This window comes from Somniosus microcephalus, chromosome 4 (assembly GCF_052327205.1).
Source record: "Somniosus microcephalus isolate GS21.2 chromosome 4, FLI_Smic_1.0, whole genome shotgun sequence".
In the NCBI taxonomy this organism is placed as follows: Eukaryota; Metazoa; Chordata; class Chondrichthyes; order Squaliformes; family Somniosidae; genus Somniosus; species Somniosus microcephalus.
This window is the reverse complement of record NC_140990.1, coordinates 125,937,762-126,081,940: the sequence shown is the minus strand read 5'-3', so window position 1 is coordinate 126,081,940 and position 144,179 is coordinate 125,937,762.

Here is a 144,179-nt window from a genome sequence, read left to right as displayed (position 1 = left end):
GTCAGTAAATAGTGATATTTGTGTCTGTGGTGCAGCAAAGTCACCTGTCAGTTAATTGGGATGTTTGTGTCGCTGGTACAGGAAGGTCACCTGTCAGTAAATTAGGGATGTTTCTGTCCCTGTTACAGGAATGTCAACTGTTAGTAAATTGGGATGTTTGGGTTCCTGGTACAGGAAGGTCAGCTGTCAGTAAACTGGGATGTTTGTGTCTCTGATACAAGAACGTCACCTGTCAGTATATTCGTGTGTTTGTGTCTCTGGTACAGGAATGTCAGCTCTCAGTATATTCGGATGTTTGTGTCTTTGGTACAGGAAGGTCAGATGTCAGTAAATTTGGATGTTTATATCTCTGATACAGGAAGGCCAGATGTCAATATATTGGGATGTTTATGTCTCTGATACAGGAAGATTACCTGTCAATAAATTCGGATGGTCCTGTCTCTGGTACAGTAAGGTCACCTGTCATTAAATTGGGATGTTTGTGCCTCTGGAACAGGGAGGACAACTGTCAGTAAATTGGGATGTTAGTGCCTCTGGTACAGGAAGATCACCTGTCTGTAAATTGGGATCGTTGTGTCTCTGATACAGGAAGAACACCTGTCAGTAATTTGGGATGTGTGTTACTGTGGTACAGGAAGGTCACCGTATCAGAAAATTAGGATATTTATGTCCCTGCTACAGGAAGATTCCCTGTCAGTAAATTGGGATATTTGTGCCTCTGGTACAGGAAGGTCACCTGTCAGTAAATTGGGATGTTTGTGTATCTGGTACAGGAAGGTCACCTGTCAGTAAATTGGGATGTTTGTGTATCTGGTACAGGAAGGTCACCTGTCAGTAAATTGGGATGCTTCTGTCTCTGGTGCAGGATGGTCACCTGTCAGTAAATTGGGATGTTTGTGTCTCTGGTACAGGAATGTCACCTGTCAGTAAATTCGGATTTTTCTGCCTCTGGTAGAGGAAGATCAGCTGTCGGTATTTTGGGATGCTTCTGTCTCTGGTACAGGAAGGTCACTTGTCAGTAAATTAGAATGTTTGTGCCTCTGCTACAGGAAGGACACCTGTCAGTAAATTTTGATGTTCGTGTCTCTGCTACAGGAAGATCACCTGTCAGTAAATTGGGATGTTTGTGTCTCTGGTAGAGGAATGTCACCTGTCAGTAAATTGGGATGTTTTTATCTTTGGTACTGAAAGGTCACCTGTCAATAAATTGGGATGTTTGCGTGTCTGGAACAGGAAGATCACCTGTCAGAAAATTGCGATATTTGTGTCTCTGGTACATGAAGTTGATCTGTCTGTAATTTGGGACGTTTGTGTCTCTGGTACATAAAGGTGATCTGTCTGTAAATTGGGATGTTTGTGTCACTGGTACTGGAAAGTCACCTGTCTATATATTGCGATGTTTCTGTCTCTGGTACAGGAAGGACAGCTGTCAATATATTTTGATGTTTGTCTCTCTGGTACAGGAAAGTCACCTGTCTGTAAATTGCGATGTTTGTGTCTCTGGTACAAGATGGTCACCTGTCAGTAAATTGGGATGGTTTGTGTCTCTGGTACAGGAAGGTCACCTCTCAGTAAATTGGGATGGTTTGTTTCCCTGGTACAGGATGGTCACCTGTCAGTTAATAGAGATGTTTATCTCTCTGGTACAGGGAGGTCAGCTGTCAGTAAATTAGGTTGATGGTGTCTCTGGTACAGGAAGGTCAGCTGTCAGTAAGTTGGAATATTTGTGTCTCTGGTACAGGAAGTTCACCTGCCAGTAAATTGGGATGGTTTGTTTCACTGGTACAGGATGGTCAGCTGTCAGTAAATTGGGATGTTTGTGTCTCTGGTACAAGAAGGTCACCTGTCAGTAATTTGGGATGTTTGTGTCTCTGGTATACGAAGGTCACCTGTCAGTAAGTTGGGATGTTTGTGTCTCTGGTACAGGAAGGTCACCTGTCAGTAAATTGTGATGTTTGTGTCAGTGGTACAGGAAGTTTACCTGTCAGCAAATTGGGATGGTTTGTTTCCCTGGAACGGTCAGGTCACAAGTCCCATTCATCGTTGGCTTTGTTCCCCACGATTATGCCTCTATCAGCTTTTGAGTCTCATCTTTACACTAAATTATTGATGGTGGTTTTTTGATACGTATAAGTTTTACATATACATGATCTTGGGATATGGGTGACACTGCCAAAGCAGCAATTACTGGTCATCCCTATATTACATAGGATTACATCTGATATACAGCTCAGAAAATGGGCCATTCCGCTCAACCTTCCCATGCCAGCGTTACTGCTCCACTCGAGCCTCCTCCCATCTTTCCTTATCTAACTATCAGCATAACCCTCTATTCCCTTTTCGCTGATGTGCTTATCTCTCCTTAATGCATCTATACTCTTCACTTTAACCACTCCTTGTGGTAGCGAGTTCCACATTCTCACCTCTCTGGGTACGAAGTTTCTTCTGAATTACCTATTTGATTTCTTGGTTACTTACTTATATTGATGCCCTCTAGTGATGTTCTTACCCACAAATTGAAACACAATCTCTGTACCTACTCATTCAAAACCTTTCATCATTTTAAAGACATCTATTAATTCAGCACAGCCTTCTTTTTTCAAGAGAAAAGAGACCCAACCTGTTCCTCCTTCCCTGGTATACCCTCGCATTTATGCTATCATCCATGTAAATCTTCTTTTCACCCACTTCAGTGCCACTATATCATTTCTGTAATATGGCGACCAGAATTGACCAGAATCCAAGTGTGATCTGACCAAAGTTCGATGCAAGGCGAGCATTACTTCACTACTTTAGAAACATAGAAACATAGAAAAGTAGGAGCAAGAATAGGCCATTCGGCCCTTCGAGCCTGCTCCGCCATTCAATACGATCATGGCTGGTCCTCCAACTCAATACCATATTCCCGCTCTCTAACATACCCCTTGATGCCTTTTGTGTCTAGAAATCCAGCTATCAATTCTTAAATATAGATAGATTTCTAACACCCTCTCCAGTGCCTCTAAACCGTTTTTTAATATGGCGACCAGAATTGACCAAAATTCAAGTGTGATCTGACCAATGTTTGATACAAGTTGAGCATAACGTCACTACTTTGCAAATATATCCCTCCAGAAATAAACTCTAGTGATTTGTTTGCTTTTTATATGGCCTTGTTAACCTTCTTCACTACTTTTAGTGATTTGTGTATTTGTACTCCGAGATCAATTTGCTCCTCTACCCCACCCAGTGTTGTACCCTCCAAGTGATAAGTGACCTCACATTTAGCTGTTTTGAAATGCATTTCCCAACTACATGCCCATTCTTCAAGTTTATTAATGTATTCCTGTAATTTGTTGCAGTCCTCCTCAGTATTGACTATCCCACCAATGTGGTGTCACCTGCAAATTTAGAAATTATGTTTTTGATTCCAAAGTCTAAATCCTGAACAAAAATTGTGAAAAATTATCGTGAATTATTAGTGCAAATAATTTTCATGCCAGTACGAAGATTCGCTTGTTTAGTGTGGGACTGGAGAACATATTGGCCAGACAAGGTAGGGGTCAGAGGAAGTTTCCCTTTTCTGTTTCACAATACAACAATCCAGCAGATTTCATGTCTATTTGATCAGGTGCCAACACACAAATGTACAGATTTATTGAATTCACCTTACATCAATAACACTGTTTCCCAAACTCTGAAGCAGTCCATGGACAATTCTCAGAAGGCAGAATTAATCCTGGGGTTTACACTTTCATTGTTTTATTAATTTACCCGGTACATTCAGTGGATATGTGACAGCGTTCTTTAACTCCACTCTGAACTTACTCTGAGTCACTGCATAAATAAAGGTGTTGGTGTAAGAACTCAACAGCTGAAGCATATTTCCACTTTCTTGCAGAATATATTTAGGGTCAGTGAAGCCTTTGATTTTATAATCAATTGTAAAACGCTGATAAAAGAAATCTACAACATACGTCATTCACAACAGGATGAAACTGCCCGAGATGGTGAAGAGTAAGACGGTGGACTTTCTCCGGCTTTCCATATCTAGGTCGCTTTGATTCTCTCCATTGCTGTGGGCCCGGAGTCTCCTGCGGGCTCTACTGGCCGCTAGAATGTGTCTGACGGTCAGAGCATTGAGCAGCAAGATCAGGAGGAACAGGAGACACGGGGTTAAAAGACAATCAGACCAGTCAAATGCTGTCCATGCAATTGACGTATAATGGATATCCTTCTGTCTGCAATGCCACGGGGCATTGTTAATTATGTAGATGGGCTCATGCATAAAATGCCAGGGAACGCTTTCAGAACATGCCAGTGCACAAATCGTTCCTATAACAACAGCCGCAGTTTCCACGGTGCAATATTTTGTTTTCAGCTTCTGGCAACAGATGGCCACAAATCGATCGAAGGTGAAAGCGACCGTTAACCAGACAGAACTGTCTCTGGCTGCATAAATTAACGTAATGCTGAGACTACATACGGGCATAATGGACAGGAAGCTACCTGGAAAATAAATACTAGGAATCCATTTTAATATCACTGCGGTGATAATGACCAGGGGATCCGTCACTGCCATGGACACCAGGTACCGAGTGGTACATCTGGAGAGACCGCACCTTCCTCGGGACAGGATTACAATCGCCACTAAATTAACTGTAAAAAGAGACAGAGGGAGATGCAAAGTTACAGAAGACACTCCCAGAAGTAATATATTGACCGGAACACTTTAAAGTGTCTACAGATCAGACATGATCTCACTGAATTGCGGAACAGGCTCGAGGGGTTTAATGGCTACCTCCTGCTCCTAGTATCCTATGTCCCAGCTTTGATTCTTATAGCGATTGGAACTGATATAAATATCCAAATTAGCGCTGAGACAGACTAGAGACCTCGAGTCACTGAAGAATAATATTTTATCTCATAGGGAAACAAAAGCCATTAAAATAAATGGTAATTCAAATAAGTTAAATGGTTCGATTGTATAATGATGAATAAAATGAATGATACAGTAATACAGACAGATTTAAGATAATGAATTGAAAATTACACAATAAGCATAGTAACAATATAATACATATCAAAACAAATTTGAAATGAATATTGCACCAATGAAACAATGATTTCGGAGCCTTGTATTGATGTGACCCGCTGACAGGTCTCTCAATATATTTGAACCGCTTCATATTCAGAGGCCCAGTCTGTATAAGCCAGTCCCCATAAATAACAGGAAGACCATTACCTGTTAGTCTAGGAATGGTGGCATTGTTTGAAAAGTATTTTGTCCAGATTAGCAGGAGATCTGCTGGTCCTTCTTCAATATTCCAATACAATTCAGAACTTCCATCCCAACCACCTGACTGGAACATCGGTTTAACATCTCACGGGAGAACCACTGGTCCCGCAATGCAGCGCTCCCTCAATACTCCCTAGTGTCAACCTGGACTATGAACTGAGGGCCTGGAGTGGGACATTAAAGTGATAACTCTCGGACAGAGAGGCCAGAGTTGTACTAACTGAACTATCATCATATAGCTGGAAATAAATACATCGATTTCAATGGAAGGGCGCATCAAAGAACATCCAGGGTCAGTGGGAGGCGGATAATGGAGCCACAGTGAAACCGGGGAAGGGAAGCTTCCAGATTACAATCGGATTTCCAGATGGACGAAGAAGTAAAAGTAAGCCAGGGAATCTGGTGGACAGGAATGGGTCTCGAATCTAACGGAGGAATCCAAGGGCCAGCCCTGAGGTTTGAGCATGGGAACTGGGCTGGAGGACAGTGTTGGAATTGGAACCATCGACGATTGGAAAGAGCGCTTGGGGTGAGTGGAGTTTGCAGCAGAGAAACTCGGAGCAGCTGGTTTGGGAGAGAAGTGATATCAACTGAACGGACTGGAGCAAAGAGAGATAAACAGAATGGATGGGGGAATCAGTGAGAGATAAACTGAATGGATGGGGAGTGCAGTGAGAGATAAACCGAACGGATGGGGAGAGCAGGGAGAGATAAACTGAACGGATGGGGAGAGCAGGGAGAGATAAACTGAACGGATGGGGAGAGCAGGGGGAGATAAACTGAACGGATGGAGAGAGCAGGGGGAGATAAACTGAACGGATGGGGAGAGCAGGGAGAGATAAACTGAACGGATGGGGAGAGCAGGGGGAGATAAACTGAACGGATGGGGAGAGCAGGGGGAGATAAACTGAACGGATGGGGAGAGCAGGGGGAGATAATCTGAACGGATGGGGAGAGCAGGGGGAGATAAACTGAACGGATGGAGAGAGCAGGGGGAGATAAACTGAACGGATGGGGAGAGCAGGGGGAGATAAACTGAACGGATGGGGAGAGCAGGGAGAGATAAACTGAACGGATGGGGAGAGCAGGGGGAGATAATCTGAACGGATGGAGAGAGCAGGGGGAGATAAACTGAACGGATGGAGAGAGCAGGGGGAGATAAACTGAACGGATGGGGAGAGCAGGGGGAGATAATCTGAACGGATGGGGAGAGCAGGGAGAGATAAACTGAACGGATGGGGAGAGCAGGGAGAGATAAACTGAACGGATGGAGAGAGCAGGGAGAGATAAACTGAACGGATGGAGAGAGCAGGGGGAGATAAACTGAACGGATGGGGGGAGCAGGGAGAGATAAACTGAACGGATGGAGAGAGCAGGGAGAGATAAACTGAACGGATGGAGAGAGCAGGGGGAGATAAACTGAATGGATGGGGAGAGCAGGGAGAGATAAACTGAACGGATGGAGAGAGCAGGGAGAGATAAACTGAACGGATGGAGAGAGCAGGGAGAGATAAACTGAACGGATGGAGAGAGCAGGGGGAGATAAACTGAATGGATGGGGAGAGCAGGGAGAGATAAACTGAACGGATGGGGAGAGCAGGGAGAGATAAACTGAACGGATGGAGAGAGCAGGGGGAGATAAACTGAATGGATGGGGAGAGCAGGGAGAGATAAACCGAACGGATGGGGAGAGTAGGGAGAAATAAACTGAACGGATGGGGAGAGCAGGGAGAAATAAACTGAATGGATGGGGAGAGTAGGGAGAGATAAACTGAATGGATGGGGAGAGTAGGGAGAGATAAACTGAACGGATGGGGAGAGCAGGGAGAGATACACCGAACGGATGGGGAGAGTAGGGAGAAATAAACCGAATGGATGGGGAGAGTAGGGAGAAATAAACCGAATGGATGGGGAAAGCAGGGAGAGATAAGCCGAACGGATGGGGAGAGAAGGGAGAGAGAAACCGAATGGATGGGAGCAGGAGCCCGGGATGCATGTTCCTGGGAAATGGAGTATTAATGAATCCACGTTCACCATCCCCATCTTCCACTCACATTATCTGGGGGCTGTTCTGTTCAATGGTGGGATTGTCTTTGAACAGATGGGCGGGTTTTCTGCATTCTGCAGAATTTTACACCTGTTGGCGTTCACTGCTTGTTTCACAGCCGATGAACAGCTGAGGAACATAGGTACAGGTGGAGGCCAGCCTGTTCCACCATTCAGTGAGATCATAGCTGATGTGTAACTTAACTTAATTTACCCGCCTTGGTACCAAATCCCTTAATATCCTCACCAAAGCAAAATACTGCGGATGCTGGAAATCTGAAATGAAAGCATAAAATGCTGGAAATAATCAGCAGGCCAGGCAGCATCTGTCGAGATAGAAATGAAGTTCATATTTTAGGTCGATGAACTTTTACCCAAACTGGAAAATGTTACAGATGTAACGCGTTTTAAGCAGTACTTAGGCAGGGAAAGTGGGCATAGGACAGAAGAACAAAAGGGAAGGTCTGTGATTGGGTGGAAGGCTGGAGAGATCTAATGACAAAAGGGATGATGGTGCGAAGCAAAAGACGTTGGCAATGGGACAAGTAAAGGAACAAAAGATGGGTCTAGAGGAGGAGTAAAGGGGAATGACAGAATCAGCACCTGCTGTCCGATAAATGGGGGCAGTTGTTATGATCTGAAATTACTGAACTCAGTGTTGAGTCTGGAAGGCTGTAAAGTGCCTAATCTATGGATGAGCTGCTGTTCCTCGAGCTTACGTTGAGCTTCATTGGAACAGTGATAACCTTAATATTCTGTCCCGAACACAAATCCATCAATCAGAGTTTTGACATTTTCAATTGACCTAGCCTGAGAAGCTTCTTGGGGGAGCCAGTTCCAGATTTCCACTACCCATTGTGTGAAGTGCTTCCTGACATCATCCCTGAACGGCCTTGCTTTAATTTTAAGATTATACCCCCTTCTGCTGGACGTCTGCACCAGAGGGAAAAATGATCTCTTTCTACCCTAACAAACCATTTTATCATCTTAAACACCCAATACTTTTCTATACTCAGGAATACAAACCACGTTAATGCAAACTGTTCTCATAAGTTAACCCTCTCAGCCCGGTATCATTCTGGTGAATCTGGGTCGAGCCCCCTCCGAGGCCAATAAATCCTTCCTGAGGTGAGTTCCCAGAACTGACTGCAGTTCTTCAGATGCGGTCTAAGCAGAGCTTTAGTATCCCAGCCCCCTTGAGATAAAGGCTAACATTTAATGAGATAATGAATAACTTACTGCAACACTTTAACTGGAACAGCGATAGCTGCAAGGGCAGTATAGTAAAAGGCATATACTAGGCCTCTGGGCGGGGAGTGCATTTTCTGTGAGAAGCAGCGATGTCTGTTCAGGATCCCACTCTGTTCGACATTCAAAGGATCCTTTATTATACCTGATGTGAACCCTCCGAGACACAATTAGATGACATCACCATTAATGGTAGTTACGGACATTGAACAAACAAGTTAGGTGGCATCACTATTTACGTTAGGTACATCACCTTAATGTTACTTACAATCACTGAACAAATAAGTTAATGCAGTCACGTTTACCTTTATTTTTGATGCAATAGAATGGATAAAATGGAGGTTACACAGTGAAAAAGGGAAGCGCTATGTCCTTTAGGGAAGGAAACCTTATTGTTCTTACCTGGTCTGGCCTATATGTGACTCCAATCCCACAGCAATGTGGTTGACTCAAGGGTTCGAGCAGTTGTATCAAACAGCTAGAAAGGAACAAAAGAATAACACCGGGTGGACCTTTGGGCTGTGACCTACGGCTAGAATTCAGATACAACAAAGGCAGACGCAGCCCGGTCCACCCTGCAAATTCCTCCTCAATAACATCTGGGGACAGGTGACAAAAGTTCAGTGAACTGTCTCATTGACTAGGTCATCAACAGCTTGATAGTCATATTCCCAAAATCATTCCAATCAGCCAAGGTCCCAAACTGCTCCATCACCATCCTTGGGTGTGTCCTGTCCCACCAGTAGGACAGACCGACAAGAGGTGGAGGTACATTGGTATACAGTAAGCGGGTGTGGCCCTGAGAGTCCTCAGCTTGACGTTGTATCCCGTGGCAGCTCATGGTTTCAGCTCAAATATAGGCCAGGAAACCTCCTGCTGATTACCAACTACCGCCCACCCTCAGTTGATGAATCAATACTCCTCCATGTTGAACACCACTGGAAGACGCACTGAGGATAGCAAAGGCACAGAATATACTATAGGTGGGGGATTTCAATATCCATCAACAAGTGTGGCTTGTTAGTACCACCCCTGACCCAGCTGGCCGAGTCCTGAAGGACATAACTGTCAGACTGGGCTTGCACCCGGTGGTGAGAGAACGAATATGAGGGAAAAAAATACTTGACCTCGTCGTCACCAATCTACCTGTCACATTTACATCTATCCATGGCAGCATTGCTAGTAGTGACCATCGCACATTCCTTGTGGAGACCAAGTCCCTTCATCAAACTGAGGACACTCTCCATCATTTTGTGTGACACTACGACTGCATTAAGTGCGATAGATTAATAACAGATCTAGAAGCTCAAAACTGAGAATCAATGATGGTCTGTGGTCCATAACCAGCAGCAGAATTTTAGAGAAACATAGAAGATAGGAGCAGGAGTAGGCCATTCGGCCCCTTGAGCTTGTTCCACCATTCAATGAGATCATGGCTGATCATCCAAATTCAGTACCCTGTCCCTGCTTTCTCCCCATATCCCTTGATCGCTTTAGCCTTAAGCAATATATCTAACTCCTTCTTGAATATATTTAATGAATTGACCTCAACTGCCTTGTTTGGTAGAGAATTAAACAGGTTCACCACTCTCTGGGTGATGAAATTCCTCCTCATCTCAGTCCTAAATGGCTTACCCCTTATCCTTAGACTGTGACCCCTGGTTCTGGACTCCCCCACCATCGGGCACATCCTTCCTGCAGCTAGTCTATCTAGACCTGTTAGAATTTTATAAGTTTCAATGAGATCCCCTCTCATTCTTCTAAACTCTAGCGAATATAAGCCTAATCGACCCAATCTCTCCTCATACATCATATCTGCCATCCCAGGTATCAGTCTGGTGAATCTTCGCTGCACTGTCTCCATGGCAAGAACATCCTTCCTCAGATAGGATGACCAAAACTCAAGGTGTAGCACCGAGGCCCTGTACAACTGCAGCAGGACATCCTTGCTCCTGTACTCGAATCCTCTCGCTATGAAGGCCAACATACCATTTGCTTTCTTAACCGCCTGCTGCACCTGCATGCATACCTTCAGCGACTGGTGCACAAAGACATCCAGTTCTCATTGCACTTGCCCTTTTCCCAATCTATTGCCGTTCAGATAATAATCTGTCTTCCTGTTGTTGCCACCGAAGTCGATAACCTCGCATTTATCCACATTATACTGCATTTACCATGCATCTGCCCAATCAGCCAACCTGTCCAAATCATACTGGAGTTTTTCTGCATCCTCCTCACAGCACACACGCCCACCCAGCTTTGTGCCGTCTGCAAACTTGGAGATATGACATCTAGTTCCCTCGTCTAGATCATTTATGCATATTGTGAATAGCTGGTGTCCTAGCATCGATCCCTGCGGTACCCCACTAGTCACTACCTGCCACTCAGAAAAAGACCCGTTTATTCCAACTCTTTGCTTCCTGTCTACCAACCTGTTCTCTATCCAAGACAGTACCTTACCCCCAATACCATGTGCTGTAACTTTGCATACTAATCTCTTATGCGGGACCTTATTGAAAGCCTTCTGAAAGTCCAAATACATCACATCCACTGATGTGAGGTTTTCCCTTATCTATTCTACCAGTTACATCCTCAAAAAATTCCAGTAGATTAGTCAAGCATGATTTACCATTTGTAAATCCATGTTGACTTTGTCTGATCCTGTCACTGTTTTCCAAGTGCTCTGCTATTACATCTTTTATAATGGACTCTAGCATTTCCCCCACTACCGATGTCAGGCTTAACGGTCTATAATTCCTCGTTTTCTCTCTACCACCTTTTTTAAATAGTGGGGTTGCATTAGCCATCCTCCAATCCATGGGAACTGTCCCAGAGTCTATAGAATTTTGGAAGATGGCCAGCAATACATCTACTATTTCTAGGGCCACTTCCTTAAGTAGCCTAGGATGTAGACTATCAGGCCCTGGGGATTTATCGGCCTTCAATCCCGTCAATTTCCCTAACACTATTTCCCTACAAATACTGATTTCATTTAATTCCTCCCTCTCATTAGACCCTATGTTCCCCGACATCTCTGGAAGGTTATTTGTGTCCTCCTTTGTGAAGACAGAAGCAAAGTATGTATTTAATTAGTCTGCCATTTCTCTTTTTTCCATTATAAATTCCCCTGATTCTGACCGCAAGGGACCTATGCTTGACTTCACTAATCTTTTTCTCTTCACATATCTACAGAACCTTTTACAGTCAGTTTTTATGTTCCCTGAAAGCTTACTCTCATATTCTATTTTCCCTTCTAAATTAATCCCTTTCTCCTCCTTTCCCGAATCCTAAACTGCTCCCAATCCTCAGGTTTGCTGCTTTTTCTGGCCACATTATATGTCCTCTCCTTGGAGCTTATGCTATCCTTAATTTCCCTTGTTAGCCATGGTTGAGTCACTTTTTTTGTTTTATTTTATGCCAATCAGGGATGAACAAATTCGGTAGCTCATCCATGCGACCTTTAATTATTTGCCATTGCCTATCTTCCGTCAACCATAAGTAACATTCCCCAATCCATCCTAGCCAACTCGTGCCTCATACCATCGTAGTTTCCTTTATTTAAATTCAGGACCCTAGTCTCTGAGCCTACTACTTCACTTTCCATTTTAATGAAGAATTCTATCATATGATCGCTCCTTCTCAAGGGGCCTCGCACAACAAGATTGCTAATTAATCCTTTCTCATTACCCAGTCTAAGATGGCCTGATCTCTAGTTGGTTCCTCGACATATTGGTCCAGGAAACCATCCCGTATACACTCTAGGAATTCCTCCTCTACAGTATTGTTACTAATTCCACTACAATCTGTAACCTCATGGCGTGGCATATGCCTGACGATCTATCACCATCAAGTCTGGTAACCAATCCTGGTTCAAAGAAGAGTGTATAAAAGCATGTCGAAAAGCATCACCTTGTGTACCTGACAATGAGATGCCAAACTGGTGAAGCAACAACACTGGATTACAAGCATATGAACATAAGAAAATAGCAACACGAGTTGACCATTGTGCACCTGAGCCTGATCAGCTCCGAGTAACGCACCTCAGGGAGGATATGTTCGACTTTGTGAGTCAATCAGTTTGACCACTCAGAGTTCTTGGACAAGACACAAATAGGCAGCAGCCAGAATGTTTGAGCACTAGATCAGATTTATTAAACTTACAGCGTAATCAAAACTTAACATTAGGTGATAGTAACGAATAGCTCACAGCCCTTAGTTTCTGGAGCCCTTGGGATACAGGCAACATCTTCGCAGCAAAACTTTGTGTGAAACTGTTCTTTGAATTTCGAGGTTTTAACCCATTCATTATCAACAGTTTGGATGGTCAGTGTCTATATATGGTCTTCAACAAAATCACCTTTTTTAATTGGTTCTAATGATGAAAAAACCATTGTCACTCAGGTTAATACTAGTAACCTGGCCACTCGTTTTCCAGTACATTTCCATTAACCCTGTTCTGCTGTCGTGTTATCTTATTTATAGCTTTTCACACCATTGGAATTTACCATATCTCTTTCATTTCATGCCTCAAGCAGTACAAGGCCTTTATACCAAGGGCCCAGATCATTTCATCGCTGTTTCACCAGTCTTGATGTATCCAGACTATCTCACTTTAATCGACCAGATAAATGCCTTAACTTCCATGATCTCTCTCATTTTATCTCCTTATACTAATTATTGGCTCTAATTATTGTTGCAATTAGTTTTGTTCAGCGAATTCTAAGTTCTAGCAGAATTATAATATGTTTTTCTTTGCAATTTAATGATTTGACCTTCACTTGCAGTCTGCGGCTGTTTGTTATCAAAACTTAGTCAAAACTGCTTTTGAGCTGTCTGCAGCTGCATTTTGAACAAGTTCTAGTTACCCAGGAGTAATTATGGGTAATATTATTTGGTCAATGGCTACATTTGAATTTATACATATATGATTCTCATCTACTAAATATCTTACAAATCCCCACCTCGAGGATGAAATGTTTTAATCATTGATTCCTCGACTACCTCAATCTACTTTGTACCAAGCATTGCTGTAAGTCTAAGTTTTGCACAGTTATAGCACGCCTAGAAACACTACGGATTACCCTACACAGATAACATATAATCAATACAGTAAATGTTAATATCATTTGGATGGGTAGGATTGCCATAGAAATCATTCTGTACAGTGGGTGTTGTCCCACGTTATATGTGGTTTTTCACCAACTGCTATTCCCTAGGGTCATAATCTCTCTCTGGGTTCTACCATTGCTTTGTTGCATCTTGACTAAGTGTTTTTGTGAAGTTGAAGTTCTCTCTAAAATGGCTTTAAGGTTTAGGGATAGGGGTGGAATTGGATGTCCAAAGTTAACCACTGCTCTCAGGCCTTCTGCTTGCATTGAAATGTTCACTCTTACTTTGGTAATATTGTGAACTATTACAGGTAGGAGGGTTTGGCTGCCTATTTGGACCGTTTGTATGGGTTTAAAGCAAAAGGTAGGATAATCTATTGTACATTCATCCTGCCCTTTCTGGTATGATTTAGGACGAGTGGTGACGCAATAGGTACCCATTTGTAGATAAGCATAATTTATCCGGTCTAATCCCCACCTCTGCAGATTCATACTACAGAGGGGTGGGTCTGGGTCTAGTGTGAATCCACAAGCGGGCCGACTTGGTGTCCTGACATCGCAACTGCGCATGTAACCCCCACTATATTCGGTGCAACACCCCATATTTGTACTGTCGCAGGTATTATTTCTTTTAATCAGTGTGAGGGGGGATGATGCAAAAGACTTATGGAACTGTCCTTCTCGCATCGCTATCGATTCCACCTTAAATACTTCCCAAGGTCTCATCTTGTCTACCTGCGGCAGCCAAAGTGTGACAGGAATGATTGGCTGACTGTCATAATCCCAATTTCCTCTCACTAAATATATTTATCCCTGTTTTCTTGGCTCTTTTACATTATAGTCCTTATCATAATGGAGCCACTTCCTAATCATGGAATCATTGACAAATGGGGGGACTCGGTTATGTTCTATTTCACTTAACCCTGCCATCACTTGGTCCATCATGTAACTCCCATAAATTGAACATACCATAGCCCTTGAGATGTCTTGTTCTGTTTTACTAATCCCTCTTGACGCATTGTTAAAATGATCCTGAGTTTGTCTGTATATTTCTGTTTGTTGTGTGGTTATCAACATATTCCCCAATTCCTGTATGGTACCTGAATCTCCATTATTCATGTTAGACAGAAGGCCTTTCAACTGTCTCCTCATTACCTCGTCATGTTCCCACATAGTTTCTATATCTACACTATTCAAGGCAGCGGTTCCTACGGTGGCTGCTACCCCTAACCGTTCTCCCAGGCCTCTCTTTGTTCTCAAGTGGCTACTATTATGACTTGAAACGTTGATTATTACGTAAGTCTGTTCTACATCCCACGAACCCCATCTGTTTTGGACATGGTTCTTATCTAATAAATCCTTTACCATTTCCCTCACCAAGTGGTCATAATATCCGTGGTGTCCTGTAGGACATTAATTTCCAGGAAAGGGAATACCTGAAAATTAAAGATTACCGGGATAATTTCGTTCCAAACATCACTATACAATTGTTTATAGGTACGGGTGACAACCAATCCGTTTCATGGTCCTTTGTTATTAATGGGCATCTCCTATTTTTATGCGTGTCGCTTTTCCTTTGTAACCATATCTCCTCTGTTCTTCCCCTGATTTCTATCTGTAGTATTTGTCCTTGCCTAGGTCTCTCTTTGTGTTCCACATTAAAACATCCTATCAGTCCCCTATGTCTTTTTTCTATTTTAGGCCAATTCAGTGTATTCAAACTCTGTCCCAGATATGGGATCCCCACACTATTTGATGTAATCTCAACCGCTTTGTCGAATCTGAACCCTAGATCTACAAATTTTCCTTTTCCTGACTGAAACTTTGGTGTTACTTGAACATTGTCTTTATACATAGACAGTCTATTTTAATCCCCTCGCCCTCTCTGGCCCAGATATACAAAGTCCCATCGGCCGTATTTTCGTGTTCACAATAATCACAGTACTCAATCATATCACATCCGTCTCCTGAAGCCGCTCCCCATTCTAATGACGGTGTATCGTTGGTTGGCATCTTGATTCCAATCTGGATGATGATAACGTTTGAAGTCTGGTCGATAGCAACGAGCATCAGAAGTCCCACTATGCGTCTGAGTCCTGCCATTTTGGCCAGCTGGAGGAAAAAAGAGTGCAGTACTTATTCTTTCACAGTCTTTAACTGATTGATATGGTACCATTTAGTTACTTTTGCCTTTTCCACTCACTCTTTAGGGTACTGGACCAGATACATCGCTGGATTCAACTTATCCACTATCGAGTAGGGTCCCTTCCATTTTGGGTCAAACGCATTTATCTTTTTCCCATAATTTAGTACCATGACTTTATCACCTATCTGATATTCAAAAGGTCGAAACTTCTGGTCAAAGTATTTATTGACATGGTTTTTACATTTCCCTAAATTCTTTGTCACGTGTCGGTTAACTTCATCAATATACTCTACTGTGTGCTCCAACCACGAGTGGTTACACGGTTGTTGCGTGAGTGGGGTGATGCCAGTCAAAGTTAGATGACCTGGAGTTCTCATCAACCTCCCAGTCATTGCCTGGTAAGGTGATATCCCCGTGGTCCTATGTGGTGTGGATCGAATTGCCATTAAACACATGGATAACATATTGACCCATTAAGTGGGGTGCTCTGTACACAATTTTCCCAACATGGATTTCAGTGTGTGATTCCCTCTTTCCACTATCCCGGATGATTGGGGATGATGAGTTATATGTAGCTTATTTTTAATTCCCATAATTTCCCGTAATTTGGAAAAAAACTTCACCAGTGAAGTGGATGCCCTGATTACTATCAACTTGAAGTGGCAGTCCCCACCTACAGATCACCTCACTCAATAACAATCTGGCCGCAGTAAGCGCAGTGTTGGATCAGGAGGGGAAGGCCTCAATCCATTTAGGGAACTGGTCGATAACTACGAGGGCATGTTTATAATTGCCCTGTGAAGGTGAGGGGGGACCAATAAAATCAATTTGAACATGAGCCCAGAGCCCATCAGGGCCTGGCTGACTTCGAAGGAGGGCGTGGTTGGAACAGGGGGAGGGGTTCTGCTGCAAACAAGGTATGCATCGGGAAACCTATAAATTTACAGTTTCCTTCATATCAGGCCACCAGGCTGTGGAGGCAATCTTTGTGAAAGTGACTTCTGCCGAGTAATGACCTCCGAGAGGGTGGGAGTGGAATAGGAACAAAAGTTCTTCTGCCAGGTGTGGGGGAATACAGACAACCGGGTACTTATCTGGGGCATATTGATAGATAAGTAATGGTTATTGTAGTGTCCGTGTGTAGATAAAGACACTGAAGACAGGAGTTGGTTCATAGGTATTTACTAAGCAAGTCTGGGGGGGGGGGGTTTCTAAAGGATATACACAATACACAGGCTTATATAGCCCAAGTGGCAATTACCGGCATTACGCACACCTGGGGCTCTTAAAGGCACATACACCATAATTGCTCTTAAAGGCACATACACCACAATTCCTCCCCTTCTAGCTAACTAGTACATCATATTTTAAGTAATTATTAATTACATGTTATATGCAAAATAATATACATTGCTGTATTAATTAATTATAAGTTAGTCTCTCAGGAGGCTTCCTGACTCGGTCCGGATAACGCCTCGGGGGTGTAGTAGTTTCTGGTGGTGTAGTAGATTCTTCTGGCAAGGCTGATTCGGCTTGAAGGCCAGTGTCGGGTTCATCGGGCTCCAGTATCACCGGATCGGAGGTAGATATGGGTATCTCTACTTCATCGTTAGATGTATAGAGTGGTGGTGTAGGTTGTCCTTTTTCGGATGACTTGATGCTTTGGTCAGCATGGCGCCTTATTATGCTGTCTCCGATGTCCACGGTATACATCAGTGGTCCTAATCGTGTGCAGATAGTTCCAGGCTGCCATTTCTCGGTACGGTAGTCCCGGGCCAAAACCGGTTGGCCTATCTGGAAGACCCTAGTTGGCCTTTCATTCATGCCCTGAAACTGCCGGTTCTCCACGTCCCTTCGGATGTTGGGCTTGACCAAATCCAGCCGGCATCTTAGGTTTCTATTGTAGAACATCATGGCGGGAGTCTGGTTAGTAACCATATGCGTTGCATTCCTATATGCAAATAAGAGGTTATCCACCTTGTGCTGAAGTTTTATGTCTTCATTACCCATGGCCTTGATGGCCTTCTTGAAGGTCTGGACAAACCTTTAAGCCAATCCATTGGTGGCGGGATGGTATGGGGCGGACGTGTAGTGCTTTACCCCATTGTTATTTAAGAACTTTCTGAATTCTTCGGACACAAATTGCGGTCCATTATCAGAACATATCTGTTCCGGCAGCCCATTCCTGGCAAATATGGTCATAATACTGTGATGGTTTTTTCCGTGGTGATGGAGGACATCTTTATTACCTCCGGCCACTTGGAGTGTGCATCAACTGCGATTAAGAACATTGAGTCCATAAATGGACCAGCAAAGTCGATGTGCACCCTTTGCCAGGGAGATGAGGGCCACTCCCATGGATGTAGAGGGGCCTGTGGCGGAGCATTTTGGACCTTCTGGCATCCTAGGCAGCTCTTGGTCATGTCTTCGATGTCTCCATCGATACCTGGCCACCATACAAACGCCCTAGCTAGGTTCTTCATTTTCACTCCACCCAGATGCCCCTCGTGAAGCTCCTTTAGCACTTTATCCTGGAGTTTGGGTGGAATCACCACTCTGGATCCACACATCAAGGTTCCTAGGCACACTGACAGCTGTTCTCTTCTTTGCGAGAATGCTGGCAACAGTGGTTCGCCATGTGCTGGCCATCCCTTCACTGTTAAATCGTAGACCCGTGAGAGAGTATGGTCATTTCTTGTCTCCCTTTCAATGGCAGAATTTGTCACCGGTAGACATTCCACTATGGTAGAGTGGAATATCACTACTGGGTCTACTGTAGGTGCCTCTTCTATCGTTGGCAACGGTAGGCGTGATAAACCGTCAGCATTCCCATGCTGTTTTGACCCTTTGTATTCAATGTTGTATTGGTGTGCCCCTAGAAAAAGGGACCACCTCTGTAGTCTTTGTGCCGTCATAATGGGGACACCTTTTTTAGGGTTGAATATGGAGATGAGGGGTTGATGGTCAGTCAGCAAGGTAAATTTTTGTCCGTGTAGGTAATGATTGAATTTCTTCACTCCCCATACCAGGCTGAGTGCTTCCCTGTCTATCTGGGCATAGTTACGCTCAGCTGAGTTCAATGAGCGTGACGCAAAAGCTATCGGCTGTTCCGAGCCATCAGGGAATCTATGGGACAATACCGCTCCTATGCCTTAAGGGGATGCATCGCACGCCAGTCTGATTGGTCGTGATGGGTTGTAATGAGCCAAAATTTTCTCGGATGTGATTAAGTCTTTACATTTATGGAAGGCATGTTTACAGTCTTCGTTCCATTTCCAAATCACTCCTGTCTGTAGAAGATCATTAAGAGGGTGTAGAATAGTTGATAAGTTCGGTAAAAATTTATGATAGTAATTTATTAATCCCAGGAATGACCATAATTGTGAAACATTTTCAGGTGCTGGGGCTTTTATAACTGCTTCAATTTTTTCAGGTGACTTATGCAACCCTTCCTTATTAATTATGTGGCCACAATATGATATCTGATTTTGGAAAAATTCGCACTTGGGGCGATTTGCTCGTAGGCCCCGTTCTTTCAGCCTAGTGAGCACCTGCTCCAAATTGGCAAAGGGCTCGTTGTCATTTTCTCCTGTTATAAGGATGTCATCTAGGTAGCATTGAGTCCCCGGAATCCCTTGCAGGACTTGCTCCATAGCTCTTTGCCAGATAGCTGGAGCTGATGCTATTCCAAAAACCAGTCGATTGTACTGGTACAGGCCTTTGTGTGTGTTTATTGTGAGATACTTTTTAGAGCTCTCCTCAACCTCCATCTGTAGATATGCCTGTGCCAAGTCAATTTTTGTGAAACGTTTCCCTCCGGATAGTGAGGTGAAAATATCTTCTATCCTCGGAAGAGGATACTGTACCGTGTGAAGGACCGGGTTTACAGTCACCTTAAAGTCCCCACAGATGCGAATTTTTTTCTGTTCCTCAGAGTTATTTTTCAATGTTTTTTTCATGACTGGAACGATGGGTGTTGCCCATTCGCTCCAATCTATTTTGGATAATACGCCTGTGTGGTAAACCATTGTTTGTATTCCTGTTTGTCCTGTTTGTATTCCACTGTGTACATGCCTGGACATGCCTCGGCTGACTCCTCCCACAGGTCCGAGTATAAAGGTGACTGCTCCCCAGCCCTTGGTATCCTGGACCGGTCGACCACTCGAGGCAGACCTCCATTCTGTTGTTAATAAAAGCCTTTAGTTACTCTTCTAACTCTCAGTCTTTTATGAGTAATTGAAAGCGCATCAATTTTATTAACAACATTTTTATAATGGAGAAGATCCTCACACCAGCATGCCTGGACTTAGATCATCGGGAGGCGGACTCATCCACCAAGTTTACTCACTGGCTTAAGTGTTTCGAAAAATTCCTGACCGCCTCCGAAGCAATCAAATCGGACGAGGACAAACTGGATGTCCTGACCTCCAAAGTGAACCACCGAGTGTACTCGGTCATCCAAGACGCGACCTCGTACGCGGATGCTATCAAGCTCCTCAAGGACCAGTACACGCGCCCAGTGAACGAAGTGTACGCCAGGCACCTCCTGGGGAGTCGTAAACAACAACCTGGGGAATCGACCGTGGAATACCTTCAGGCACTGTCTGTGCTTGGCCGGGCCTGTGGTTGTAAGGATGTAAAGGCCGCCGTGTACACAGAGGAACTTATCCGGGACGCTTTTGTAGCGGGCCACAGATCTAATTACACACGACAGCGACTGTTGGAGCAGAGTAACCTCGACCTCAACAAGGCCTCTGAACTCGCACTATCGTTGGATGCAGCCTACCAGGGCATGGATGCCTACTCCTCTGCACCGTGGACGCCGCGGGGAATGACAGCCTGGGACATGGTAGGACCGCCTCATAGCGCCGTGCCACCCCAGCCACACCCCAACAACGGCCCAACTACCGCAGCAGTGTCCCAAGGCCAGACAGCAGTGCCCCAAGGCCAGAAATGCTACTTCTGTGGCCAGGCAAAACACCCCAGAGCGCGCTGCCCGGCGAAAAACGCGATCTGCTCGGGCTGCGGGAAGAAGGGACACTACGCTAGCGTCTGCAGGGCCAAAGCCACCCCGAACCCCAGCAGCGCCGCGTGTGGGCCATGCGGGCCACCATTTTGGACCTCCCCGGCCGTGTGAGAATCACCGGTACAGCAGCCATTTTGGACGCCTCCAGCCACATGGGGATCATGGACGCCGCCATCTTGGACGACAGCCGGGACGCAGCAGGCCCCCGACACCGCCTCATCTGACACCCGCAGCGACACACCGACCCCTACGCTGGCATCCGTTACACTGGACCAAGCGAGACCACACCAACTGGCCAGTTCCACAATGGACATTAAGGTAAATGGTCACGATACAATCTGCCTTTTTGACTCTGGGAGCACGGAGAGCTTCATCCACCCCGACACGGTGCGGCGTTGCTCTCTCCCAGTCCTGCCTGCACAACAGCGGATTTCTATGGCCTCCGAGTCCCAGTCGGCGGACATCGGCGGCTACTGCGTGGTGACACTCGTAGTAGACAGGACCGTGTACGATCATTTTAAACTTCTGGTCCTGCCTGACCTCTGCGCTGCCGTCCTGCTGGGGTTAGATTTTCAGTGCCACCTTAAAAGTGTTACGATGGCGTACGGTGGACCCCTACCCCCACTCACAGTCCGCAGCCAGCAGCTTCCAAATTGCCCACCGCGCACCAGGTGCAACCTCTCCACACTCAGAGTCACCCCCCCACCACTGTTTGCTAACCTCACCCCCGACTGTAAGCCCATCGCCACAAAGAGCAGGCGATACAGTGCCGGGGACAGGGTTTTCATTAAAACCGAAGTGGAGCGGCTCCTGAAAGAAGGGATTATTGAGGGCAGCACCAGCCCCTGGCGAGCCCAGGTTGTGGTCGTTAAGACCAGCGAGAAGCAGCGCCTGGTCATCGACTACAGCCAGACAATAAATCGCTACACCCTGCTGGACGCCTACCCACTCCCCCGTATAGCTGATATGGTCAACCAGATCGCGCAGTACCGCGTCTTCTCGACCATTGACCTGAAATCAGCGTACCACCAGCTCCCCATCCGCCCTGAGGACCGCCAGTACACTGCCTTTGAGGCAAACGGCCGCCTCTATCACTTCCTTAGGGTTCCCTTTGGCGTCACCAACGGGGTCTCCATCTTCCAAAGGGAGATGGACCGGATGATAGATCAAAATGCGTTGCAGGCCACTTTCCCATATCTAGACAATGTGACCATCTGCGGCCGTGACTTGCAGGACCATGACGCAAACCTCGAAAAATTCCTCCACACCGCCCAACTCCTAAACCTGACATATAACAAGGAGAAGTGCATATTCCGCACAAACCGCCTCGCCATCCTTGGCTGTGTTGTGGAACCCGGAGCCATCGGCCCCGACCCCGACCGGATGCGTCCCCTTATGGAACTTCCACTGCCCCACTGCCTCAAGGCCCTGAAGAAGTGCCTAGGGTTTTTCTCCTATTACGCCCAGTGGGTCCCCTACTATGCGGAAAAGGCCCGTCCGCTGATCAAGTCCACCTCTTTTCCCTTGACGGCAGAGGCCCGCTTAGCCTTCCACCGTATCAAGGAGGACATTGCCAAAGCCACCATGCACGCAGTGGACGAATCCATCCCCTTCCAGGTGGAATGCGACGCATCCGACTTTGCCCTGGCCGCTACCCTCAATCAGGCGGGGAGAACCGTGGCCTTCTTTTCACGAACCCTCCAAGGCCCGGAGACCAGACACTCCGCTGTTGAGAAGGAGGCCCAGGCGATTGTGGAGGCTGTGCGTCATTGGAGGCACTACCTGGCCGGAAAACGATTTACCCTGCTCACTGACCAGCGTTCAGTTGCTTTTATGTTTAACAACAAGCAGAGGGGCAAAATCAAAAATGACAAGATCTTGAGGTGGAGATCGATAGACTACGGGTCCTCCACAATGACCTCTGCCACCCAGGGGTCACCAGGTTCTTCCACCTCATCAAGGCCCGCAACCTGCCTTACTCTATTGAGGAGGTCAGGACCATGACCAGGAACTGCCAAGTCTGCGCTGAGTGCAAACCACACTTTTATAGACCAGACAGGGCCCACCTGATAAAAGCCACTCGCCCCTTCGAGCGCCTGAGCGTTGATTTTAAAGGGCCTCTCCCCTCCTCCGACCGCAATGTGTACTTCCTCAATATTATTGATGAGTACTCCCGTTTCCCGTTCGCCTTCCTCTGCCCGGACATGACCAGTGCCACGGTCATTAAATGTCTGAACAACCTCTTCACTCTGTTCGGCTTCCCCAGCTATATCCATAGCGACCGGGGCTCATCGTTTATGAGCGACGAACTCCGTCAGTACCTGCTAACTAGGGGTATTGCCACAAGCAGGACCACCAGTTACAACCCCCGGGGGAACGGACAGGTGGAAAGAGAAAATGCGACAGTTTGGAAGGCCGTCCTGCTAGCCTTAAAGTCTAGGGGCCTTCCAACCTCCCGCTGGCAGGATGTGCTCCCCGATGCGCTCCACTCTATTCGGTCACTGCTCTGCACTGCCACTAACGCCACCCCTCATGAGAAAATGTTTGTCTTCCCAAGGAAGTCCACATCAGGGACATCGCTACCGCCATGGCTGACGTCCCCAGGGCCGGTCCTACTGAGAAGACACGTGAGGACCCATAAAACGGACCCCCTGGTCGAGAGGGTCGACCTCCTCCACGCCAACCCCCAGTATGCTTACATCGCATACCCGGACGGGCGGGAGGACACAGTCTCCATAAGAGACCTTGCACCCTCGGGGGCCGCAGTAACCCACTACCCACAACCACCCCCCCCCCACGATCCGATATCCAGCCCCAGCAGACGGCAGGCCTGGGACCCGCGACCCGCTCGACATCTACGAGGACGACACGCCTGTGCCACAGCCTACGCTGGACTCGACGCCGGAAGCTTCACTACCCCTGCCGTCGCCACGCCGATCACAGCGGCAGACAAGACCTCCGGAGAGACTCCAATACACTAACTTTTAATACACTTCACCCCGCCGGACTCAATTTTAAACAAGGGGTGAATGTGGTAAACCACTGTTTGTATTCCTGTTTGTCCTGTTTGTATTCCACTGTGTACATGCCTGGACATGCCTCGGCTGACTCCTCCCACAGGTCCTAGTATAAAGGTGACTGCTCCCCAGCCCTTGGTATCCTGGACCGGTCGACCACTCGAGGCAGACCTCCATCTGTTGTTAATAAAAGCATTTTGTTACTCTTCTAACTCTCAGGCCTAGAAATTCAGTGCCCTTAGCGCCGATTTTGCGGCGCTAGAGGGCCTAGCGCTGCAATTGGCGCCGGCGCCGAAATTGCCTGGGGCCCTTCCGCCGCGGTAGACCGGTAGCGCTGCGCCGGCACCGATGACGTCATCGGTGTGCGCAGCGTCCCGGTTGCCATGCCGACGGGCCCCAGCGCCGAAATTCAGTTGCGGCCGCCTCGCCCATGGCAGCCGCAACTAAGACTCTGGCAACAGAGTCTTACATGACTTTGCGCCGGCGCATTAAAGGCACCGCAGCGGCCGGCCGCTTTCCCGCCGGCCGCAGCTCCCTCCCCGGACTTCCCCCCCCCCCGGAACAGAAGCAAGCCCGGCACTTGTCCGAGGTGCCGGGCTCATTTTTAAAAAGATTTTCGCGGGCCGCGGCCGGGTGCAGGCAGCTCCTCCTTAAGGGAAGGAGGAGGCCTGCACTTCCCGAACCTGCCGCACCGCAGCGGGCGCCGCAGCGCCGGAATAGCGCCGATATTCAGCGCGTAGCGCCAGTTTTCAGGCGCAAACAGCTCTCAGCAGCGCCGGCAGCCGTTTGGGCGCAGAATTGGTGAATTTTGGGCCCGACCAGCGCGACTTAGCTCCGGCACTAAATTCCGGCGCTAAAGCCCTGGCTGCGCCAAAACTCAATTTCTAGGCCTCAGTCTTTTATGAGTAATTGATAGCGCATCAGCCTGCCTTTTCCAAATTCTTCAGCTCTGCCTCGACTGCCGGACGTATTGCGTATGGCACCGGTCTTGCCTTAAAAATTTTTGGAATTGCTGTATCTTCCACTTTTATTGAGGCGGTGATGCCTTTCAAGGTTCCTAGTTTCTCTTGAAACACTTCTTTGGCGTTGGCCAAGATGTCTTTTAATCGTTCAGGTATGATGTCATCATTGTTTTTTTCCTTACTGGTCACCGTCAGTGCCTGAATGGAGTGCCAGTCTAAACGTATCTTCCTTATCCATTCATGTCCCAACAACGGTGGACCACCATCTTGTAGAATGTATAAATACAACTTTTGTATTTCTTTGCTGTTGTATACCACAGGCACCCTTATTTTTCCTTTGGGGTAGACTTTCTGCCCCATATATGTTTTTAAGATAATGGATGTGTCTTTTAGAGGTATATGTGAAAATAGCCTCTCGTAATCTCGTTGATTTATTACGGCTAGAGCTGATCATGTATCTAGCTCCATTTTAACTGGGGACCCTGCTATTGTGAGGGTAACCCAAATGGTTTTGTAATCCTCTTTGGCAAGTACATTATGTAATTTGAGACAGCTTAGTCTCTTGTTTCCGGAGTCGCTATCGCTATTCTGGTCTTCGGAGCTACTGTCCGCCATCATTTGTACCTTCCTGTACTTTTCTTTATTGATTTTTTGTTTTCTGTCAGTGGATTTATTTTGTCCAGATTGGCATACCCGTGCAATGTGTCCAATCTTACCACATTGCCTGCATGCTTTGCCCTTGAACCAGCAGTCCCTCTGGTTATGGGTGGATCTGCCGCAGCGATAACATCTTCCGAACTCCTGTGTCATTTTATGGGTGCCGAAGTCCTGTGTCTCTTGTTGTATCTCTGCAGCTCCTTTTGCTGCTGCTTCGTATGATACAGCCATACTGAAAGCTTTGTCCAATGTTAAATCTTTTTCAGAAAGCAGTCTTTTTTGTGTTCCTTCACTTAAGAGGCCGCAAACAAATTTGTCTCGAAGATAATCCGATAGTCCTGCTCCGAATTGGCAGTACTTTGATAGCTTTCTTAATTCGGTTAGGTAATCAGCATTACTTTCATTCTTGTGTTGATTTCTCTTGAAGAACTTGAATCGTTCCGCTATCAGCAGCGGTGTTGGGTTTAAATGCTCCTGCAGGGTATCAACAATTTCTTTAAAAGTCTTGTCCTTTGGTTTGGCTGGAGTGATTAAATTTCGTAACAGCCCGTATGTCTTCGCGCCCATTAAGTTCAGAAGTACTGAAGCTTTATTTTCATCTGTTATTCCATTTGCAGTGCAATAAACCTCTACTCTTTCCACGTATGTGGTCCAGTCTTCTATTTCGCCATCAAAAGACTCAATACTACCAGATTTAGGCATTTCAGAAAAGATATGGCACTTCCCATGCTTTCCCGCCGCTGCTACCGATAACAATGCTGTTTTACTGTGGTTTCCGTTTATTCACTGTTGGAGACTCATTCCCGACGGAGGTCTAAACGCTGACCTGCTTGCCGCGCCGGCCGTCTCTCGAGTGCACCCTCCCAGTCCGTTATTGCTTGTCTCCGATTTCACTGCCTGTCTCAGCTGTACAGCCCGCCGCTGGAGCTCCAGCCTGACGCCCAGGAAGGATTAGCGCAGTACCTGTCACCAGCTTGGCCAGCTGGTGAAACCACAGTTTCTCTTACTTCCTTGAGTCTTCTGGACGCTGGAGGAATCGATGTCCTTGAGGTGCTGCCAAATTGCAGGTAAGTCCGTTTCCACTTCGTCGCCACTGTAGTGTCCGTGTGTAGATAAAGACACTGAAGACAGGAGTTGGTTCATAGGTATTTACTGAGCAAGTCTGGGGGGGGTTTCTAAAGGATATACACAATACACAGGCTTATATAGCCCAAGTGGCAATTACCGGCATGACGCACACCTGGGGCTCTTAAAGGCACATACACCATAATTGCTCTTAAAGGCACATACACCACAGTTATGGATCCTTTGTAGTAAGAAGGGTCTTGGGGGCCCATGCAGTGGGTGCTGGTAAGAGTTTACCTTGGTCATGCCAATTGATGACTATCTGATATGTTCTATACCCTGTTTGAAGGGAAGCCAAACTGAGAGCTTTGCTAACTGCAGCAATTGGGATTAACTCCACAAGTTGTAGAGGGAGGGGATCACCGGTCAGGGCTGCTTCTTTAGCAACTACATCTGCCGCATTATTTCCCAGGGTGTGAGCGGACTGGCCTCTCTTGTGGGCATTAACCTTACCAATCTGACAAGGCTTTTGTCGTGCCTTTAGGGCCTGCCATATAAACATGACCCATGGGTTAGGGGTTTACCATCTGACGAGAAATAGCAATTATTTTGGTAGAGGGGAAGGGACAGCATGGCTTTGATGGCATAGGCCCTGTCAGACCAAATGTTTGTCGGGTAGCCAGAAGTTTCTCGAACGGCGATGAGAAGGGCCAAAATCTCTGCATATTGGCCTGAGTGTTTGTTACTTTTAAACTTGAGAGTCTTCTCAGGTAGGACCACAGCACATCCGGTATGAGGTGAGCCCTCTATGTGGTAGGAGGAGCCATCCACGTATACTTCAGAGGTTCCTTCTATTAAAATAGGATGGGACTCAAAGTCGATTAAAGGTAGCAGACACTTGTAAGGGTGTCCCTCGTACTCAAGCATTAGTGGTAAAAGAGTAGTCTGTTTCGAGGTTATATCAATGTCCCGTGTAATAGTTCTAAAGTCCATTTACTGATGCGTTGGGATGAGATCAAAGAATTGCCTGGTTTGATAAGGAGGTACAGTGGGGTGTGAGGGGAATGCAAGATGATCCTCTGCAAGCCCGTAATGTAGGTAAAGTCTTGACCGGCCCAGATCATCGCCAGTAGGTGGCGCTCACATGCTGAATAAATCCGTTCTGCCCCCTGCAAAACCCGTGAGGCATATGCGATCGGTTGTAACCTGTGCAGTCGTTCTTGACATAGCACCACAGTCAGACTATGGTCGGTGGATGCGACATCGAGATGGAATGGTTGTGTTTGGTCGGGTGATATCAAACAGGTAGCCTGCATAACAGCCTGTTTCAATTTCTTAATTGCAGCGGTGTGATCTGACCCCCACAAGGAGGAAATCTGTTCCTCTTTTCCTTTTAACAATTCATAGAGGGGCTTTGCAAGTTCTGCAAATCCAGGAATAAAACTACGCTGGTATCACACTAGTCCCAAAAATGATCGGAGCGCTGTCCTGGATAAAGGAAGCAGGAGTCCTTGAATGACCTCTATCTTGTGCTCGTCAGGACTTAGGCCCTGCGGAGAGATTGTCACTCCCAAATAGGTGACCTGTTCCTGCAAAAGCTGAGCTTTTCGAGGGTTAATTTTCATGACTGCACTGCTTAACAGTGTCAAAAGTTCATCTAGCAGTTCAAGGTGTTCCTCGATTGTACGAGTAGCCAGTAACAAGTCGACGACCTACTGAAGCAGACACTGGGGCTTAGAAATAGCTTCCAGGATCCGTACCATTCTGGTATGGAAGATGGTCGGGCCGTTGTGGAAGCCTTGGGGTAGGCACGCCGATGTGTAACGCTGGTCCTCAAAGGTGAAAGCAAATTTATATTGATCTTCTGTTCTGACGGGAATACTCCAAAAGCCATTCGCAATGTCTAGGGTGGAGTAGTATTTAGAGTCATTTGGGAGGTCTGATAATAAGGTTGGAGCATCCTTACCAATAGGGGCGCTCTTGCACGTAGCCTTGTTAAGACTTCGGTAATCAGTAGTGAGCCTTCAGCTATTGTCCGGCTTCCGAACCGGCCAAGCTGGTGAATTGGTCGTGAAAGTGCCTGTTCTCAGAATGCCCTGTTTTAAGAGTGAGTCGATGACATCTCTAATATAGGGATGACTTTCTTTGGGAATTGGGTGCTGTTTAACAAAGGACTGGGGCGGGCCATTAATCATCTCCTCACCCTGCATTCGACCGCAGTCATGCTTACTAGTGGCGAATGCAGGTGAGTGCATTTGAATTAATACTTTGACTCGCTCATCTGTGTGATCTAGTGCCCCGTACAAGCAAGTCCTCTTAATCGCAAATACGGAGTGGGCATCCGATATTTCGACCAATTCACTACCTCCTGTCCCGATCCAAATACACCTCTGGTTGTACTCAATAATTGTCCCGTAACTTTCCGAAACATCACTGCCCAATATGCCCCTTCCATCAGGAGTTGTCATCAAGGCAGGGTCATCAACACTGAAATCAATCCCGTTTGCGCGCATAGTTATTATTTCTCCCTTAAAAGCAGAGGTTGAACTCCCATCAAAGCCTTGTAATGTCAAGCAGCCCTTGCCCGCCGCAGCATGGCATTCAGGTTGTGGGGTATGGATGATGGTAACGGATGAACCGGTGTCAATAAGTATGATTTGTTGTCGGCCCCCGGTAGAACAACCAACATTTCTGGTCGCCCATTAACATCACATTGGAACCCCACTTCCGACCAAGAGGGGGCGCATCCACTTCATTGGGCCGTTGCCTGTGATCCCTGTGGCTGTCGTCCAGCCGGATCCAAAATGGCCACTGCCCGAGTAGCTCTTGCAACAATGTGTGTGTTCAATATGGCTGTTATGTTACTCATTTCTCCTGCCAATTGATCTACCTTGGTCTCCAGGGGATCAGTGGATATTATTGGTGGTGGGGGTAGATTTCCTTGAAAGAGAGGGTGCCGTTGGCCCTGTCTTCGAGGTTTCTTGGAAAATTTAAAATAGTGCCCAAGTCTCCCACAGCTGTAACAATTTCCTTCTAATCGACGTGTGTAGGGGGATGCAGTGGGCATAACTACCACACTAACAGGATTTCTTGGTTTACACTCCTCCCTTGCAAAAGTCCATGCCCGATTGGTGGTCTGGAGTAGCTCAGGCCACTGAGTCACAGGTGAGACCGTGTGCCCTAGAGCGTGCCTCAATGAGCTTTGTAAGCAATTCAAGAATTGTACCTGGTCCTTCCCTTCGTCATCGGAGTCAGGAGCAATCTCTTGGGTTTCACCATAAACTGCGTAGAGCCTATCACTGTATACAATGGGTGATTCTACTGGTCCCTGTGTTGTTTGATAAAATTTCTTAGCCATATCCATGCTGTGTATGCCTAACTAATCCTGAATGGACTCCATGACTACTGCTGAGGTAGTGGCAATATTATAAACCAGGAACAGAAGATTTTGCCGTAGCTTGGGGTTGGTGGAGGCGAGGAGGCCGCGTTTCAAATCGATGTCCTCTAATTCGCTGTGTCCCCGATTCCAAGCATTCCATCGAACTTTAGCGCCGATGGGGCATTCAGATATTGTTATGGGGCCTAACTCATTAACACAAGCTTGTACTTCGGCAGCATCGAGGGGAATGGAGCGCTTCGCGGAGGAGGTTTTCTCCCCCTTGTCATCATAGGCCTGGGTTCTAACTATGACACTCACAGGTGCCGACTGCCTCTACTCATGGATGGAGGACACCCCGGTGTCTCCCCAGCCATCATGTTGGCCGTGTTGATATGTCTTGCCTTCTAGAGCATCCCAGTCTATCATTTCGCCTCCTTCTGCTGCTCCCACTGCTGAATCATACGATCTGGCAGTAACAGCAGCCACAACAAACTCCCGTTTTCCCTGCTTTCTCTCTAATTCGTATACCTTCCACCAACACTGAGTGCGATCCGTCTCTCTATAAGGGCACTGGCATCTTGTAAATCATGCGTAAGACCCTCCCTCTCTATCTCACAAGATTGTGACGCCTGTTTGGTTTCTTCTAATTCATGCATAGTGCTTCCTGCCTGGACTGCACACACGCTTTGTTGTTGCAGAACTGCTGCAGCTTGAGAGGTCTGGTTCTCCAAGTCAGTAATTCGCTTTTTTCAAATCTCCCACCTCCTGCCTATGTTTGCCTTTTGACTCATTGTGTTGTGCTCTTAGCTCTTCTATGTCTTTACTTTGTTTCTTACAGTACTCATCATCTCTTTGAGCACAGTAAAATACTGCATAGGCGAGTAGCCTAGTCGCCTTATCACTTTTAATCTTTATTAGATCCACACGTTCCTGAATAAAGTTTATCACTTCGTCAAAGGTGACTCGGTCTCCTTTGCATAAACATTCCGTACTTCCTCCTCACAGGCATCTCTGTCTAACTTATTCTTGTGCGTGTTAACAAAACTTTTATTAGTCACCTTGTTGTTTTCTTAACAGACCTCTAACATCTATAACTATTGGTGCGCAATTCGGGGCACTCCCCATGAAGGGTTATCCCTCCCCAAGAGAAGCAGCTGATCAGGAGGCTACTCTCGAGGTCGGGTCTATTACACAATACTAGTCGCTTTGTCTCGTCCCATCTGGGGTGCCAGCTGTGAGTCAGTCAGTAAGATCACCCAGAGTTCTTGGACAAGACACAAATAGGCAGCAGCCAGTATGTTTGAGCAATAGATCAGATTTATTAAGCTTACAGCGTAATCAATACTTATCATTGGGCGATAGTTATGAACAGCTCGCAGCCCTTGGTTTCTGGAGCCCTTTGGACACAGGCAACGTCGTCGCAGGTCTGTTCTTTATATTCACAGCAAAATTCTGTGTGAAACTGTTCTTTGAATATCGAGGTTTTAACCCATTCCTTATCAACAGTTCGGTTGGCCAGTGTCCATATATGGTCTTTAACAAAATCACGTTTTTAAATTGGTTCTAATGGTCAAAATACCATGGTCACTCAGGTTAAGGCTAGTAACCTGGCCACTCCTTTTCCAGTATATTTCCATGAACCCTGTTTATCTTGTTTATAGCTTTTCACCCCATTGGAATGTACTTTATCTCTTTCATTTCCAGCTTCAAGCAGTACAAGGCCTTTCTCTACACCAAGAGCCCGGCCTATTTCAGCGCTGTTTCACTAGTCTTGATGTATCCAGACTATCTCACTTTAATCTACCAGATACATACCTTAACTTCCATGATCTCTCTCATTTATTGGAATTTATACTAATTATCCTTTAAATATTGTTGCAATTAGTTTTGTTAAGCGAATTCTAAGTTCTAACAGCATTATAATATGTTTTTTCTTAGCAATTTAATGATTTGACCTTTACTTGCAGTCTGTGGCTGTTTGTCATCAAAACTTAGTCAAAACTGCTTTTGAACTGTCTGCAGCTACATTATGAACAAGTCTCAGCTTTCTAGTTACCCAGGAGTAATTATGGGTAATATTATTTGGTCAATGGCTACATTTAAAGTTATACATATATGGTTCTCATCTACTAAATATCTTTAAATATCAGCTTTTCATACAAGGGGAATCAAGGGATATGGAGATCAGGTGGGGAAAGTGGAGTTGATGTTGATGAACAGCGATGATCTTATTGAATGGTGGAGCAGGCTCAAGGGGCCATATGGCCTACTCCTGTTCTTAGTTCTTATGTTCTTATGTTCATAAAACCACTCGGGCCAGGATCACATGGAAGTTATTGTTGCTGGACTCACAATCCTTTGCTGTTTGTAATGAGGATTTGAATTCGCAATTACCTAAGATACTGAGCTCACATCTGCAACAGGTTCGACTTCACAAGCAACAATTTTCAGGTGTGGTTGTAAGTCCTGTCTTTTAAGTGCATCTTTGAACATGAGTGCATGCACTGTATGCTTAATGAACATAATACACCCTGGCGTAGAAATTCACTAGCCTTAGCGCCGCTTTTGAGGCGCTAGAGGGACTAGCGCCAGAGTTATGGCCAGTTGAAAAATTCCCTGGGGCCCTAAAGCGGCGTTGCACCGGTAGCGCTGCGCCGGCACCGATGACGTCATCGGTGTGCGCAGCGTCCCGGTTGCCATGCCGACGGGCCCCAGCGCCGAAATTCAGTTGCGGCCGCCTCGCCCGTGGCAGCCGCAACCATGGCCTAGAAATTGAGTTTTGGCGCAGCCAGGGCTTTAGCGCTGGAAGTTAGTGCCGGAGCTAAGTCGCGCTGGTCGGGCCCAAAATTCAATAGTTCTGCGCCCAAACGGCTGCCAGCGCTGCTGAGAGCTGTTTGCGCCTGAAAACTGGCGCAACGCGCTGAATTTCGGCGCTATTCCGGCGCTGCGGCGCCCGCTGCGGTGCGGCAGGTTCGGGAAGTGCAGGCCTCCTCCTTCCCTTAAGGAGGAGCTGCCTGCACCCGGCCGCGGCCCGCGACAATCTTTTTAAAAATGAGCCCGGCACCTCGGACAAAATCGGCGCTAAGGGCACTGAATTTCTAGGCCCAAGACTCTGGCAACAGAGTCCAACATGTGTTTGCGCCGGTGCATTAAAGGCCCCGCGGCGGCCGGCTGCTTTCCCGCCGGCCGCCTGCCCGCAGCTCCCTCCCCGGACTTCTCCCCCCCCCCCCGGAACAGATGCAAGCCCAGCACTTGTCCGAGGTGCCGGGCTCATTTTTAAACAGATTTGCGCGGGCCGCGGCCGGGTGCAGGCAGCTCCTCCTTAACGGAAGGAGGAGGCCTGCACTTCCCCAGCCTGCCGCACCGCATCGGGTGCCGCAGCGCCGGAATTGCGGCGCTAAACGGCAGTTAGCGCCCTTTTCCAGGCGCTAAGATCCTTCAGTAGCGCCGGCAGCCGTTTGGGCGCGGCGCTACTGAATTTTTGGCGCGCGCAGGGGGACTTAGCACCGGCACTAACTTCCGGCGCTAAAGCCCTGGCTAAGCCAAAACCCAATTTCTAGGCCATAATGTTCAATGTTTAAGAACCTTGGCCTAGAAATTCACTAGCCTTAGCGCCGCTTTTGAGGCGCTAGAGGTACTAGCGCCAGAGTTATGGCCAGTTTAAAAATTCCCTGGGGCCCTAAATCGGCGTTGCACCGGTAGCGCTGCGCCAGCACCGATGACGTCATCGGTGTGCGCAGCGTCCCGGTTGCCGTGGTAACCCGCCCGAACTCCGAAATTGAGTTGCGGCCGCCTCGCCCGTGGCAGCCGCAAGCAACGTTCTGGCAGAGGTGCCTTACTCCAGTTTGCGCCGGCGCATTAAAGGCCCCGCGGCGGCCGGCCACTTTCCCGCCGGCCGCCTGCCCGCAGCTCCCTCCCCGGACTTCTCCCACCCCCCCCCCGGAACAGATGCAAGCCCGGCACTTGTCCGAGGTGCCGGGCTCATTTTTAAGCTGATTTGCGCGGGCCGCGGCCGGGTGCAGGCAGCTCCTCCTTAACGGGAGGAGGAGGCCTGCACGTCCCCAGCCTGCCGCACCGCATCGGGTGCCGCAGCGCCGGAATTGCGGCGCGAAACGGCAGTTAGCGCCGATGTACCGCCGCAAAGACCCTTCAGTAGCGCCGGCAGCCGTTTGGGCGCGGCGCCACTGAATTTTTGGCGCGCGCAGGGGACTTAGCGCCGGCACTAACTTCCGGCGCTAAAGCCCTGGCTAAGCCAAAACCCAATTTCTAGGCCCTTATCTGTTAGAGGAGTAAATTAAAAATAAGATCCCTATCTCTAGAAAATGTTTAGTTAAGGGATATCAGTTGAGCCAACAGAATGGGCGTTAGAAATAGCCAGAATCGCCTTGGTCATTTCGCAGGAAAAATCTTGAAAGTTAATGTTGCCAATCTTTCTCCAGCGACACGCATGTTGGAAAATTCCTGTATGTGAGCATCGGCTGGAGGCAGGATAACCCTCAGGTGTGACTCTCCGCTCTACTGGTAGAATAGTCTGTCCACTCTGCATTTCAGGTGCAGCGTATAACCGCCCGTTTTGTGCCACCGCCCAAGACGAATTTCTAGGCCTCGCTGTCCAGAGCCATACATGAAGAATAGCGATGTTGGTGAGGTACGGGTGGTGGGAGGGGCGGGAATTCCTCCAGTGATCATGGAACTGGATCGAGCATGGCTCATTGAAAATGTGATCATATTGGATCTATGGTCGGCGGCCTTCTTTCAATTCAACAACTACATCCCAAGATGTCTCAATCACCTCATGGATTTCGTTATCTTCCAGATCGAGAGCATGTTTGCAGCGGCCTTCATTGCTTCCTTCGACCTCCAGCTACCTGTCTGCCGTCTATTCCCCCCACTCTTACCAACTGTACACACCGACCCCGTCATTTCACAATTTCCTGCATACCTCTCTCATGCCTCCTTCCCATTCATTTCCTCGGAAAACTGGGATAAATGTTCAGATTTTGAGTGTGGTGTTGGTTTTAGAAACATAGAAACATAGAGATAGGAACAGGAGTAGGCCATTCGGCCCTTCGAGCCTGCTCCGCCATTCAATGAGATCATGGCTGATCTTCGTCTGAGATCATAGCTGATCTTACCAGTTCAGTACCCCGTCCCCGCCTTTTCTCCGTAACCCTTAATCCCCTTAGCCTTCAGAAATATATCCAATTCTCTCTTGAAAATATTTATTGAATTAGCCTTCACAGCCCTCTGTGGCAGGGAATTCCACAGGCTCACCACTCTTTGAGTGAAGAAATTCTTCCTCATCTCTGTTTTAAATGATTTGCCCGCTATTTTTAGACTGTGACCCCTGGTTCTGTGCTCCCCAGCCATTGGAAACATTCTCTCTGAATTCAGCCTGTCCAGGCCTGCCATAATTTTATATGTTTCGATGAGATCCCCTCTCAATCTTCTAAACTCCAGTGAGTACAAGCCCAAACTATTTAATCTCTCTTCGTCGGTCATTCCCGCCATTCCAGGTATCAGCCTGGTGAATCGCCATTGCACTCTTTCCATGGCAAGAACATCCTTCCGCAGATGGGGCGACCAAAACTGTACACAATACTCCAGATGCGGTCTCACCAGCACCTTGTACAGCTGTAGTAAGGTATCCCTATTCCTATACTCGAACCCCCTTGATATGAAGGCCAACATACCATTTGCCTTCTTAATCGCCTGTTGCACCTGCATGCTCTGCTTCAGTGACTGGTGCACAAGAACACCCAGGTCCCTCTGCACTTCCCCATCTCCCAATCTATTGCCATTTAGATAATAATCTACCCTCCTGTTTTTACTCCCAAAGTGGATAACCTCGCATTTATCCACATTATAGTGCATCTGCCACGTATCCGCCCATTCCCCCAACATGCCAAATCGCACTGTAGCCTCCTGAAATCCTCATCAGAGCCCACCCCTCCTCCTAGTTTAGTGTCGTCAGCGAATTTGGAAATATTGCATCCAATTCCCTGATCCAGATCATTTATATATATTGTGAACAGCTGGGGTCCCAGGACAGATCCTTGCGGCACCCCGCTGGTCACTGCCTGCCACTCCAAAAACGAGCCGTTTATTCCAACTCTCTGTTTTCTATCCGCCAGCCAGTTCTCTATCCACGTTAATACTTTGCCCCCAATCCCATGAGCCTTAATTTTGCATGATAATCTTTTGTGTGGAACCTTATCGAAGGCTTTCTGGAAGTCAAGGTACACCACATCCACTGGCTCTCCCCCATCTATTTTACCAGTTACTTCCTCAAAAAATTCCAGCAGATTAGTCAAACACGATTTACCCTTTGTAAATCCATGTTGACTCTGTCCGATCCTTTCCCCATTTGTCAAGTGCTCCGCTATTTTATCCTTAATAATGGACTCTAGCATTTTGCCCACAACCGATGTAAGGCTTACTGGTCTATAATTCCCTGCTTTCTCTCTACCCCCCTTTTTAAATATTGGGGTAACATTAGCTACCCTCCAATCCACGGGTACTGTTCCCGAGTCAATGGAGTTCCGGAAGATGATCCTTAGAGCATCTGCTATCTCCAGGGCCACCTCCTTAATTACCCTAGGATGTAGTTTATCAGGCCCCGGGGATTTGTCAGCCTTCAGTCCCCTCAACTTACCCAACACCATATCCCTAGAGATACTAATTTCTGTCAGCTCCTCCCTCTCATTAGTCCCTATGTTTGCCGATATTCCTGGGAGGTTATTTGTGTCCTCCTTTGTGAATACAGAACCAAAGTATGAGTTTAATTGGTCTGCCATTTCCTTATTCTCCATTATATATTCTCCCGAATCGGACTGCAAGGGACCGACTTGGGATTTTACCAGTCTTTTCCTCCTGATATACCGATAAAAGCTTTTGCAGTCTTTCTTTATGTTTGCTGCAAGTTTACTTTCGTATTCTATTTTCCCCTTCCTGATTAATCCCTTTGTCCTCTTTTGCTGTATCCTGTACTGCCCCCAATCTTCCGGTCTGGTGCTTTTTTTTGCCAGTTGATATGCCCTTTTTTTTGATTTTATGCTGTCCCTAATTTCCCTCGTTATCCACGGTTGAGTCACCTTTTTAGGTTTATTTTTATGCCAAACCGGTATAAACATGTTCTGGAATTCTTCCATTCTATCTTTGAATGCTTGCCATTGTCTATCCACTGTCAATCCCCCCAGAAACACCACCCAATCAATCTTACCCAATTCCCGTCTCATACCCTCGTAATTCCCTTTTCTATTATTCGCGCCATTATCACAGAATTATAACATTTTTCCAGTTTTCTTCCCTGCTCTGATGCAAAACCGAGCAGTTCCAAGGGCATCGACAGCCCTCGGGTACCCGAGCCTTTCTCCGTATTTGTAGCATAACTGGTAGAGCGATGGTGGAAATACAATCCCTGTATTCAGAGGGAGGAATCTCAGCCTGGAACCCCGGGATTTGTGTATCAAATCCAAGCTAACCCTCCATAACAGTAAAGTGATGGTGGGACTACATTGTTATTTGTATATTAAGACCGTAGGAACTCAGTTTAGATCTCATGGATTTGAGTTCCCAATCTAGGGAGATCCTCCACAACAATAGAGTGATGGTGGAAATACATTGTTATGTCTGTATTAAGACACCAGGGCCTAGAAATTGAGTTTGGCCTGCGCCAGGGCTTTAGCGCCGGAAGTTAGCGCCGGCGCTAAGTCCCTTTGCGCGCGCCAAAAATTCAGTAGCGCCGCGCCCAAATGGCTGCCGGCGCTACTGAAGGGTGTTAGCGCCTGAAAACTGGTGCAACGCGCCGCAATGCGGCGCTATTCCGGTGCTGCGGCGCCCGCTGCGGTGCGGCAGGCTCGGAAAGTGCAGGCCTCCTCCTTCCGTTAAGGAGGAGCTGCCTGCACCCGGCCGCGGCCCGCGCAAATCTCTGCAAAAATAAGCCCGGCACCGCGGACAAGTGCCGGGCTTGCATCTGTTCCGGGGGGGGGAGAAGTCCGGGGAGGGAGCTGCGGGCAGGCGGCCAGCGGGAAAGTGGCCGGCTGCCGCGCCTCCTTAAAGCGCTGGCGCAGACTCCGGCAACACTCGTTTGCCAGAGTCTTAGTTGCGGCTGCCACTGGCGAGGCGGCCGCAACTGAATTTCGGCTTGGGGCCGGGTTACCACGGCAACCGGGACGCTGCGCACACCGATGATGTCATCGGTGCCGGCGCAGCGCTACCAGTCTAATGCCGCGGAAGGGCCTCAGGCAATTTAGGAACCGGCGCCAATTGCAGCGCTAGGCCCTCTAGCGCCGCAAAATCGGTGCTAAGGGCACTGAATTTCGAGGCCCAGGATCTCAGTTTAAATCTTTGGGATTTGGGTTCCCAATCCAGGGTGATCCTCCATAACAACAGAGTGATGGTACAAATACATTGTTATTTGGCCATTAAAACAGCAGGATCACAGTTTAAATCTCTGGGATTTGAGATCCCAATTTGGGCGATCCTCCATAACAACAGAGTGCTGGTGGAATACATTGTTATTTGTGCATTAAGACAGCAGGACCTCAGTTTAAATCTCTGGGAATTGGAGTCCCAATGTATGGTGATCCTCCATAACAGTACACTGATGGTGGCAAGACATTGTTATTTGTTCATTAAGACAGCAGGATTTCAGTTTAATTCTCTGGGATATGGGTTCCCCATCTCGGGCGATCCTCCATAACAACAGAGTGATGGTGGAAATACATTGTTAATTTGTCCATTAAGGCAGCAGGATCACAGTTTCAATCTCTGGGATTTGAGTTCCCAATCTAGGACGATCCTCCATAACAATGGAGTGACGGTGGAAATACAGGTTATTTCTGCATTAAGAGAGCAGGATCACAGTTTCAAACTTTGGGATTTCTGTTCCCAATCTAGTGCGATCCTCCATAACAACAGAGTGATGGTGGAAATACATTGTTATTTGTGCATTAAGACAGCAGGATCTCAGTTTAGATCTCCAGGATTTGAGTTCCCAATCTAGGGCTCTCCCCCAAAACAGTACTTAGAAGAAGAGAGTGATGGTGGAAATACATGGTTATTTGTGTATTAAGACAGCAGGATCTCAGTGTACATCTCCGGGATTTGGGTTCCCAATCTATGGCGATCCTCCATAACAATTGAGTGATCCTGGGACTACATTGTTATTTGTGTACTAAGACAGCAATTTCTCTGTTTAAATCTCCGGGATTTGGGTTCCCAATCTAGGGCGAACCTACATAACAATAGAGTGATGGTGAAAATACCTTCTTATTTGTGTATTAAGACAGCTGGATATCAGTGTACATTTGGGGGGTTTACATAAGAACATAAGAACATAAGAAGAAGGAGCAGGAGTAGGCCATATGGCCCCTCGGGCCTGCTACGCCATTCAATAGGATTATGGGTGATCCAAATCTAGACTCACGTCCACTTCCCTGCCCGCTCCCCATAACCCCTAATTCCCTTATCTGCTAGGAAACTGTCTATCTCCATTTTAAATTTATTTAATTTTGCAGCTTCCACAGCTCTCTGGGGTAGCAAATTCCATAGATTTACTACCCTCAGAGTGAAGAAGTTTCTCCTCATCTTAGTTTTGAAAGGGCAGCCCCTTATTCTAAGATTATGCCCCCTAGTTCTAGTCTCACCCATCAGTGGAAACATCCTCACCGCATCCACCCGATCAAGCCCCCTCACAATCTTATATGTTTCGATAAGACCGCCTCTCATTCTTCTGAACTCCAATGAGTAGAGTCCCAACCTACTCAACCTTTCCTCATACGTCAGCCCCCCTCATCTCCGGAATCAATCGAGTGAACCTTCTCTGAACTGCCTCGAGAGCAAGTATATCTTTTCTCAAATATGGAAACCAAAATTTCACGCAGTATTCCAGGTGTGGCCTCACCAATACCCTGTATAACTGAAGCAAGACTTCCTTGTTTTTATACTCCATCCCACTTGAAATAAAAGCCAAGATTCCATTGGCCTTCCTGATCTCCTGCTGCACCTGCAGACTAACTTTTTGTGTTTCATGCACCAGGACCCCCAGACCCCTTTGTACTGTAGCATTTTGCAGTTTCTCTCCATTCAGATAATAACATGCTCTTTGATTTTTTTCCGCCAAAGTGCATAACCTCACACTTTCCAACATTATATTGCATCTGCCCACTCACTTAGCCTGTCTATGTCCTTTTGCAGGATATTTATGTCCTCCTCACTCACTGCATTAAGACAGCAGCATCTCAGTGTACATCTTCGGGATTTGAGTTGCCAATCTGGGGCGATCCTCCATAACAACAGAGTGATGGTGGAAGTACAATGTTATTTGTGTATTAGGACAGCAGGATCTCAGTTTAAATCTCCGTGATTTGGGTTCCCAATTTAGGGTGATCCTGCTTAACAATAGAGTGATGGTGAAATTACATTGTTATTTGTGCATTAATACAGCAGGAACTCCGTGTACATCTCCGGGATTTGATTTCCCAATCTAGGGCGATCCTCCATAACATTAGAGTGATGGTGAAAATACATTGTTATTTGTGTGTTAATGCAGCAGGATCTCAGATCAATTATCTGGGATTTGAGTTCCCAATCTAGGGCGATCCTCCCTGACAGTAGAGTGATGGTGGAAAGACAATGTTATTTATGCATCAACAGCAAGATCTCAGTGTACATCTCCGGGATTTGGATTCCCAATCTAGGGCGATCCTCGATGACAATAGAGTGATAGTGGAAAGACGTTGTTATTTCTGTATTAAGACAGCAGGATCTCAGATCAATTATCTGGGAGTTGAGTTCCCAATCTAGGGTGATCCTCCATAACAATAGAGTGATGGTGGAAAGACATTGTTATATGTGCATTAACAGCAGGATCTCACTGTACATCTCCGGGATTTGAAAGCCCAAAATAGGGCAAAGCTCCATAACAACAGAATGATGGTGAAAATACATTGTTATTTGTGCATTAAGATAGCAGGATCTCAGTGTACATCTCCGGGATTTGAGATCCAATCTAGGGCGATCCTCCATAACAGTAGAGTGCTGGTGGAAACAGGTTGATATTTGTGTATTAAGACAGCAGGATCTCAGTGTACATCTCTGGGATTTCAAAGCCCACTCTAGGCAGATCCTCGTTAACAACAGAATGATGGAGACATTACATTGTTATTTGTGTAGTAAGACAGCAGGATCTCAGTGTACATTTCCGGAATTTGAGTTCAAATCTAGGGTGATCCACCTTAACAACAGAGTGATGGTGGAAATACATTGTTATTTGTGTAATAAGACAGCATTATCTCAGCTTAAATCTCCGGGATTTGAGTTCACATTCTAGGGCGATCCTCCATAACAGTAGAGTGATGGTGGAAATACATTGTCATTTGTTTATTAATACAGCAGGATTTCAGTATACATCTCAAGGATTTGAGTTCCCAATCTAGGGCGATCACAGGAAATCACAGGAACCCCACAGTGCAGATAGAAGCCATTTCGGCCCATTGGAGCCTGCACCGATACATATCCCACCCTATCCCCGTAACCCCACGTATTTAATCCCCCTAACACTAAGGGTCAATTTATCATAGCCAATCAACCTAACCCGCACATCTTTGGACTGTGGGAGGAAACCGGAGCACCCGGAGGATCCTCCTTAAAAGTAGAGTGATGGTGAAAATACATTGTTACTTGTATATAAAGACATCAAAATCTCAGTTTAAATCTCTGGAAATTGGAGTCCCAATCTATGGCGATCCTCCATGATAGTAGAGTGATGGTGGAAATACATTGTTATTTGTGTATTAAGACAGCAGGATCTCAGTGTACATCTCCGGGATTTGGCTTCCCAAACTAGGGCGACCCTCCATAACAACAGAGTGCTGTTGGAAACACATTGATATTTGTGTATTAAGACAGCAGGATCTCTGTTTAAATCTCTGGGATTTGGTTTCCCAATCTCGGGCGATTCTCCATAAAAACAGCATGATGGTGGACATACATTATTTGTGTATTAAGACAGCAGGATCTCAGTGTACATCTCTGGGATTTCAAAGCCCAATCTAGGCAGATCCGCGTTAACAACAGAATGATGGAGAAATTACATTGTTATTTGTGCATTAAGACAGCAGGATCTCTGTTTAAAACGCCGGGATTTGAGTTGCTAATCTAGGGCGATCCTCCACAACAATAGAGTGATCGTGGAAAGACATTGTTATTTGTGTATTATGACAGCAGGATCTCAGTGTACATTTCCCGGATTTGAGTTCAAATCTAGGGCGATCCTCCTTAACGTTAGAGTGATGGTGATAATACATTGTTATTTGTATATAAAGACATCAAAATCTCAGTTTAAATCTCTGGGAATTGGAGTCCCAATCTACGGCGATCCTCCATAACAGTAGAGTGATGGTGGAAATACATTGTTATTTGTGTATTAAGACAGCAGGCTCTCAGTGTACATCTCCAGGATTTGGCTTCCCAAACTAGGGCGACCCACCATAACAACAGAGTGATGAAGGAAATACATTGTTATTTGCGTATTAACACAGCAGGAACTCAGTGTTCATCTCTGGGGTTTGAAAGCCAAAACTAGGGCGATCCTCCTTAACAAAAGAGTGATGATGAAAACACATTGTTATTTGTGTATTAAGACAGCAGGATCTCAGTTTAAATCTCTTGGATTTCAATTCCCAATCTAAGGCGATCCTCCATAACAACAGTCATGGTGGATATACATTGTTATTTGTGTATTATGACAGCAGGATCTCAGTGTACATTTCCCGGATTTGAGTTCAAATCTAGGGCGATCCTCCTTAACAATAGAGTGATGGTGGAAATACATTGTTATTTGTTTATTAATACAGCAGGATTTCAGTATACATCTCAAGGATTTGAGTTCCCAATCTGGGGCGATCCTCCATAATAAAAGTGATGGTGAAAATACATTGTTATTTGTGTAATAAGACAGCATTTTCTCAGCTTAAATCTCCGGGATTAGAGTTCACAACCTAGGACGTTCCTCCATAACAGTAGAGTGATGGTAGAAATACATTGTCATTTGTTTATTAATACAGTAGAATTTCAGTATACATCTCAAGAATTTGAGTTCCCAATCTGGGGCGATCCTCCATAATAAGAGTGATGGTGAAGTACATTGCTATTTGTGTATTAAGACAGCAGGATCTCAGTTTAAATCTCTGGGATTTGGGTTCCCAATCTAGGACGATCCTCCATTACAAAAGAGTGATGGTGAAAATACATTCTTATTTGTGTATTAAGACAGCAGGCTCTCAGTTTGAACCTCCGGGATTTGAGAACCTAATCTATGCGAACCTCCTTAACAGTAGTGTGATGGTGGAAAGACATTGTTATTTGTGCATTAACAGTAGGATCTCAGTGTACATCCCCTGGATTTGTGATTCCAATCTAGGGCGATCCTCCATAACAATAGAGTGATGGTGAAAATACAATGTTATTTGTGCATTAACAGTAGGATCTCACTGTACATCTCCCGGATTTGAGATCCCAATCTAGGGCGACCATCCATAACAGTCGAGTGATGGGGGAAATATATTGTTATTTGTGCATTAAAACAGCAGGATCTCAGTGTACATCTTCGGGATTTGGATTCCCAATCTAGGGCGATCCTCGATAACAGTAGAGTGATGGTGGAAAGACATTGTTATATATGTAGTAACAGCAGTATCTTACTGTACAACTACGGGATTTGAATGCCAAAGCTAGGGCGATCGTCCTTAACAACAGAGTGAAGATGAAAATACCTTGTTATTTGTGCATTAAGACAGCAGTATATCAGTGTACATCTCCAAGATTTGAGATCCTAATCTAGGGCGATCCTCCATAACAGCAGAGTGCTGGTGGAAACACATTGATATTTGTGTATTAAGACAGCAGGATCTCAGTTTAAATCTCTGGAATTTGAAAGCCCAATCTAGGCAGATCCTCGTTAACAACAGAATGATGGAGAAATTACACTGTTATTTGTGCATTAAGACAGCAGGATCTCAGTGTACATCTCCGGGATTTGAAAGCCCAATCTAGGACGATCCTCCATAACAACAGAATGCTGGTGAAAATACATTGTTATTTGTGTATTAAGACAGCAGGATCTCAGTTTAAAACGCCGGGATTTGAGTTGATAATCTAGGTCGATCTTCTTTAACAACAGAATGATGGTGGAAATACATTGTTATTTCTGTATTAAGACAGCAGGATCTCAGTGTAGATCTCCGGGATTTGGGTTCCCAATCTATGTCGAACCTCCATAACAGTAGAGTGATGGCGGAAATACATTATTATTTGTGTATTCAGACAGCAAGATCTCAGTGTACATCTCCGGGATTTGAGTTCCCAATCTTGGGCGATCCTCCATAACAACAGATTGATGGTGGAAATACATTGTTATAGGTGTATTATGACAGCAGCATCTCAGTTTAAATCTCTGGGATTTGAGTTCCCAATCTAGAGCGATCCTACATAACAATAGAGTGATGGTGGAAATTGTATGTTATTTGTGCATTAAGACAGCAGGAATCAGTTTAAATCTCTGGGATTTCGGTTCCCAATCTAGGGTGATCCTCCTTAACAACAGAATGATGGTGATTACGCATTGTTATTTGTGTAATAAGACAGCAGGATCTCAGTGTACATCTCCGGGAGTTGAAAGCCCAATCTAGGCCGAAGCTCCTTAACAACAGAATGAAGGTGAAAATACATTGTTATTTGTGCATTACGACAGCAGGAACTCAGTGTTCATCTCTGGGATTTGAAAGCCAAAACTAGGGCGATCCTCCTTAACAAAAGAGTGATAATGAAAATACATTGTTATTTGTGTATTAAGAGAGCAGTATCTCAGTGTACATCTCCGGGATTTGAGATCCCAATCTAGGGCAATCCTTCCTAACAGTTGATTGATGGTGGAAATACATTGTTGTCTGTGTATTAAGACAGCAGCATCTCAGTGTACATCTCCGGGATTTGAGTTCCCAATCTGGGGCGATCCTCCATAACAACAGTGTGATCGTGGAAGTACATTGTTATTTGTATATTAAGACAGCAGGATTTCAGTTTGAATCTCTGGGATTTGAGTTCCCAATCTAAGGCGATCATCCATAACAACAGAGTCATGGTGGATATACATTGTTATTTGTGTATTAAGACAGCAGGATTTCAGTGTACATCTCTGGGATTTGAGTTCTCAATCTAGGGCGATCCTCCATAACAGTAGAGTGATGGTGAAAATACATTGTTATTTGTATATAAAGACTTTAGAATCTCAGTTTAATTCTCTGGGAATTGGAGTCCCAATCTATGGCGATCCTCCATAACAGTAGAGTGATGGTGGAAATACATTGTTATTTGTTTATTCATTCAGCAGGATCTCATTGTCCATTTCCGGGATTTGATTTCAAATCTAGGGTGATCCTCCCTAACAATAGTGTGATAGTGGGGCTACATTTTTAATTGTGTAAGAAGACAGCAGGATCTCAAGTTAAATTTCTGGGTTTTGAGTTCAATCTAGGGCGATCCTCCCTAACAATACAGTGATAGTGGGGTTACATTGTTACTTGTGTATTGAGATGGCAGTATCTCCATTTAAATCTCTGGGAATTGGGGTCCCTGTCTAGGGCGATCTTCCATAAGAGCAGAGTGATGTTGGAAAGACATTGTAATTTGTGTATTAAGACAGCAGCATCTCAGTGTAGATCTCTGGGATTTGAGATCATAATCTAGGGCAATCCTCCCTAACAATAGAGTGATGGTGGAAATACATTGTTATTCGTGTATTAATTCAGCAGGATCTCAGTGTACATCTCCAGGATTTGAGTTCAAATCTAGGGCGATCCTCCATAACAGTAGAGTTGTGGTGGAATGACATTGGCCCAGACATTCGGGTCGGGGGCTTCCCGTGGGTGCAAGCCCCCGATCTGCACTTACCTTGCGAGCCGGCAGTTGAGCTGTAGGGCACCATGGAATCCCAATCCGGGGCCTGGCCCAGCTGCCGGCGCGCAGTGCTTGCATATCCCAGGGGCACAGTTACTTCGATGCATCCCCTGGAATCACGTGGGCCATGGGCAGCCAATCGGAGCAGGGAAAAGCCCATTCATCAGTATGACAGGAAGAGCTGTCAAGACTTATAAATACTACGGCCCCAAAATAGCACTAAACATTCAAATAAATTTTTTAAAAGTTCACTTTTTTAAATAAACCATAAATTGCATGAAATAAGTATTTTAAACAATAATTTAAATCTTTGAAAAAAATAATTTTATATTATAATGGGGCTAAAAATAAACTTAACTTGCTTTAAAGTATTTAAAAATAATAAATCTGGGAATTTTTTTTAAAATTTTAATTAATTCACCACTTACCTTGTAAAAAGCAGGCCTTACGGCTTATTTTTATATTTCTAAATCCTGCAGGCTTACGATCCCGATGAAACCTGTGTAAGGAAATAAGTTTGATGGGCACGCGCATCCTCCCACACGCACGTGTTCGATCTCTGAAGCTCTTCGTTCAGAGGAACGGAAGTGCCTGTTTCCCGCGCATGCGCAGTGCATGCAGGAAACCGGCAAATCCATTGTGACTACGGGTGAGTAACCCGTGTGTACTCACCCGTGGAGACCCGAATTTCTGGGCCATCGTTATTTGTGTATAAAGACCGCAGGATCTCAGTGTACATCTCCGGGTTTTAAAAGCCCAATCTCGGGCGGCCCACTTTAACAACAGAATTATGCTGAAAATAGATTGTTATTTGTGTATTAAGACAGCAGGATCTCAGTTTAAACCTCCGGGATTTGAGTTCCCAATCTAGGGCGATCCCCCACAACAACAGAGTGATGGTGGAAATACATTGCTTTTTGTGCAATAAGACAGCAGGATCTCAGTTTAAATCTCCGGGATTTGAGTTCCCAATCTAGGGCGATCCTCCATAACAATAGTTTGATGGTGAAAATATATTGTGATTTTTGTATTAAGACAGCAGGAACTCAGTGTGCATCTCCGTGATTTGAGTTCCCAAACTAGGGCGATCCTCCCTAACAATAGAGTGATGTAGAAAGACATTGTTATTTGTGTAATAAGACAGCAGGGTCTCAGTGTATATCTCCCGGATTTGAAAGCCCAACTTACGGCGATCCTCCTTAACAACAGAATTATGGTGAGAATACATTGTTATTTGTGCATTAAGACAGCAGGATCTCAGTGTACATTTCCGGGATTTGGGTTCCAAAACTAGAGCGATCATCCTAATCTAGGGCGATCCTCCCTTACAATAGAGTGATGGTGGAAATACATTGTTATTTGTGCATTAAGACAGCAGGATGTCAGTGTTCATCTCTGGGATTTGAAATCCCAGTCTAGAGCGACCCTCCTAAACAACAGAATGATGCTGAAAATCGATTGTAATTTCTGTATTAAGACAGCAGGATCTCAGTTTATACCTCTGGGATTTAAGTTCCCAAACTAGAGCGATCATCCATAACAACAGAGTGATGTTGGAAATGCATTGATATTTGTGCAGTAAGACAGCAGGATCCCAGTTTATATCTCTGGGGTTTGAGTTCCCAATATAGGGCGATCCTCCATAACAATAGTTTGATGGTGAAAATACGTTGTTATTTGTGTATTAAGAGAGCAGGATCTCAGTGTAGATCTCTGGGATTTGAGATCATAATCTAGGGTGATTCTCCCTAACAACAGAGTGATGGTGGAAATACATTGTTATTCGTGTATTAGGACAGCAGGATCGCAGTGCACGTCTCTGGGATTTGAGTTCCAAATCTAGGGCGATCCTCCATAATAACAGAGTGATGGTGGAAATACATTGTTATTTGTGTACAAAGACAGCAGGATCTCAGTTTAAACCTCCGGGATTTGAGTTCCCAATCTAGGGAGATCCTCCATAACAACAGAGTGATGGTGAAATACTTTGTTATTTGTGCAGAATCTCAGTTTAAATCTCCGGGATTTGAGTTCCCAAACTAGGGCGATCCTCCATAACATTAGCATGATGGTGGAAAGACATTTTTATTTGTGTATTATGACAGCAGGATCTCAGTGTACATTTCCGGGATTTGAGTTCAAATCTAGGGCGATCCTCCTTAACAATAGAGTGATGGTGATAATACATTGTTATTTGTGTATTATGACAGCAGGATCTCAGTGTACATTTCTGGGATTTGAGTTCAAATCTAGGGTGATCCTCCTTAACAAATGAGTGATGGTGGAAATACATTGGCCCAGAAATTGGTGTCGGGGGCTTCCCGCGGGTGCAAGCCCCCGACCTGCACTTACATAGCGCGCCAACATTTGAAGCCTGGCACTGCGTGGATTTCCTGTCAGTGGCCCAGTTCAGCTCCCGGCGTGCTGTGCTTGCGTGATCCAGTGGCATAGTTAGTTCGATGAGCCAGCTGGGATCACGTGAGCAGTGGGCAACCAATCAGACGTTGCAGAAGTTCATTCATGAGTTTGATAGTAAGAACTGTCAAACTCATGAAAACTCCGGGTGCCCAAAAAAAAACACTTAAACTTCAAATAAAAGTTTAAAAAATATTAATAACTGTAAAAAAATCTAATTTAAACAATTATTCAAATTTTTATAAATAACAAACCTGTGGAAAAACATTTCTAACTTTAATTGATAGACCACTAACCTTTTAAAACCAAGTACTTACATCTGCTTTTTTCTCGCTGAAAAACTGGAGGCCTTATCGCAAGGGCAACCCTGCAAAAAACAAAAAGGAATTTCAGCGCACATGCGCAGACTCCTGCACGCATGCGTTCCACCTCTGGACCCCGTGGTTCAGAGGAAAGGAAATGTCAGTTTTCCGTGCATGCGCTCTGCATGCTGAAAACTGGCACTTCCATCGGGCCCATGCATGAGTACACGGTGCTTACTCACGCGTTTGGACAAGAATTACTGGGCCATTGTCATTTGTGTATTAAGACAGCAGGATTTCAGTATACATCTCAAGGATTTGAGTTCCCAATCTAGGGCGATCCTCCATTACAGTAGAGTGATGGTGGACATACATTGTTATTTGTGTATTAAGACAGAAGGATCTCAGTGTACATCTCTGCGATTTGGCTTCCCAAACTAGGGTGATCATCCATAACAACAGAGTGATGGTGGAAATACATTGGCCCAGAAATTCGGGTCGGGGGCTTCCCGCGGGGGCAAGCCCCCGACCTACACTTACCTAGCACGCCGGCAGTTGACGTCTTGGCCTGCGTGGAATTCCTCTCCGAGGCCTGTCCCAGATGCCGGCGTGCTGTGCTGGCGTGTCCCAGGTGCATAGTTAGTGCGAAGCATCTCCTGGGATCACGTGAGCAACAGGCAGCCAATCGGAGCAGGGAATGCTCCATTCATAAGTCTTGACAGATAGACCTGACAAAACGTATAAATGCTGAGGCTGTAAAACTGTACTTTACCTTCAAATAATTTTGTTTTTAAATCACACTTTGTAAATAAACTATAAATGACATTAAATAACTATTTGAATCAAAAATTTAAATTTTTGAAAAAAATAATTTTATAAAAAAACAGCTCTAAAAATAAACTTACCTTGCTTTAAACTATTTAAAAGTTATAAACCTGTGGAAAAAATGTTTTAATTTTAAATAATTGACCACTTACCTTCGAAAATGAAGTCCTTACGGCTGCTTTTTACATTTCTAAAATGTACAGACTTACCCGCACGTTAAAACCTGAACAAGAAAAGGAAGTTCAATGCACACGCGCAGACTCCTGCGCGCACGCGTTCGACCTCTGAACCCCTCGGTTCAGAGGATCGGAAGTGCCGGTTACCCGCGCATGCATAGTGCATGCAAGATTCCGGCACTTCAATCGGGTCCACGCGTGAGTACCCCGTCCGTACTCACGCGTTGGGACCCGAATTTCTGGGCCAATGTTATTTGCGTATTAAGACAGCAGGATCTACGTGTAGATGTCCGGGATTTGAATTCAAATCTAGGGTGATCCACCCTAACAATAGTGTGATAGTGGGGCTACATTGTTAATTGTGTAAGAAGACAGCAGGATCTCAGTGTACATCTCCGGGATTTGAGTTCTCAATCTAGGGCGATAATCCATAACAACAGAGTGATAGTGGTGCTACATTGTTATTTGTGTATTAAGGAAGCAGAATCTCAGTGTTCATCTCTGGGATTTGAAAGCCCAATCTAGGGCGATTCTCCTTAAGAACAGAATGATGCTGAAAAAAGATTGTTATTTGTGTATTAAGAGAGCAGGATCTCAGTTTAAACCTCCGGGATTTGAGTTCCCAATCTAGGGAGATCCTCCATAGCAACAGAGTGATGGTGGAAGTACATTGTTATTTGTGCAGTATCTCAGTATATATCTCCGGGATTTGAGTTCCCAATCTAGGGCGATCCTCCATAACAATAGAATGATCGTGGAAATACATTGATATTGGTGTATTAAGACTGCAGGCTCTCAGTGTACATATCCGGGATTTGATAGCCAACCTATGGTAATCCTCCTTAACAACAGAATTATGGTGAAATCTCATTGTTATTTGTGTATTAGGGCAGCAGGATCTCAGTTTAAACCTCTGGGATTTGACTTCCCAATCTAGGGCGATTCTCCATAACAACAGAGTGATGGTGGAAATACATGGTTATTTGTGCAGGATTTCAGTTTAAATCTCCAGAATTTGAATTCCCAATCTAGGGCGATCCTCCATAACAATAGTTGATGGTGAAAACACATTGTTATTCCTGTATTAGGACAGCAGGATCGCAGTGTACATCTCCAGGAATTGAGATCATAAACTAGGGCGATCCTCCCTTACAATAGAGTGATGGTGAAAGTAAATTTATATTTGTGCATTAAGACAGCTGGATCTCAGTGTACTTCTCCGGGATTTGAATTCCCAATCTAGGGCGATCATCCATAACAAGAGAGTGATGGTGGAAGTACATTGTTATTTCTGTATTAAGACAGCAGGGTCTCAGTTTAAACCTCTGGGATTTGAGTTCCCAATCCATGGTAAACCTCCTTAACAACAGAGTGATGGTAGAAATACATTGGTATTTGTGTGTTATAACAGCAGGATATCAATTTAAATCTCTGGGATTTGGGTTCCCAATCTAGGACGATCCTCCATAACAGTAGAATGGTGCTGAAAATATATTGCTATTTGTGTATTACGACAGCAGGATCTCAGGTCAAACCTCTGGAATTTGGGTTCCTAATCTAGAGCGAACCTCCATAACAATAGAGTGATGGTTGAAATACATTGATATTTGTGTATTAAGACAGCAGGATCTCAGTGTATATATCCGGAATTTGGGTTCCTAATCTAGGGCGATCCTGCATACAGTAGAGTGATGGTGGAAATACATTGTTATTTCTGTATTAAGACAGCAGGATCTCAGTGTATATATCTGGGATACGGGTTCCTAATTTAGGATGATCCTCCATAACAGTAGAGTGATGCTGGAAATACATTGTTATTTGTGCATTAAGGCAGCAGGATCTCAGTTTAAACCTCCGGGATTTGAGTTCCCAATCTAGGGCGATCCTCCATAACAATAGAATGATCGTGGAAATACATTGTTATTGGTGTATTAAGACAGCAGGGTCTCAGTGTACATATCCGGGATATGAAAGCCCAACCTACGGCGATCCTCCTTAACAACAGAATTATGGTGAAATCTCATTGTTATTTGTGTATTAGGGCAGCAGGATCTCAGTTTAAACCTATAGGATATGACTTCCCAATCTAGGGCGATCCTCTATAACAACAGAGTGATGGTGGAAATACATTGTTATTTGTGCAGGATTTCAGTTTAAATCTCTGGAATTTGAATTCCCAATCTAGGGCGATCCTCCATAACAATAGTTTGATGCTGAAAACACATTGTTTTTCGTGTATTAGGACAGCAGGATCGCAGTGTACATCTCCGGGATTTGAGATCATAATCTAGGGCGATCCTCCCTTACAATAGAGTGATGGTGAAAGCACATTTATATTTGTGCATTAAGACAGCTGGATCTCAGCGTACTTCTCCGGGATTGAATTCCGAATCTAGGGCGATCATCCATAACAACAGAGTGATGGTGGAAATACATTGATATTTGTTTATTAAGACAGAAGGGTCTCAGTTTAAACCTCTGGGATTTGAGTTCCCAATCTCGGGCGATCCTCCATAACAATAGAGTCATGGTGGAAATACGTTCTTATTGGTGCGTTAAGACAGCAGGATCTCAGAGTACATCTGTGGGATTTGGGTTCCCAATCTAGGGCGATCCTCTATAACAACAGAGTGATGGTGGAAATAAATTGTTATTTGTGTGTTAAGACAGCAGGATCTCAGTGTAGCTGTCCGGGATTTGAGTTACCAATCTAGGACGATCCTCCATAACAAGAGAATGATGGTGAATATACATTGTTATTTGTGCAATAAGACAGTATTATCCCACTTTAAATCTCTGGAATTTGAGTTCAAATCTATGGCGATCCTCCATAATAGTAGAGTGATGGTGGAAATACATTGTTATTTGTGTATTAAGACAGCAGGATCTCAGTATTAATCTCTGGGATTTGAAAGCCCAACCTTGGGCGACCCTCCTTAACAACAGAATGGTGGTGAAAGTGCATTTATACCTGTGCATTAAGACAGCTGGATCTCAGTGTACTTCTCTGGGATTTGAATTCCCAATCTAGGGCGATCATCCATAACAACAGAGTGATGGTGGAAATACATTGTTATTTGTGTATTAAGACTGCAGGATCACAGTTTAAACTTCTGGGATTTGAGTTCCTAATCTCGGGCGATCCTCCATAACAATAGAGTGATGATGGAAATACAATGTTATTTGTGTATTAAGACAGCAGGGTCTCAGTTTAAACCTCTGGGATTTGAAAGCGCAACCTTGGGTGACCCTCCTTAACAACAGAATGGTGGTGAAAGTACAATTATATTTGTGCATTAAGACAGCTGGATCTGAGTGTACTTCTCCGGGACTTGAATTCCCAATCTAGGGCGATCCTCCATAACAACGGAGTGATGGTGGAATTACATTGTTTTTGCGTATTAAGACAGCGGGGTCTCAGTTTAAACCTCTGGGATTTGAGTTCCCAATCTCGGGCGATCCTCCATAACAATAGAGTCATGGTGGATAGACTTTGTTATTGGTGCATTAAGACAGCAGGATCTCAGAGCACATCTGTGGGATTTGGGTTCCCAATCTAGGGCGATCCTCCATAACAAGAGAATGATGGTGAAAATATATCGTTATTTGTGCAATAAGGCAGTATTATCTCAGTTTAAATCTCCGGAATTTGAGTTCAAATCTGTGGCGATCCTCCATATCAGTAGAGTGATGGTGGGAATTCATTGTTATTTGTGCATTAAGACAGCAGGACCTCAGTTTAAATCTCTGGGATTTCGGATTACAATCTAGGGCGATCCTCCTTAACAACACAATGATGATGAAAACACATTGTTATTTGTGAATTAAGACAGCAGGATCTCAGTGTACATCTCCGTGAATTGACAGCCCAATCTAGGGCAATCCTCCATAACAATAGAGTGATGGTGGAAGTACATTGTTATTTGTGTGTTAAGACAGCAGGATATCAGTTTAAATCTCTGGGATTTGTGTTCCCAATCTAGGGCAAACCTCCTTAAAAATAGAGTGATGGTGGAAATACATTGGTATTTGTGTGTTAAGACAGCAGGATATCAATTTAAATCTCTGGGATTTGGGTTCCCAATCTAGGACGATCCTCCATAACAGTAGAATGGTGGTGAAAATATATTGTTATTTGTGTATTACGACAGCAGGATCTCAGGTCAAACCTCTGTGATTTGGGTTCCCAATCTAGAGCGAACCTCCATAACAGTAGAGTGATGGTGGAAATACATTGTTATTTGTGCATTAAGGCAGCAGGATCTCAGTGTACATCTCCGGGATTTGGGTCCCTAATCTAGGGCGATCGTCCATAACAGCAGAGTGGTGGTGGAAATACATTGTTATTTGTGCATTAAGTCAGCAGGATCTCAGTTCAAATCTCTGGGATTTGAGTTCCCAATCTAGGGCGATCCACCATAACAACAGAGTGATGGTGGAAATACATTGTTATTTGTGCATTAAGTCAGCAGGTTCTCAGTGTACATCTCGGGGATTTGAGTTCACAATCTAAGGCGATCCTCCACAACAGTAGAGTGATGGTGGAGGTACATTGTTATTAGTTTATTAAGACAGCAGGATCTCAGTGTACATCTCTGGGATTTGGGTTCCTAATCTAGGGCGATCGTCCATAACAGTAGAGTGATGGTGGAAATACAATGCTTTTTGTGTATTAAGGCAGCAGGAACTCAGTGTAAATCTCCAGGATTTGAGTTCAACCCTAGGGCGATCCCCCATAAAAATATAGTGATGCTGTAAATACATTGTTATTTGAGTATTAATAAAGCAGGATCTCAGTATAATTCTCTGGGATTTGAAAGCCCAATCCAGGGCGATCCTCCATAACAGTATGATGGTGAAAATACATTGTTATTTGTGCATTAAGACAGCAGGTATCTCAGTTTAAATCTCCGGGATTTGAGTTCCCAATCTGAGGCCGATCCTCCATAGCAATAGAGTGATGGTGGAAATACACTGTTATTTGTGCATTAAGACAGCAGGATCTCAGTTCAAATCTCTGGGATTTGAGTTCCCAATCTAGGGCGATCCTCCATAACAAAAGTTTGATGGTGAAAATTGATTGTTATTTTGTCCAAAGGAGGACAAAGGGATTAATTAACAAGGGGAAAATAGAATATGAGTGTAAGCTTTCAGGGGACATTAAAACTGACTGTAAAAGTTTTTATAAATAGGTGAAGATAACAGGACTGGTGAAGTCAAGCAAAGGTCCCTTGCAGTCAGAATCCGGTGAATTTATAATGGGGAACAAAGAAATGGCAGACCAATTAAATACATATTTTGGTTCTGTCCTCACAAAGGTGGACACAGATAACCTCCCAGAGATGTTGGGGAACATAGGGTCTGATGATAGGGAGGAACTGAAATAAATCAGTATTTGCAGGGAAATAGTGTTAGGGAAATTGATGGGATTGAAGGCCAATAAATCCCATGGGGCTGATAATCTACATCCTAGGGTACTTAAGGACGTGGCCCTAGAAATAGTAGATGCATTGCTGATAATCTTCCAACACTCGATGGAACCTGGAAGAGTACCCATGGATTGGAGGATAGCTAATGTTACCCCACTGTTCAAAAATAGTGCTGGAGAGAAAACGGGGAATTACAGACCGGTAAGCCTGACATCGGCAGTGGGGGAAATGTTAGACTCCATTATAAAAGATGTAAAAGCAGAGCACTTGGAAAACAGTGACAGGATCGGACAAAGTCAACATGGATTTACAAAAGGTAAATCGTGCTTGAATTATCTACTGGAATTTTTTGAGGATGCAACTGGTAAAATAGATAAGGGAGAACCAGTGGATGTGGTGTATTTGGACTTTCACAGGGCTTTTGATAGGGTCCCGTATAAGAGATTAGTGTGTAAAGTTAAGGCACAAGGGGTTGGGTCAAGGTATTGACTTGGATAGAGAACTGGTTGGCAGGCAGAATGCAAAGAGTTGGAATAAATGGCTCTTTTTCCGACTGGCAGGCGGTGACTAGTGGGGCACTGCAGGGATCAGTCCTTGGACCCCAGCTATTCATAATATATATTAATTATCTACACAAGAGAATTGATGTAATATCTCCAAATTTGCAGACGACACAAAGCTGGGTGGGCGTGTGTGCTGTGAGGAGGATGCTGAGAAACTCCAGGATGATTTGGACAGGTTGGGTGATTGGGCAAATGCATGGCAGATGCAATATAACGTGGATAAATGTGAGGTTATCCACTTTGGTGGCAAAAACAGGAAGGCAGATTATTATCTGAATGGCAATAGATTGGGAGAAGGAGAAGTGCAACGAGACCTGGGTGTCCTTGTGCACCAGTCGCTGAAGGTAAGCATGCAGGTGCAGCAGGCGGTTAAGAAGGCAAATGGTATGTTTGCCTTCGTAGCGAGAAGGTTTGCGTACAGGAACAAGGATGTCTTGCTGCAGTTGTGCAGGGCCTTGGTGAGACCACATCTTGAGTATTGTGTGCAGCTTTGTCACCTTATCTGAGGAAGAATGCTCTTGCCATGGAAGGAGTTCAGCGAAGATTCACCAGGCTGATAGCTGGAATGGCAGGAATGGCGTATGAGGAGAGATTGGGACGATTGGGCTTGTACTCGCTGGAGTTTAGGAGAATGAGCGGGGATCTCATTGAAACTTATAAAATTCTGACAGGACTGGACAGACTAGATGCAGGAAGGATGTTCCCGATGGTCGGGGAGTCCAGAACCAGGGCTCACAGTCTAATGATAAGGGGTAGGCCATTTAGGACAGAAATGAGGAGGAATTTCTTCACCCAGAGAGTGGTGAACCTGTGGAACTCTCTACTACAGAAGGCAGTGGAGGCCAATTCATTAAATATATTCAAGAAGGAGTTGGATATATTTCTTAAGGCTAAAGGGATAAAGGGGTATGGGGAGAAAGCAAAGACCGGGTACTGAATTTGGATGATCAGCCATGATCGCATTGAATGGCGGAGCAGGCATGAGGGGACGAATAGCCTACTCCTGCTCCTATCTTCTATGTTTCTATATTTCTATGTATTAAGACAGCAGGATCTCAGTGTACACCTCCGGGATTTGAGTCCCCAAACTAGGGCGATCCTCCATAACAATAGAATAATGGTGAAATACGTTGTTATTTGTGTATTAAGACAGCAGGATCTCAGGTTAAATCTCTGGGATTTGGCTTGCCAACCAAGGGTGAACCATCATAACAACAGAGTGATAGTGGAAATACATTATTATTTGTGCATTAAGTCAGCAGGATCTCAGTGTACATCGCTGGGATTTGAGTTCACAATATAGGGCGATCCCCATAGCAGTAGAGCAATGGTGGAAGTACATTTTTATTAGTGTATTAAGACAGCAGAATCTCAGTATAGATCTCTGGGATATGAGTGCAAATATAGGGCGATCCTCAATAACAATAGAGTCATGGTGGAAATACTTTGTCATTTGTGCATTAAGACAGCAGCACCTCAGAGTACACCTGTGGGATTTGAGTTCCCAATCTTGGGCGATCCTCCATAACAATAGAGTGATTGTGGAAATTTATTGTTATCTGTGCATTAAGACAGCAGGATTTCAGTTTAAATATCTGGGATTTGGGTTCCCAATCTAGGGCGATCCACCATAACAACAGAGTGATGGTGGAAATACATTGTTATTTGTGCATTAAGTCATCAGGATCTCAGTGTACATCTCGGGGTATTGAGTTCACAATCTAAGGCGATCCTCCACAACAGCAGAGAGATGGTGGAGGTATATTGTTATTAGTGTATTAAGACAGCAGGATCTCAGGTTAGATGTCCGGGATTTGAGTGCAAATATAGGGCAATCCTCAATAACAATAGAGTAATGGTAGAAATGCAATTATATTTGTGTATTAAGACATCAGGATCTCAGTTTAAATCACTGGGTTTTGGGTTCCCAATCTAGGGCGATCCTCTATAAAAATAGAGTCATCATGGAAATACTTTGTTATTTGTGCATTAAGTCTGCAGGATCTCAGAGTACATCTGTGGGATTTGATTTCCCAATCTAGGGCGATCCTCCGTAACAGTAGAGTGATGGTAGAAATACATTGTTTTTTGTGCAGTAAGACAGCAGGATCTCAGTGTACATCTCCGGGATTTGTGTTCCCAATCAAGGGCGATCCTGAATAACAATAGAGTGATGGTGGAAATACAATGTTATTTGTGTATTACGACAGCAGGATCTCAGTTTAAATCTCTGGGATTTCGGTTCCCAATCCAGGGCGATCCTCCTTAAAAACAGAATAATGGTGAAAATACGTTGTTATTTGTGTAATATGACAGCAGGATCTCAATTTAGATTTCTGAGATTTGGTTTCCCAATCTAGTGCAATCCTCCATAACAACAGAGTGATGGTGGAAATACATTGTTATTTGTGCATTAAGACTGCAGGATCTCAGTTTAAATGTCTAGGATTTGGGTTGCGAATCAAGGGCGATCCACCATAGCAACAGAGTGATTGTGGAAATACATTGTTATTTGTGTATTAGGACAGCAGGATCTCAGTGTAGATATCCAGGATTTGAGTTCCCAATCTAGGGCGATCCTCCATAACAATAGAGTGATGGTGGAAAGACATGTTTATTAAGGCAGCAGGATCTCAGTTTAAGTCTCCGAGATTTGAAAGCACAATCTAGGGCGATTCTCCTTAACAACAGAATAATGGTGAAAATACATTGTTATTTGTGTAATAAGACAGCATTATCTCAGTTTAAATCTCTGGGATTTCGGTTCCCAATCTAGGGCGATCCTCCATAACAGTAGAGTGAGGCGAAGGTCATTGCTTTTTTTGTGGATTAAGACAGCAGTATCTCACTTTAAATCTCTGGGATTTGTGTTCCCAATCTAGGGCAATCCTCCGTAAGAACAGAGTGATGCTGGAAATACTTTATTACTTGTGCATTACGACAGCAGAATCTCAGTGTACATCTCCTGGATTTGTGTTCCAAATCTAGGTCGAGCCTCTATAACAACAGAGGAATGCTGAAAATACGTTGTTATTTGAGTATTAAGAGAGCAGGATATCAGTGTAGATGTCCGGGATTTGAGTTTCAATCTAGGGCGATCCTCCATAACAACAGAGTGAAGGTGGAAATAAATTGTTATTTTTGTATTAAGACAGCAGGGTCTCAGTTTACATCTCTGTGATTTCGGTTCCCAATCTAGGGCGCTCCTCCATAACAACAGAATGATGGTGACAGTGCATTGTTATTTGTGTAATATGACAGCAGGATCTCAGTTTAGATCTCTGGGATTTGGGTTCCCAATCTAGGGCGATCCTCCATAACAACAGAGTGATGATGGAAATACATTGTTATTAGTGTATAAAGACAGCAGGATCTCAGTTTAGATCTCCGGGATTTGAGTGCAAATATAGGGCGATCCTGAATAACAATAGAGTAATGGTAGAAATACAAAGTTATTTGTGCATTAAGACTGCAGGATCTCAGAGTACATCTGTGGGATTATATTTCCGAATCTAGGGCGACCCTCCACAACAGTAGAGTGATGGTGGAAATACATTGTTATTTGTGCATTAAGACAGCAGGTTCTCAGTATAAATCTCTGGGATTTGAAAGCCCAATCTTGGGTGACCCTCCTTAACAACAGAATAATGGTGGAAGTACATTTTTATTTCTGCATTAAGACAGCTGGATCTCAGTGTACATCTCCGGGATTTGAATTCCCAATCTAGGGCGCTCCTCCATAACAACAGAATGATGGTGACTGTGATAAAAATGATAACTTCCGGGAAGTTATGGCATCACTTCCTGTGAACTATGAACTATGAACTATGAACTGTGTACATACCTCACTTCCTGTCATATGTCACTTCCTGTTGGACTGGTATAAATACTGGTCTGTTCAGTATTGTAAGAGGCTTCTACCAGAGGCATGGTAAAGACCTCTCTTGTGTATATCGTGTGTTTATAAGTTACTTAAAGCTTACTTTAAAGTTACTTGATGGTAAGTCTCCTTTTTCTTACATCAATTTAAGTAACTTAATATTTACACTGACAAATACCAGACCTTCAGACAAACTCGGAAGTTAAGGATCCAGGGAACCACCCATCATGGAGAAAATCCTTAGACCTATTCGTCTGGACTTGGACCCGAATACACCAGCAGCTGGCAGGGTATGGAAGCATTGGTATCGTACTTTTGAGAATTTTCTGGATGAATGTAAAGTGGATGCTCCTGCTAAATTGAAGATACTTGTCAATTATGTGACCCCAAAAGTGTTCGAATATGTTGATGACTGGGATAATTACGAAGAGGTGATTCGGGCACTTAAAAAACTGTATGCGAAGACCCCAAATGAGGTCTATGCTAGACATCTACTGGCCACAGCCCGACAAGGGCCAGGGGAATCAAATGACGAATTCCTGCAAGAACTTCGCAGGCTCAGCATAGATTGTAACTTTCAGGCAGCCTCAGCTGAGCTGTACCGCCAAGAAACGATTCGTGATGCTTTCATCTGCGGGATTGCCTCTCCATTTATACGCCAGCGTCTACTAGAAAGTAAAACACTTGAGCTACAAAAAGCTTTTGACCTAGCTTGTTCACTGGATTTGGCAAAGAGAAATGCAGACCTCTATCAGCTGCCCAGATCTCGATCTGCTGCTGTAGCTGCAACCAGGCAATTCAAGCGGTCTCAGGTGAACCCTATCATGGGGGAATCTAATTCTGATAATTCTGATGAAGAAGAGGAGGACGACCCCACTTTAGCAGCCTCTTGGCAATCTAGGAAGGAATGCTTCTTTTGTGGAGATGCTTTTCACCCTAGGAAAACCTGCCCTGCTCGCAATGCAATCTGCAGTTATTGCGGGAAAAAAGGACACTTTGCTAAAGTTTGCCTATCAAGGGCCTCTACGAGGGCCAATCCAGCTAAGGCCTACCGAACTGCCCCCATTAGGGCCTATCAAGATGCTCCAGCTAGGACCTATCAAGCTTCCTCTCGAGCTCTCTCCTGAAGAAGCACACCGAGAGTTTTAGCCACTCTCTGTGCAACGACACCAATTACAGCTGTTTGCCCACAGAACCTGTCTCATGCAGCCACAAAAATTTCAATTAAAGGGCATACCTTAGATGCCTTAATTGACTCAGGAAGTACTGATAGTTTCATTAAGGAACAGATTGTTGCGAAATTGAAACTACATGTCTTCCCATCGGACCAGGCAATTGCGATGGCCCAGTCATCACTTAATACCAGAACCTCCGGCTTTTGTGTTGTTGATATGACACTTCATGGTCGTATGTATCCCTCCACCCGACTTTCGGTGCTCAAGGACTTATGTAGTGATCTCCTCTTAGGGCTGGACTTCCAAAAACAGCATAAGAAACTCACCATTGAGTTTGGTGGATCCAAACCCGGACTTACTATTTCTAATATACCGTCTAAATTACCATTTTGTGCATTATCAGCAGCTTCACTTGATGAACCCTCATTATTTGCCAGTATTCCGCCTCAATGCCAACCGATAATAACGAAATCACGGCGCTTTTATCAGGAAGACCAATCTTTTATTGCAGCTGAAATCTCTCGACTTCTAGCAGAGGATATCATTGAACCATGTTCGTCGCCCTGGCGGGCTCAAGTCGTCATTGTCAAGAACCCTCTAAAACCTCACAAACAGCGACTATGCATCGATTATTCGCAAACCATCAATCAATATACCGACTTGGACGCCTACCCATTGCCACGCATTGATGATATGGTTAATAAACTGGCCGAATACAAAGTGTTCTCAACTTACGATTTAAAAAATGCCTATCATCAGTTACCCTTGAAGGTCTCAGATAAGCAGTACACAGCCTTTGAGGCTAATGGACGGCTGTACCAATTTCGTCGCCTCCCATTCGGGGTTACTAGTGGAGTGGCTGTCTTTCAACGGGCAATGGATGGCCTGGTTAAGCAGGAAAACCTAAGGGACACTTTTCCCTATCTTGATAACATTACCATTGCAGGTCACGATCAACAGGAACACGACTCCAACCTCCAAAAATTTCGGGATGCCCTCCATCGCCGTAATTTGACCCTGAATGAATCCAAATCTGTTGAGTCACAACCGACCATCAACATCCTTGGCTACTGCGTAGGCAATGGTATCATTAAGCCAGACCCAGAAAGACTTCGCCCGCTCCAAGAGCTCCCGTCACCTAAGAATCCGGCTTCTTTACGTCGGGCTCTCGGTCTGTTTGCATACTACGCTAAATGGATTCCTCATTTTTCAGACAAAATCCAACCCTTGCTGCATGCTAGATCATTTCCACTGGGAACAGCGGCTGTTGCAGCCTTTAACCTTCTCAAAAAACAGTTGGAGAAAGGGGCTCTTCACTCCATTGATGAGAATCTCCCTTTCATGGTTGAATGTGATGCCTCGGAGGTGGTGATCTCGGCTACTCTGAATCAGGAAGGTCGTCCTGTAGCATTTATGTCCAGGACCTTACAAGGTGCCGAGCTACATTATCCTCCGGTTGAGAAAGAAGCCACAGCCATCATAGAGGCAGTACAGAAGTGGAACCATTTTCTAGCTCGCCAGCACTTTACATTGATCACGGACCAACGATCAGTCGCCTTCATGCTCGATAACCGAAAACGAACCAAAATTAAGAATAATAAGATACAACTTTGGAGGATGGAACTGGCCTCTTTTGGTTATACCATTCTCTATCGGCCTGGCAAGGAGAATGTGGCCCCGGACACCCTCACATGGGCATTCTGCTCCACTATGTCATCCTCCACTCTCATGGATGTCCACAATGATTTGTGTCAACCTGGCGTTACGCGCATGCTACATTTCGTACGATCACGGAATCTCCCTTTTTCCACTGGAGATGTGAAGAAAATATGCTCAGAATGCCGGCTTTGTGCGGAATTAAAACCTCAGTTCTTCCGCCCCTCAGATGGTATACTCATACATGCAACCCAACCGATGCAACGACTTAGCATCGATTTTAAGGGCCCAGTGCCCTCTTCAACTCGGAACACATATTTGCTCACCATGATCGACGAATATTCACGTTTTCCATTTGCCTTCCCCTGCTCCAATATGCTGGCGTCCACAGTAATCTGCTGCCTTGAGCAGGTATTTTCTCTCTGTGGCATGCCGGCTTATATTCACTCAGATCGGGGTCATAGAGTCATAGAGTCATAGAGTAATACAGCACGGATAGAGGCCCTTCGGCCCATCGTGTCCATGCCGGCCATCAAGCCCTGTCTAATCTAATCCCATATTCCAGCATTTGGCCCGTAGCCTTGTATGCTATGGCATTTCAAATGCTCATCCAAATGCTTCTTAAATGTTGTGAGGGTTTCTGCCTCCACAACCCTTTCAGGCAGTGAGTTCCAGACTCCAACCACCCTCTGGGTGAAAAAGTCCATCCTTTATGTCAAGGGAACTCAAGGACTACCTCTCAGAACGGGGAATTGCTACAAGCAAAACAACACCATACCATCCCATCGGAAATGGGCAGATAGAGAGGTATAACGGTATCATCTGGAATTCCGTACATCTCGCTTTAAGATCTCGGGGCCTACCAGACCAGCAATGGGAAACAGTGCTTCCGGATGCATTGCACTCTATACGGTCCCTGCTTTCTACAGCCACAAATACTACACCTCATGAGCGGTTCTTTGGATTCCAGCGTCGCTCATCTCATGGGACATCACTCCCGTCATGGCTAACTACTCCTGGACCTGTATTACTCCGAAGATACGTTCGGACGTCTAAAAATGACCCTCTTGTAGACGAGGTCGAACTAACTGATGCCAACCCCACCTATGCAAACATACGATATTCCGACGGCCGAGAATCTACCGTATCATTACGGGATCTGGCTCCCTGCCCACCAGAACCTAGTGGGACATCGGGTGATGGCATTTCACCAGGAAACTCTTGGGACCTATCAGGTACCCCTCTCCAGGATCCTGATCGGACACCAACTAGCTTGGTGCCGGTAGAACCCCGTGCTCAAGGTTGCGACCCTCCCAGTACCGCGCATGAAAGTACTGATCCACCACAGACCAGCTCTGCACCTCCCTCTGAACAGAGGCAGTCCGACTTTGAACCTATTGGGGCTCGTGCTCGAAGCCATGATCTCCCCGACCCTTCACAGGGCAATCCAGGCCACACAGACTCTGACCAATGGCCAACCGCATGTAAGCGGACCAGCGACCCTCTACGACGGGAATCCAAATGGGTGCGACTCTTCCTTGATCAGCAGCTGCGGACCAAAAGGTAGACCACAGCCTCCTAATCCTGCAGGAGGGAAGAATGTGATAAAAATGATAACTTCCGGGAAGTTATGTCATCACTTCCTGTGAACTATGAACTATGAACTGTGTACATACCTCACTTCCTGTCATATGTCACTTCCTGTTGGACTGGTATAAATACTGGTCTGTTCAGTATTGTAAGAGGCTTCTACCAGAGGCATGGTAAAGACCTCTCTTGTGTATATAGTGTGTTTATAAGTTACTTAAAGCTTACTTTAAAGTTACTTGATGGTAAGTCTCCTTTTTCTTACATCAGTGACAGTGCATTGTTATTTGTGTAATATGACAGCAGGATCTCAGTTTAGATCTGTGGGATTTGGGTTCCCAATCTAGGGCGATCCTCCATAACAACAGAGTGATGATGGAAATACATTGTTATTAGCATATAAAGACAGCAGGATCTCAATTTAAATCTCCGGGATTTGTGTTCCCAATCTAGGGCACTCCTCCGTAACAACAGAATGATGGTGACAGTGCATTGTTATTTGTGTAATATGACAGCAGGATCTCAGTTTAGATCTCTGGGATTTGGGTTCCCAATCTAGGGCGATCCTCCACAACAACAGAGTGATGATGGAAATACAATGTTATTTGAGTATTAAGACATCAGGATCTCAGTTTAAATCTCTGGGTTTTGGTTTCCCAATCTAGGGCGATCCTCTATAAAAATAGAGTCATCATGGAAATACTTTGTTATTTGTGCATTAAGTCTGCAGAATCTCAGAGTACATCTGTGGGATTTGTTTTCCCAATCTAGGGCGATCCTCCATAATGGTAGAGTGATGGTGGAAATACATTTTTTTTTGTGCAGTAAGACAGCAGGATCTCAGTGTACATCTCCGGGATTTGTGATCCCAATCAAGGGCGATCCTCAATAACAATAGAGTGATGGTGGAAATACAATGTTATTTGTGTATTACGACAGCAGGATCTCAGTTTAAATCTCTGGGATTTCGGTTCCCAATCCAGGGCGATCCTCCTTAAAAACAGAATAATGGTGAAAATACATTGTTATTTGTGTAATATGACAGCAGGATCTCAGTTCAGATCTCTGGGATTTGGTTTCCCAATCTAGTGCGATCCTCCATAACAACAGAGTGATGGTGGAAATACATTGTTATTTGTGCATTAAGACTGCAGGATCTCAGTTTAAATGTCTAGGATTTGGGTTGTGAATCAAAGGCGATCCACCAAAGCAACAGAGTGATTGTGGAAATACATTGTTATTTGTGTATTAAGACAGCAGGATCTCAGTGTAGATATCCGGGATTTGAGTTCCCAATCTAGGGCGATCCTCCATAACAATAGAGTGATGGTGGAAAGACATGTTTATTAAGGCAGCAGGATCTCAGTTTAAGTCACCTAGATTTGAAAGCCCAATCTAGGGCGATTCTCCTTAACAACAGAATAATGGTGAAAATACATTGTTATTTGTGTAATAAGACAGCATTATCTCAGTTTAAATCTCTGGGATTTGGGTTCCCAATCCAGGGCGATCCTCCATAACAGTAGAGTCAGGCGAATTTCATTGTTATTTGTGGATTAAGACAGCAGTATCTCACTTTAAATCTCTGGGATTTGTGTTCCCAATCTAGGGCAATCCTCCGTAAGAACAGAGTGATGCTGGAAATACTTTATTACTTGTGCATTACGACAGCAGAATCTCAGTGTACATCTCCTGGATTTGTGTTCCAAATCTAGGTCGAGCCTCTATAACAACAGAGGAATGCTGAAAATACGTTGTTATTTGAGTATTATGATGGCAGGATGTCAGTGTAGATGTCCGGGATTTGAGTTCCAATCTAGGGCGATCCTCCATAACAACAGAGTGAAGGTGGAAATAAATTGTTATTTTTGTATTAAGACAGCAGGGTCTCAGTTTACATCTCTGTGATTTCGGTTCCCAATCTAGGGCGCTCCTCCATAACAACTGAATGATGGTGACAGTGCATTGTTATTTGTGTAATATGACAGCAGGATCTCAGTTTAGATCTCTGGGATTTGGGTTCCCAATCTAGGGCGATCCTCCATAACAACAGAGTGATGATGGAAATACATTGTTATTAGTGTATAAAGACAGCAGGATCTCAGTTTAGATCTCTGGGATTTGAGTGCAAATATAGGGCGATCCTGAATAACAATAGAGTAATGGTAGAAATACAAAGTTATTTGTGCATTAAGACTGCAGGATCTCAGAGTACATCTGTGGGATTATATTTCCGAATCTAGGGCGACCCTCCACAACAGTAGAGTGATGGTGGAAATACATTGTTATTTGTGCATTAAGACAGCAGGTTCTCAGTATAAATCTCTGGGATTTGAAAGCCCAATCTTGGGTGACCCTCCTTAACAACAGAATAATGGTGGAAGTACATTTTATTTCTGCATTAAGACAGCTGGATCTCAGTGTACAACTCCGGGATTTGAATTCCCAATCTAGGGCGCTCCTCCATAACAACAGAATGATGGTGACAGTGCATTGTTATTTGTGTAATATGACAGCAGGATCTCAGTTTAGATCTGTGGGATTTGGATTCCCAATCTAGGGCGATCCTCCATAACAACAGAGTGATGATGGAAATACATTGTTATTAGAGTATAAAGACAGCAGGATCTCAATTTAAATCTCCGGGATTTGTGTTCCCAATCTAGGGCGCTCCTCCGTAACAACAGAATGATGGTGACAGTGCATTGTTATTTGTGTAATATGACAGCAGGATCTCAGTTTAGATCTCTGGGATTTGGGTTCCCAATCTAGGGCGATCCTCCACAACAACAGAGTGATGATGGAATTACATTGTTATTAGTGTATAAAGACAGCAGGATCTCAATTTAGATCTCTGGGATTTGAATTCCCAATCTAGGGCGATCCTCCATAACAACAGACTGATGGTGGAAGGACAATGTTATTTGTGTGTTAAGACAGCAGGATTTCAGTGTACATCTCTAGGATTTGGAATCCCAATCAAGGGCGATCCACCATAGCAACAGAGTGATTGTGGAAATACATTGTTATTTGTGTATTAAGACAGCAGGATCGCAGTTTAAATCTCTAGGATTTGGGTTTCCAATCTAGGGTGATCCACCACAGCAACATAGTGATTGTGGAAATACATTGTTATTTCAGTATTAAGACAGCAGGATCGCAGTGTAGATATCCGAGATTTGAGTTCCCAATCTAGGGCGATCCTCCATAACAACAGAGTGATGATGGAAATACATTGCTATTTGTGCATTAAGAAAGCAGGATCTCAGTTTAAATCTCTAGGGTGATCCTCCATAACAACAGAGTGAAGGTGGAAATACATTGTTATTTTTGTATTAAGACAGCAGGGTCTCAGTTGACATCTCTGGGATTTGGGTCCCCAATCTAGGGCGGTCCTCCATAGCAACAGAATGATGGTGACAATACATTGTTTTTTGTGTAATATGACAGCAGGGTCTCAGTTTAGATCTCTGGGATTTGGGTTCCCAATCTAGGGCGATCCTCCATCAACACTGTGATGATGGAAATACGTTGTTATTAGTGTATTAAGACAGCAGGATCTCAGTTTAGATCTCTGGGATTTGAGTGCAACAATAGGGCGATCCTCAATAACAATAGAGTAATGGAAGAAATACAATGTTATTTGTGCATTAAGACTGCAGGATCTCAGATTACATCTATGGGAATTGATTTCCCAATCTAGGGCGATCCTCCATAACAGTAGAGTGATGTTGGAAATACATTGTTATTTGTGCATTAAGTCAGCAGGATCTCAGTGTACATCTCGGGGATTTGAGTTCACAATCTGAGGCGATCCTCCACAACAGTAGAGCGATGGTGGATGTATCTTGTTATTAGTGTATTAAGACAGCAGGATCTCAATTTAGATGTCAGTGATTTGAGTGCAAATATAGGGCGATCCTCAATAACAATAGAGTAATGTTAGAAATACAATGTTATTTGTGTATTAAGACATCAGGATCTCAGTTTAAATCTCTGGGTTTTATGCTCCCAATCTAGGGCGATCCTGTATAAAAATAGAGCCATCGTGGAAATACTTTGTTATTTGTGCATTGAGTCTGCAGGATCTCAGAGTACATCTGTGGGATTTGCTTTCCCAATGTAGGGCGATCCTCCATAGCAGTAGAGTGATGGTGGAAATACATTATTATTTGTGCACTAATACAGCAGGATCTCAGTATACATCTCTGGGATTTGTGTTCCCAATCTAGGGCGATCATCAATAACAATAGAGTGATGGTGGAAATACAATGTTATTTGTGTATTACGACAGCAGGATCTCAGTTTAAATCTCTGGATTTGTGTTCCCAATCTAGGGCGCTCCTCCATAACAACAGAATGATAGGGACAGTGCATTGCTTTTTGTGTAATATGACAGCAGGATCTCAGTTTAGATCTCTGGGGTTTGTGTTCCCAATCAAGGGCGATCCTCCACAACAACAGAGTGATGATGGAAATACATTGTTATTAGTGTATAAAGACAGCAGGATCTCAATTTAAATCTTCGGGATTTGAGTGCAAATATAGGGCGATCCTTAATAACAATAGAGTAATGGTAGAAATACAAAGCTATTTGTGCATTAAGACTGCAGGATCTCAGAGTACATCTGTGGGATTATATTTCCGAATCTAGGGCGACCCTCCACAACAGTAGAGTGATGGTGGAAATACATTGTTATTTGTGCATTAAGACAGCAGGTTCTCAGTATAAATTTCTGGGATTTGAAAGCCCAATCTTGGGTGACCCTCCTTAACAACAGAATAATGGTGGAAGTACATTTTTATTTCTGCATTAAGACAGCTGGATCTCAGTGTACACCTCCGGGATTTGAATTCCCAATCTAGGGCGATCCTCCATAACAACAGAGTGATGGTGGAAGTACAATGTTATTTGTGTGTTAAGACAGCAGGATCTCCGTGTACATCTCTAGGATTTGGGATCCCAATCAAGGGCGATCCACCACAGCAACATAGTGATTGTGGAAATACATTGTTATTTGTGTATTAAGACAGCAGGATCTCAGTTTAAATCTCCAGGGTTTGGGTTTCCAATCAAGGGCGATCCACCACAGCAACATAGTGATTGTGGAAATACATTGTTATTTGAGTATTAATACAGCAGGATCTCAGTGTAGATATCCGAGATTTGAGTTCCCAATCTAGGGCGATCCTCCATAACAACAGAGTGAAGGTGGAAATACATTGTTATTTTTGTATTAAGACAGCAGGATCTCAGTTTAAATCTCTAGGGCGATCCTCCCTATAAACAGAGTAATGTTGAAAATATATTGTTATTTGTGTATTAAGACAGCAGGATCTCAGTGTAGATGTCCGGGATTTGAGTTCCAATCTAGGGCGATCCTCCATAACAACAGAGTGAAGGTGGAAATACAATGTTATTTTTGTATTAAGACAGCAGGGTCTCAGTTTACATCTCTGGGATTTGGGTTCCCAATCTAGGGCGGTCCTCCATAGCAACAGAATGATGGTGACAATACATTGTTTCTTGTGTAATATGACAGCAGGATCTCAGTTTAGATCTCTGGGATTTGGGTTCCCAATCTAGGGCGATCCTCCATCAACACTGTGATGATGGAAATACGTTGTTATTAGTGTATTAAGACAGCAGGATCTTAGTTTAGATCTCCGGGATTTGAGTGCAACAATAGGGCAATCCTCAATAACAATAGAGTAATGGTAGAAATACAATGTTATTTGTGCATTAAGGCTGCAGGATCTCAGAGTACGCCTGTGGGATTTGATTTCCCAATCCAGGGCGATTCTCCATAAGTGCAGGGTGATGTTGTAAATACATTGTTATTTGTGCATTAAGTCAGCAGCATCTCAGTGTACATCTCGGGGATTTGAGTTCACAATCTGAGGCGATCCTCCACAACAGTAGAGCGATGGTGGAGGTACATTGTTATTGGTGTATTAAGACAGCAGGATCTCAGTTTAGATGTCCATGATTTGAGTGCAAATATAGGGCGATGCTCAATAACAATAGAGTAATGTTAGAAATACAATGTTATTTGTGTATTAAGACTGGAGGATCTCAGCTTAAATCTCTGGGTTTTATGATCCCAATCTAGTGCGATCCTGTATAAAAATAGAGCCATCGTGGAAATACTTTGTTATTTGTGCATTGAGCCTGCAGGATCTCAGAGTACATCTGTGGGATTTGATTTCTCAATCTAGGGCGATCCTCCATAACAGTAGAGTGATGGTGGAAATACATTATTATTTGTGCACTAATACAGCAGGATCTCAGTATACATCTCCGGGATTTGTGTTCCCAATCTAGGGCGATCCTCAATAACAATAGAGTGATGGTGGAAATAAAATGATATTTGTGCATTACGACAGCAGGATCTCAGTTTAAATCTCTGGGTTTTATGTTCCCAATCTAGTGCGATCCTGTATAAAAATAGAGCCATCGTGGAAATACTTTGTTATTTGTGCATTGAGTTTGCAGGATCTCAGAGTACATCTGTGGGATTTGATTTCACAATGTAGGGCGATCCTCCATAACAGTAGAGTGATGGTGGAAATACATTATTATTTGTGCACTAATACAGCAGGATCTCAGTATACATCTCTGGGATTTGTGTTCCCAATCTAGGGCGATCCTCTATAACAATAGACTCATGGTGGAAATGCTTTGATATTTGTGCATTCAGACAGCAGGATCTCAGAGTACATCCGTGGTATTTCGGTTCCCAATCTAGGGCGATCCTCCTTAAAAACAGAATGATGGTGAAAATACATTGTTATTTGTGTAATAAGACAGCATTATCTCAGTTTACATCTCTGGGATTTGGGTTCCCAATCTAGGGCGATCCTCCATAACAGTAGAGTGAGTTGGAAGTTCATTGTTATTTATGCATTAAGACAGCAGTATATCACTTCAAATCTCTATGATTTTTATTCGCAATCTAGGGCGATCCTCCATAACAACAGAGCGGCGGTGGAAATAGATAATTATTTGTGCATTAAGACAGAAGGATCTCAATGTACATCTCCTGGATTTGTTTTCCAAATCTAGGTCGATCCTCTATAACAACAGCGTAATGGTGAAAATTCATTGTTATTTGTGTATTAAGACAGCAGGAGCTCAGTGTGGATGTCCGGGATTTGAGTTCCCAATCCAGGGCGATCCTCCATAACAGTAGAATGATGGTGGAAATACATTGTTATTAGTGTCTTAAGACAGCAGGATCTCAGTTTTGATCTCCGGCATTTGAGTGCAAATATAGGGCAATCCTCAATAACAATAGAGTAATGGTAGAAATACAATGTTATTTGTGTATTAAGACAGCAGGATCTCAGTGTACATCTGTGGGATTTCATTTCCCAATCTCAGTCGATCCTCCATAACAGTAGAGTGATGGTGGAAATACATTGTTATTTGTGTATTAAGACAGCAGGTTCTCAGTATAAATCTCTGGGATTTGAAAGCCCAATCTTGGGTGACCCTCCTTAACAACAGAATGATGGTGAAAGTACATTTTTATTTGTGCATTAAAACAGCTGGATCTCTGTGTACATCTCTGGGATTTGAATTCCCAATCTAGGGTGATCCTTCATAACAACAGAGTGATGGTGGAAATACATTGTTATTTGTGTGTTAAGACAGCAGGATAACAGTTTAAATCTCTAGGATTTGGTTTCCCAATCAAGGGCGATCCACCATAGCAACAGAGATATTGTGGAAATACACTTTTATTTGTGTGTTAAGACAGCAGGATCTCCGTGTAGATATCCGAGATTTGAGTTCCCGATCTAGGGCGATCCTCTATTACAACAGAGTAATAGTGACAATACGTTGTTATTTGTAGACTAAGACAGCAGGATCTCAGTGTAGATGTCTGGGATTTGAGTTCCCAATCCAGGGCGATCCTCCATAACAATAGAGTGGTGGTGGAAATACATTGTTATTTGTTTATTACAGCAGCAGGATCTCACTTTAAACCTCAGGGATTTGTTAGCCCAATCTAGGGCGATCCTCCTTAACAACAAAATGATGATGAAATACATTGTTAGTTGTGCAATAAGACAGCATTATCTCAGTTTAAATCGCTGGGATTTGGTTTCCCAATCTAGGGCGATCCTCCATAACAGTAGAGTGATGGTGGACATTCATTGTTATTTCAGCATTAAGACAGCAGGATCTCAGTTTAGATCTCTGGGATTTGGGTTCCCAATCTAGGGCGATCTTCCATAACAACAGAGTGATGGTGGAAATACATTATTATTTGTGCATTAAGACAGCAGGGTCTCAGTTTATATCTCCGGGACTTGAGATCAAATATAGGTCGATCCTCAATAACAATAGAGTGATGGTGGAAATACAATGTTATTTGTGTATTAAGATAGCAGGATCTCAGTTTAAATCTCTGGGATTTGGGTTCCCAATCCATTGCGATCCGTTATAACAATAGAGTCATGGTGGAAATGCTTTGTTATTTGTGCATTAAGACAGCAGGATCTTCCTTTGCAACTGTGGGATTTCGGTTCCCAATCTGGGGCGATTCTCCTTAACAACAGAATGATGGTGAAAATACATTGTTATTTGTGTAATATGACAGCAGGATCTCAGTTTAGATCTGTGGGATTTGGGTTCCCAATCTAGGGCGATCCTCCATAACAACAGAGTGATGATGGAAATACATTGTTATTAGTGTATAAAGACAGCAGGATCTCAATTTAAATCTCCGGGATTTGTGTTCCCAATCTAGGGCGCTCCTCCGTAACAACAGAATGATGGTGACAGTGCATTGTTATTTGTGTAATATGACAGCAGGATCTCAGTTTAGATCTCTGGGGTTTGGGTTCCCAACCTAGGGCGATCCTCCACAACAACAGAGTGATGATGGAAATACATTGTTATTAGTGTATAAAGACAGCAGGATCTCAATTTAGATCTCTGGGATTTGAATTCCCAATCTAGGGCGATTCTCCATAACAACAGACTGATGGTGGAAGGACAATGTTATTTGTGTGTTAAGACAGCAGGATTTCAGTGTACATCTCTAGGATTTGGGATCCCAATCAAGGGCGATCCACCATAGCAACAGAGTGATTGTGGAATTACATTGTTATTTGTGTATTAAGACAGCAGGATCGCAGTTTAATCTCTAGGATTTGGGTTTCCAATCAAGGGCGATCCACCACAGCAACATAGTGATTGTGGAAATACATTGTTATTTGAGTATTAAGACAGCAGGATCTCAGTGTAGATATCCGAGATTTGAGTTCCCAATCTAGGGCGATCCTCCATAACAACAGAGTGATGATGGAAATACATTGTTATTTGTGCATTAAGACAGCAGGATCTCAGTTTAGTTCTCTGGGATTTGGGTCCCCAATCTAGGGCGGTCCTCCATAGCAACAGAATGATGGTGACAATACATTGTTTTTTGTGTAATATGACAGCAGGATCTCAGTTTAGATCTCTGGGATTTGGGTTCCCAATCTAGGGCGATCCTCCATCAACACTGTGATGATGGAAATACGTTGTTATTAGTGTATTGAGACAGCAGGATCTCAGTTTAGATCTCTGGGATTTGAGTGCAACAATAGGGCGATCCTCAATAACAATAGAGTAATGGTAGAAATACAATGTTATTTGTGTATTAAGACATCAGGATCTCAGTTTATATCTCTGGGTTTTATGTTCCCAATCTAGGGCGATCCTGTATAAAAATAGAGCCATCGTGGAAATACTTTGTTATTTGTGCATTGAGTCTGCAGGATCTCAGAGTACATCTGTGGGATTTGCTTTCCCAATGTAGGGCGATCCTCCATAACAGTAGAGTGATGGTGGAAATACATTATTATTTGTGCATTAAAACAGCAGGATCTCAGTATACATCTCCGGGATTTGTGTTCCCAATCTAGGGCGATCATCAATAACAATAGAGTGATGGTGGAAATACAATGTTATTTGTGTATTATGACAGCAGGATCTCAGTTTAAGTCTCTGGATTTGTGTTCCCAATCTAGGGCGCTCCTCCGTAACAACAGAATGATAGGGACAGTGCATTGTTATTTGTGTAATATGACAGCAGGATCTCAGTTTAGATCTCTGGGGTTTGGGTTCCCAATCTAGGGCGATCCTCCACAACAACAGAGTGATGATGGAAATACGTTGTTATTAGTGTATTGAGACAGCAGGATCTCAGTTTAGATCTCTGGGATTTGAGTGCAACAATAGGGCGATCCTCAATAACAATAGAGTAATGGTAGAAATACAATGTTATTTGTGTATTAAGACATCAGGATCTCAGTTTATATCTCTGGGTTTTATGTTCCCAATCTAGGGCGATCCTGTATAAAAATAGAGCCATCGTGGAAATACTTTGTTATTTGTGCATTGAGTCTGCAGGATCTCAGAGTACATCTGTGGGATTTGCTTTCCCAATGTAGGGCGATCCTCCATAACAGTAGAGTGATGGTGGAAATACATTATTATTTGTGCATTAAAACAGCAGGATCTCAGTATACATCTCCGGGATTTGTGTTCCCAATCTAGGGCGATCATCAATAACAATAGAGTGATGGTGGAAATACAATGTTATTTGTGTATTAAGATAGCAGGATCTCAGTTTAAATCTCTGGATTTGTGTTCCCAATCTAGGGCGCTCCTCCGTAACAACAGAATGATAGGGACAGTGCATTGTTATTTGTGTAATATGACAGCAGGATCTCAGTTTAGATCTCTGGGGTTTGGGTTCCCAATCTAGGGCGATCCTCCACAACAACAGAGTGATGATGGAAATACATTGTTATTAGTGTATAAAGACAGCAGGATCTCAGTTTAAATCTCCGGGATTTGAGTGCAAATATAGGGCGATCCTCAAAGCAATAGAGTAATGGTAGAAATACAAAGCTATTTGTGCATTAAGACTGCAGGATCTCAGAGTACATCTGTGGGATTAAATTTCCGAATCTAGGGCGACCCTCCACAACAGTAGAGTGATGGTGGAAATACATTGTTATTTGTGCATTAAGACAGCAGGTTCTCAGTATAAATTTCTGGGATTTGAAAGCCCAATTTTGAGTGACCCTCCTTAACAACAGAATAATGGTGGAAGTACATTTTTATTTCTGCATTAAGACAGCTGGATCTCAGTGTACACCTCCGGGATTTGAATTCCCAATCTAGGGCGATCCTCCATAACAGAGTGATGGTGGAAGTACAATGTTATTTGTGTGTTAAGACAGCAGGATCTCAGTGTACATCTCTAGGATTTGGGATCCCAACCAAGGGCGATCCACCATAGCATCAGAGTGATTGTGGAAATACATTGTTATTTGTGTATTAAGACAGCAGGATCTCAGTTTAAATCTCCAGGGTTTGGGTTTCCAATCAAGGGCGATCCACCACAGCAACATAGTGATTGTGGAAATACATTGTTATTTGAGTATTAATACAGCAGGATCTCAGTGTAGATATCCGAGATTTGAGTTCCCAATCTAGGGCGATCCTCCATAACAACAGAGTGAAGGTGGAAATTCATTGTTATTTTTGTATTAAGACAGCAGGATCTCAGTTTAAATCTCTAGGGCGATCCTCCCTTAAAACAGAGTAATGTTGAAAATATATTGTTATTTGTGTATTAAGACAGCAGGATCTCAGTGTAGATGTCTGGGATTTGAGTTCCAATCTAGGGCGATCCTCCATAACAACAGAGTGAAGGTGGAAATACAATGTTATTTGTGTATTAAGACAGCAGGGTCTCAGTTTACATCTCTGGGATTTGGTTTCCCAATCTAGGGCGGTCCTCCATAGCAACAGAATGATGGTGACAATACATTGTTTCTTGTGTAATATGACAGCAGGATCTCAGTTTAGATCTCTGGGATTTGGGTTCCCAATCTAGGGCGATCCTCCATCAACACTGTGATGATGGAAATACGTTGTTATTAGTGTATTAAGACAGCAGGATCTTAGTTTAGATCTCCGGGATTTGAGTGCAACAATAGGGCAATCCTCAATAACAATAGAATAATGGTAGAAATACAATGTTATTTGTGCATTAAGGCTGCAGGATCTCAGAGTGCATCTGTGGGATTTGATTTCCCAATCTAGGGCGATTCTCCATAAGTGCAGGGTGATGTTGGAAATACATTGTTATTTGTGCATTAAGTCAGCAGGATCTCAGTGTACATCTCGGGGATTTGAGTTCACAATCTGAGGCGATCCTCCACAACAGTAGAGCGATGGTGGAGGTACATTGTTATTGGTGTATTAAGACAGCAGGATCTCAGTTTAGATGTGCATGATTTGAGTGCAAATATCGGGCGATGCTCAATAACAATAGAGAAATGTTAGAAATACAATGATATTTGTGTATTAAGACTGGAGGATCTCAGTTTAAATCTCTGGGTTTTATGATCCCAATCTAGGGCGATCCTGTATAAAAATAGAGCCGTCGTGGAAATACTTTGTTATTTGTGCATTGAGTCTGCAGGATCTCAGAGTACATCTGTGGGATTTGATTTCCCAATCTAGGGCGATCCTCCATAACAGTAGAGTGATGGTGGAAATACAATGTTATTTGTGTATCACGACAGCAGGATCTCAGTTTAAATCTCTGGGTTTTATGTTCCCAATCTAGTGCGATCCTGTATAAAAATAGACCCATCGTGGAAATACTTTGTTATTTGTGCATTGAGTCTGCAGGATCTCAGAGTACATTTGTGGGATTTGATTTCACAATGTAGGGCGATCCTCCATAACAGTAGAGTGATGGTGGAAATACATTATTATTTGTGCACTAATACAGCAGGATCTCAGTATACATCTCCGGGATTTGTGTTCCCAATCTAGGGCGATCCTCTATAACAATAGACTCATGGTGGAAATGCTTTGATATTTGTGCATTCAGACAGCAGGATCTCAGAGTACATCCGTGGTATTTCGGTTCCCAATCTAGGGCGATCCTCCTTAAAAACAGAATGATGGTGAAAATTCATTGCTATTTGTTTAATAAGACAGCATTATCTCAGTTTACATCTCTGGGATTTGGGTTCCCAATCTAGGGCGATCCTCCATAACAGTAGAGTGAGTTGGAAGTTCATTGTTATTTATGCATTAAGACAGCAGTATCTCACTTCAAATCTCTATGATTTTTATTCGCAATCTAGGGCGATCCTCCATAACAACAGAGCGGTGGTGGAAATAGATAATTATTTGTGCATTAAGACAGAAGGATCTCAGTGTACATCTCCTGGATTTGTGTTCCAAATCTAGGTCGATCCTCTATAACAACAGCGTAATGGTGAAAATTCATTGTTATTTGTGTATTAAGACAGCAGGAGCTCAGTGTGGATGTCCGGGATTTGAGTTCCCAATCCAGGGCGATCCTCCATAACAGTAGAATGATGGTGGAAATACATTGTTATTAGTGTCTTAAGACAGCAGGATCTCAGTTTTGATCTCCGGCATTTGAGTGCAAATATAGGGCAATCCTCAATAACAATAGAGTAATGGTAGAAATACAATGTTATTTGTGTATTAAGACAGCAGGATCTCAGTGTACATCTGTGGGATTTCATTTCCCAATCTCAGTCGATCCTCCATAACAGTAGAGTGATGGTGGAAATACATTGTTATTTGTGTATTAAGACAGCAGGTTCTCAGTATAAATCTCTGGGATTTGAAAGCCCAATCTTGGGTGACCCTCCTTAACAACAGAATGATGGTGAAAGTACATTTTTATTTGTGCATTAAAACAGCTGGATCTCTGTGTACATCTCTGGGATTTGAATTCCCAATCTAGGGTGATCCTTCATAACAACAGAGTGATGGTGGAAATACATTGTTATTTGTGTGTTAAGACAGCAGGATAACAGTTTAAATCTCTAGGATTTGGTTTCCCAATCAAGGGCGATCCACCATAGCAACAGAGATATTGTGGAAATACACTTTTATTTGTGTGTTAAGACAGCAGGATCTCCGTGTAGATATCCGGGATTTGAGTTCCCGATCTAGGGCGATCCTCTATTACAACAGAGTAATAGTGACAATACGTTGTTATTTGTAGACTAAGACAGCAGGATCTCAGTGTAGATGTCTGGGATTTGAGTTCCCAATCCAGGGCGATCCTCCATAACAATAGAGTGGTGGTGGAAATACATTGTTATTTGTTTATTACAGCAGCAGGATCTCACTTTAAACCTCAGGGATTTGTTAGCCCAATCTAGGGCGATCCTCCTTAACAACAAAATGATGATGAAATACATTGTTAGTTGTGCAATAAGACAGCATTATCTCAGTTTAAATCGCTGGGATTTGGTTTCCCAATCTAGGGCGATCCTCCATAACAGTAGAGTGATGGTGGACATTCATTGTTATTTCAGCATTAAGACAGCAGGATCTCAGTTTAGATCTCTGGGATTTGGGTTCCCAATCTAGGGCGATCTTCCATAACAACAGAGTGATGGTGGAAATACATTATTATTTGTGCATTAAGACAGCAGGGTCTCAGTTTATATCTCCGGGACTTGAGATCAAATATAGGTCGATCCTCAATAACAATAGAGTGATGGTGGAAATACAATGTTATTTGTGTATTAAGATAGCAGGATCTCAGTTTAAATCTCTGGGATTTGGGTTCCCAATCCATTGCGATCCTTTATAACAATAGAGTCATGGTGGAAATGCTTTGTTATTTGTGCATTAAGACAGCAGGATCTTCCTTTGCAACTGTGGGATTTCGGTTCCCAATCTGGGGCGATTCTCCTTAACAACAGAATGATGGTGAAAATACATTGTTATTTGTGTAATATGACAGCAGGATCTTCGTTTAGATCTCTGGGATTTGGGTTCCCAATCTAGGGCGATCCTCCATAACAAGAGACTGATGGTGGAAACGCGTTGTTTTTTGCGTGTTAAGACAGCAGGTTCACCATTTAAATCTCTGGGATTTGTGTTCCCAATCTAGGGCAATCCTCCGTAACAAGAGTGATGGTGGAAATACATTATTATTTGTGCATTAAGACAGCAGGTTCTCAGTGTATATCTCCGGGATTTGTGTTCCAAATCTAGGGCGATCCTCTATAACAACAGAGTAATCGTGAAAATACATTGTTATTTGTGTATTAAGACAACAGGATCTCAGTGTAGATGTCCGGGATATGAGTTCCATATCTAGGGCGATCCTCCATAACAACAGAGTGAAGGTGGAAATACATTGTTATTTGTGTATTAAGACAGCAGGATCTCAGTTTAAACTCTGGGATTTCGTATCTCAATCTAGGGCGACCCTCCTTAACAAAAGAATGATGGTGACAATACATTGTTATTTGTGTAATATGACAGCAGGATCTCAGTGTACAACTCCGGGATTTGAGTTCACAATCTAGGGCGATCCACCATAACAGTAGAACGATGGTGGAAGTATATTATTATTAGTGTATTAAGACAGCAGGATCTCAGTTTAGATCTCCGGTATTTGAGTGCTCGTTTAGGGCGATCCTCAATAATAATAGAGTAATGGGAGAAATACAATGTTATTTGAGTTTAAGACAGCAGGATCTCAGTTTAAATCTCTGGGATTTGGTTCCCAATCTAGAGCGTTCCTTTATCACAATAGCGTCATGGTGGAAATACTTTGTTATTTGCTAGTTAAGACTGCAGGATCTCAGAGTACATCTCTGGGATTACATTTCCCAATCTAGGGCGATCCTCCATAACAGTAGAGTGATGGTGGAAATACATCGTTATTTTTGTTTAAGACAGCAGGATCTCCATTAAAGTCTCTGGGATTTGGGTTCCAAATCTAGGGCTTTCCTCTTTAACAACATAGTGACGGTGAAAATACACTGTTATTTGTGTATTAAGACAGCAGGATGTCAGTGCAGATATCCGGGATTTGAGTTCCCAATCTAGGGCGATCCTCCATAACAGTAGAGTGATGGTGGAAAGACATTGGGGCAGAAATTCCTCCCCAAACGCGTGAGTACGGAAAGGGTACTCACGCGTCTGGCCGGAGGAAATGCCGGTTTTCAGCATGCACAGCGCATGCACTGAAAACCGGCATTTCCTCTCCTCTAACCCAAGAGGTGAAGAGGCTAGCACGTGCGCTGTAGGGGGCAGCGTGTGGGTCTTGGATTCCCTCAGTTTTGGAGGATTTGCGCATGTCTAAAGGCCTCCGGTATTTAGGCTTGTAAAAAGCACACGTAAATATTTATTTTTACAGGTAAGTGGTGTTTTAGTGTAATTTATAAAAAAATTTCGGCAGGTTTATTATTTTAAAGAAACTACAATAAGGTAAGTTTAGTTTTAGACCATGTTTAATAAAAAATTATTTTTTTCCAAAAATAAAATTATTGTTTAAATTATTTATTTTTACTTATTTATACTTAATTTAATGATGGGGATGTTTTTTAAATATTTATTTAAAGTTTAAATAGTGTTTTGGGCCCCCGTAGTTTTCATGAATTTGACACTTCTTACTCTCAAACTCATGAATGAACCTTCCCCTCCACTGATTGGCTGCACAGTGCTCACCTGATCCCAGCCGGCACATCGCACTAACTACGCCGCTGGATCAGGTAAGCACTGCGTGCTGACATCTGAACCGGGCCTGAGAGAGGAAATGCAAGCAGGCCTGGGCTTCAGATGTCAGCACGCAGAGTGAGTGCAGGTCGGGGGCTTGCACGTGTGGCAAGCCCCAAACACCAAGTTCTGGGCCATTGTTATTTGTTTATTAAGACAGCATGATCTCAGTATAAATCTCTGGGATTTGAAAGCCCAATCTAGAGTGACCCTCCTTAACAACAGAATGATGGTGAATGTACCTTTTTATTTCTGCATTAAGACAGCTGGATCTCAGTGTACATTGCCAGGATTTGAATTCCCAACCTAGGGCGATCCTCCATAACAACAGAGTGATAGGAGAAATATGTTGTTATTTATGCTTTAAGACAGCAGGATCTCAGTTTAAATCTCTATGATTTGGGTTCCAATCAAGGGCGATCCACCATAGCAACAGAATCATTGTGGAAGTACATTGTTGTTTGTGCATTAGATCAGCAGAATCTCATTTGCATCTCTAGGATTTAGGTTCCCAATCAAGGGCGATCCACCAGCGCAACAGAGTGATCGTGGAACTACATTTTTATTTGTGCATTAAGGCAAAGGATCTCAGTGTACATCTCTGGGATTTGGGTTCCAAATCTAGGGCGATCCTCTATAACAACAGAGTAATGGTGAAGATACATTGTTATTTGTGTACTAAGACAGCAGGAGCTCAGTGTAGATATCCGGGATTTGAGTTCCCAATCTTGGTCGATCCTCCATAACAATAGAGTGATGGTGGAAAGACATTGTTATTTGTTTATTAAGGCAGCAGGATCTCAGTTTAAATCTCTGGGATTTGAAAGCCCAAACTAAGGCGATCATCCTTAACTTCAGAAAGATGGTGAAAATACAATGTTATTTGTGTAATGAGGCAGCATTATTTCAGTTTAAATCTCTGGGATTTGGGTTCCCCATCTACTGCGATCCTCCATAAAAGTAGAGTGAGGTGGAAATTCATTGTTATTTGTGCATTAAGACAGCAGGGTCTCAGTTTAGATCTCTGGGATTTGGGTTCCCAATCAAGGGCGATCCACCATAGCAACAGAGTGATTGTGGTAATACATTGTTATTTGTGTATATGACAGCAGGAACTCAGTGTACATCTCTGTGATTTTGGTTCCAAATCTATAACAAAAGAGTAATGGTGAAAATACATTGTTATTTGAGTATTAAGACAGCAGGATCTCAGTGTAGATATCCGTGATTTCAGATCTCAATCTTGGGTGATGCTCCATAACAATAGAATGATGGTGAAAATACATTGTTATTTGCGTAATAAGACAGCATTATCTCAGTTTAAATTTCTGGGATTTGGGTTCCAAATCTATGGTGATCCTCCATAACAGTAGAGTGAGGTGGAAATTCATTGTTATTTGTGCATTAAGACAGCAGTATCTCAGTTTAGATCTCTGGGATTTGTGTTCCCAATCTAGGGCGATCCTCCATAACAAGAGAGTGATGGTGGAAAGACATTGTTATTTGTTTATTAAGGCAGCAGGATCTCAGTTTAAATCTCTGGGATTTGAAAGCCCAATCTAAGGCGATCATCCTTAACTTCAGAATGATGGTGAAAATACATTTGCCCAGAAATTCGGGTCCCAACGTGTGAGTACGCACGGGGTACTCATGTGTGGGCCCAATGGAAGTGCCGGTTTTCTGCATGCGCAGTGCATGCGTGGCATATCGGCACTTCCATCCCCCTGAAAGCAGGGGTTCAGATGTAGAATGCGTGCAGCGTATGAGGCAGCGTGTGCGCATTGAACTTCGGCGTTCTTATGAATTGGTGCAGTGAAGGAAAGTCCCCAGCATTTACACATTTGAAAAGCAGGAGTAATGGAGGTATAAGGAGCAACTCTTGCTGTGTGCAAGGCCCAATTGAATTTGAATTTTTTATTACATGTGAAAATGACAGTTTAAAAATGAATAATTTAACATTTACAAAATGTTTAAGAAACTTTTCATCAGTAATATATATTCTTTTAAGGGAGTATGTATGTATGTCTGTATATATTCCTTTATGTATGTGTATGTGTGTATGTATATATTCCTTTCATTATGTGCATGAATGTATGAATGTAATTATGACTTTCAGAAATTGTTAGTTATTGGAAAATCATCTCGTGCTGTGATATTCATCAGGCGGGTATGATGTGTTCCCAAGCCGATAACGCATGCTTCCTGCCATAGCATGAGGTCATTTACTAGCCATTCACTTTATTAAAATTACTTTAACAAGTCTTTCCATTTTTTCCTTACAAGGACGCCTGTGTAAAGAGGAGGCCTGTGAGCGAGAAAAATGCCCTCTAGAAATGGTGCCCTGATGCTCTGTGTGATTTTGCTTCAAAGAATTCGAAACACCAGGGAACAGCTTAGAAGAGTGAGGAACCATAACCGTCTCCTGATCAGAATGAACTACTACCCACCCCAGAGAGTGTACAGGGAGAGGCGATCATTTGAGATGCTGTCGGAGGAGTTGTGTGTGAGGAGGCTGCACTTCAGTAAAGAGGCAATCGGCCGACTATGAGACATGTTGAAGGAGGACCTGCAACCACGAGCGAAGACCCGCACTGCCTTGTCAGTGAACATGAAGGTAACCACAGCATTGAACTTCTTTGCAAGTGGGTCATTTCAAGCAGGCACCGGTGACATAAGCAACATCTCCAAGAATGCTGTGAGGGTCTGCATTCACCAGGTCACAGATGCCATTTTCCATAGGCTTTCAGAGTTCATTAAGTATGACTTGTCCACTCGACATCAAAAGGAGATGGCCCTTGCATTTCATCGCGTTGCTGGATTCCCCAAAGTGATTGGGGCCGTCGATGGAACCCATATTGCATTGAAGGCACCATTGGATGCACCTGTGACATACATCAACAGGAAGGGGTGTCATTCATTGAATGTAATGATAGTATGTGATGCGCACCTCAGGATCCTAAATGTGAATGCAGTGCACCAGGGAAGTAATCATTACTCCTTCGTCCTCCGTAACTCTAACTTATATGATGCCCTCAGCAAATTGCCTCCAGGATCAGCATGGGTATTGGGCAACAAGGGCTACCCGCTAAGACCATGGCTGATGACTCCATACCACAAGACCAATAATGAGGCTCAGGAGAGATACAACCAGGCACACGTGTCCAAAGTCAAGTGGTGGAGAGGACAATCGGAGTTCTTAAATCAAGCTTCTGGTGCCTGGATAGGTATTCTCACCAGAAAGTGACAAGGATTGTGATGGCCTGTTGTGCTTTGCATAACTTTGCCCTGCAGGAAGGACTGACCCTTGACACTGCAGAAGAGCTCCCTGCTGAAATGGAGGATGAATGCGATGCCAATGTGCCTGTGGCCAGGCCTCATGGGGAGGAGCCAAGTGCTGCCGAAAGTAAGGCAGCTCGGGAACTGCTAGTAGCCAACTCCTTCACGAGGTAACAAGGCAAAGAAAGAAGCAGACACAATTTAAAGTGAAACAGTGAACTTTTATTGCAGCAGCAAAGAGTTTTCAGGTTCAGTTTTGATGTAGATAGTTTATAACTTTTAAATGTTAACTAGCTATTTTCTACTTTTCAAGCATTTGTAAACAGGAATGGTTCAGAAAAAATTTTGTAAACAATTTAAAGTGACTTTTTTCGTTTCTTAATGCAATTAAGACATGGAAGAAGTTAACTACCTATTCTCAACTTTTCAAACATGCACAAACATAAAAAGTTTGGGAAAAACTTTGTAAACAGTTTAAAGTAACTTTTTTTGGTTTCTTAGTGCAATAAAGACATTCAAGATGGAAACTAGCTATTTTCTAATTTTCAAACAGTTGTAAAAATATTTTTGCTAAAATAAAATTTTAAATTTTTTTCAAAGTGACTACAGGCTTTACTTTTTAAACGAAAAGGTTACATATCCTTTCAGCCACAAATAAACATTTCAATGCAAAAAGCAAATACAACATTAAACATGTAAATAGAATGAAAAATTAAACAATTGAACGCTTTGCCCCCTCGCATCTGTGATTGAGGGTCCAAAAAGGTGCATTGCGCAAAAGGTGACACCCTAACGTTTCCTGCGCCTTTTCCCTCCCCGCCCTCTGCTGCCACTTGAAAGGCCCCTGTGTGCCATCTCTTGCCCTGCAGCAATTGCCTCATGACAGGGTTGCTGCTGCTGCTGCAAGTCAACGTTTGCTTGCATCATGACTGGCGGACCAGCTGGCTCCTGGGCCTGCACTGTTTCTGCACTGTGAGCAGGTAAGGGCGCTTCTGCAGGAGTCACAGTAATGGCAGCAGAATGTGGTTCATGCGACTTAGATAGTGTAATGATATTCTCATTAAGCGCCACCAACTGAAACGTTATCTGATTAAGTGTACTGCCAAGATTATCGATTCCCTGCTTGATAGAGGCTCTAGAGTCAACATCCCTCTCAGTTAGAGAACACATCAATTGACTGAAACCAATCTGTTGCTCCTCAGCTTGTAAGTGTTGTTCTAGTAAATGTCTTTCTGCTCCTCCCACCTGCGCTGAAGTATCAAGTTGGTGTCTCTCTGTGGGGCTACAGTCATCAGTGACTCGCACAGAGCCAGAGGGGCCAGGAGCTGGTGAGATACTGTGCAGCAACGCAGGGTCCATACACTCCTCTTGCACTAGCTAACATAGCACAAGTTGCTCCTGCTCCTCCACCAACTCACTTACCCCTCCCCCAATGCCCTCTGCGGCCGCAGACTCAATGCACTGCTCATCCCGTGTGTGAGAGGTATGCTGTCCAACTGTGGAAAGGAAACAGTAAACATTTGCAAAGGTAAAGCATGATCTGCCACATCACAGATATTCAACACAAACCTAACTTTTTTAAAGATATAGCTGGCCAGCGCAACTCACGATCAGGTGCAACAATCTCTGACTGAGAACCAGCCGAGGGGCAATCGCTAGTACTTCCAAACAGCTGCTGGACCCTTTCCTCATGTTTGGTTAAATCCCTTAGCGTGGCAACACCACCGCCTGTCAGTGCACGTTCTCTGGCATTGTGAGCACTTTTACTCTAAAATGAAAGCAGAAAATATTAAGCACCCACCTGCATTTGAGACAGGGACACCAAATGCTTTGAAGACTGGGTTGGGTGCTTTTTTAACTCACTGATTGACTTTTTACAGCTCAAGATAAGAGCACAATAGATGACCCTGAGCTGGCCCCAAAGCAACAAAATGTTATTGCAAACTCAGGTGACTGGACCAAGAAGTCACTTGACTATACTACATGCATTGAATAGCTTTTTAAAACTAGTTCAGTTAAATTTAAAGCAATGGTACAGTTGACTTTTCTATATAACTGTTCAAACCTTGACAGATCGCAATAAGTCACTAAATTTCTTGCGGCATTGTTCCGCTGTAGGTGGAATGGTGCAGTTAGTGCTGGGCAACTTCTGACCAAGCTATCATCTGTCCTTTTCGCGGCACCCTGGACCTCTCATTCCCAATGATGCGCAGGTGATTCACCTCCACCTCGTTCAGGAGATTGCTGAGGTCATCGTCAGTGAAATTCTGAGTTATTTTAATGACGTGAATTGTGCTCATTCCAGCCATTTCACTTTGCTAATTAAATAAAATGAAAGAAAAAATGCTTTCAGGGCTTTTAAAATGCTTTAAGTTGCTTCAAATCTCTTTAAAACTATTTAAGATTATTCCAATTCATTTAAAAGTATTTAAAACTTTATAAAAGTTACGAAAGATTCATAAAAATATAAAAAACCAACTTACCATGCTGCTTCTGATACTAACAAGGCTTTGTTGCTTGTGAGAAAGATTGGGGCATGTACTATGCTAATGCAACCACACAGGGCGTGTCTCCCTCACACTCCGCGCTGGACGCTTCCCGCAGGCTGCACTCCTGGGCGGCGTGATGTCAGATGAAGCCCGGGAGTGCTCCTCAAGGAAAACGAAATTCCACACTCGCCGAGAGCACAACGGCCGGCGCGCTAGGTAAGTGCACATCGGGGGCTTGCACGCGCGGCAAGCCCCCGAACCTAATTTCTGGGCCAATGTTATTTGTGTAATAAGACAGCATTATCTCAGTTTAAGTCTCTGGGATTTGGGTTCCCAATCTAGCGTGATCCTCCATAACAGCAGAGTGAGGTGGAAATTCATTGTTATTTGTGCATTAAGACAGCAGTATCTCAGTTTAGATCTCTGGGATTTGGGTTCCCAATCAAGGGCGATCCACCATAGAAATAGAGTGATTGTGGTAATACATTGTTTTTTGTGTATTAAGACAGCACGAACTCAGTGAATATCTCTGTGATTTGGGTTCAAAATCGAGGGTGATCCTCTATAACAACAGAGTAATGGTGAAAATACATTGTTATTTGTGTATTAAGAGAGTAGGATCTCAGTGTAGACATCCGGGATTTGAGTTCCCAATCTAGGGCGATCCTCCATAACAATAGAGTAATGGTGGAAAGACGTTGTTATTTGTTTATTAAGGCAGCAGGATCTCAGTTTAAATCTCCGGGATTTGAAAGCCCAATCTAGGACGATCCTCCTTTACTACAGATTAATGGTGAAAATACATTGTTATTTGTGTAATAAGACAGCATTATCTCAGTTTAGATCTCTGGGATTTGGGTTCCCAATCTAGGGCGATCCTCCCTAACAAGGGAGTGATGGTGGAAATAAGTTGTTATTTGTGTGTTAAGACAGCAGGTTAACCGTTCAAATCTCTGGGATTTGTGTTCCCAACCTAGGGCGAACCTCCATAACAGTAGAGTGAGGTGGAAATTCATTGTTATTTGTGCATTAAGACAGCAGGATCTCAGTGTACATCTCGGGGATTTGTATTCCAAATCTAGGGTGATCCTCTATAACAATAGAGTGATGGTGGAAATACAATGTTATTTTTGTATTACGACAGAGGTGTCTTAGTTTAAATCTCTGGGATTGAGGTTCCCTATCTAGGGCGATCCTCTATAACAATAGAGTCATGGTGGAAATGCTTTGTTATTTGTGCTTTAAGACAGCAGGATCTCAGAGTACATCTGTGGGATTTCAGTTCCCAATCGAGGGCGATCCTCCTTAACAACATAATGATGGTGAAATACATTGTTATTGGTGTAATATGACAGCAGGATGTCAGTTTAGATCTCTAGGATTTGGGTTCCCAATCTAGGGTGATCCACCATAACAAAATAGTGATGGTGGAAATACGTTGTTATTTGACTGTTATGACAGCAGGTTCACCGTTTAAATATCTGGGGTTTGTGTTCCCAATCTAGAGCGATCCTCCATAACAACAGAGTGATGGTGGAAATACTTTGTTATTTGTGCATTAAGACAGCAGGATCTCAGTTTAAATCTCTAGGATTTGGATTCCCAATCAAGGGCGATCCTCCATAACAACAGAATGATGGTGAAAATACATTGTTATTTGTGTAATATGACAGCAGGATCTCAGTTTAGATCTCTGGTATTTGGGTTCCCAATCTAGGGCGATCCTCCATAACAAGAGAGTGATGGTGGAAATGCGTTGTTATTTGTGTAATATGACAGCAGGATCTCAGTTTAGATCTCTGGTATTTGGGTTCCCAATCTAGGGCGATCCTCCATAACAAGAGAGTGATGGTGGAAATACGTTGTTATTTGTGTAATATGACAGCAGGATCTCAGTTTAGATCTCTGGTATTTGGGTTCCCAATCTAGAGCGATCCTCCATAACAATAGAGTGATGTTGGAAATACATTGTTATTTGTGCATTATGATAGCAGGATCTCAGTTTAAATCTCTAGGATTTGGGTTCACAATCAAGGGCGATCCTCCATAACAAGAGAGTGATCGTGGAAATACGTTGTTTTTTGTGTGTTAATACAGCAGGTTCACCGTTTAAATCTCTGGGGTTTTTGTTCCCAATCTAGAGCGATCCTCCATAACAACAGAGTGATGGTGGAAATTCATTATTATTTGTGCATTAAGACAGCAGGTTCTCAGCGTACATCTGTGGGATTTGGGTTACCAATCCAGAGCGATCCTCCATAACAGTAGAGCGATGGTGGAAATACATTGTTATTTGTGTATTAAGTCAGTAGGTTTTCAGTTTAAATCTCTGGGGTTTGTGTTCCCAATCTAGAGCGATTCCCCATGACAATAGAGTGTTGCTGGAAATACGTTGTTATTTGTGCATTAAGACAGCAGGATCTCAGTTTAAATCTCTAGGATTTGATTTCCCAATAATGGGCGATCCACCATAGCAACAGAGTGATTGTGGAAAAACATTATTATTTGTGTATTAAGACAGCAGGACCTCAGAGTACATCTGTGGGATTTCGGTTCCCAATCTAGGGCGATCCTCCTTAACAACAGAATGATGGTGAAAATACATTGTTATTTGTGTTATGTCGAAAGATGTGCGGGTTAGCTTGATTGGCCATGGTAAAAATTGGCCCTTAGTGTTAGGGGGGGATTAAATATGTGGTGTTACGGGGTTACGGGGATAGGGCTTGGGTGCGATGGCAGTCAGTGTAGGGACCGGGTGCTAGGGTTTGGATGATCAGCCATGATCTTGTTGAATGGCGGAGCAGGCTCGAAGGGCCGAATGGCCTACTCCTGCTCCTAGTTTCTATGTTTCTATGTTTCTATGTAATATGACAGCAGGATCTCAGTTTAGATCTCTGGGATTTGGGTTCCCAATCTAGGGCGATCCTCCATAGCAATAGCGTCATGGTGGAAATACTTTGTTATTTGTGTATTAAGACAGCAGGGTCTCAGTTTAAATCTCTAGTATTCGGGTTCCCAATCAAGGGCGATCCACCATAGCAACAGATTGATTGTGGAAAAACATTGTTATTTGTGTATGAAGACAGCAGGATCTCAGTGTAGATCCCTGGGATTTGAGTTCCCAATCTAGGGAGAACCTCCATAACAATAGAGTGATGGTGGAAATACATTGTTATTTGTTTACTAAGGCAGCAGGATCTCAGATTAAATCTCCGGGATTTGAAAGCCCAATCTAGGGCGATCCCCCTTAACAGCAGAATGATGGTGAAAATATATTGTTACTTGTGTAATAAGACAGCATTATCTCAGTTTAAATTGCTGGGATTTGGGTTCCCAATCTAGGGCGATCCTCCATAACAACAGAGTGATGGTGGAAATACGTTGTTATTAGTGTATTAAGATAGCAGGTTTTCGGTTTAAATCTCTGGGGTTTATGTTCCCAATCTAGAGCGATCCTCCATAACAATAGAGTGATGGTGGAAATACATTGTTATTTGAGTATTAAGACAGCAGAATCTTAGATTAAATCTCTGGGATTTGAGTTCAAACCTAGGGCGATCCCCCTTAAAAATAAAGTGATGGTGGAAATACATTGGCCCAGAAATTCGGGTCTCCACGGGTGAGTATGCATGGGGTACTCACCCGTAAGCCCGATGGAAGTGTTGGTTTCCTGCATGCACTGCACATGCGTGGGAAACCGGCACTTCCATTCCTCTAAACGAAGAGGTTCAGAGTTCGAACGCGTGTGCAGGGGAGGCTGCGCGTGCACATCAAACTTACGTTTTTTTTTACAGTTTTCTCCGGGATCGTAAGTGTGCAGGATTTAGAAATGTAAAAAGCAGGTATAAGGCCTGCTTTTTACAAGGTAAGTGGTGATTTAATTAAAATAAAATAAAAATTTCCACAGGTTTATTATTTTTAAATATTTAAAGCCAGGTAAGTTTATTTTTAGCCCTGTAATTTTATCTTAATAACGTAATTACGAGTCACGCAAGCAGTTGTAGTGGAGTGCCATTTATTCAGTCCTTACTCTGTGCCTCGTAGTACAGTACTGCCAGCATGGCCAAGATGGCGTCGGATCTCACCCCCGGATATGACATCAGCCGTCAACCAGCTGTCAATCAAACCCTGCTGTCTTTACGACTGCTATGGTTATCCGTACATCTTCCCCCTTCAGTGAAGACATAACGCAGTAACAAAATGATGCGCCATCAATTACTCAAAAGACTGAGGTTAAGCGAGTAACAACCAGGCTTTTATTAACTAAAGAATGAAGGTCTAGTCTCGAGTGGTCGACCCGTCCAGAATACTAAGGGACTGGGAGGTAGTCACTTATATACCTGGAATAGTGGGAGGAGTCAGCTGAGGCAAGTCCAGACCTGTACCTGGTGGAATACACATAAACATACAGACAGGTATAACAGTGGTTTACCACATTCACCCCTTGTTTAAAAATGAGTCCGGCGGGGTGAAGTATATTTAAAAGTTCGTGTATTGGAGTCTCTCCGGAGGTCTTGTCTGCCGCTGTGATCAACGTGGCGACGGCAGGGGTGGTGGAGCTTCCGGCGTCGCGTCCCGTGTAGGCTGGGGCACTGGAGTGTAGTCCTCATGGGTGACGGTCCAAGGCGAGCCGGCTGCTGGGGTTGGATATCGGGTCGTGGGGGGGGGGTGGTAATGGGTAGTGGGTTACAGTGGTCCCCGAGGGTGTCGTGGGGGGTGTGGTAATGGGTAGTGGCTTACAGCGGTCCCCGAGGGTGCGAGGTCTCGTATGGAGACTGTGTCCTCCCGCCCGTCCGGGTACGCAATGTAAGCATACTGGGGGTTGGCGTGGAGGAGGTCAACCCTCTCGACCAGGGGGTCCATTTTACTGGTCCTCACGTGTCTTCTCAGTAGTACCGGCCATGGGGACGTCAGCCATGGCAGTAATGCTGTCCCCGATGTGGACTTCCTTGGGAAGACAAACATTTTCTCGTGAGGGGTGGCATTGGTGGCAGTGCAGAGCAGTGACCGAATCGAGTGGAGTGCATCGGGGAGCACCTCCTGCCAGCGGGAGGTCGGAAGGCCCCTAGACTTTAGGGCTAGTATGGTGGCCTTCCAAACTGTTGCATTCTCTCTTTCCACCTGTCCGTTCCCCCGGGGGTTGTAACTGGAGGTCCTGCTTGTGGCTATACCCTTAGCGAGCAGGTACTGGCGGAGTTCATCGCTCATAAACGATGAGCCCCGGTCGCTATGGATATAGCTGGGGAAACCGAACAGGGTGAAGAGGCTGTTCAGACATTTAATGACCGTGGCACTGGTCATATCCAAGCAGGGGATAGCGAACGGGAAATGGGAGTACTCGTCAATGATGTTGAGGAAGTACACATTGCGGTCGGAGGAGGGGAGAGGCCATTTAAAATCGACGCTCAGGCGTTCGAAAGGGCGAGTGGCTTTTATCAGGTGGGCTCTGTCTGGTCTATAAAAGTGCGGTTTGCACTCAGCGCAGACTTGGCAGTTCTTGGTCATGGTCCTGACCTCCTCAATGGAGTAAGGCAGGTTGCGGGCCTTGATGAAGTGGAAGAACCTGGTGACCCCCGGGTGGCAGAGGTCATTGTGGAGGGCCCTCAGCCTATCGATCTGTGCGCTGGCGCAGGTGCCACGTGAAAGGGCATCTGGCAGTTCATTGAGCTTCCCAGGCCAGTACAAGATCTCGTAATTGTAGGTGGAAAGTTCGATGCTCCACCTCAAGATCTTGTCATTTTTGATTTTGCCCCTCTGCTTGTTGTTGAACATAAAAGCAACTGAACGCTGGTCAGTGAGCAGGGTAAATCGTTTTCCGGCCAGGTAGTGCCTCCAATGATGCACAGCCTCCACAATAGCCTGGGCCTCCTTCACGACCACGGAGTGTCTGGTCTCTGGAGGAATTTCTCGAGGCTTGCGTCATGGTCCTGCAAGTCATGGCCGCAGATGGTCACATTGTCTAGGTAAGGGAAAGTGGCCTGCAGCGCATTTTGATCGACCATCCGGTCCATCTCCCTTTGGAAGACGGAGACCCCGTTGGTAACGCCAAAGGGAACCCTAAGGAAGTGATAGAGGCGGCCGTTTGCCTCAAAAGCAGTATACCGGCGGTCTTCGGGGAGGATGGGGAGCTGGTGGTACGCTGATTTCAGGTCACTGGTCGAAAAGACACGGTACTGCGCGATCTGGTTGACCATGTCAGCTATGCGGGGGAGTGGGTAGGCGTCCAGCAGGGTGTAGCAGTTTATTGTTTGGCTGTAGTCGATGACCAGGCGTTGTTTCTCGCCGGCCTTAATGACCACAACCTGGGCTCGTCAGGGGCTGGAGCTGCCTTCAATAATCCCCTCCTTCAGGAGCCGCTCCACTTCGGTTTTGATGAAAACCCTGTCCCCGGCACTGTATCACCTGCTCTTTGTGGCGATGGGCTTACAGTCGGGGGTGAGGTTAGCAAACAGTGGGGAGGGTGGGACTCTGAGTGTGGAGAGGTTGCATCTGGTGCGCGGCGGGCAATTTGGAGGCTGCTGGCTGCGGACTGTGAGTGGGGGGAGGGGGTCACCGTATGCCATCGTAACGCTTTTGAGGTGGCACTGGAAATCCAACCCCAGTAGAACGGCAGCGCAAAGTTGCGGCAGGACCAGGAGTTTAAAATTATTGAACACAGTCCCATCTACTGCTAGTGTCACCACGCAGTAGCCGCCAATGTCCGCTGACTGGGACTCGGCAGCCATAGAAATCCGCTGGTGCGCAGGCCGGACCGGGAGAGAGCAACGCCGCACCGTGTCGGGGTGGATGAAGCTCTCTGTGCTCCCGGAGTCAAAAAGGCAGTTTATTGCATGGCCGTTTACCTTAATGTCCATTTTGGACCAAGCTAGTTGGTGCGGTCTCGTTTGGTCCAGCGTAACAGAGGCCAGCGTAGGGGTTGGTGTGTCACTGCGGGTATCAGGTTGGGGGGGGGTTGGCGGCCTGCTGTGTCCCGGCTGGTGTCCAAGATGGCGGCGTCCATGATTCCCATGTGGCTGGAGTCGTCCAAGATGGCTGCTGCTGCGGTGGTTCGCACATGGCTGGGGAGGCCCAAGATGGCGGCCCGCACGGCCCACATGCGGCGCTGTTGGGGGCCCAAGATGGTGGCTCGCATGGCCCACACGCGGCACTGCTGGCGTTCGGGGTGGCTTTGGCCTTGCAGATGCTAGCGTAGTGTCCCTTTTTCCCGCAGCCTGAGCAGGTCGCATTCTTCACCAGGCAGCACGCTCTGGGGTGTTTGGCCTGGCCACAGAAGTAGCATTTCTGGCCTTGGGATACTGCTGTCTGGCTTTGGGACACTGCTGCGGTGGTTGGGCCGTTCTTGGGCTGTGGCTGGGGTGGCACGGTGCTATGGGGCTGTCCTACCGTGTCCCAGGTTGTCGTTCCCTGCGGCGTCCACGGTGCAGAGGAGTAGGCATCCATGCCCCGGTAGGCTGCGTCCAGCGTTAGTGCGATTTCGGAGGCTTTGTCGAGGGTGAGGTCACTCTGCTCCAGCAGTCACTGTTGGGTGCAGTTGGACCTGTGGCCCGCTACGAAGGCATCCCGGATCAGTTCCTCCGTGTACTTAGTGGACGTTACTGCCTTACACCCACAGGCCCGGCCAAGCACGGACAGTGCTTGGAGGTATTCCTCAGTCGATTCCCCAGGTTGTTGCTTGCGACTCCCCAGGAGGTGCCTGGTGTAAACTTCGTTCACAGGGCACGTGTACTGGGTCTTGATGAGCTGGAGGGCGGCTGTGTACGAGGTCGCGTCCCGGATGACTGAGTACACTCGGTGGTTCACCTTGGAGATCAGGACAGACAGTTTGTTCGCATCTGTTACGACCGCAGTGGAGGCAGTCAGGAATGTCTCGAAGCACATGAGCCAGTGAGCAAACTTGGTGGAAGCGTCCACTTCCCGACTGTCCAGGTCCAGGCATGCTGGTGTGAGGATCTTCTCCATTATAAAAAATATAGTTAATAAAATTGATGCGCCATCAATTACTCAAAAGACTGAGGTTAAGCGAGTAACAGCCAGGCTTTTATTAACTAAAGAATGAAGGTCTAGTCTCGAGTGGTCGACCCATCCAGAATACTAAGGGACTGGGAGGTAGTCACTTATATACCTGGAATAGTGGGAGGAGTCAGCCGAGGCATGTCCAGACCTGCACCTGGTGGAATACACATACACATACAGACAGGTATAACAGTGGTTTACCACACAACATAACATAACACATAGAACACTTGTTAACACCATATAGAAGCAGTCAGTGTAACTACACCGTTGAACTAATTGCAGGTAGGTACAAACCTTACCCACACCCAGGAGTCCATTAACTGTTTACAGTCTTATCAATCCCTGTCTACAGGTCAAGTTTAACTACAGGCTTTGTGGTGTGCTGTGACCTGCGTGGCTGAACGGGTGTTTGCTGAACCACCCCAGTTGTATCCCTTAAGTTCATGTCTGTACCATACAGGTCCTTTGTCACATTATCGCTGCTGCATTCGTCAATTTGTGGCATTTCCCTCATCTCGTCTTCCTCTCTGTCCTCCTGAGGCTGAAAGGTCTCTGTGATTTTCAGTAGGTGCCTCCTGTTCCTGCGAAACACATTGCTGTTCTCTGTCATGACACTGTATGACCTGGGGGTGACCTGTTGTAGAACGGTGGTTCTTTTAGGCCATGACTCAGGCCCTTCAATGCGAACTATATCCTGCTCCTGTAGAGGCACTAGTGTAGTGGCTGTGCGGACATGAAGTGATTTTTGTTTCTGTTGTAGTTTCTGAGCCTTGTCTGCCCACACCTCATCTCTGTGGTCAGGTGTGACATAACTGGAAAGTCGTGTACGGATTTTCTGACCCAGTAAGAGCTCAGCTGGAGATTTGCCACTTGCTAGCGGGCCCGCCCAGTACGGCATCAGGGCCAGATATGGGTCAGTGTGGCTCTGTGCCGCTTTCTTTAATAGTCTTTTCACAATCTGTACCCCCTTCTCCGCTTTTCCATTGGCCTGAGGATAGAGTGGTCTGGAGGTTACATGATTAAATGCATACTCTGATGCAAATGACTGAAACTCATGACTGGCATAGGAAGGGCCATTATCAGAGACCAGGGTTAGAGGGATGCCCTGCCTGGCAAAGATTGACTTCAGGTGAGTTATCACAGCTCTTGATGTGGTACTGGACAAGAGAGCCATCTCCGGATAATTGGAATAATAATCAATAACTAACAAATAGTCTTTTCCTTCATAGTGAAATATATGAGGAGCGAGTTGGGTAGGATTGAGTGGGGAATGGCGCTCAAAGGGTTGATGGTGGATAGGCAATGGCAAACATTCAAAGATCGAATGGATGAGCTGCAGAATTTGTTCATCCCAGTTTGGCGTAGAAATAAAACAAAAAAGGTGACTCAACCGTGGCTAACAAGGGTAATTAGGGATAGCATAAGATCCAAGGAGAGGACATATAAATTGGCTAGAAAAAGCAATAATCCTGAGGATTGGGAGCAGTTTAGGAGTCAACAAAGGAGGACAAAGGGATTAATTAAGAAAGGGAAAATAGAATATGAGAGTAAGCTTACATGGAACATAAAAACTGACTGTAAAAGCTTTTATAGATATGTGAAGAGAAAAAGATTAGTGAAGTCAAGCGTAGGTCCCTTGCAGTCAGAATCAGGGTAATTTATAATGGGAAACAAGGAAATGGCATACCAACTAAATGCATACTTTGGTTCTGTCTTCACAAAGGAGGACACAAATAACCTCCCAGAGATGCTGGGGAACATAGGGTCTGATGAAAGCGAGGAACTGAAAGAAATCAGCATTTGTAGGAAAATGGTGTTAGGAAAATTGATGGGACTGAAGGCCGATAAATCCCCAGGGCCTGATGGTCTACATCCCAGGGTTCTTAAGGAAGTGTCCCTAGAGATAGTAGATGCATTACTGATCATCTTCCAGAACTCGATAGACTCTGGAACGGTACCCATGGATTGGAGGGTAGCTAATGTTACCCCACTGTTCAAAAAAGTTGGTAGAGAAAAAGCGGGGAATTATAGACCGGTAAGCCTGACATCGGTAGTGGGGAAAATGCTAGAGACTATTATAAAAGATGTAATAGCAGAGCACTTGGAAAGCAGTGACAGGATTGGACAAAGTCAACATGGATTTACAAAAGGTAAATCATGCTTGACTAATTTACTGGAATTTTTTGAGGCTGTAACTGTTAAAATAGATAAGGGAGAACCAGTGGATGTGGTGTATTTGGACTTTCAGAAGGCTTTTGATAAGGTCCCACACATGAGATTAGCGTGCAAAATTAAGGCACATGGGATTGGGGGCAAGGTATTGACTTGGATAGAGTACTGGTTGGCGGACAGAAAGCAAAGAGTTGGAATAAATGGGTCGTTTTCTGAGTGGCAGGCAGTGACTAGTGGGGTACTGCAAGGATCGGTCCTAGGACCCCAGCTGTTCACAATATATATTAATGATCTGGACGAGGGAATTCGATGTAATATCTCCAAATTTGCAGACGACACAAAGCTGGGCGGGAGGGTAAGCTGCAAGGAGGATGTCGGGAAACTCCAGTACGATTTGGACAGGTTGGGTGATTGGGCAGAAACATGGCAAATGCACTATAATGTGGATAAATGTGAGGTTATCCACTTTGGTGGCAAAAACAGGAAGGCAGATTACTATTTGAATGGCAATAGATTGGGAGAAGGGGAAGTGCAAAGAGACCTGGGTGTCCTTGTGCACCAGTCGCTGAAGGTAAGCATGCAGGTGCAGCAGGCGGTTAAGAAGGCAAATGGTATGTTGGCCTTCATAGCAAGAGGGTTCGAGTACAGGAACAAGGATGTCTTGCTACAGTTGTACAGGGCCTTGGTGAGACCGCACCTTGAGTATTGTGTGCAGTTTTGGTCACCTTACCTGAGGAAAGACATTCTTGCCATGGAGGCAGTGCAGCGAAGATTCACCAGGCTGTTACCTGGGATGGCAGGAAAGACGTATGAGGAGAGATTGTGTCAATTGGGCTTATACTCACTGGAGTTTAGAAGATTGAGAGGGGATCTCATCGAAATCTATAAAATTGTGTCAGGTCTGGACAGACTAGATGCAGGAAGGATGTTTCTGATGGCCAGGGAGTCCAGAACCAGGGGTCATAATCTAAAGATAAGGGGTAAGCCATTTAGGACTGAAATGAGGAGGAATTTCTTCACCCAGAGAGTGGTGAACCTGTGGAATTCTCTGCCACAGAGGGCGGTGGAGGCCAGTTCATTAAATATATTCAAGAAAGAGTTGGATATGTTTCTTGAGGCTGAAGGGATCAAGGGATATGGGGAAAAGGCAGGGACAGGGTACTGAATTTGGATGATCAGCCATGATCACATTGAATGGCAGAGCAGGCTCGAAGGGCCAAGTGGCCTACTCCTGCTCCTATCTTCTATGTTTCTATGTTTCTATATCAGTTCCGACCTTTTCCCAAGGTTATCATGGGAGCTCTGTGGTAATGAGGGGCTCTTTTGTTTGCTTGTAGTGATTCTCCTGACATGTAGCACACTCGCTGATGAACTGGTCAATATCAGAGTTCATGTTTGGCCAGTAGAGTGCCTCACGTGCTCTCCTTTTTGACTTTTCTGCACCCAGGTGCCCTTCATGTATCCTGTTGAGCATTTATCATCGCATAGAGGTGGGCACTACTATCCTGTCACAATTAAGCAGTAGTCCATTGACCACCGAGAGCTCAGACTGAATGTGACATTATTGTTTGCATGACCCTTTCTTCCAGCCCTCTTGAAGTTTTCTCATTACTTTACTCAGGACTGGGTCCTTTGATGTCTCTGTGATTATCACTGATAGTTGTTCCTGTGTGGCCTGCAATGCTGCGTAGGACATATCCACATGAAGTGCCACATCCTCTTCTGATTCACTGTTTTCTGTGATGTAAGGCGCAGCCCTGGATATTGTGTCTGCAATGAACATTTGTGTCCCTGGCACATATGTTAGCTCAAAATCGTAACGTTGAAGGCTCATCGTTAGGCGTTGTATCCGTGGTGACATGTCACACATATTCTTCTTTGCGATCCCTAGCAGTGGCTTATGGTCCGTTTCTAGGATAACCTTGGGAAGACCATAGATATAGGTATGAAATTTTTCACACCCAAATGCCAAGCCAAGGCAATCCTTCTCGATTTGCACATACCGGCACTCTGTAGCCATCATGGAGCGTGATGCATACACCACTGGTCACCATTCTCCTTCATCTTCCTGTAGAAGGACAGCCCCTAATCCATTCTTAGAGGCATCTGTGGAAAATGTTGTCCTCTTTTTAGGGCAGTAGAACTTCAGTAGGGGTTCACTTGCTAGAATGTGTAGCAGCCCCTTCCATTCTCTCTCATGTTCATGTCCCCATTGGAACTCTGTCTCTTGCTGCAGCAGTTTTCTCAGATGAACAGTTTTCACTTCTAGATTTGGAATGAATTTTCTTAGGTAATTAACCATGCCAGGGGCCCGCTGAACCCCTTTCCTGTCCTTTGGTTTCTCCATGTCATGTATAGCCTTTACCTTTGACTTGTCTGGCTGAATCCCCTCTGTACAGATCTTGTCTCTGAGGAATGTGATTTCTTTGACACTGAACTGACATTTGTCTTTATTTAGTTTGAGTCCATACAGTTGTATTCTCTGAAGTGTTTTCTCCAGTCTGGTGTCGTGCTCCCCCTGAGTGGAGCCCCATACTACCAGATCATCCACGTAAACCCGCACTCCCTCCAGGCCCTTGATGATTTGCTCCATTGCTCTGTGAAAGATTTCTGGGGCGGAGCAAATACCAAAGGGCAGACGCTGGTAGGAGTATCGACCAAACGGGGTGTTAAAAGTGCACAGCTTAGCACTTTCTTCATCAAGTTTCAACTGCCAGAAACCATGCAAGGCGTCCATCTTGGAGAAGACTTTCGCTTCTGTAATTTCGCTGAATATTTCCTCTCTCTTTGGAATTTGGTACTGCTCTCTTTTGATATTGGCGTTAAGGTCCTTGGGTTCCATGCAGACACGCAATTTATCAGTTTTCTTTGAATTGACGCAGACCATGGAATTTACCCAGTCAGTCAGTTCCTCAATCTTCTTTATGACAGCTAGTCCCTCCATGCGGTCTAGCTCTTTCCTCAGTTTTTCATGGAGAGCCACTGGAACTCTCCTGGGTGCATGAATCACAGGTTGTGCATCCTCTCTCAGTTTGATGGAGTATGTAAAGGGCAGCGCTCCGAAACCCTGATATACATCTGCATATTTGTGTGCTATAGTCTCATGAGTCAGATTTGTACTATCTTGGGGGGCACTCTGCACACAGTTCAGTTCATTGATAGTATAGACTCGTTTTACCAAGCCCAAATCCACACAGGCCTTATCCCCCAACAGTGACTCATGTCCTTCAGGCACTATAACAAAGGTCAAAGTGTGAATGTGATTTTTTACCTTAACATTCAGCCTACACGTTCCTTTTGTTTCAATGCTTTGTCCATTGTATGCCTTCAAAGACACTGTCTTGTTCAGTATTTTAGGTCGCACTTTGAGATTCCGTGCATCACTCCAACTTATGGGGTTTGCCTTAGCACCTGTATCTAGCTTCAAGGGAACAATGGTGCCATTTACCAGCAAAGGAGCTATCCAAACTTCAGTCTTTGGTCCTACAGAGTGCACTTCATTAGCATTTTTGCCCTGTTCTGACTCATTTTGCACCATTCCAACAAACAAAGTCTCTGCTCCTGTCTCTTCAGTCTCAATAGCATGCACTATCTCTTTACCTTCAGTTTTCTCTTCCCAAAAACACACCTTGGCAAAGTGATTCCTGCCTTTACATTTTACACAGTTCTTCCCATAAGCAGGACACTGTCTGGCTATATGTTTATTACCACACCGTCTGCATTCGTAAGGCATCATCATCTTGAACTCCGTGGGCCCTCTTTTGTCCCTTTTGTGTACCACATCCACCAGCAGGTTTTTCAGCCCCAGGGCGTTCCCGCCCGCTGCTGTGCTGCTCCCTTCGAAAGTTTTCGTGTGCATGGCTGAGAGTTCACTAGCATTACATATTTTCACTGCTGCAACCAAATTTAGGTCATTGTCTCTAAGCATTCTCTCCCTCACTTTCTTGTCGAGTATTCCAAAATGACTTGATCGCATATCATCGATTCCTTCAGGTCCCTAAAGTTACATGTTTGTTCTTTTATTTTCAAGTCCGTCAAAAAAAATAAAAGGATTCTCCTTGCTTTTGCACGTGGGAGCGAAACATGAATCACTCATACGTTTCATTCTTCTTTGGAGTGCAGTATTCGTTGAACCATTCTATCACTTTGTCCAGATCATTTTTATCATGTTTGGCTGCAAACATAATTGTGTTAAACAGCTCGATTGCCTGCGAGCCAGCCATTGTTAGCAACAAAGCTACTTTACGTGTTCCAGAGCTAGTCGAAGCGTCAGTTGCTGTGAGGTAGAGAAGAAAGTGTTGCTTGAAGACACACCAATTTTCATCCACATTTCCTTCAAGTTGCAGGCTAGCCAGAGGTTTTATTCCTTCCATTGTTGTAGTATGTCCTTATCGTGAGTTCTATAAATCCTGGTTCCATGTAATGTTATCTTAATAACGTAATTATGAGTCTCGCAAGCAGTTGTAGTGGAGTGCCATTTATTCAGTCCTGACTCTGTGCCTCGTAGTACAGTACTGCCAGCATGGACAAGATGGCGTCGGATCTCACCCCCGGATATGACGTCAGCCGTCAACCAGCTGTCAATCAAACCCCACTGCCTTTACGACAGCTACAGTTATCCGTACAAGCCCTGTTAAAATATAAAATTATTTTTTTCAAAAATTTAAGTTATTGTTTAAAGTAGTTATTTCATGTAATTTATAGTTTATTTAAAAAATTTGATTTTTTTAAAAATTCATTTGAATGTTTAGTGCTATTTTGGGGCTGTATTATTTATAAGTCTTGACAGCTCTTCCTGTCAGACTTATGAATGGACTTTTCCCTGCTCCGACTGGCTGCCCATGGCCCACGTGATCCCAGGGGACACATCAAACTAACTGCACCCCTGGAATACGTAAGCACTGCGCGCCGGCAGCTGGACCAGGCCCCGGATCAGAATTCCACGGGGCACTACAACTCAACGGCCAGCGCACAAGGTAATTGCAGATTGGGTGCTTGCACCTGCGGGAAGCCTCCGACCCGAATTTCTGGGCCATTGTTATTTGTGTATTAAAACAGCAGGATCTCAGTGTAGATCTCCGGGATTTGAAAGCCCAATCTAGGACGATCCTCCATAACTTAAGAACATAATAACATAAGAAATAAGAGCAGGAGTAGGCCAATCGGCCCCTCGAGCCTGCACCGCCATTCAATAAAATCATGGCTGATCTGATCCTAACCGCCAATCTACTATCACAGAACCATCTCCTGAATCTAACAGAATTAGACACATGAAATAGGAGAAGGATCAGGTAAACGGCCCCTGGGCCCGCTCCGCTACCCACAGGGCCATGTCCGATCCGAACCTAGACTCATGTCCAAATTCCTGCCCGCTCCCCGTAACCCTTAATTCCCTTTACTTTTAGGAAACTGTCTATTTCTGTTTTAGATTTATGTAATGATGTAGCTTCTACAGCTTTTTGGGGCAGCATATTCCATGGACCTAACACCCTCTGAGTGAAGTAGTTCCTCCTCAGCTCAGTTTTGAAAGAGCAGCCCCTTATTCTAAGACTATGCCCCCTAGTTCTAGTTTCACCCATCATCGGGAACATCCTCCCCGCATCCACCCGATCCAACCCCTTCACAATCTTATATGTTTCAATAAGATCGCCTCTCATTCTTCTGAACTCCAATGAGAAGAGTCCCAATCTACTCAACCGCTCCTCATATGTCCATCCCCTCATCCCCGGGATTAACCGAGTGAACCTTCTTTGTACTGACTCGAGAGCAAGTACTTTTCTTAAGTATGGACACCAAAACTGTATGCAGTATTCCAGGTGCAGTCTCACCAATACCTTGTACAACTGAAGCAATACCTCCCTATTTTTATATTCTATCCCCCTAGCAATGAAAGCCAACATTCCATTGGCCTTCTTAATCACTTGCTGCACCTGCATAATAAACTTTTGAGTTTCGTGCTCCAGGACCCCCAGATCCCTTTGTACTTCAGTACTTTCCAGTTTCTTGCCATTAAGATAATAACTTGCTCAACGATTCTTCCTGCCGAAGTGCATAACCTCACACTTTCCAGTATTGTATTCCATCTGCCAAATCTCTGCCCACTTACTTAGCTTGTCTATGTCCCCTTGCAGGTTTTTTATGTCCTCCTCACTCACTACTTTCCCTCCCATCTTAGTATCATCTGCAAACTTTGATATGTTACACTCGGTCCCCTCCTCCAAATCGTTAATATAGATTGTAAAGAGTTGGGGACCCAGCACTGACCCCTGTGGAACACCACTAGTTACTGATTGCCAGTCTGAGAATGAACCATTTATCCCAACTCTCTGCCTTCTGTTAGATATCCAATCCTCTATCCATGCCAGAATATTACTCCCAATCCCGTGATTTTTTACCTTAAGCAATAATCTTTTGTGTGGCACCTTGTCAAATGCCTTTTGGGAGTCTAAATACACTACGTCCACTGGTTCCCCTTTATCCACCCTATATGTTACTTCCTCAAAGAACTCCAGCAAATATGTCAAACATGACTTCCCCTTCATAAAACCATGCTGACTTCGTCCTATTAAATTATGATTATCCAAATGTCCTGTTAATGTCTCCTTCATAATGGACTCCAAAATTTTACCTACCACAGATGTTAAGCTAACCGATCTATAGTTTCCAGCATTCTGTCTACTGCCCTTTTTAAATAAGAGTGTTACATTAGCAGTTTTCCAGTCTGCCGGGACCTTTGCTGAGTCCAGGGAGTTTTGGAAAAGTATTACTAATGCATCCACAATCCCTACCGTCACTTCCCTCAAGACCCTAGGTTGTAAGCCATCAGGTCCAGGTGATTTATCCGCCTTGAGTCCCATTATTTTACCGAGTACCACTTCCTTAGTGATTTTGATCGTGTTTAGCTCCTCTCCCCCTATAGCCCCCTGTTTGTCCAGTGTTGGGATATTCTTAGTGTCTTCTACTGTAAAGACTGATACAAAATATTCATTCAGTGTTTTTGCCATCTCCATATTTCCCACCATTAATTTCCCGGTCTCATCCTCTAAGGGACCAGCATTTACTTTAGCCACCCTTTTTCTTTTTATACAGAAATGAATTTTAACAGTATGATGGTGAAAATACATTGTTATTTGTGCATTAAGCCAGCAGGAATACAGTTTAAATCTCCAGGATTTGAGTTCCCAATCTAGGGCGATCCTCCATAACAACAGAATGATGGTGAAAATATATTGTGATTTTTTTATTAAGAGAGCAGAATCTCAGTGCAGATCTCTGGGATTTGACTTCCCAATCTCGTGCGATCCTCTATAACAATAGAGTGATGGTGGGATTACACTGTAATCTGTATACACAGAGAGAAGACTCAGCCTGGATCTCCGGGATTTGTACTTCCAATTTCGGCTGATGGTGAGCGGCATTGTCAGAGCTGCTATTTATCAGATGAGATGTTAAGATCTCAGCCTCGATTCCCTATTATGTTGAGTCAGCGGCCCTTTAAGAATCCTCAGCATCTATTCGAAAATCAGGCAGCGCTCCTGAGGTTTAGGCAAAAACTTCCATCTCAGTTCATATGAGACCAACCCCTTGATGTCTCTGAAAGACACTCCAGATATACAGCATCTGATTATGTGTATTCCCATAAAAGTTGTGAGGCGTCATACTGCACAGGCTTTGGAAAGTAATTCATCACTCACTAATGTACAGCTATAACATTGACCTGGTTTAACCATCAATTAACTACTGGATTTCTAAAATGATTACCATGATTACTAGCTACATTTCTGCCCAGCGGATGTACTCAATTCACTAAATACCTACAGAGCGGGCTGATATCAAAAACTTATAATATTGGGAACTGGATGTAATAATATAGGAAATATTATTGCATTTAATGGATATTGGCCCAGAAATTCGGGTCGGGGGTTTCCCGCGGGTGCAAGCCCCCGACCTACACTTACCTAGCTCGCCGGCAGTTGACGTCTTGGCCTGCGTGGAAATCCTCTCCGAGGCCTGTCCCAGAGGCTGGCGCGCTATGCTCGCATGTCCCAGGGGCGTAGTTAGTGCGATGCATCCCCTGGGATCACGTGAGCAACAGTCAGCCAATCGGAGCAGGGAATGCTCCATTCATAAGTCTTGACAGATAGACCTGTCAAAACGTATAAATGCTGAGGCTGTAAAACTGTACTTTACCTTCAAATAATTTTTTTTTAAATCACACTTTGTAAATAAACTATAAATGACATTGGGGCAGAAATTCGGGTCGGGCCGCGCGTGCAAGCCCCCAATCTGCACTTACTGACGCGCCTGCCATTCACCTCCAGGGACGCCTGGAATTCCTGTTTGAAAGAGAAGAATCCCGGGCAGCGTCTGATGTCACGCCGCCCAGGAGTGCAGCCAGCGCGAAGCCTGGAGCGTGCAGTGCAACTGAGACACGCCCCTTGAGGTCTCAGTTTAATAGGACATGCCCCCAATGTTGCTCACAAGCTGAAAAGCATTTTTACATGCAGAGCAGCATTTCAAATAGGTTTTTGGTATTTTTATGAAGCTTTTGGTAACTTTTATAAACTTTTAAAAACGTTTACATTATTTTGAAGAATCTGAAGTAGTTTTAAACAGAATTAAAGCAATTTAAAGACTTTTAAAAGCCCTGAAAGAATTTTTTTCATTCCATTTATTTATTTTGCAACGTCGTTGTACGTGTCTTCACACTGTTCCCTTTGCGGAACTGTATGAAGTGGTGGAAGGATTTATGGCCGTGATTAACGCTCATTCCGTGACCGTAACCACCTTTGAACCAACCATTAGGGTGGTTAGTCCTATGGCGGGAGGGTTTTACGGGCTCCCACAAGCTATACGAGGAGGGGGGGCCACCCACACACACACACACACGGATGCAAATATCCCACTGGATGTCAACCCAGAATTTAGAGCCAGAGCTCTGACTCCACTTGCTGGGACTGTCTGGAGCGGGGTATGAAACTCTACCCTGTCTGGCCCAGCGGCGGGGATCCTACCGCTACGCCAAAGGCCCACTCCGATTAGCAACGTGAAATGGCTTGAATGAGCACAATTCACGGCATTAAAAGAACTCACAATTGAACTGATGATGACCTCAGCAATCTCCTCAACGAGGTGGATGTGCAGCGCCTGCTCATCATTGGTAATGCGAAGTCAAAGGCACCGCAAAAAGGACAGATGATAGCTTGGTCTTTCAAGTGGCAGCATAGGACTCCAGTCACGGGGAGGAAAAAGGTGCAGGAAACGTATGGGTGTCACCAATTGCGCGGAGTGGGCCTTTTGCGTAGCGGTAAGCATCCCCGCTGCTTGGCCAGAAGGAGTAGGGTTTTGAACCCCACTCCAGACAGCCCCAGCAAGTGGAGTTGGAGCTCCAACTATAATTTCTGGGTGGACATCCAGTGGGATACTTGCGTCCGCGGGTGTGGGTGCCCCCACCCCTCAGATGGGTTGTGGAAGCCCGTAAAATCCTCACCCCATAGGACTAACCACCCTAATGGCTGGTATGAAGATGGTTATGGTCACGGAAGGAGCATTAACGTGGCCAGAAATCCTTCCACCACTTCATACAGTTCCCAAAAGGGAACAGTGTGAGGATACGTATGACGATGACCTCTTGCACAATGCACCTCCTTGGACCCTCAGTCGCAGATGCGAGGGGGCAAATCATGCAATTGTTAAATTTTTCATTTTATTGACATGTAAACTGTTGGCCCAGTAATTCCGTTCCAAACGCGTGAGTACGGTTGGGGTACTCAGGCATCTGGCCGGAGGAAATGCCAGTTTTCAGCATGCACAGCACATGCGGGGAAAACTGGCATTTCCTGTCCTCTGAACGAAGGGGTTCAGAGTCAGAATGCGTGCGACTGCACAGGCAGCGCATGCGCAGTGAACTTCATCGATTTCCTTCATGGATTCAGTGAGGTTAAGTCCTTACAACTTAAACATGAAAAAAGCATGAGTACAGTTGCTCCAGAGGCTGCGGAGGAAGATATATTTTATCGTGGAGCTTCTGAAAGGCAATATTTTTGATTGGGAAAGGGAGGAAAGTTATTTTAAGAAATGCTGAGGTAAGTTTTAAAGTTTACTTTTGTTTTTTAAAACGGGTTTTCAGTACTGTAGGTAGAAGGAGCAATTGTGGCTATGTGAATTGAATTTGCTGTGTTTATTAAATGTGAAAATGACTTCAACCTTTTTAAGAAAGAAACTTTTCATCAGTAATATATTCTTTTAAGTAATTATGTATGTATGTCTGTATATATTCCTTTGCATATATGTATGTATATATTCCTTTACTTATGTGTATGAATGTATGTATTTAATTATGACTTTCAGAGAAAGTAACTTATTGGAAAATCATAATTAAATACATACATTCACACACATAAGTAAAGGAATATATACATATACGTAAAGGAATATATACGGATATACATACATAATTACTTAAAAGAATATATTACTGATGAAAAGTTTCTTTCTTAAAAATGTTGGAAATGTTACATTACTCATATTAGAACAGTCATTTTCACATTTAATAAACACAGCAAATTCAATTCACACAGCCACAATTGCTCCTTCTACCTACAGTACTGAAAACCCGTTTAAAAAAAAAAAATAACTTTAAAACTTACCTCATCATTTCTTAAAATAACTTTTCTCCCTTTCCCAAACAAAAATATTGCCTTTCAGAAGCTCCACGATAAAATATATCTTCCTCCGCAGCCTCTGGAGCAACTTTACACATGCTTTTTTCATGTGTAAGTTGTAAGGACTTAACCTCACTGAATCCATGAATGAAATCGATGAAGTTCACTGCGCATGCGCTGCCTGTGCAGTCGCACGCACTGTGCCTCTGAACCCCTTCGTTCAGAGGACAGGAAATGTCGGTTTTCTCCGCATGCGCTGTGCATGCTGAAAACCGGCATTTCCTCCAGCCAGATGCGTGAGTACCCCGACCGTACTCATGCGCTTGGAATGGAATTACTGGGCCATTAAATAACTATTTTAAACAAAAATTTAAATTTTTGAAAAAAATAATTTTTTAAAAAACGGGGCTAAAAATAAACTTACCTTGCTTTAAAGTATTTAAAAGTAAAAAACCTGTGGAAAAATGTTTTAATTTTAAATAATTGACCACTTACCTTTGAAAATGAAGTCCTTACGGCTGCTTTTTACATTTCTAAAATGTACAGACTTACACGCACATGAAAACCTGTAAAAAAAAAAGGAAGTTCAACGCGCACGTGCAGACTCCCGCGCGCATGCGTTCGACCTCTTAACCCCTTGGTTCAGAGGATTGGAAGTGCCGGTTTCCCGTGCATGCATAGTGCATGCAAGATTCTGGCACTTCCATCTGGGTCCACGCGTGCGTACTCCGTCCGTACTCACGCATTGGGACCCGAATTTCTGGGCCAATAAACCTGTGGAAAAAATGTTTTATGTTAATTAATTCACCACTTACCTTGTTAAAAACAGGTCTTGCACCTGCTTTGTACATGTGTAACACCTGGAGACTTACCCTCCTGGATAAATTTGGAAAAAAATCCTAAAATCCATGCGCACGCGCTGCCTCTCCAGCACATGCATTCCACCTCTGAACCCCTGTTCTTTAAGGGAATAGAAGTTCCAGTTTCCCACGCATGTGCAGTGCATGCATGAAACCGGCACTTCCATTGGGCCTGCGGTTGAGGACCCGAATTTCTGGGCCATTATTTTTAAATATTTAAAGAGAGGTAAGTTTATTGTTAGCCCCGTAAGAAAATGTATTTAATTTTTTCAAAAATGTAATTTATTGTTTGAAATAGTTATTTTATGTAATTTATATTTATTTTAAAAATGAGATGTTTCCTTTAAACTTTATTTGAAGTTTTAGTGATTTTTGGGGCTTATAATATTTATAGTTTTGACAGCTCTTCCTGTTAATTTTATGAATGGGCATTTCCTGCTACCATTGGCTCTCCATGGCCCAGGTGATCCCAGAGGATGCTTCGAACTAACTGCGTCCCTGGGATATGCTAGCACTGTGCACCGGCAGTTGGGACAGACCCAGGATCAGAATCCCATGCGGGCCCACAGCTCAATGACCGGCATGCTAGGTAAGTCCAGGTCAGAGGCTTACACCCGCGGGAAGCCCTCGACCTGAATTTCTGGGCCATTACTGTTGATCATGAAGTGGAAAAACCTTAATGCTTTCATTTAGCATTTCTTAGCTCACTGCTTAAAAGAGGAGTTAACTGATTTCAGATCAGTGAGTGGGAACCTGGGTTAAAATAAGCTTTCATGTCCTTCATCATAAACAACTATACTGAACCAAAAGTTACTTGCCAGGAACATTTCGGGATTGGGAACGCTCTCACTGAAGTGGTGGAAGCTATTCCAACAATAGTTTTAAAAGAGAGTGGGACAGGAACTTGAGAATGAGGAACTTACAGGATTACCGGTAAAAAGCGGGAATGTGGGACTAAGAATGACTGCTCTTTCACAGAGCCAGGTACAGATGCAAGCGGCCGAACGGCCTCCTTCTGTACTGTAAGTTTCTATGATTCTATGAACATCAGCGACCTGAGACTGTGGCAGGAAATGGGAATCACAGAGGAACAGTAACACAATTAAAATGGTGCATGGAGTTAATAGTTCGACTTCCCAGGAACATCAATGATCCGAGACTGTGGAAGATAATGGAAACACCGAACAACAGTTATACAGTTAAACATGCTTCACACAGTTAACAGTTGGACTTACTGGGAATACCAGCGGCAGCGATGATGGGGTAGTAAATCTTTTGTATGTCCCAGATTGCCCGTAGCACCCGATGAGTTAGTGGGATATCCTGAAACATGATTCCACTTTTGGCGGGAAAGGATGAACTTATCAGTGCTCGGGGCACCGCTCCCACTGAATCAGTGGAATAGAGAATTCAAAGGAGCATTTTATTTATATTAGAGTCAAAACTCCAGAGAGACGAGCAGATTCCCTGGGAACTGACATTAATTACACTCGTTAAACAAACAGACCAAGCTAACAATTTCAGACCAATACTTCTAACATTACAACAATACAATTAAACAGGCATGGCACAACTGGAAAGTGACACCCTTCAACGAACACAATGTTTCGAGAATGATTGGATAGAAAATTAAACGTGAACCCCGCAGTCTGAGAGCAGGGACATGAAGTGAGAGCAGATTCATTGACATAGTTCAGAATAAATATCTGTTTAAATTAAACTAGACCCTGATTCAGTTATTAATGCCCTAGGCCCTGTCTCTCTTTATATAACACTAGACTCTGTCTCTGTTTATATTACACTAGACCCTGTCTCTGTTCATGTTACACTAGGCCCCGTCTCTGTTTATATTACGCTAGACCTTGTCTCTGTTTATATTACACTAGACCCTGTCTCTGTTTATATTACACTAGATCCTGTCTCTCTTTATATTACACTAGACCCTGTCTCTGTTTAAATTACACTGGACCCTGTCTGTTTACATTACACTCGACCCTGTCTCAGTTTATATGACACTAGACCCTGTCTCTCTTTATAATGCACTAGACCCTGTCACTGGTTGTGTTACACTAGACGCTGTCTCAATTTATATTACATTAGGCCCTGTCTCATTTATTGCTGCAATAGACACCGTCTCTGTTTATATTACACTAGACTCTGTCTCTGTTTATATCACACTAGATCCTGTCTCTCTTTATATTACATTAGACCCTGTCGCTCTTTAAATTACATTGGACCCTGTCTCTGTTTATATTACACTGTACCCTGTCTCTGTTTATATTACACTAGAAACTGTCACTGTTTAAATTACACTAGGCTCTGTCTCTGTTTAAAATACACTAGATACCGTCTCTGTTTATATTATACTAGACGCTGTCTTTGTTTATATCACACTAGAGCGTGTCTCTGTTTACATTGCACTAGATCCTCTTTCTGTTTATATTACAGTGGACCCTCTCTCTGTTTATATTATACTAGACCCGGTCTCTGTTTATATTACACTAGAAACTGTCACTGTTTAAATTACCCTAGGCTCTGTCTCGGTTTATATTACGCTAGACCCTCACTCAGTTATTACAGCACAAGTCCATGTCTTTCTTTATAATACACAGGGATACAGTAGCATATTGGATATGTTACTGCGTTAGTAATCCATGGGCTTGTACTAATAATCCGATGACGTGACTTCAAATCGCTTTTGCGAATTTTACTCCTGAAAATTAACATTGAATATATGGCTGGCAATGTCTTTCTGAATTTCAGAATCATTTCGTTGCAGGAGACATATATCATTGTTAGACCGGTACTGATATTCAAAACAGGTCATTTTATACTTGGGGACCAATAAATTGTGAGCTTGGAGGGACAAACAAAAGCAGATATATGAAATAAGTCGAAGTAACAGTTTAATTGAAAATTTTTGAAGTTTTAAAAAATTATTTAATTTCCATGGAAGAGACGGAGAGAAGTTTCTCTGGGCGAAGTTTAGTTTTGACAGCTTTTGTGGGCGTGTCCTCCCACACTGAGAGGCGGTACGCTGTGCTCCTTGCCTTCCTGTTGTCATACACTGTGCAGAACTTTGCAGTGCCGCGGAGCCCGTCTCCATTCTGGGCCTCGCACAGGCTGAGTATCTTAATGGAAATCGGCGACGTACTCAGTATCTATGCTGCCCGGCCGCAAATTCTGGGAAATTATACTTGGTCCCCCCACAAACTCCGTTCCCTAATGCATCCCTCTCCCTGGCTTCTATCTGAAGCAGAAACTGGCCTGTACAAAACATGTTGGCATTATATTTGACCCGGAGTTGTGGTACAAACCACATATCCGCTCCATCACCAAGACCGCTGGTATCCACCTGTGCAATACCACCCGACTCCGCCACTCAACTCAATTCAATTCAATTCAATTCAAATCGCTTTATTGGCATGACAAGTTACATCTTATGTTGCCAAAGCATCGGAAAACATTCATGTTTGTTCACAAAAATATAGATCTATCCATACAGTGTATAAACAGATATATCCCTGAGTGTATAAATATATACATTCATATAATTTATATATACTCTTTTCTTATATTTACTGGTTGTCCCTCTGTTTATGGCTTGCTGTAACATAGAGTGCCGCTAGTGTTATGCAATTTCTCTCTTCCCCTAGTAGGTATGGGAGTTTTTGGTCGTCATTCAAATTTCTGAATTCCGGGCATATTTTTGTGAATTTTGGGTAGAAATTCTCCCTTATGCCCTGATATTTTCTACAAGCTGTGAGGAAGTGCATCTCTCTCTTCGCCACTCCCTGACTGCACTGAGAGCATATCCTGTCCTCTCTTGGTAGCCGGGTCTGTCATCAAGACTCGAATATCAAATGGCCTCCTGGCCGGCCTCATATGTTACACCTTCTGTGAGCTTGAGATCTATCAAAGCTCTAATGCCCACATCCTAACTCACACCAAAACCCATTCACCCACCATCCTAACTCATATCAAGACACATTCACCCATCATCCTAACTCACACCAAGACCCAATCATCCATCATCCTAACTGACACCAAGACCCATTCATCCATCATCCTAACTCACACCAAGAATCATTCACCCCTCATCCTAACTCACACCAAGAAATATTCACCCACCATCCTAACTCACACCAAAACCCATTCACCCATCATCCTAACTCACACCAAGAACCATTCACCATCATCCTAACTCATAGCAAGCACCAATCACCCATCATCCTAAGTCACAGCTAGACCCATTCAATCATCAAAATAACACAAACCAAGACACAATCACCCATCATCCTAACTGACACAAAGAAACATTCAGCATCAACCTTACTGACACCAAGACCCATTCATCCATCATCCTAACTCACACCAAGACATATTCACCCACCATCCTAACTCACACCAAGACCCATTCACCCATCACCCTAACTGACACCAAGACCCATTCATCCATCATTCTAACTCACACCAAGAACCATTCACCCCTCATCCAAACTCACACCAAGACATATTCACCCACCATCCTAACTCACAGCAAGCCCCAATAACCCATCATCCTAACTCACAGCAAGACCCATTCACTCATCAAAATAACACAAACCAACACACAATCACCCATCATCCTAACTGACACAAAGAAACATTCATCATCATCTTAACTCACACCAAGACACATTCACTCACCATCCTAACACACACCAAGACACACTCACCCATCAACCAAACTCACACCAAGACCCATTCACCCACCATCCTAACACACACCAAGAAGCATTCACCCATCATCCTAACTCACACCAAGACACATTCACTCATCATCCTAACTCACACCAAAACCCATCATCCTAACTCACACCAAGACCGATTAACCCACCATCCTAACACACACCAAGAAACATTCACCCATCATCCTAACTCAGAACAAGACCAAATCACTCATCATCCTAACTCACACCAGGCACCATTCACAAACGTTCCTATCTCACACATAGACCCACTCACACGTCATCCTAACTCACACCAAGAACCATTCACCCATCATACTAACTCACACCAAGACACATTAATCCATCATCCTAACTCACACCAAAACCCATCATCCTAACTCACAAGACCCATTCACCCATCATCCTAACTCACACCAAGCCCCATTCACCCATCATCCTAACACACACCAAGACACATTCACCCAGCATCCTAACTCACACCGACCCAATTACCCATCATCCAAACTCACACCAAGACTCATTCAAAAACCTTCCTAACTCACGCCAAGACCCACTCACACATCAGCCTGAATCACGCCAAGACCCACTCACACATCATCCTAACTCACAGCCAGACTCATTCACATATCATCCTAACTCACACCATGACACATTCACCCATCATCCTAACACATATTATGATCCATTCACCCATCATCCAAACTCGCACCAAGACCCATTCACCCATTATCCTAACTCACACCAAGCTCCATTCACCCATCAGCCTAACGCACACCAGGACACATTAACACACCATCCGAACTCAAGACAAAACCCTTTCACCCATCATTCTAACTCAAACCAAGCCCCACTCACCCATCAACTGAACTCACACCAAAGACACATTCACCCATCCTCCTAACACACACCAAGACCCATTCACACACCATCCTAACTCACACCAAGCCCATTCACCCACAATCCTAAATCACAACAGACCCATTCAGCCATCATCCTAACTCACATCAAGACCCATTCACCCAACATCCTAACTCACACAAAGATCCATTCACCCATCATCCTAACTCACACCAAGACCCATTCACCCACAATCCTAACTAACACCAAGAATCATTCACCATCATCCAAACTCACTCAAAGACCCTTTTACCCATCATCCTAACTCACACCAAGACCAATTCACCCATCATCCTAACTCACACCAAGAACCATTCAGCATCATCCTAACTCACAGCAAGCCCCAAACACCTGTCTTCCTAACTCACACCAAGAAACATTCAGCATCATCCTAACTCACAGCAAGCCCCAAACACTCGTCATCCTAACTCACAGCAAGACCCATTCACCCATCATCCTAACACACAGCAAGCCTCATTCACCCATCATCCTAACTCACACTAAGCACCATTCACAAACCTTCCTATCTCAAACAAAGACCCACTCACACATCATCCTAACTTACATCAAGACTCATTCACCCATCATCCTAACTCACACCACGACCCAATAACCCATCATTCTAACTCACACCAAGACCCATTTACCCATCATTGAAACTCACACCAAGCCCCATTCAAAAATCTTCCTATCTCAAACCAAGACCCACTCAAACCTCAGCCTAACTCACACCAAGCCCCATTCACCAATCTTCCTAATTCACACCAAGACCCATTCACCCATCATCCTAACTCACACTATGACCCATTCACCCATCATCCTAACTGGCACCAAGATCCATTCAACCATAAAATCCTAACTCACGCCAAGACCCATTCACCCATCATCCAAGTCACTCAAGACCCATTCACCCATCATCCTAACTCACATGAAGACCCATTCACACATTATCCTAACTCACACCAAGACCCATTCACCCATCATCCTAACTCACACCCAGACCCATTCACCCACCATCCTAACTCACACCAAGCCCCATTCACCCATCATCTTAACGCACCACCAGGAAACATTCACCCACCATCCTAACTCACACCAAGCCCATTCACCAACCATCCTAACTGACAACAGGCCCATTCACCCATTATCCTAACTCACATCTAGACCCATTCATCCATCATCCTATCTCACACAAAGAACCATTCACACATCATCCTAACTCACACAGAGACCCATTCACTCATCATCCTAACTCACACCAAGACCCATTCACCCATTATCCTAGATGACATCTAGACCCATTCACCCATCATCCTAACTCACACAAAGAACCATTCACACATCATCCTAACTCACACAGAAACCCATTCACCGATCATCCTCACTCATACCAAGACCCATTCACCCATCATCTTAACTCAGACCAAGACCCATTCACCAATTATCCTAACTCACATCTAGACACATTCACCCATCATCCTAACTCACACAAAGAACCATTCACACATCATCGTAACTCACACAGAGACCCATTCACCCATCATCCTAACTCACACCAAGACCTATTCACCCATCATCCCAACTCACACCAAGAAGAATTCACCATCATCCTAACTCACAGCAAGCCCCAATCACACATCATCCTAACTTACAGCAACACCCATTCACTCATCATCCTAACACACACCAAGACACATTCACCCATCATCCTACCTCACACCAAGAAACATTCACCATCCTCCAAACTCACATCAAGCCCCATTCACCCATCATCCTAACTCACACCAAGACCCATTCACCCACCATCCTAACACACACCAAGTCCCATTCACACATCATCGTAACTCACACCAAGATCCATTCACCCACCATCCTAACTCACACGAAGAACCATTCACACATCATCCTAACTCACACCAAAACTCATTCACCCATTATCCTAACTCACACCAAGACCCAATTAGCCATCATCGTAACTCACACCAGGCCTCATTCACCCATCATCCTAAATCACACCAAGCCCCATTCACCCATCATCCTAACTCACACCAAGCTTCATTCGCCCATCATCCGAAGTCATCCCAAGCACCATTCACAAACCTTCCTATCTCACACAAAGACCCACTCATACATCATCCTAACTCACACCAAGACCCATTAACACATCATCCTAACTCACATCAAGACCCATTCACCCATCATCCTAACTCACACCAAGCCCCATTCACCCATCATCCTAACTCACACCAAAACACATTCAACCATCATCCTAAGTCACATCAAAACACATTCACCTATCAACCGAACTCACACCAAGACACATTCACCCATCCTCCTAACACATACCAAGACCCATTCTCACACCATCCTAACTCACACCAAGCCCATTCACCCACCATCCTAACTCACAACAGACCCATTCACCCATCATCCTAACTCACACAAAGAAACATTCACCATCATCCTAACTCACACCAAGAACCATTCACACATCATCCTAACTCACACAAAGACCCTTTTACCCATCATCCTAACTCACACCAAGACCAATTCACCCATCATCCTAACTCACACCAAGAAACATTCAGCATCATCCTAACTCACAGCAAGCACCAAACACTCGTCATCCTAACTCACACCAAGACCCATTCTCCATCATTCTAACTCACACCAAGCCTCATTCACCCATCATCCTAATACACACCAAGCCTCATTCACCCATCATCCTAACTCACACCAAGCCCCTTCACTCATCATCCTAACTCACACCAAGACCAAATCACTCATCATCCTAACTCACACCAAGCACCATTCACAAAGCATCCTCTCTCACACAAAGACCCACTCACACATCAACCTAACTTACACCAAGTCCCATTCACCCATCATCCTAACTCACACCAAGACCCAATAACCCATCATTCTAACTCACGCCAAGACCCATTTACCCATCATCCAAACTCAGACCAAGCCCCATTCAAAAACCCTCCTATCTCAAACCAAGACCTACTCAAACATCAGCCTAACTCACAGCAAGCCCCATTCACCAATCTTCCTAACTCACACCAAGACCCATTCACCGATCATCCTAACTCACACTATGACCCTTTCACACATCATCCTAACTGGCACCAAGATCCATTCAACCATAATCCTAACTCACGCCAAGACCCATTCACCCATCATCCAACTCACTCAAGACCCATTCACACATCATCCTAACTCACACCAAGCCCCATTCACCCATCATCCTATCGCACACCAGGACACATTCACCCACCATCCTAACTCACACCAAGCCCATTCACTCACCATCCTCACTCACAACAGGCACATTCACCCATTATCCTAACTCACATCTAGACCCATTCATCCATCATCCTAACTCACACAAAGAACCATTCACACATCATCCTAACTCACACAGAGACCCATTCACCCATCATTCTAACTCACAGCAAGGCCCATTCACCCATTATCCTAAATCACACCAAGTCTCATTCACCCATCATCTTAACTCAGACAGAGACCCATTCACACATCATCCTAACTCACACCAAGACCCATTCACCAATTATCCTAACTCACATCTAGACCCATTCACCCATCATCCTAACTCACACAAAGAACCATTCACACATCATCTTACCTTACACAGAGACCCATTCACCCATCATCCTAACTCACACCAAGACCTATTCACCCATCATCCTAACTCACACCAAAACCCATCATCCTAACGCACAACAAGACCCATTCACCCATCATCCTAACTCACACCAAGCCCCATTCACCCATCATCCTAACACACACCAACACACATTCACCCATCATCCTAACTCACACCGACCCAATTACCCATCATCCTAACTCACATCAAGACCCATTCACCCATCATCCTAACTCACACAAAGACCCCTTCACCCATCATCTTAACTCACACTAAGACCTATTCACCCACAATCCTAACTAAAACCACGAATCATTCACCATCATCCTAACTCACACAAAAACCCTTTTACCCATCATCCTAACTCACACCAAGCCCCATTCACCCATCATCCTAACACACACCAACACACATTCACCCATCATCCTAACTCACACCGACCCAATTACCCATCATCCTAACTCACATCAAGACCCATTCACCCATCATCCTAACTCACACAAAGACCCCTTCACCCATCATCTTAACTCACACTAAGACCTATTCACCCACAATCCTAACTAAAACCACGAATCATTCACCATCATCCTAACTCACACAAAAACCCTTTTACCCATCATCCTAACTCACACCAAGACCAATTCACCCATCATCCTAACTCACACCAAGAACCATTCAGCATCATCCTAACTCACAGCAAGCCCCAAACACCCGCCTTCCTTACTCACACCAAGAAACATTCAGCATCATTCTAACTCACAGCAAGCCCCAAACACTCGTCATCCTAACTCACAGCAAGACCCATTCACCCATCATGCTAACACACACCAAGCTCCTTCACTCAGCATCCTAACTCACACCAAGACCAAATCACTCATCATCCTAACTCACACCAAGCACCATTCACAAACCTTCCTATCTCACACAAAGATCCACTCACACATCATCCTAACTCACACCAAGCCCCATTCACCAATCTTCCTAATTCACACCAAGACCCATTCACCCATCATCCTAACTCACACTATGACCCATTCACCTATCATCCTAACTGGCACCAAGATCCATTCAACCATAAAATCCTAACTCATGCCAAGGCCCATTCCCCCATTATCCTATCTCACACCAAGACCCATTCACCCATCATCCAACACACTCAAGACCCATTCACCCATCATCTTAACTCACACCAAGACCTATTCACCCATTATCCTAACTCACACCAAGACCCATTCACCCATCATCCTAACTCACACCCAGACCAATTGACCCACCATCCTAACTCACACCAAGCCCCATTAACCCATCATCCTAACGCACCACCAGGACACATTCACCCACCATCCTAACTCACACCAAGCCCATTCACCAACTATCCTAACTCACAACAGGCCCATTCATCCGTTATCCTAACTCACATCTAGACCCATTCATCCATCATCCTAACTAACACAAAGAACCATTCACACATCATCCTAACTCACACAGAGACCCATTCACTCATCATCCTAACTCACACCACGACCCATTCACCCATTATCCTAGATGACATCTAGACCCATTCACTCATCATCCTAACTCACACAAAGAACCATTCACACATCATTCTAACTCACACAGAGACCCATTCACCGATCATCCTAACTCATACCAAGACCCATTCACCCATCATCATAACTCAGACAGAGACCCATTCACCCATCATCCTAACTCACACCAAGACCCATTCACCAATTATCCTAACTCACATCTAGACCCATTCACCCATCATCCTAACTCACACAAAGAACCATTCACACATCATCGTAACTCACACAGAGACCTATTCATCCATCATCCCAACACACACCAAGAAGCATTCACCATCATCCTAACTCACAGCAAGCCCCAATCACCCATCATCCTAACTTACAGCAACACCCATTCACTCATCATCCTAACACACACCAAGACACATTCACCCATCATCCTACCTCACACCAAGAAACATTCACCATCCTCCTAACTCACATCAAGCCCCATTCACCCATCATCCTAACTCATACCAAGACCCATTCACTCACCATCCTAACACACACGAATTTCCATTCACACATCATCATAACTCACACCAAGACCCATTCACCCACCATCCTAACTCACACGAAGAACCATTCACATATCATCCTAACTCACACCAAGACACATTCACCCATTATCCTAACTCACACCAAGACCCAATTAGCCATCATCGTAACTCACACCAGGCCTCATTCACCCATCATCCTAACTCACACCAAGCCCCATTCACCCATCATCCTAACTCACACCAAGCTTCATTCGCCCATCATCCGAAGTCACCCCAAGCACCATTCACAAACCTTCCTATCTCACACAAAGACCCACTCATACATCATCCTAACTCACACCAAGACCCATCCACAAATCATCCTAACTCACACCAAGACCCATTAACACATCATCCTAACTCACATCAAGACCCATTCACCCATCATCCTAACTCACACCAAGCCCCATTCACCCATCATCCTAACTCACACCAAAACACATTCACCCATCATCCCAACTCACATCAAAACACATTCACCCATCAACCGAACTCACACCAAGACACATTCACCCATCCTCCTAACACATACCAAGACCCATTCACACACCATCATAACTCACACCAAGCCCATTCACCCACCATCCTAACTCACAACAGACCCATTCACCCATCATCCTAACTCACATCAAGATCCATTCACACATCATCCTAACTCACACTAAGACCCATTCACACATCATCCTAACTCACACTAAGACCCATTCACACATCATCCTAACTCACACTAAGACCCATTCACCCACAATCATAACTGACACCAAGAATCATTCACCATCATCCTAACTCACAGCAAGCACCAATCACAAATCATCCAAACTCACAGCAAGACACATTCACTCATCATCCTAACACACACCAAGACATATCCACCCATCATCCTAACTCACACAAAGAAACATTCACCATCACCCTAACTCACACCAAGAACCATTCACGCATCATCCTAACTCACACAAAGACCCCTTTACCCATCATCCTAACTCACACCAAGACCAATTCACCCATCATCCTAACTCACACCAAGAACCAATCAGCATCATCCTAACTCACAGCACGCCCCAAACACCCGTCATCCTAACTCACACCAAGAAACATTCAGCATCATCCTAACTCACACCAAGCCTCATTCACCCATCATCCTAACACACACCAAGCCTCATTCACCCATCATCCTAACTCACACCAAGCCCCTTCACCCATCATCCTAACTCACACCAAGCCCCTTCACTCATCATCCTAACTCACACCAAGACCAAATCACTCATCCTCCTAACTCACAGCAAGCCCTATTCACCCATCATCCTAACTCACACCAAGACCCATTCACTCACCATCCTTACACACACCAAGACCCATTCACACATCATCGCAACACACGCCAAGACCCATTCACCCACCATCCTAACTCACACGAAGAACCATTCATACAACATCCTAACTCACACCAAGACACATTCACCCATCATCGTAACTCACACCAAGACCCAATTTGCCATCATCGTAACTCACACCAGGCCTCATTCACCCATCATCCTAACTCACACCAAGCCCCATTCACCCATCATTCTAACTCACACCAAGACCCATTAACCCATCATCCTAACTCACATGAAGACCCATTCACCCATCATTATACCTCACACCAAGAAACATTCACCATCCTCCTAACTCACAGCAAGCCCTATTCACCCATCATCCAAACTCACACCAAGCCCCATTCACCCATCATCCTAACTCACACCAAGTCCCATTCACCCATCATCCTAACTCACACCAAAACACATTCACTCATCATCCTAGCTCACACCAAGCCCCATTCAAAAAACTTCCTATCTCACACCATGACCCACTGACACATCAGCCTAACTCACACCGAGTCCCATTCACCCATCATCCTAACTCACATCAAGCCCCATTCACTCTTCATCCTAATTCACACCAAGCCCCATTCACCAATCATCCTAACTCATACACAGACCCATTCACCCATCAGCCTAACTCACACCAAGCCCCATTCAACCATTATCCTAACTCACAAGAACCATTCCCCCATCATCCTAACACACACCAAGACCCATTCACCCATGATCCTAAGTCACACCAAGCCCCATTCACCCATCATCCTAGCTCACACCAAGATACATTCACCCATCATCCTAACTCACAGCAAGACCCATTCACAAAACTTCCTATCTCACACTACGACCCACTCACACATCACCCTAACTCACACCAAGCCCCATTCACCCTTCATCCTAACTCAGATCAAGCCCGATTCACAAACCTTACTAACTTACACCAAGCCCCATTCACACATCATCCTAACTCACAACAAGACCTATTCACATATCATCTTAACCCACACCAAGACCAATTCACCCAGCATCCTAACTCACAACAAGTCCCATTCACCATCAACATAACTCACAACAAGACCCATTAACCCATCATCCTAACTCACACCAAGACCCATTCACACATCATCCTAACTCACACCATGACCAAATTACCCATCATCCAAACTCACACCAAGCCCCATTCAAAAACCTTCCTATCTCACAACAAGACCCACTCAAACATCAGCCTAACTCACACCAAGCCACATTCACCAATCATCCTAACTCACACCAAGACCCATTCACCCACCATGCAACTCACACAAAGCCACATTCACCCATCATCCTAACGCACACCAGGACACATTCAGCCACCATCCTAACTCACACCAAGCCCATTCACACACCATCCTAACTCACAACAGACCCATTCACCCATTATCCTAACTCACATCTAGTCCCATTCACCCATCATCCTAACTCACACAAAGAACCATTCACACATCATCCTAACTCACACAAAGACCCATTCACCCATCAACCTAAATCACACCAAGACCCATTTACCCATCATCCTAACTCACACCAAGAACCATTCACCATTTCCTAACTCGCAGCAAGCCCCTATCACACATCATCTTAACTCACAGCAAAACCCATTCACTCATCATCCTAACACACACCAAGACACATTCACCCATCATTATACCTCACACCAAGAAACATTCACCATCCTCCTAACTCACAGCATGCCCTATTCACCCACCATCCTAACTCACACCAAGACCCATTCACCCATCATCTTAACTCAGACAGAGACCCATTCACCCATCATCCTAACTCTCACCAAGACCCTTTCACCAATTATCCTAACTCACATCTTGACCCATTCACCCATCATCCTAACTCACGCAAAGAACCATTCACATGTCATCCTAACTCACACAGAGCCCCATTCACTCATCATCCTAACTCACACCAAGACCTATTCACCCATCATCCCAACTCACACCAAGAAGCATTCACCATCATCCTAACTCACAGCAAGCCCCAATCACCCATCATCCTAACACACAACAAGCACATTCACTCATCATCCTACCTCACACCAAGAAACATTCACCATCCTCCTAACTCACAGCAAGCCCTATTCACCCATCATCCTAACTCACACCAAGAACCATTCACTCACCATCCTAACACACACCAAGACCCTTTCACCCATCATCGTAACTCACACGAAGAACCATTCACACATCATCCTAACTCACACCAAGACACATTCACCCATCATCCTAACGCACACCAAGACCCAATTAGCCATCATCGTAACTCACACCAGGCCTCATTCACCCAGCATTCTAACTCACACCAAGCCCCATTCACCCATCACCCTAACTCACACCAAGCACCATTCACAAACCTTCCTATCTCACGCAAAGACCCACTCATACATCATCCTAACTCACACCAAGACCCATTCACCCATCATACTAACTCACACCAAAACACATTCACCCATCACCCTAACTCACACCAAGCCCCATTCAAAAAACTTACTATCTCACACCATGACCCACTGGCACATCAGCCTAACTCACACCGAGCCCCATTCACCCATCATCCTAACTCACACCAAACCCCATTCACCCTTCATCCTAATTCACACCAAGCCCCATTCACCAATCAACCGACTCACACCCAGACCCATTCACCCATCATCCTAACTCACACCAATCCCCATTCAAACATTATCCTAACTCACAACAAGAACTATTCCCCCATCATTCTAACTCACACCAAGACCCATTCACACATGATCCTAAGTCACACCAAGCCCCATTCACCCATCATCCTAACTCACACCAAGATCCATTGACCCATCCTCCGAACTCACAGCAAGACCCATTCACAAAACTTCCTATCTCAAACTACGACCCACTCACACATCACCCTAACTCACACCAAGCCCCATTCACACTTCATCCAAACTCACACCAAGATCCATTCACCCATCATCCTAACTCACACCAAGCACGATTCACAAACCTTACTAACTTACACCAAGCCCCATTCACCCAACATCCTAACTCACAACAAGACCCATTCACCCATCATCCTAACCCACACCAAGCCCCATTCACCCATCATCCTAACTCACAGCAAGACCCATTCACAAAACTTCCTATCTCACACTACGACACACTCACACATCACCCTAACTCACAACAAGCCCCTTTCACCCTTCATCCAAACTCACACCAACATCCATTCACCCATCATCCTAACTCACACCAAGCCCGATTCACAAACCTTACTAACTTACACCAAGCCCCATTCACCCAACATCCTAACTCACAACAAGACCCATTCACCCATCATCCTAACCCACACCATGCCCCATTCACCTATCATCCTAACTCACAGCAAGACCCATTCACAAAACTTCCTATCTCACACTACGACACACTCACACATCACCCTAACTCACAACAAGCCCCTTTCACCCTTCATCCAAACTCACACCAACATCCATTCACCCATCATCCTAACTCACACCAAGCCCGATTCACAAACCTTACTAACTTACACCAAGCCACATTCACCCATCATCCTAACTCACAACAACACCCATTCACCCATCATCCTAACCCACACCAAGATCCATTCACCCAGCATCCTAACTCACAAGAAGACCCATTCACGCATCATCCTAACGCACAAGACCCATTTACCCATCATCCTAACTCACACCATGACCAAATTACCCATCATCCAAACTCACACCAAGCCCCATTCAAAAACCTTCCTATCTCACACCAAGACCCACGCAAACATCAGCCGAACTCACACCAAGCCCCATTCACCAATCATCCTAACTCACAACAAGACCCATTCACCCATCATCCTAACTCACACTATGACCCATTCAGCCATCATCCTAACTCGCACCAAGATCCATTCACCCATAATCCTAATTCACACCAAGACCCATTCACCCATTATCCTAACACACAGCAAGAAAAATTCACCCATCATCCTAACTCACACCCAGACCCATTCGCCCACCATCCAACTCACACCAAGCCCCATTCACCCATCATCCTAATGTACACCACGACACATTCAGCCACCATTCTAACTCAAATAAAGCCCATTCACCCACCATCCTAACTCACAACAGACCCATTCATCCATTATCCTAACTCACATCTCGTCCGAGTTACCCATCATCCTAACTCACACAAAGAACCATTCACACATCATCCTAACTCACACAAAGACCCATTCACCCATCATCCTAAATCACACCAAGACCCATTTACCCATCACCCTAACTCACACCAAGAACCATTCACCATTTCCTAACTCACAGCAAGCCCCAATCACCAATCATCCTAACTCAAAGCAAAACCCATTCACTCATTATCCAAACACACACCAAAACACATTCACCCATCATCATACCTCACACCAAGAAACATTCACCATCCTCCTAACTCATAGCAAGCCCTATTCACCCATCATCCTAACTCACACCGACCCATTCACTTACCATCCTAACACGCACCAAGACCCATTCACCCATCATCGTAACTCACACCAAGACCCATTCACACACCATCCAGCTCACACGAAGTATCATTCACCCATCATCCTAACTGACACCAAGCCCCATTCACCCATCATCCTAACTCACACCAAGCCTCATTCACCCATCATCCTAACTCACACAAAGCACCATTCACAAACCTTCCTATCTCACACAAAGACCCACTCATACATCATCGTAACTCACACCAGGACCCATTCACACATCATCCAACTCACACCAAGACACATTAACCCATCATCCTAACTAACACCAAGACCCATTCACCCATCATCCTAACTCACACCAAGCCCCATTCACCCATCATCCTAACTCACACCCAGACCCATTCACCATTCATCCTAACTCACACCAAGCCCCATTCACCCATTATACTAACTCACACCAAGAACCGTTCCCCCATCATCCTAACTCACACCAAGACACATTCACCCATGATCCTAAGTCATACAAAGCCCCATTCACCCATCATCCTAACTCACACCAAGATCCATTCACCCATCATCCTAACTCACACCAAAAAAATTCCCCCATCATCCTAACTCACACCAAGACACATTCACAAAACTTCCTATCTCACACTACGACCCACTCACACATCATCCTAATTCACACCAAGCCCCATTCACCCTTCATCCAAACTCACACCAAAAAAATTCACCCATCATCCTAACTCACACCAAGACCGATTCACAAACCTTCCTAACTTACACCAAGCCCCATTCACCCATCATCCTAACTCAAAACAAGACACATTAACCCATCATCCTAACCCATACCAAGACCCATTCACCCATCATCCTAACTCACAAGAAGAGCCATTCACACATCTTCCTAACTCACAACAAGACCCATTCAAAAATCATCCCAACTCACACCAAGACCCATTCACCCTTCAACGTAACTCACACCAAGATCAATTTACACATCATACTAACTCACACCAAGCCCCATTCACAAACCTTCCTAACACACACCAAGACCAATTCACCCATCATCCAACCTCACAGCAATACCCGTTCACAAAACTTCCTATCTCACACTACGACCCACTCACACATCATCCAAACTCACGCCAATATCCATTCACCCATGATCCTAACTCACACCAAGCCCGATTCACAAACCTTACTAATTTACACCAAGCCCCATTCACCCATCATCCTAACTCACAACAAGACCCATTCACCCATCATCCTAACCCACACCAAGACCCATTCACCCAGCATCCTAACTCACAAGAAGACCCATTCACCCATCATCCTAACTCACAACAAGACACATTCACCCATCATCCTAACTCACACCATGACCAAATTACCCATCATCCAAACTCACACCAAGCCCCATTCAAAAACCTTCCTTTCACACACCAAGACCCACTCAAGCATCAGCCTAACTCACACCCAGCCCCATTCACCAATCATCCTAACTCACACCAAGATCCTTTCACCCATCATCCTGACTCACACTATGACCCATTCACCCATCATCCTTACTCGCACCAAGATCCATTCACCCATAATTATAACTCACACCAAGACCCATTCACCCATCATCCTAACTCACACCCAGACCCATTCACCCACCATCCAACTCACACCAAGCCCCATTCACCCATTATCCTAACGCACACCAGGACACATTCACCCACCATCCTAACTCACACCAAGCCCATTCACCCACCATCCTAACTCTCAACAGACCCATTCTCCCATTATCCTTACTCACATCTAGTCCCATTCACCCATCATCCTAACTCACACAAACAACCATTCACACATCATCCTAACTCACACAACTGACCCATTCACCCATCATCCTAAATCACACCAAGACCCATTTACCCATCATCCTAACTCACACCAAGATCCATTCACCATTTCCTAACTCACAGCAAGCCCCAATCACCCATCATCCTAACTCACAGCAAAATCCATTCACTCATCATCCTAACACACACCAAGACATATTCACCCATCATCCTACCTCACACCAAGAAACATTCACCATCCTCCTAACTCACAGCAATCCCTATTCACCCATCATCCTAACTCACACCAAGACCCATTCACTCACCATCCTAACACGCACCAAGACCCATTCACCCATCATCGTAACTCACAGCAAGACCCATTCACACATCATCCTAACTCACACGAAGAAACATTCACCCATCATCCTAACTCACCCCAAGACCCAATTAGCCATCATCCTAACTCACACCAGGCCTCATTCACCCATCATCCTAACTGACACCAAGCCCCATTCACCCATCATCCTAACTCACACCAAGCCTCATTCACCCATCATCCTAACTCACACAAAGCACCATTCACAAACCTTCCTGTCTCACACAAAGACCCACTCATACATCATCTTAACTCACACCAAGACCCATTCACACATCAACCTAACTCACACCAAGACCCATTAACCCCTCATCCTAACGAACACCAAGACCCATTCACCCATCATCCTAACTCAAACCAAGCCCCATTCACCCATCATCCTAACTCACACCAAAACACATTCATCCATCATTCTAACTCACACCAAGCCCCATTCAAAAAACTTCCTATCTCACACCATGGCCCAATCACACATCAGCCTAACTCACCCCGATCCCATTCACCCATCATCCTAACTCACACCAAGCCCCATTCACCCTTCATCCTAATTTACACCAAGCCCCATTCACCCATCATCCTAACTCACACCCAGACCCATTCACCCATCATCCTAACTCAAACCAAGCCCCATTCACCCATTATCCTAACTCACACCAAGAACCATTCCCCCATCATCCTAACTCACACCAAGACCCATTCACCCATGATCCTAAGTCACACCAAGCCCCATTCACCCATCATCCTAACTCACACCAAATCCATTCACCCAACATCCAAACTCACAGCAAGACCCATTCACAAAACTTCCTATCTCACACTACGACACACTCTCACATTATCCTAACTCACACCAAGCCCCATTCACCCTTCATCCAAACTCACACCATGACCAATTTACCATCATCCAAACTCACACAAAGCCCCATTCAAAAACCTTCCTATCTCACACCAAGACCCACTCAAACATCAGCCTAACTTACACCAAGCCCCATTCAACAATCATCCTAACTCACACCAAGACACATTCACCCATCATCCTAACTGACACTATGACCCATTCACCCATCATCCTAACTCGCACCAAGATCCATTCACCCATAATCCTAACTCACACCAAGGCCCATTCACCCATTATCCTAACTCACACCAAGAACAATTCAGCCATCATCCTAACTTACACCCAGACCCATTCACCCACCATCCAACTCACACCAAGCCCCATTCACCGATCATCCTAACGCACACCAGGTCACATTCACCCACCATCCTAACTCACACCAAGCCCATTCACCCACCATCCTAACTCACAACAGACCCATTCACCCATTATCCTAACTCACATCTACACCCAATCACCCATAATCCTTACTCACACAAAGAATCATTCACACAACATCCTAACTCACACAAAGACCCATTCACCCATCATCCTAAATCACACCAAGAGCCATTTACCCATCATCCTAACTTACACCAAGAACCATTCATCATTTCCTAACTCACAGCAAAACCCATTCATTCATCATCCTAACACACACCAAGACACATTCACCCATCATCCTACCTCACACCAAGAAACATTCACCATCATCCTAACTCACAGCAAGCCCTATTCACCCATCATCCTAACTCACACCAAGACCCATTCACCCACCATCCTAACACGCACCAAGACCCATTCACCCATCATCGTAACTCACACCAAGACCCATTCACACACCATCCTAACTCACACGAAGAACAATTCACCCATCATCCTAACTCACACCAAGACACATTCACCCATCATCCTATCTCACAGCAAGACCCAATTAGCCATCATCCTAACTCACACCAGGCCTCATTCACCCATCATCCTAACTGACACCAGCCACATTCACCCATCATCCTAACTCACACCAAGCCACATTCACCCATCATCCTAACTCACACAACGCACCATTCACAAACCTTCCTATCTCACACAAAGACCCACTCATACATCATCCTTACTCACACCAAGACCCATTCACACATCATCCTAACTCACACCATGACCCATTAACCGATCATCCTAACTAACACCAAGACCCATTCACCCATCATCCTAACTCACACCAAGCCCCATTCACCCATCATCCTAACTCACACCAAGACTCATTCACCCATGATCCTAAGCCCCACCAACCCCATTCACCCATCATCCTAACTCACACCAAGATCCATTCACCCATCATCCTAACTCACAGCAAGACCCATTCACAAAACTTCCTATTTCACACTACGACCCACTCACATATCATCCTAACTCACACCAAGCCCCATTCACCCATCATCCAAACTCACACCAAGATCCATTCACCCATCATCCTAACTCACAACAAGACCCATTCACCCATCATCCTAACCCATACCAAGACACATTCACCCATCATCCTAACTCACAAAAGACCCATTCACCCATCATCCTAACTCACATCAAGACCCATTCAACAATCATCCCAACTCACACAAAGAACCATTCACACTTCAACATAACTAACACCAAGATCAATTCACACATCATATTAACTCACACCAAGCCCCATTCACAAACCTTCCTAACTCACACCAAGATCCATTCACCCATCATCCCAACTCACACCAAGACCCAGTCACCCATCCTCCTAACTCACTCCAAGATCCATTTATCCATCATCCTAACTCACATCAACTCATTCACCCATCATCCTAACTCACAACAAGACACATTCACCCATCATCCTATCTCACACCAAGACCCATTCACCCTTCATCCTAAATCACAAAAAGACCCATTCACCCATCATCCTAACTCACAAAAAGGCCCATTCAACCATCTTCCGAACTCACACCAAGACCATTCACCCATCATCCTAACTCACACCAGGACCCATTTAGCCATCATCCTAACTCACACCAAGCCCCATTCACCCATCATTCGAACTCACACCAAGACCCATTCACCCATCATCCTAACTCACACCAAGACCCATTCACCCATCATCCAACTCACTCAAGACCCATTCACCCATCATCCTAACGCACACCAAGACCCATTAACCCATCATCCAACTCACTCAAGACCCATTCACCCATCATCCTAACGCACACCAAGACCCATTAACCTATCATCCTAACACAGACCAAGACCCATTCACCCATCATCCTAACTCACACCAAGACGCATTCACCCATCATCCTGTGCAAACTGACCTACTTTGGCTCCCAGTCCAGCAACGCTATGATTCCAAATCCCTCAAAGGCCTCGACCCTCCCTCTCTGCATTATCTCATCATGCCAATCTTATATTTATATGGCACCTTTAACATAGTAAAACATCTCAAGGTGCTTCACAGCTATATTATAAGACAATAAATCTCTCTGTAATCTCAGTGCTCCTCCAATTCTGGCCTCTTGCACATCCCTGATTTTCATCGCTCCACCATTGGTGGTTGTGCCTTCAGATGCCAAGGCCCTAAACTCTGGAATTCACTCACCTCTCCATCTCTCTCCCGCTCGCCTCCTTTAAGAAGCTCCTCAGCACTTATCTTTCACCGAGCTTTTTAATCAACTCTCCTAATATCTGGAGAGGTGGTCCTAAGACTGGTCCTGGCTCACATCAAAGCCAATGTTCCCGCCTCTCTTGACCAACACCAGTTTGCCTATCGTGCAAACAGATCAACGGAGGATGCGATCACAACTGCTCTACATTCTGCATTGAATCACTTAGATGGTAAAGAGACCTACATCAGAATGCTGTTCATAGACTACAGCTCAGCATTCAGCACTATCGTCCCCAGCAAGCTGGCCACCAAACACCACACTCTTGGCCTGAACACTTCCCTTTGCAACTGGACCCTGGACTTCCTAACTAACAGACCCCAGTCTGTCAAATTAGGTAACCAGACCTCCCTCCCTGACCCTGAACACGGGGGCCCCACAAGGTTGTGTGCTGAGCCCCCTCCTCTACTCCCTCTTCACCCACGACTGTGTGGCAGTTCATGGTTCCAACACCATCATCTAGTTTGCGGATGATACCACGGTGGCAGGCCAGATCACCAACAACGATGAGTCAGCCTACAGGGAGGAGGTCCAGCATCTCGTGAAGTGGTGCGCCAATAACAACCTGGCCCTTAACATCAAGAAAACCAAGGAAATCATTGTGGACTTCAGGAAGTCAAAAGGCAGATGTCACACCACCATCCACATCCATGGGCTGTGGTGGAAAGGGTGGACAGCTTTAAGTTCCTCAGAGTCCACATCACGGAAGACCTCTCCTGGTCACTCAATACCCCCTGTTTGGTGAAGGAGGACCAGCAGCGCCTATATTTCCTAAGGAGGCTGAAGGGATGTAACCTGTCACCCCTGATCCTCTCTAACTTTTACCGCTGCACAATACAGAGCATCCTGACGAACTGTATCACAGTGTGGTATGGCAGCTGTAGCTCCTATGACCGGAAAGCCCTGCAGCGAGTAGTCAAAACTGCCCAACGCATTACCGGCACCCGGCTACTGATCATAGAGAACATCTACCAGAAACGCTGTTTACGGAGGTCACTGACCATCATCAAAGACCCTACCCACCCCAGCCACAGTTTGTTCACCCCCTGCCATCTGGGAGACGCTACAGATGCATTCGCACCTGAACGACCAGATTTAGGAACAGCTTCTTTCCCAGGGCTGTCATCCTACTGAACTCTACAAATAAACTCTAAAGCCTGCACATCTGCCAATGCACTTTATTATGTTTATGTTAATGTATTACAAGCCAAATGAATGTTGAATGTTAAATGTCTTAATCAAATGTACACTCTCGGGAGCCGCAAGCCTACATTTCATTGTACTGCACTTGTGCACAAACAATGACAATAAAGTTGATTATTATTATTATTACGTGGTTTTGTGTTAATTCTTGTTTTATGTACGCTCCTGTGAAGCGCCTTGGGATACTTTACTAGTTTAAAAGCGGTTCATAAATGAAATTTGTTGTTGTTTGATAGATTTAAGGTTTATCCATTGTTAAACCTGGGCTACACCAATCCCTTCGCGGCAGATATGAATCACCCATCATTTCAGCTGAAACGAGGTTCATTCTACATCTGAAAGCCGCTGTTTGTCTGTTTGTAGGTGTGGAAATGTTGGTTTAGTGGGAGACTGAATAATAACAATCATGAATTACATGGGTGGCATAATTTTAAACCGGGGAGGACTGGGATCAGAAACCCAGACTGTGAGATTAGCGACAAGCTGACAAGGGTCCCTATCACTGAACAGCACGGAAATTACATAACGGGTTACCGGCCCTTCGGCCCTTCTTGTCGGTGCTATCCCTCCACAACGGCATTATTCCTAATCCCGCTTCCCTGCCCTGTGCCCATATCCCTTTATCTCCCTTTCTTCAACCACATTTCCAGTCAATTCCTCAATGTTGCCACAGTCTCTGCTCCAATGAGTGAGACAAGACTGCATTGATACGGGACCTTTATTAACCTCAGTCATTACAAAGCACGTCACCACCAATGAAGTATTTTTGAAGTGTCAGCACTCTCGCCCCTTGAGTCAGAAGGTTGTGAGCTCGAGCCTCGCACTCCAGAGACTCGAGCCCTATAATCAGGGGTCACATATCCGGTGCCAATACAAGATTCGATTGGGAGTGATTAAGGGGTGGGAAATCACTGCTAGATCTAGAAACGTCAATCCATTCGGAGTGACAACAATGTTGGGAATAACTGATAGGTCGAGAAACATCAATCGATTGCAAGCTGTCCAGTGTTTCAGAAGTTGATGGCCGGGAATGTTTGCCATTGCATATTTGCCTTCATATCTTTTAATCTAATTTCCCAATCTACGTCAGCCAACTCACCCCTCATACCGAAATAACAACAGAAAACGCTGGAAAAACTCAGCAGGCCAGGCATCATCCGTGGAGAGAGAAATAGAGTCAAAGTTTCGGGTCAAAACCCTTCTGCAGAACTGAGAGAAAAGGCAGGAAATGAAACAAAAGGCAGTTTGGGGGCTGGGAAATGGAGGAGAGAATGAAAGAAGAGACATTAAGAGATATTCAAGCTGAGACAAGATAGTGTTAGGACAGTTAAAGAAACAAACGATGGCTCCAGATGAAAATCACCCCTCAGACCTCCATAATTGGCATTGTTTAAATTTTAAGACCCTAATTTCGGACTTAAGCACAGCACTCTGAAACATAATATGGAATTATTTCATAATTTGATCACTCTTCCCCAGAGGATCCTTTATTATAAGATTACTAATTAACCCTGTCTCATTACACATTACTAGATCTAAAATAGCCTGTTCCCTTGTTGGCTCCTTGGTATGTTGTTTAGAAAACGATCCGGAATGCATTCCATGAGCTCGTCCTCCAAGCAACTTTTGTCAATTAGGTTTCTCCAGTCCATATAGAGATTAATAATCATTACCCTTGTTACATGCTCCTCTAATATCCCAATTTGTACGCTGTCCAACACTATTATTGCTGTTAAGGGGCCTATAAACTGATCCCACCAGTGTTTTCTGCTCTTTGTTATTTCTTAGCTCCACCCATACTGATTCTACATCCTGATTTTCTGGGCAAAGATCCTTTCTCCCTGCTGCTTTATCTCATCCTGTAATCTCAGGGCTACCACACCTCATTGGACTGATCACCTAGACTCACCGGCAGCTGAGGCAGTGAGAGCGACCCTGGGGGGAGACCGAGCACAGAGACCGAGGATTTAGAGAATGGAGTGAGAGAGAGAGTGGCTCTGACTCACTGGCAGCAGAGGCAGCGAGAGCAGCCCTGGGTGGAGACCGAGCGCAGAGACCGGGGATTTAAAAAGCAGTGGCGAGAGAGAGTGGAACAGACTTACCGGCAGCAGAGGCAGTGAGAGCGATCCTGGGTGGAGATCGAGCACAGAGACTGAGGATTTAAAGAGCAGGGAGAGAGAGAGAGAGCGGATCTGACTCACCGGCTGCAGAGGCAGCGAGAGTGGCCCTGGGTGGAGACCGAGTGCAGCAACTGAAGATTTAAAAAGCGGGGAGAGAGAGAGAGAGCGGCTCTGACTCACCAGCAGCAGAGGCAGCGAGAGCGGCCCTGGGTGGAGACCGAGTGCAGAAACTGAGGATTTAAAGAGCGGGTAGAGAGAGAGAGCGGGTCAGGCTCACTAGCAGCAGAGACAGTGAGAGCGGCCCTGTGTGGAGACCGAGTGCATAGACTAAGTATGGTTTAAACAGTGTGCTGTGAGTTGGGTGAGTCAGGGAGTTAGGTGAGGAATAGATGGAGGAGCTCCCTTGCTTCTCCTTTATTTTTCCTAACATTTCACCCTGTAGGAATTGGTTCTTACTGTACACCAAGGAAAGAGTCCGAGAGCGGGAGCAGTCAAACAGCAAAAACTCCGAAACCGCTAAAGTGATGTCATAACCAGGGAAGGCGCTGATTGGTAAGTAGGAGCTGGCGAGTATTTCTACAGTCCAGTCGTTAAAGTCAAAGTAAGATCTCTAGTTTAGAGTAAGTAGTGTTTAAAGGGAAGTAAGGTCCCTAGTGCATTTAATATTCTTTAATTTAAAGGAAGTAAAGGGAGTAAATTAAGGGTGGGACATGACAGGGCAGCTCGGCTGCGTGGAGTGCTCCTCCTGTGCTATGTGGGAAGTCAGGGACACTTTAGGTGTCCAGGGCGAACACATGTGCAGGAAGTGTGTCCAGCTGCAGCTATTTGAAATCCGTGCTTAAGAGCTGGAGCTGCAGCTGGAGTCACTGTGGAGCATCCGCGAAGCTGAGATCTTCATGGATAGCACATTTAACGAGGTGGTCACACCACATGTAAAGAGTGCACAGGCAGACAGGAAATGGGTGATTGCCAGTCAGAGTAAAAGAACTAGGAAGATAGTGCAGGAGTCCCCTGGGTCCATCTCCCTCTCCAAAAGGTTTTCCGCTTTGGATACTGATGGGGGAGATGGTTTCTCAGGGGAATGAAGCAAGAGCCAAGTCCGTGGCAGTACGAGTGGCTCAGCTGCACAGGAGGGGAGGAAAAAGAGTGGAAGACCAATAGTGATAGGGGATTCTATCGTAAGGGGAACAGATAGACATTTCTGTGGCCGCAGAGGTGAGTCCAGGATGGTATGTTACCTCCCTGGTGCCAGGGTGAAGGATGTCTCTGAAGGGCTGTAGGGCATTCTGAAAGGGGAGGGCGATCAGTCAGAGGTCGTGATTCACATTGGTACCAACGACATGGGTAGAAAGAAGGATGAGGCCCTGCAACAAGATTTACGGAGCTAGGTAGCAGATTAAAAAACAGGACCTCAAAGGTTGTTATCTCTGGATTACTCCCAGTGCCACGTGCTAGTGAGTATAGGAATAGAAGGATAGAGCAGATGAATGCGTCGCTAAAGAGTTGGTGCAGGAGGGAGGGCTTTAGTTTCCTGGATCACTGTGTCTGCTTCTGGGGAAGGTTGGACCTGTACAAGTCGGATGGGTTGCATCTGAACCGGAACGGGACCAACATCCTTGCGGGGAGGTTTGCTAGTACTGTTGGGGGGGTTTAAACTAACTTGGCAGGGGGATGGGATACGGAATGGAGCTATGGTAGGGGGTTATGCACAGCCAAATATAGAGGAAAAAACATGTCAGCCTGGAAGGCAGTACAAATATGTAAGGGCAAATGGCACAAGGGAGTATGCCAAGCCTGGATGGCATTCATTTTAGTGCAGGGATTCTTGCAATAAGGCAGTAGAATTGAAGGTGTTGATGAACACATGGGAGTATGATATTGTTGTTATCACAGAGACAGGGTTGAGGGAAGGTCAGGACTGGCAGCTCAATATTCCAGGGTATAGAATCTTCAGGTGAGAAAGAGGCGTGTAAAAGTGAAGGCTGTGTTGCCATATTAATCAAGGAGTCTATTCTACCTGTAAGGAGGGATGATATCTTTGCAAGTTCCTCTAATGAGGCCATATGGGTAGAATTTAAAAACAAAAAGGGGGCAAGCACTTTGCTGCAAGTGTACTATAGGCTCCCAAACAGTCAGTGGGAGAAAGAGGAACAGAAATGTAGGCAAATCTCAGAGAAGTGTAGAAATAATAGGGTAATAATAGTATGGGACTTCAACTTCCCCAATAATAACTGGGATAGTCAGAGTGTGAAAGGCTTAGACGGTGGGGAATTCTTAAAGTGCATCCAGGAGAGCTTTTTGAGCCAGCATGTAGAAAGTTCTACAAGAGAGGGGGTGGTACTGGACCTAATTCTAGAGAATGTAGCCGGGCAATTGGTAGATGCATCAGTAGGAGAGCAATCCCTTAGCCAATAACAACAAGGCATAGTACAAGGTAAGGGGCAGGAGGTTTAGAGGGGATTTGAGGAAAAACATTTTCACCCAGAGGGTGGTTGGAATCTTGAACTCACTGCCTGAAAGAGTGGTAGAGGCAGTAACCCTCATAACATTGAAGAAGCATTTAGATGAGCACTTGAAACGCCATAGCATACAAGGCTATGGTCCAAGTGCTGGAAAATAGGATTAGAATAGACAGGGCTTGATGGCCGGCGCAGACACGATGGATCGAAGGGCCTCTTTCTGTGCTGTGCTGTATAATCTATGACTATGACTGTAAGAATAAAGTCCTTCCTGTATAATCAAATGTCTCATGCATATATGAAGCGTGTTGCAAGAAGGAAGGAGGTTGACTAACATGGGTAAGGTGTTTGGTGCCAGCTTTAGTCAATATATCTGTGACATGACATGAATGTGATATGATGGTGGGTCGCCGGCCAGAATCTGTTTTACACCCGGATGGGGATCGATTCTAACCACATCATGGTTCCTGCGGCTGTTTGTATCCCAGGTGAAATAAATAGCAATATTAGTCTATCAGTGACTCGCTGCGATTGCCATCATGAGCCTTGATCCAGTAAAGCTGTATTAATCTTGTTTGAAGTACAGTCAAGATGTCAGAGTCACATCTTAAGCTCTTAACCTTGACAAAAGCTTCAAGAAGCTACCCAGACTTTCATCTTCTAGTCCAGACGGCTTCCCAAGTAGGTCCATGCGGATGACATGGAGCTCCCTCTAATCTCAGCAGGTACAGTGGATATGGAACAAGGGTACTAAAGGACATTTCATAGACACAATGGCGTGGTTGTGCGGTGGTGACAAATGAGTGTAAGGGCAACGGATGGACACGGTATGCATTTTCAGTTCAGCAACCATCATATTAATTAGTTTTAAGAAAACCCTTCCCAGGACTGAAATGTAGTTAATGTAGTTAAAATGTGAAATTATCTGTACAGCACATCACTGTTGGGTTTATGTAGGAGCTAGTACTGGTTATTGTCATTTTTCTTTCTTGCATTTATGGGGAGACATTATAGAATATTGTCATATATACCTATTGCCTTTATATTAAATTACTTTTTATAATATGATAATACATCCTTTACCTATTACAAGTTCGAGAACTGGGAAACATTAAAAAGGTTGTTTAACACTCTTTATTTAAAGAAAGAAAGTGTTGCATTCAGATAGCGCCTTTCACGACCACCGGACGTCCCAAAGAAGTACTTCTGAAGTGTAGCCACTGTTGTAACGTAGAAAATCAATTGAAAGAGATATAAAAGCACAACCTTTTATGCACAATGTATATGAGATCGGTAGCAATTATAACCAACTTGCTAAGGCTAGGTCATCAGGAGAGCGCAAGCATGTTGTGTTTGCTGCTTATGCTAACCTCAGAAGGAATAGATTCAAGATCATCCAGGAGCTTCAGAAAGTGGTATTTTAATAACGAAATGACGTAGGACAAAAGTTTGTATCATATGTAATTACTACCTCTCTGTGTGAATGCTGATAATACAGCTACTCTCAGTTAGTCCTAAGCTTAACTGTTACCACTAGTTGTCTCATCTCTTCCAACCTTTATTTCAAAATAATTATTTTCTCTTATCAAAGCTGGCAATCGAATTTCCTGTTTCACACTCCCCCGTGAAAAAATCTCACTTGTCCAGCTGTGCGTCTCTCCAAAGAGCGCTTTAACCTAAGAACCCTACAATACTCTTGCTCGCTATTATATAATTATGTATAATGCAAACTTGTTTATTCTATTTTATAATCTATACGCGCATCTCCTTACAGTCACTAGTCTGACTGTCAGTCTAAGTCATTAATGTCGAGGTTGCCAAGGGGTATCGGCGCTCTTAAATCTGTGACCGCGCCTATGGAATGGATAGTTAGTGAAAAAAAATCAGAGCATTTTACAACACTTATGCCCAAGTTGTGTGTGTGGAACGATCTTGCAGTGAGAGGCAATCTGGGAGGAAGATGCGAAAGCAAAGGTAGTGAGAGCGTGTGTTGTTTAAATGTACACACCGTAGGATATTTGACAGGATTAATGTTATAATAAATGACATTATATAAACCGTTTAACAAGTAGATTGAGAGGAAACTACACCATATTCTTTAACTGTGGACAGGATTAATGTTACAATCAATGCCATTATATAACTCATTTAACAAGTAGATTCAGAGGAAACTTCACCATATTCTTCTACTGTTGTCTGAATTTGGTCTGGGTGACGGCATAAATACACGTGTTGGTGCAGAACTCAAAAACTGCAGCATAGTTCCAACTTCCCGGAAAATAAACTTTGGGTCATTGAAGTTAAAACCCGCGGAATAATCATCGTTTGTAATTTCTACATATAAGAATTTTGCAACGTAGGTCATCCATAATAGGATGAAACTGCCCGAGATGGCGAAGAGTAAACCAATGGACTTTCTCCTGCTCTCCATCTCTTGGTCACTCTGATTCTCTCCATTGCTGTGGGCCCGGAGTCTCATGCGGGCTATACTGGCCGCTAGAATGTGTCTGACGGTCAGGGCGTTGAGCAGAAGAATCAGCAGGAACGAGAGCGACGGGGTTAGAATGCAATCAATCCAGTCAAACGCTTCCATACAGGAGAAGTATAAAAAAGTAATTTAACGTTGCAGTAGCAGGCTATACTGTTAATTATATACGATGGTTTATAGATAAAATAAAAAGGGATGTTTCTTAAAAAGCCTAGTGCACAGACCATTCCTATAACCACAGCCGCCGTTTTCTCTGCGTAATATTTTGTTTTAAGCTGCTGGCAACAAATGGCTACAAATCGATCGAAGGTGAAAGTAACCGTCAACCAAACCGAACTGTCTCTGGCTGCATATATTAATACACTACTGAGACTGCACACCAGGGTAATGGGCAGGAAACTGTCTGGTGAATAAGTAACACTGATCTGGTTTAATATCACAGCGGTGAAAATGAGCAGGAGATCCGTCACCGCCATGGACATCAGGTACTGAGTGACACATCCGGAAAGACCGCACATTCCTCGTGAAATGATCCCTATCGTCACTAAATTAGCTACAAGAAAGAGAAATGGCGGATTAGAATTCCAATATGACTTTGTCTGAATGCTGTTTAAAGTTCTAGACTTTAAATTTTATAAAACTGACACAGTGTCTATTGCTGACGATTTACATTATATAAAAATAAAGTTCCATTTCAAATTACAGCATAAGTTTGCCGAAAACTCCGAGTGAAAGTAAAATAATGTGAAAAGTAATGGGGTAAAAGCGAAAAAAGTCCGTAGAAATGCATGTGGAATATTGAAATTGATCGGAAAATCAGAAATTGTCAAATAACAAATAAAGTTAAAAGCAAACGAACATGAGGAGAATATAACACAGAAAGTGAACTTAATACATTATAAATGGAACGTAATAATGAATAAATTAATCAATCATCAATTCAAAAACTAGCAAATGCATTGGCCAGGATATTGCGTTTGTAATGACGCCGTAACTCTCAGCGTTTGCCGTCATTAATCTGTGAAACTGCCAGTAAATTCTGGAGTCCACCAATGCGCAGTAAAACGTGGAAATCCAGAAGTTGCTGCCAGTGATACTTTGTTCCTCCACAGAGTGCTCTGTTGACGTTCTCACAGATAGAACTCTTAAAATCACTTGAATTGACGTGAACTTCCACTTTTTACGCTCTAATCTCTCTCATAAAAAAAATCCGAAAATGTTAAATCCTTGTTGAATGCAGTGTAACTGGGGTTTTAACGGCGTAGTCAGTCATAATTAATGTTCAACAAGCTCTCTGGCCCTAAAAAACGAATTTGTGGAATGTTACATTTCTTCATTATGAAAAAATATCCTAGATTTTTAAAACAATAATATATATATTTTAAAGATTGCTTATATTTCAGCTTCTATCTTAATCCCATGAGTATGTCCCAATTTTTTTCCCTATGTAAAATGATTAAAAATGATTTATAGTAAGTGCTTTTTTATTTTGTGGTTTGCTGTCTGTAAGAAATATTCAATGTTTAGCCTGCTTGATGATATTCCTGTTGCTGAACACCGGAGATCCCCTATAGGTAACGCCAGAATGAAATTAATGTCGGGAAAGGTGAATTCCAGCCCGCAGAGATTGCTAGATGTTTGTGGGCAGTTTTCTTTGAGGTCAGCGGTGAGCTCCGTCACTTGGCTGCTGACCACAAAATCCGGGCCTCTTCCTTTAACCTATCCTCTTTCCCTCTCTTTATTTCGTTTCCTGTACATGATTTGGCTTTGAATTAACTGCTCTAACTCAAACTTCCTGGTTCAAAATCTGCATGTCTAAGTAAGGATTTTTTCAGGCTGGTTATTTAATGAGATACACAGTTATTTGCCCTATTCACACCGGTCCCAGATACCGCACACTTTTCTAATGACAACAAGTTTAGTGCAAAAACCCATGTAAATTCTGTGGGCAAGTGTAAGTGTAATGAATGACTAGTGCCGATTGTTGACCGCTGACCACTGTTAACCAATCAGATTGAAAAATCCGCGTTTGAACCAGAAATTCTAAGTTACAATCGTTCATTCAAAACCAAATCATGTACAGGAAGCGAAATAAATTGAAGGAAAGAAAGGTAGGATAAAGGGAGAGAGAAAAAAGAGAAAGAAACATTTTTATCATTTACATTTCAAAACATTCTCCAACAGTAATTAAAACTTGAAGCAATGAGACTCCATACTTATAAAACATAATTTCCAGTGCCAGAGAGGTTGTTCGCAGTAATTAAGACTTATCACGCCGTTAATAAAATCATTCACACTTCAATGGACAAGCCCGAAGTGATTCCGGTGTGCTAAGTGGGTAACTGTCACGTAACTATCCGAACTTCACTCCCTTCCATGTATTTGAATGCCGAGTCTCGAGGCGAGGTACCGGTATAACGAAGCTATTGAAGGAGCAGGGCATCTGGGACAGCAACTTCCTGATATTAGCATTTAACTGTGCATGTGAGGACGCCGGAAGTTGCTGTCCGACTTAATCTTTAATAACAGTGAGCGCTGAAAGCCTCGCTTTCAAATTTAATGCAAAATCCTGGCCAAAGTTATTAAACATTATTTCAAGGCACGTTGGCACGGATTTTGCTGTAGAACTAACGGCGAGGCTATCAGTGCTTTGTTCATTAACACGAACCAACGCGGCTTAAGATAAGAGACTGTAAGTCGGCTGTGAAGGAGAATAATCCTGAATCAGTTGTTGTGTGTGTGAGTGTGTGACTCTCAAATTAACTTTCAGTTTCAAAAAATCAAAGAACAGAAATCTGCGGTGCAATATTGTCTGAAATTTTCTTTAAAAAAGGAGGTGAATCGGTGGGAAACACCACGAGATAATTATAACTTAAATCCAGCAAGTCAGGGATTTTTATTTCGATAATAACTTAATACAATAGCTCCGAGAGCTGCAAGAACGATATAGTAAATGGTATAAATCAGGCCCTTTGGTGGTGCATGAATTTTCCCTGAGAAGCGATAGCATCTGAGCTCCGAGCCGTTCTCTGTGACACGTTTAAAGGTCCCGCTTTTTATATCTGGTGTTACTCTCGCGAGAGACAATTAGATCACATCGTAAATTTATATTATTTAGTCATTTAAACAGATAGCTTAACAATCATTTTCACACATGAGAATTAATGTTCATTACGGTCCCTGGAACAAACAGATATGAGTCACTTTTACTCGAAGGGTTTGGATGCAATAGAACAGATTAAAGTAGACATTATACAGTTTAAAAGCGAAATATCTAAACACTACGATAGCAATCCGATGGCATATTTTCAGGACATCCTATGAAAAGCTTGTTGTGCAGTTGCCATGGTGAAACTAAGACTCAAGCACGAAAAAAATATCACTGTTGAGCTTTGTGCACCAATCGCTGAACGTAAGCATGCAGGTGCAGCAGGCGGTTTAGAAGGCAAATGGTATGTTGGCCTTCGTAGCGAGAGGGTTTGAGTACAGGAACAAGGATGTTTTGCTGCAATTGTACATGGCCTTGGTGAGACCACATCTTGAGTATTGTGTGCAGTTTTGGTCGCCTTTTCTGAGGAAGGATGTTCTTGCCATGGAGGGAATGCAGCGAAGATTCACCAGGGTGATATCAGGGATGGCAGGAATGACGTATGAGGAGAGATTGGGTCGATTCGGCTTATACTCGCTGGAGTTTAGAAGAATGAGAGGGGATCTCATTGAAACTTATAAAATTCTGACAGGACTGGACCGACTAGATGCAGGAAGGATGTTCACGATGGTCGGGGAGTCCAGAACCAGGGGTCACAGTCTAAGGATAAGGGGTAAGCAATTGAGGACAGAAATGAGGAGGAATTTCTTCACCCAGAGCGTGGTGAACCTGTGGAATTCTCTACCACAGAAGGCAGTAGAGGCCAATTCATTAAATATATTCAAGAAGGAGTTGGATATATTTCTTAAGGCTAAAGGGATCAAGGGATATGGGGAGAAAGCAGGGACAGGGTACTGAATTTGGATGATCAGCCATGATCTCATTGAATGGCGGAGCAGGATCGAGGTGCCGAATGGCCGACTCCTGCTCCTATCTTCTATGTTTCTATGTTTCTATGTTTAAACTTATTTGACAGAGTGACGGAAACCAGAGTGAAGCATCAGAGAGGAGAAACAAGGTGCTAACAGAATTGGGGGCGACAAGCAACATTAGAATAAAGATTCCTCTAGAAAGAAAAGGGGTCAGACAGAAGTTGCTGTCAGTTTCACACGGTAATGACGGCGAACGCTGACAGTTTCACCATCATCACAACCACAAAATCCATGCCAATATTATGTCTACTGCATTAGCCTAATCTAGCCTTACTGTTACTTCCTCAAATAATTCAATACGGTTGGTCAGGTATGACCTTATCTTTTGGAATCTACGCTGACTATTCTTCATTATATTTTCAGTTTCGAGATGTTTTTATATTACATCTTTTAGTAAGTATTGAGTAAGTAGCAATAAATATAAAATCCAATTGTAATAGCTCCTACAAATATGTAAATAGGAAGCATTGGCTCCTTTGAAGCAGAGACAGGTGAAATTATGATGGGGAATAAGGAAATGGCATAGACGTTAAAGGAATATTTTCTATCTCTCTTCAGAGTAGTAGACACAAAACATACCAAAAATACTGGGAAACCAAGGGGTTAATAAGAGTGAGGAACTTAAAGTAATTAATATCAGTAGAGAAAAAGTACTTCAGAAATGAACAGGACTAAAATTCTACAAATCCCCTGAACCTGATGGCTTACATCCTAGGGTTCTAATCGACGTCATTTCAGAAATAGTGGATGCATTGGTTGTGACCTTCCAAAATTTCCTAGATTCTAGAACCGTCATTGCGGATTGGGAGGTA